This window comes from Mustela nivalis (genome assembly GCF_964662115.1).
Source record: "Mustela nivalis genome assembly, chromosome: 3".
NCBI lineage: Eukaryota > Metazoa > Chordata > Mammalia > Carnivora > Mustelidae > Mustela > Mustela nivalis.
Window position 1 is genome coordinate 115,181,112 of NC_139022.1, and position 144,179 is coordinate 115,325,290.

At 40.0% G+C, this 144,179-nt stretch overlaps 2 protein-coding genes, 1 long non-coding RNA gene and 1 pseudogene across 10 annotated transcripts in view; all 4 read right to left on the reverse strand.

Moving 5' to 3' along the window:
- Positions 1–5,347: 5,347 nt before the first annotated feature.
- On the reverse strand, positions 5,348–27,447 carry CTXN3 (cortexin 3). Of its 7 annotated transcripts, XR_014309512.1 has the most exons (3): positions 15,945–16,284; positions 7,726–8,122; positions 5,348–5,622 (listed from the first exon to the last, which is right to left on the reverse strand). XR_014309512.1 is itself a non-coding variant. In XM_082722915.1 (2 exons), exon 2 carries the CDS (start codon positions 8,021–8,023, stop codon positions 7,778–7,780), a length of 246 nt encoding a protein of 81 aa, XP_082579041.1. In that variant the 5' UTR covers positions 8,024–8,122; positions 27,364–27,447; the 3' UTR covers positions 6,894–7,777. The 7 variants fall into 7 exon arrangements, 6 of the variants coding, with proteins under 6 accessions (XP_082579041.1, XP_082579040.1, XP_082579037.1 ...); XM_082722915.1 differs by lacking the exons at positions 5,348–5,622; positions 15,945–16,284 and adding an exon at positions 27,364–27,447 and having other exon boundaries at positions 6,894–8,122; XM_082722914.1 differs by lacking the exons at positions 5,348–5,622; positions 15,945–16,284 and adding an exon at positions 16,402–16,527 and having other exon boundaries at positions 6,894–8,122.
- Positions 27,448–38,301: 10,854 nt separating this feature from the next.
- On the reverse strand, positions 38,302–76,663 carry LOC309860723. The gene is made up of 5 exons (XR_014309559.1): positions 76,516–76,663; positions 60,922–61,057; positions 59,531–59,653; positions 58,539–58,629; positions 38,302–38,416 (listed from the first exon to the last, which is right to left on the reverse strand). It is a non-coding gene; the product is annotated as an uncharacterized lncRNA (long non-coding RNA).
- A 29,639-nt stretch (positions 76,664–106,302) lies between these two features.
- LOC309860828 (chromobox protein homolog 3 pseudogene) lies at positions 106,303–106,936 on the reverse strand (annotated as a pseudogene). Its single transcript has one exon. The product of its transcript is annotated as a chromobox protein homolog 3 pseudogene (transcript).
- A 2,799-nt stretch (positions 106,937–109,735) lies between these two features.
- PRRC1 (proline rich coiled-coil 1) overlaps positions 109,736–144,179 on the reverse strand; it is a 39,290-nt gene continuing 4,846 nt past the window's right edge. The window contains exons 3-9 of the mRNA XM_082724102.1: positions 143,411–143,800; positions 141,311–141,471; positions 137,951–138,053; positions 135,089–135,252; positions 128,488–128,591; positions 115,040–115,142; positions 109,736–111,456 (exon numbers count right to left, since the gene is read on the reverse strand). Coding sequence (XP_082580228.1) covers positions 111,247–111,456; positions 115,040–115,142; positions 128,488–128,591; positions 135,089–135,252; positions 137,951–138,053; positions 141,311–141,471; positions 143,411–143,800 — 1,235 coding nt within the window. The 3' untranslated portion in view covers positions 109,736–111,246. The remainder of the gene's footprint in view (positions 111,457–115,039; positions 115,143–128,487; positions 128,592–135,088; positions 135,253–137,950; positions 138,054–141,310; positions 141,472–143,410; positions 143,801–144,179) is intronic.

Consider the following 144,179-nt stretch of genomic DNA (forward strand, 5'->3'; position numbering starts at 1 on the left):
GCTATAGCTGTTTTTTTTTTTTTTTTTTAAGAAGTAAAAGGATATTTGGAGATTTAGCAGTCTAACATCTCAATTTACAAGTAAAGAAAGTGAGGCCCAGAGGAGTTAAGTGACTTCAGAAAGCTTCCCAGCTCCCTTGTCATCGCTGAACCAGTAATGAACCCAGGCTGTCAGGGAACCAGGCAGGAGCACTTTTCCTTAGTCCGAGCCTTCTCATCTGGATTAACATATGATTGATGATCTCTGCCACAGGGGGAGAAGTTTTCCTCAGGCAGCGATTACATGATCATTTTCATGTAAACCAGAGTGACAGCGGTTGGGCAGAGAGATGGGTGTCGCCAAAAGTCTTTTCACTGCCTCTGAGTCTTAAGCTGGAGGGAATGTGGATCCAGTCCCTTATTGACATTTGTGTGACTCCCACTTGCCAATTTGGATCCCTAACGTTTCAGCTGAGCACTGCAAGTTACACAAATATCACTTTGGCGGTTTCCCTGTCATCTTAAGCTCTGCTGCAGACTTAAATGAGTCCTCCTGCTTCCTGCTCACCCCTCACTGAGCGTCTCCATGGAGCGTCTCCATGGAGCTTCTGTGGGGAACAGTTGCTTACAATCACCACTGCCAACTCATGCCCGAAACGCACCGCGATCTCCATGGCATGGCCCGGGGCTCTCCCCTCAGCTCCAAGATGCTCAAAGTTTCATCATTAATTCGGATAAATATATAGATGGCTTACTCTGCCAATTTACGGATGTTGCAAAGATGGTGAGCCCACGGAAGAGGATAATGAAGGAATCAAGTTATAAAAAGCCTAGAACAGTAGTCCAAAGGGAATACAGTGAAATCACAACCGGGAAATTTTAAATTCCTGGACTCAGGTGCAAAACTTAAAACCTGTACAAGAATAGGGTGGGAACTTATATTTGACATAACATTGGCATACATTAATTTTCCCCTTGGTGTCAATGAGAAGGCCCCAGAGTTTAGGTTGATGGTGAATTCGGTATGAATCAACAGCAACATGGCTGCCAAAAAGATCGTTTCATCTTGGGCTGCCTCACAACTTGTGGCTTTCAGAACAAAATAAAGGACAATTTGTTTTCACTCATTTAAGTTATATTGCATGGGGACGGTTATTTTCCTTTCTAGGCAGCAGAGACAGAGTTAAACCGAAGAGCATCCAGAATATTTGATAAGAGCAAGAGATGATTCAAAACACCTGACCGTAGGAGATGGTTAAAAGAACTGCATTTTTTTTTTAAATCCTGGGGGAATGCTGATATGTCAAGAGCTATGAAGGAGCTGAGGTTTTACCGTACTTGGAAGCTGACAGTTTAGCCGGACACAGTTTCACGAATGCTGGCAGAAGACGTGAGGCTCAGAGACAGCGGAGGGTTCATCACAGCAATCACAGCCCCAACAACACCAGCATTTTCTTGTGCCAGCTCCCCAGGGCAACACAAAGAAGCACCAGACGATGTCTGCCCTCTGTGGGTTGCATTGCAGGAGAGGAAGCCTGTCCATAGAAAATCCCACTCTTTCATGATAGTGTCCAAGCAAACCCATCAACCATTTTCCTAGGGGATGACAGAGCCTATCTCTCAACACACGTCTTTGAAAAAGAACAAAGTGCTGTCATGCCTCTTCCAGAAGCACAAGCAGAAAGAGGAGAGATCCATACATCGTTTTCAACAAAAACTACACTGGATCACTTCAGGAGGAATAAAACAATGTCCACTTGGTGAAAATTGATCAAAAGACACATTTATGGTAGATAGGTAAATATTTCTATTAAAAAAAAAATAGGCAGAACAGAACAAGAAAGAAGAAGCAGAATAAGCTCCAAGTGCAATGGACTCCAGAAGAAGTTGGATGTGGTCAGGCAGAAGCTAGGCAGCCATTCGTGGTGACTGTTAAGGACTATTAATACTCACATACCAGAGAAGTGCTGCATTCAATGTTACATTGAGCTTCTTCTAACACTCCACTTATCAGAAAAGAGAGGGAAAGAAAGAAATGAAGTAACTAGGAAAAAATGCATGACAAAAAGGGATAAAGAGTACTTTCAAACTTGAAATACTTCATTGTGTATCTTCTGAAGCTCTATCTGGGCCCCAAGAGGATCCAGACGTCTCTTTGATAAGCCAGAGATAGGGCCACAGCCAAAGCCTTTTTGAACATCATGCTGTAATCTCCCTCGTCTGCATCTTCAGCTAAGAAAAACCACTCAAAAATCTACTTGGAAATAAAGACCCTTCGAAGCTTTACCCTGGATTGGTTATCCTGCGTTTTGAGAAACAGAATCTTTGCTAAGGCATCCTTTACAATCCACCTAGAAATATTTCTGGGTGTCTAGACATTTAAACTAAAGTTGGAGAAGACCTCAAAAGAAAATACAGAACCCATAGGGTTTTTGTTGTTGTTGTTGTTGTTTTAAGAAATAAAATGTTTGTTTTCCCCCTCCGAGAGAGAGAGATTACTTAAGGATAGCCATCATGACAGTTAGAACATGGACATCTTTTTACCTTGGGGATTTATTACCTGCCCGTTCTGTTTGAATCCCTCTTCACACCATTTACATAAGGCAAACAGCTATCACCAGTAGGTGGAGATGACAGAGCGTGCCTCTTTGACCTCTTTGCCTCTCCATTTCTTCATAAGCGAGGTGAGGGGCTTGAAACAGACAGCAGCAGTGTTTCTTTCTAGCTCTTCAGGCTCCAAAGAATCCAGAGAGAGCCACTTTCTTAAAAGCTGGCATAAATTGGGAGCTCTTAGGCTGGGTAATAAGGCTTAGAGAAAAAGTGAGGGTGGAAATCACCTTTGAAAGATGGTTTAAAGGGAATCTCTCCTGCCTTAAAGCACAGTAACATCAATCAGGATACTGGGAAATGAGACAGGATGGAGGGATAGAATAGTATCTTGTGATGCTTTGTGACAAGACGTGAGCATAGTTTATGGCAGGAAACTGCAAACGAAACTTCCATTCTATACGAAATCCAGCCAGGGAATGCTCTTCTCAAAAATGACCTTGGAAAAAGGGCCCCCAGCTGGCTGAAATGTTGGACCCGGGCTCATCCGGCCAAACTACACTGTAGGACAGAGAGGCCTTGCTTCTGATGAGGTAGATATCTCATATCTCTCTGGAGATAATTCACTGATTCTTTTAAGAAACAAGAGATACAAAGTTTAGAGACTCTTTCTATCAAACCTCACAAAGAGCAAATAACTTGTCACCTGGGTTACTTTGATCCCAGATTGTACATACAATACATATTTAGTGATTTGGGCTCTTCCGAGATCCTGGCTCTGCTCTACAATTCTGTGACTCATCAACAATTGAGACTCCCTCAGTTTGTTTCAGCAGACCCACACCTCAAATCTCATAAATCAGAATTTGTTCAGGGCTCTGGGGTTAAATGATTGGGTTTCAATATGCTTTACATATCAGCTTCGGAAGTTGACATCTTCTTCACTACAGGGTTTTTAAAAATTATTTACAGTGGACAAGTAAAATTTCTTATCTCCCCAAATTTACTAATACATTTACAACAGGAAAGCTCCAGGGTTTCAATAAAACACTATGCAACGAAGCCAATAAAAAAGGAACTTGAATGCATATTTTTCCTACATACATAAGCATCTGTTCCAACTTCTGCCTCCTAAAACTTGCTTATTTTGTTTCAGCTTTAACCCTTAAAAATAGTAAAAGAATGATCTGGCTTGGAATGTTCATTACTTCAACAGCAGGAGTCAAGTTAATCTGCTTCACACCCCATGTCAGACTTACTTTGCTCCATGCTTAAGATATTTAAAAGAGGTCTCTTGGAGGGAGTACCGATGATCTAGAACTTGGGGTCCCTTGGGGGCATGGACCGGGCAGATCTTAGGCGGACAATGAGTTAGCCATATTTTTCTGAATCAAACAGCAGCTCTACTCCAGACTGACCTTGGGAAAGTAGTTTTTTTTCATCCTGGGATGCAGATATACACGATAGAGGGCAGCTGCGCTTGTTATAAATATCTTGTAAGGTAGGCAAAATGCTGCACTGTAACTCCTGAAGCCAGAAAGCTGGGAAAGAGAGGGCTTATGTGACCTTTGGAGAATATGCTGTTCACCCCAAGGAGCCATGAGTAATTAAAACAGAGAGTTAGCACTTCTCACAGGAGGGATCGATTTACTCTGAATAGCCCAAAGCTTCTTATCACTTGTTATGGTCCTCCTGCTCTGGACAAGGGAGGGCTGGAGCACGGGAGACCCAGTGAGGGCAGGCTGAACAAGGAGCAGTAATCTGAGAAGGGGAAACAAAAATGGGGCGAGGAATGAAGGGAGGGAAGAAAGAGGAGCAGGCTTCCGGAGGCCCCCTTGCACTTACTGGCAATCCTGGGCTCCAAGCCTCAGAGGGCAGGTGGCTATTTCAGTCCGTTCCCATTATAGAAGCAGATCCCCACGTCGCCCCGAGGAAGGCTGCACAAACTGGAACTGACAGGCACCCTTCTTGTCATTTTCTTTCTCGCCAACCTGCACTGACTCCACACTTCATTTTGCTTTTAAGGACACTCTGGTGTCCACCTTTATCCCTTCTACACAAACTCCGGCTGCGCCCCAACCATCTTCCCCAGCCAGGCTGCTCTCCTCGTGGTAGGCTCCACACCCACAGAGTTCTCCTTACTCTGTTGTTTTCCCTCCTCTCCTCTTTTGCATATATCCCAAACCTCTCCATCCCGTTAGGTCAAGATATAATTTATTTCATAATAATGACTTCCATTGCAAAAAACTTTCTACCAAACATTTAAACGTGGACCATCGCACCTGAATCATTCTGTCCCAGGAGAGTTCCTTGAATGTTTTGGCCCATGTCCATCACTCCCGTGTTCTGTCTCCCATAACATTTGTTCACGGACCCGGGTCCACAGAATCAGCCTCAGGGGATGGATAGTTGTAGCACTCTATATTTTCAACAACCTCCCCTAGAGAAACTGGAATTGGAGTGACCTAAGAAGGCAGAATTTTGACTATGGACACTTACTTTATATTTTTCCATGACCTTCATACATTTTTTACCATGATCATGTATAGCTCTTATAAGAACAATTAGTGGGTAGGGGGGCATATATATCTTTTAAGGTCACAGATGATTTTGATACCATGGGAGCCCTAAGTCCATACTGGTCATTTAAACAAGGATTCAGACACAAGCCTTCTTTCATTTCTTAATCCTCCAACGAGTTTGAAAGGTACTAAAGAGCAAGAAGTGGCCCTGTGCCAGAAAGGCCAGGCTCAAAGCAGGTGCTTCATTAATACTTGAATAGGTTTAAATAGACCCAATAAAATAGGAAAAAATTGAATAAGGACACATGGGATGTGGTACATTTCAATAAAAAAAGAAAGCTTTTTAATTAGTGGGCTAAATAAATATGTATTAGTAAAGCAGAAAAAAAATATTCAGGTGACATCACAGACCACAGGATGACATGTAGCTCAGCATCGGTATTTTGCTTTAGATCTAGAAGCAAAGGATCTTCAGAGGCATCAGTAAACTAGCAGCATGTAGATACCACAAGGTAGTTCTCTCCTTTTAATCTGGCTCATTCTTGAAGTGGTGTGTTCCATTATGAAGTCTATAGCTAAAGAAGAAATTTGGGTCATTGGAGAGAGTTAAGAAAAGAACCAAAAGCCCCGTACATTGCCGGTGGGAATGTAAAATGATGCAACAACCACTTTGGGAAACAGTCTCTTCCTTCTTCAAAAAGTTAAACATAGAGTTAGATATAACCCAGCAAATCCACTTCTAGGAATACACGCAAGAGGATTGAAAATATACAAAGACTTGGAAACAAATGTTCACAGCAATACTCATACTAGCCACTGTATAACGGTGACAGCCAATAAACCAACAAAACATGGTACATGTTTTGGTACATGATGGAATAGTATCTGGCCATGCAAAGGAATGCTACCACATGGATGAACCAACCTTGAAAACATGCTACTGCAAAAAGCCAGACACAAAAGATCACATATTCTGTAATTCCATTTAAATAAAATTTCCAGACTTGGCAAACCCATAGAGACAGAAAGTAGATTCAAGGTTGCCAGGGGCTGGAAGAAAGGGGCTGGGAAATCGCTACTAATGGGTTTAGAATTATAGAATTAGGCAGTGGTGATGGTCATACAATTCTGGAAAAGTACTAAAACCTGCTGAATTGTACACTTTCAAAGTGTAAATTTTGTGGTATGTGAATTATATTTCAATAAAGCTTTTATTATTTTTTTTAATGAAAAGGTCAAGAGGGATGCCTAGCCCACTCAGTTGGAAGAGTGTATGACTCTTGATCTTGGAGTTGTGAGTTCAAGTCCTACATTGGGTGTAGAAGTTATTTTCAAAAAATTAATTAATTTTTAAAAATTTAAAAACGAAGTCAAGGGGAACATGGGGAGATGGGAAAATCCGAACAGGAGGCCCTCCAAAGAATGTTTAAAAAAAAAAAAAAAGACAAGGAAGCAATTTTACTAAGGGCTGCTTTTTTAGGCATAGTTGACTTTTTGAACTTTTTTAATTAATTAAAAAAATAGGATGGCTATCTGAGGAGAAAATTAGAAGACAGAGATTATAATATGGCCTCAGGGGCTTAGTGTAGATACAAGGTTTTCCTACCAAGAGAAGTTGGAATAAGAGGTGTTCACAGCTCTCTTTTCAGTGGTCTTAAATAGTGCTTAGAATAGGTTGTACGTGTACAGGACAATGTGTGGGAGTCCTTTCTGAAATGGGAGAGGGATGAACTCGATGACCTTGCAGCTTTTTCTGTCTCTCGAACACGGCTCGTCCCCCGCGCTCAGCATCACACGCGGCCACCAAGGCACTCGTCTCAGTAAAACAGGAGAGAAGACACTACCGTTTCTTGAGAAGTTTTATTTGGCTTCTCTATTCTGTCACAAACATACATTCCTCTTAAGACTGTGACAGTCTTCTCTTCTAAACAATTAGCTTTTTATTAAAAATACACATACACACACACACACACACAACAGCAACAACAACTCATAACTGTACTCACAACCCATTATTTTAATCACTTGCATCAAGAAAGTCAATTCAGGTTATGTATAGCTACCTCTACACTAATAATTAATATGAATACCTAGAATGTACTTGGCCTGGTGTAGGGTTTGCAAATCTCCAACAGCCTTTGAATTCAGTTGTACTTGAGAAATAAAATGAGATCAACATCACTCATCTTTTCCAGGGAAGGAACCATCTGTGCTAAGCACCCCCCACCCACTGGCTTCCCAAGGCTCCCCCAGGTTCACTCAACCCAGTCTCTCTCTGCCCAGAACCCAGATTCCCATGTAAATAAGCCAACTGAGAGACACTCAGAACTCAGAACTCAGAACAAGAAAGCCTCTTCATGGTGCTGTGACCAGATTTGCTTCAGATCCTTTCCATTCTTCATTCTCTGGTTGGGTGGTAGAGGGCTTCATTTTATGGCAAAGTTTGTGTCAGTGCTGATGCTCTTGCTTTCCCCATTGCACATGTTTAGCAAATTCATTCACTGAGTCAACATGGAAATCCAAGGCTTCCTATTTTAGGAGAGTGTTATAAACATTCATCTCCAATATCCTTCAAATGCTTTTAACTTAACAGCATGTTTAATAAATGAGGGAGGTTTAGGACAAGGTGCTGTTAAAACTTAGTTTGTTGAGAACATTGACTAAAGAGAATTCCTTACCAAGACATGCCACACGTCCCCCTTTCAGGAGGGGAATCCTGCCTCCCCTCTGTTAAGCAAGGGCATGGTCAAACTGCCCCTTCTCCAGCCCTTCAAGTCCATCAGCCCAGGTTGAGGTCGGCATGCTCCGATATGGGTCCAGAAGAATCCGGAAGCACCTGACAATGAGGATGCCCAAGAAAATGAACAACAAAATCACAAACACAAATGTGGTTTTTTGCTCCAGAGACATGCTAGAATCTGCTGATGCGTTCTCAAGGGGCACTAGGGGTGAAGGGACAGGCTGTCCTCCATCCATCGTCCAGAGAAGCAGAAGAACGGGATCTCCCAGTTTCCTTTTCTCCCATCATCAGTCTGCTGAGATCATGGTGGCTGCCCCGTGGAGACGCTGAGTTATCTGCAGGAAGAATGAAAGGCAAGGAGAATCATAGAAAATGATTTCTGTGCTTACAGTCCTATTCGTCAGAGAAAACAAGGAATCTCTAAACTTTTTCACCAGACGTGCTACATTCTGTGTAATTATGAGAGAGAATATTTTACTCTTGCATGAAATTACCAAACTGTCCTCAGAGCAGGCACCTGGGGCCAGGATGGCTGGGCGGGGAAGACAACCAAAGTACAGAAGATGAGAAATGCGCAAGGTAATGTTGACCTCGGGGTATGCTGCCAACTTGACATCCAAACCGAGTGTCCCCTGCCAAGTCTCTTCCAGATTCCCTCCAATAATATGACTTTCACATCATTCTAATAATGATACCATTGATGGAAGATCAGCTATGTGCCAAGACTCTAGCTAAACACAACATAGGTTAGCCACTCTACTACAAGCTCCGTGAAAGCGGAGACCTCTAAAACCCCAGTGTAAGGAAACTGAGGCTGGAAAAGGTACTTAACAGAGAAACTCTCAGGGGCTCTGAGCCCAAGCCTCTGGCCTCCATTTTACCACTCAATGAGTATGGGCCCTTGATCACTAAGCCGAAAAATGGAATCAGAAATGCCTGTGTATCTCACGGTGCCATAATGAGGATGGATGTCTGCGAAAACACTTAGAAAAAGTATACAAAGAAGAAAAACAAAACTATGAGTTGCTTCTCTTCAGACATGGCTGTGGAAGCCAGGATGTTCCTCCTTTGCTTTCTCTTGCCTAGACCAAGGGAAAAAGAAGGCATCTCAGACTCCCAGACCATCAAGCTCCTGCTGCTTTTCTTTTTTCTTCAGAAAACAAAGGCCAGGTCAATACTTGACCCAGAGAAGCACCTCAAGAACTGAACTAAGGAGAAGGAATTGATTGGCTGCATTTTTTTCAAAAAAGCCTTACAGTGGCCTCTTACTGCTTGAGACCATTTGATAAAGAGGAGGAGAAGGAAAAAGATAAGTTATCACTATTTCCATTTTACTGGTGGAAAAATTAAGATATGTGGATATTACTGTTTGTCTTTAAGGGCAAGTTGGAGTATACACAAAGGCCATAAAAACTCAAGATGTTGAACTAAATTTATATGTGAGTCTGTTTATAAGAAAAAATGCATAAGAGAGTACTCAGCTATGGGAATTAACATGGATTCAAAAGAAATTACATCCAGTGAAATAAGCATCCAAATAAAAATAGAAATTATGACTTAAAGCTCGAACACAATATTTCTACAGCTAACTTCTAATTGTTGCCTTGAAGTATAGCATTAGTGATCATAATAACAGCTTGAACGTATGTTGACACTTAAAAGTTTATAAGTTTTATAAACTTATAAAATCACAGTTTAGGACACCATTTATAAAGGGATTTACAACCAGTGTCTAGAAGGAAGGAGTTACCAATTTGGGGGGGAAAGAATATTCTGCAGCTCTGTGACTAAATTTTGTTTAAGGCTGGAATAGTTGCAGTAGATTTTGTTTATCATTCATTTTTATTCTGAAGCAAGATCGGGATAAAATTTGATGGTGTTTCTTAAAAATAAGCTCATTGGGGATATGGAAGATGTTGACGGATTGGGTTTGGTTTGATTTGCTTGCTTTTAAATACCCTCCCAACCTTCGTTGTTTTTTTTTTTTTAATATATATATAAAGATTTTATTTATTTATTTGACAGAGATCACAAGTAGGCAGAGAGGCAGGCAGAGGCAGGGGGGAGCAGGCTTCCTGCTGAGCAGACAGCCTAATGTGGGGCAGGACCCTGGGATTATGACCTGAGCCAAAGGCAGAGGCTTTAACCCACTGAGCCACCCAGGCACCCCCCAACCTTGGTTGTTAACTCTTGGCAGATAACTGGGTTGAAGGGAGGGGGCAGGAAAGGGTGGCCAGCAGCAATCCTTAGTACTTCCTTAGTACTAGTCCCTAGTACCTCCAGCAAGGGCCATTTGCACACCCAAGAGATACCCAAACTAGACTTGTTCATACCGCATATAAAATTCACCAAGGGCTGGGTCAAAAGAAAGTTGTGTGCTGCTCAAGGAATAAATGCCTAAGCTCTCCTGTCATGTTCCTTTTTGTCCTTCCATGTCCTACTGAGCATCCCATCACTTTGACCCTGCCCTCCCCACAGACTTACCAGGAGTCCCACTCTACGTCCATTTCCCCTCCAGCCCAAATGAGGCCAGAGTCCCTTTCTGTGTCTGTATCTGCTCTTGACACGGCTGAGACAGCTATGCATTTTTAGGACATTCTCTATGAAAACATTATGTAATCCAGAAAGGAAACAGAGGAAAACGGAAGCCCGTTAACTATGTAAGCATACGACATAAAGATTTCTGGGTCTGTGAAGTTCATCGACAACAGTGAGCAACCAGAAATAGGACAATTTGAGGCTACGATGACTCCCTAGCCACAAGGTGGGAGACCAAAAGAGTGATACCTTTCTTATTCAATCCATCCCTTCTCACCCCCAGGGCCCACTTGACAAGAGCCATCTTGATGCCCAGGAGCAGTCTTTCCCACCCTTGTCGTTCGTCCAAGGCAAAGTACCAATTCCTCTTCTCCTAACTTCTCATCTCGTACTGCCTAGACTTCCTCCATCACTCACCTTTTCGAGCTGGTTCACCATTCATGTGGGGGCTTCAGGCATGGGTGACCCTTCCAAGAAGGCCTACAAGTAACCCAGTCATCCTGATTCAGGTTATGAACCCCATTTCCCTCTTCTGTTGCCCTGTAAATGAGCCTGGACCCTGGCTTCTTCCCAGGGAAGCCAACCCTTAGAAAGACTTAAAAATCAGTTTTAATTTGCACAGATGCCACCCTGTGCTGATTAAAAGGCAGATGCAAGAATATGGTTAACCCTCTCTGCAGCCTCCTCACTGGTTTTTAGAAGCCCGCTGAAACAGAAACACAATATCCTCCCTTCCTGATAAACCCAACTGATGGGAAAACAGAAAGGAAAGCATTTTGAAAATGCCACAGCTCCTTATAAATCATCACAGCATACTGTGATAACCCAGTACCTGTTAAAATAACTTCATTTGGCTAACTCTTCAAAGCCTTTTATTAAATTGCAGTCTTTTACCAAGGAGAGTGACACATTAACACTTAGCAAGGATTTGTCTGGGAAAACTGTTCTCACTTGAAGGAGGGGAAATGTGGTAGATAGTAAAGGGGCTCATGGGTCTTGCTGGAAATGAGGGGCCACTGGGGTTTGGGGGGAGGAGACATGGGGTGCTGAGGGCCAATGGCCCAGGAGGAGAGAATTCCTGGGGAGGGTGGGGAATGGGAGATACAGTTGAGAAGATCTGGAGATGGTTATAAAGGGATATGGAGATACAGAGACCAAGGAAGAAAAGCCAGGTCTCTCACAGTTTTGCATGGGATGGATGGAAATCCCTAGAAGAGCCTGCTTGATTTTAAACCCGCCATCAGCTAATCAATAATTTACAAATCTGGAAAGCTCCACAGCACATTTAAGTTAAAGGCAGCATCGGATAGAGGAAGAGGCAGAAAAAGAAAAATAAATGTGATCCCTGGACTACCACAGTCCCCAAATATTCAAAGAAAGCAAAATTTTTAAAATGTCTGCCTTGGAGTGAAATGTCCCCTTTCTGCAAAAATGATCCTTGTGAAACAGTCACGACGGCTTCTACCTGAATAACGAAATCTTCCTTTTAGACAAATAGAGAAATCTGGGCAAGTAAATTATTTCAAAGGATTTCCAACACAATCATCCTAAGTGGTAATAATAACAAAAGGCGGTTGTGTTAAGTATTAGAGGACCACAGTTTCTCATGTCCCTATTTCAATCTTAATAATCTTCCCCATCATGTGGTACATGCCTGTCTTCCTGGACTTCCATCTGTGTGGGCTCAGGACATAATAAAGGCTCATTTTAATACTGGACCAAGGAAAACTGAATTAAAAGATGCCATTCTCAAAAATCTTATAACGCATCCCCAGAGTCAAGCTCCCTGGACTCCGATCACACAAAATGTAGAACCCTCTGCATTACCTACGAAGCCCAGGGCGAGCAGTTCCTCTCAGCCCTAGTCACTCTCACCATCAGCCACGGGCCCCACTTAGAATGATGTACACAGAGGGCCTCACTTTCTTTCCTCATGCTTCCGACATACCACACCAAGACCCAGCCTTCTCAGTTCAGATCTTACCACTGCTTCCCTCCAGAAAATCTCGGCGCCCCAACGACCAAAGACCCTCACCGGCCACTGAATCCCTCCCGGACCTGAGAGCCCTGTTTCCTGGATGACCAATGAGGTCATATTCCGACAATGGAATTTTTGTAAGATAGGAATTTCTTTTCCTCCTAAGTTCGAACAGGAACACACGTCAAATTGCATTTGGCTTGGAGTGCAAGGACCAAGAAGAACAAACTTACGTGGGATGGAGTCTGCAGACACCTGAGGAGGCCGTCCTCACTGGGTCTGCGCAGCAGCTCTACCAACACGAGCTGTTCCTTAAACCCCTCCAGGTTTCCCACCTCTGAGCTTTTAGTCATAGTGCTCTCTGCCTGATGCCCTCCTCCTCGCTCTATTCCCGCCTGTGGGTTTCACTCCCTCCCTCGGGGTTCGCACCAAGTGCCACCTCCTCAGTGGGGCCTCCGTCTCTCCCTGCACCAGAGGGATGGGGTACTTCCTGCTCTGTTCCTCCCCGCCCCCCGGGGAGCCCTGCACCTGCTTTCTGCCGCAGCACCTCTCACAGGACCCGTCTCCACCGGGTGTTCAGCTCGGTCCCCTTACTAAATAGCAAGCTCCTTGAGAAATTCCGGGCCATTCTGGGGTCACTGCCTTTTTTTTTTTTTTTTTTTAAATAGAGGTTGAGTCAAATTTCTGGCGCCTTACAATCTGAGGAACTGAATTTTCAAACTTTGAGGGGCCAGCTGATAGAAGGGGTAAAAATGCCCATGTCATCTAGCCAGCCTGGGATGTCAGACCATTGTGTTTGAAATAGATCTTATTTCAAAGAATTGTAGCTAGTCTGAGTCACAGTGACATGTTAATAGTCTCCGATTTCATGATTTGAAAAGCAGTTATTTGGCTTTTTACATTTTCCTGGGCTTCCAGGCTGATGGGTCGAGTCCCATCGAATACAAAAATTAGTGGTGGCCCTGCTGTTCCAGGGCTCAAGCCTTTCTGAGCTCAGGGGCTCTGCTCCTAGGGAAGAGCAACCGTTCCAAATATCCTGAAGCCAGACGCCTTACCTGGAAACCACACATGTCAACATGCACCCTCCCCAAGCTTGGATCCTTCGGGCATTTCGTTTTGTTAGCATCACATTATACAATTTAACAGTAGAGGAAATTATTTTATCTGAAGAAAATAGACCTTAAAGCAGTGACACATTCCTTTTCTTATTTTTAAAGCGACAGCAACAGAATGAGTTTGGTGCCTTTGGCACATGGCTCTGTGGAGCTCTGTGGTCCGCCCCCCCTCCACTTTTGTGGCCAGTAGCTCACAGACACCCTCCCCCCACCCTTCCACAGCGGTTTGCAGTGGTCATAGTTAAAACAGATGCAGTGTCTGTGAAGTCCTGCCTAGCACATTGTAAGCGTTCAATAAATCCATGCTGATGAATGAGCGCTTCCTCTGTATACCATTTGTGTGCAAAACAAGTTTCTTTCTAATTTCTCCTATGCAAATAAGCACACTGGGGAATGGAGATTATAAGTAAACCGCCCCAAATCATAAAAATCAGTTACCAGAAGAGAAGCATTCCCCGAAGGCTGCTGACTCGCAAATTTCTCCCCAGCATGTAGGAATGAGTAGCAAGCCAGTCATCCCTCGGCAGCTCACGGTGTGCAGGGTGCCGTGAAGCCATCCTGCCTGTATTTTAAGTACCTCTAAACCACTTAAGTGCCACACCCCGTTTTTAAAACTTCTAGGCCAGAAACCTCATTATGTGACTTGACATGTTTTCCAAAAATAGACGCAAAAACAGTGGGTCTGCTGAGCAAGAACACTCACAGGTTTGTAGAGTTTACATGAGCCTGTGACGGACAGGACACTCCATCCCACAAAGCCATCCTGTGTATCTTATTTATATTTATCTGGTGGACTCGTGAGGCCACTCTGCAGACTGTACCAGGAAGGGAATTGACGAGGTGGGCAAGACTGAATTTGCAATGTCTAACAGATACCAAGTTCCTCCAAGTGCCACATTATTCTGCAACAGTTCTGAAACTGACTGTTGAAATGTTAACATGCCTTTCAATGATTAACATAATACATATGCTGAGAGTGAGACTAAATAGAATCATCTCTGCTTTTTGAGCTAAACGAAGCCTTGGCTGCATTACCGTTTGCAAAACTGAAGGCTCCAGAGATGAACTCCACCCTTCCTCCCAACCCTCACACCCCAGACGTGTAAACATCCTAGTTGACCCTATTATATATCTTCCCCTATAACTGTGAGCCTTCCACAAAACCTACTTTATCATCTAAGGAGTCAGATCACTACATAAACAAAAGTTATTACCCATGAATCTTGTAGAACTACTGTGTATGAGCCCAGGGAACAGTAATTTGCATTCCAGAATATATGCACAAGGATGCAAAATATTTCCTATAAATTCAAAGAACTCATGGCCCTCTTGGTGACCAGCCCAGAGATTCAGGTAAAGAGTTCCTGGCTCTTTTTAGGTACTTCATATATTTTAACCAACATATACCTCCCTTTTTTTTTTCTCTCTCTCTCACATAAATACATAGCAACTTCCATATTTTTCTTTTCTGAATACAGCCCTCTTGATCCAGTGCAAAAGCCCTGATGCTTCAGAATTCACAGGATGGCTAAGGACGGATAGTACTTTGTACGCCCAAAAAAAGACCCACGGCTACTAGAAAGCGCTGAAACAATGGCTTGACACACACGTGAGTGTGGTCAGCTACAAACGTCAACAGGCAGGTTCGGAACCGTCACCAGCCCCCACTGCTGCACTGGGAAGTCTGTTCCCTCAGACTGTCACTGCCAAGTCAGCCTGCTTGGGTTTGGGAGTGGACCCTGTTGGTCCTGGCTCGCTAGCTCTGGGTCAGCAGGAGACCTTTCTCTTCAGTCTGAGCCCTACCCTTCTCTTTACTTCTTCCCCGTCTTCATCTTCCTCCCAACACTTGCTAGAAGAGTTTTAAAGGGACTGCAGGGGAAGTCTGCAGCCTTGCTCAGAACATCAGGAAAACCCCACGTGAGTGCCCAATCGGGAACTGGGCGTCCCAAAAGGCTCCATTAGCAAACTGGAACTTTTCAAACGATAAACCTTACTAGTATCCCCGGTTTGCCTTCTCTGTCCTTGCATGTTTCCTAGTGAAAAACAGTGCTTGCTGATACCTCAAAAGGCTGGGGCTGCACTGTGCTGACCACCCAGGGACACCAGGGACAGTCAGCGTTATCATTAGGAGTAGTTAAGTTGTGATCCTTTGTGAACAAATTAAAACATCCCCATAACATTTTGGAAGGTTTGATGTTTCGGGTGAATGGAAGAATTACTATAATGGGCAGATAGCTTTCAGGAATAATTTACTGCAGCTTAGCAAAGAAAAGAGCCTGTTTTACTACTCCTTTTCCAGTATCAGCAGCACTGTAAACTTAAGCATGCTTTAAACATCAAGGCATCGTTCCATTTCACCCCCTCGTTATTAACTTTACCTAGCAACTGTTTAATTCATCTGACATGTAGATCTAAATTCAGAACTTGGATGCAAAAGGCATCTCTGTGATTATCGCTCATGCATACATCGTAAAGTTAGAGAAAAGCATTAATTAGCCCATCAAAGACGCGGTGTCAGTCAAGTACCTGAATCTGGCTGAACAAACACTTGATCCATTTCCCGGTGGAACAGTTACAGGTAGTTACAAGCCTCTTTAGTTTCCATTCTTCCCGACCAGGCTGGGTTGAGGCAGGAGACAGTGGCAGCTGCAAGCAGCTAATGGCACACCCCAGATCTCAAGCCGTTGTTTCAGGCTTAGAAACTTCCCATTAAAACCCCCGAGTTAAAGGAACATCGTCTTTCTGTGTGAGGCATCGTTAGCGGCCAATACGGCTGCTGCTTTGTGGCGAGCCATGATTCTGGTTCTGCCTCAGCAACTCTTCAGAGGATTCTGCTTCAGTGAGTAGAGGCAGTATCCTAGCAGTGTGTCTGAAATCATCTTCAAGAAAGCATTAACATTCGAAAGGAGTACAGGGTGGGGGAACATCACTGGGCATTCCCGTACCTTTTCAAAATCAAAGCCATAAATCTACCGATGCTCACCTCTTCCCTATTGATTGTTGACACTATTCCTCCTTGGGGATGTCAATTAGCACCCTGCAGTACCCGGCCTCCATATTGATTATGGTTTGTGACCTTCGGGCCAACTTAATTAGGGGAAGACTTCTAAGGAAGGGCACCAACATAGTATTTGGGAAGCCAAAGGAAGGCCCTTTTTCCTAAAAACAAAAACAAAATTGACCTTTCAGAAAAGCAGTAATTATGGGAGGCAAAGAGGAAAGAACAATTTTTTAAAAATCACATTTTTACCACCTGTTTGTACATTTGCTAGGCTATGGGTAGCCAGGTCCAGTGTATCCTTTGGCCAGCCTGCGTTGACTGTGACCTTGACAGGTACCCCCACCCCACCCAGGCTGTCAGAGACCACTGATGAATAAAGAGAGAACTTCAGTGAGAGAAAGTTGTTCTAATTCTACAAATTCTAGTTACATGGCACAATAGTTGAATTGTTTTCCTTGGATAGAATGCCTAAATAAATTTGGAAAATGTTTTAGGATAAAATTTATCTTTTTTTTAAAAAAAAAGTGCTTCTCTGGAAAAAATTCAACACAATCCTTAAGATGGAACATCCTTGTTTTTTGGCAACTCACCACTTTCTTTGTTGAAGTGGAAGCACAGTTAGCAACAACACCCACCCACCAAATGATGGGGTGCACGATATTTAAAGCTCACTCTGACTAGGCCTGTCAGCTTTGCTGTCTCTTTGGCTCTTTCGAGAGGCCGGCCATTACCCAGTAGCTGTAGGGGACTGGGAGAGAGCTCATTGTCTATGAGGAAAATTTCCATCGGCTAGCAACAGACAACAACTCTGGCTAGACCTCAGACCCAAGAAAATGTAAATGCCAGATGTTATGATCTAATGTCAGAATCAAATGCTTGACATTAGGAGCTAACCTCACTCAAATAGGAAGGTTCTCTCCCCATAGGTTTTCCAGATTTTTAACCGTATTTCCTTTCCAGTGAGCTTCTCTGACTGTATTTTCACACACACACAAACACACACGCATGCACACAGAGCAGTGGAACAAATGAAATCCAACAGAGCACTATTGTTCAATACTAACTGGTATCCTTGGTGCTCTTCAGCCCACAGCGCTGGTGGAGGCAGCGACCTGTCTCGGTAATGCCAACAGAGGGTGGCTCAGGGAACATTCTGACCCCACCCGTTCTTATATACTTCTCATTCCATGGGGTGAGAAAGCCCTCTAGTTAGACAGGAGCTGGAGTTACTGTGAGCTCACCCTGCCCAGGAGGCCTCCTCAGATATTGTTTTACCCTATAGACTCGTAGAGGTGGAAGGGAACATGAGAGGCTGTGCCTGCCCCTCAGCTCCTCCGCAGGCTGAAGCCGTGCCACAGAGACGAGTGTCTGGCCTATTTTTAAAACTCTCCAGAGAATTAGATTCCATACCCCACTCTGACAACCTCTGTTTAAACTAACTTCTCCGTTGCTTACTTAGTCTCGATGGGATGGCGTATTTCTTTTCATTCTACCCTGGTTGCAAAGTCAGTCAGGAACCACCACACGGTTTTGTGAGAATGCTCTTTCGCCGAGGAAGCCGAACTAGGGAAACCAAAGGATGCTTGGTGAAGATCCTGCAGCCAAGTTTGGGTGTTGCTTTTATGAGGTAGTTGTAAGTGAAATGATGGGAGTGAGCCCATTCCCTCCATGCACTTGTTATGTGACTCATTGTGACTTCTGAAACAGCAAATAAGGATTGGTGGAATGTTGAGTTTCTTGAACATCTTACAGTAGGTCCTGGTTCTTTAGTCTTTAATAATCTTTTCCTCTTCCTCTGAATTCTTCTCAAAATTTCTGCTTTCTGGTCCAGCTTTAAATCAAGAACCTAGAATGCTCCACAAGGCTATGCAAAGCTCAGACTCCCATGGATTTGCGGGGAATAGAATGACTTCGTGCTATGCCCCTCTTGCACACTCTGATCCCAGGGTTACAACTGGGTGTTAATTCAGTCTTTGTAGCCACACATCATAAGGCAATAGTACTAGAAATCTATTTTCAGAACTTTCTCTATATTCTAATTTCAAGTCTCACTCTTGAATATTCTTGATTACAATTCTTCCCACAACTTCCCATGCTGCATTTTTTCATAAAGTAACAGACAATGAGTATTTTTTTTAAAAAGTTGCTTCATGAACCATCAAGCTTTATACCAACATGAAGCTGTTATTATTAGCATTAGCATTACTGTAGTTCTTTGTCTAATTCTCAAAATCAAATTGATTCTTGATAAAATCTTCAAAATAGAAACCTGGGTTTCTTCTCATGTTCATCCCTAGATTCTTGATAAAAATCTAGTTGCTTCCTTTGTGTCCATTTTTCTTTCACGTAGTCAAGAAACATTCACTAGTTTCATTCACTCAGCATCAGATATATATGTTCTGTGTTGGGTGGGGTAGGATGACAGATACGGGGACGTTGGTGTCTGCTTGCGTTTGTTCAGGTTGTCACGGCATAATTCTGGGAGGCTCCCCGGGAAGGACCCAGAGGTGCTCCACATCTAGCTGCAGTTGACCAAGCTTCTGGGCAGATGAGTCCCTCCACTGTTTTCCACTCCCTCACCTCCTCCCCGCTCAGCCAGCAGACATCTGAATTATGTCCTCATTTCTCTACAGGACTTGATCTCACAAGGTCATCTGTGGCTTCTCATTGTCTCAGGCAAAAAAAAAAAAAAAAAAAAAAAAAAATCCCCAAAAAATAAAAACTTGCAGTATTGATCTTCCTTGCTCTTTGTGGCAACTCTGAGATATAGCTGACCACTGTCTTTAGGGAAGTGCTAGATAAAAGGACACAAAGTAAGGTGGAGTAGCAGAACTGATATCTCAGCCCTCTTCCCTCTTGGTCCACCCCTCTCCCTGGTGCCCCCTTGGTTCCTCTCCCTCCATAGTCTCTCATTCACCCCTTAGAGGCTCAAGCCATGTTTAACTCATGTAACCATCAGCCACTGTGAAATTAAGGGTGGAAAGACAGGCAGACTTGGATACATATTAATGGGTCCTGCATTTTTAATTCATAAAAAGCAGTGAAAGTCAGTTTATGGGTTATTTCTATGTTTCTGTCTTCTTTATTTAAAAAAATAAATTGATACATAATGTAATATAAAGTTGGGTTATTTTTTAAATCAAGATGAGCTCTAGTTCTAATATCCCTCTGATTTGCCAGGTCTACATATAAGTTTATTTATCCACTCAGCTATCTTCACAGGTCAATGAACATTCAAAGCACAAGGGAATGGTAGGGAAGGTTTAATAATATTCACATGAAGCCCATAAATTAGGATCTATATTCAAGCATTATTAAAAGCAAGCAGGTTAAAGTCCAACTGAAATTGGCAGCCTCCTGGTTTGATTTTTTTTTTTTTTTCTTGAATGCATTCTGTGGTATGTTGAATGCTTAATTAGTAGCTGATGAATCTGGAACAGAGTAATATTTGAAATAAAATGAGAATCAAACAATGCTGCAACCCATTGGAAATGCATTTGGAAGGAAGGAAACACTGATAGAATGTAATATTTGCGAGCAACAAGGCTTGCCCCATAAAATGAACAAGTTTGTTCATTTTTTCCTTTTAAGTCAAAAATAATAGGGCATCAAGGAAGGAAATGCATCATGAAAAAGCTGATGTCCAACCCTGTTCTCTTTAGAGACAATATTTGCAAACTTTCAGATATTAATTCTCATTACAGCATGAAGGTATTAGAACATTACTATGGGTTCTTCACTGTTCTAAAGAAATTCATACCGAGAACTGAACAGCCTAGTGGGTGAATTTATCCTTTTTATATGTCTTGTACAATAATAACAATTTTCTTAATGACTTTGAAATACTTAATGCCTTTAAAATGTCATATAAAGTACCGATTAGAGCTTTAGACATACCATTCCTCTCCATTTTTATGCTCTCATTTCGGCACTGTTCTCTCTGTTCAACAGCTGCTCTTTAGAAGGGACCTTTACTGCATGAACACTTTGAGGTTTGAGCAGATTAAAACATTAAGATGATTTAGAAAATGAAATAGAATCAGCCTGAGAATTACCTACCTCTTAGCCTGACTTTCATACCTGACAAAATTCTGGAACTAAAAATCTCACCACTAAAAATCAATTTGAAAACACCCAGAGGAGAAAATTAATCGTACAAAGCAGTTTAAAAAAATGCTGGTTAAAAAAAAAAAAAAAAAAAAAAAAGGAAAAACCAATCTCAACTTCTGAGATTTCAACTTGTGGAAATGACGGAAAGGAGGCTGAAGAATGAAAAAAATGGTCATAAACAGAACTTATGATCTATGGTCACTGGGCACAAATTCCAGCTGCCTTAATGCTATGTCTTATGAATGATGTAATCAACTGCTGCTTGAAAAATCATTTAACTTTACATATATGCCAATATTCCAGTGGGATCAATCAAAAGTTCCAGTCAGGTAGCATATTATTTTAAGAGGCAGACACCAGAGGCACCTGATCGGTTCAGTGGGTTAAACCTTAGATGCTTGATTTTGGCTCAGGTTATGATCTTGGGGTAATGAGATCAAGCCCCACATCTGGCTCCGGGCTGAGAGGGGAGTCTGCATGAGGTTCTCTCTCCCTCTTTCTCTGCCCCTCCCCCTGTTCACTCTCTCTAAACTAACTAATTAATTATATCTTTAGAAAGAAAAAGGCGGACATTAAGAATACATCTTTCTCTTCCAAGCCTGCATTTCAAACTTTGCTAGCAGCCTATCATCTATAATTTTGCCTGCAAATAGTATCTATTACATATTTATATATAGCATGTGAATAGTCTCCATCATATGTAATAGGAATACAGATGATTTCTATACATCTGTATATTTCTATGTATTTCTATACATCTGTATATTTCTATGTATTTCTATGTATATTTCTATGTATTTCTATAGAAATACATCTGTATTTCTATTACATATGATATTAAATTACCTCATGAGCTTGTTAAGCATGCAGAATTGAGGGGCCCAGGCTCACAATTTTTAATTCAGTAAGGCCAAGAATCTGTATTTTGAGTAAGAAACTTGTATGATGAATGACTGAGATAGGGCATATGAAGCCTACATTTGGAAAATGATACAGTTAAGTATCTTTTTCCCCTTCTTGGTGGGCCAGATTAGGCATTTTATTTTATTTTATTTTATTTTATTTATAATTGAAATACAGTTGACAGATAATGGTAGTGTTAGTTTCAGGACCATAACATAGTGATTACACAACTATCCTTACCCCAAGATTAGGCATTTTAAGTCCTTGAGGGACTTAAACTTGGAAGTGTTTCAGACCTCTTGGATTAAATCTATGGACCCATCGTTAGAAACACGCATATACTGTGCCCTCCTTAGAGAACCTCTGCCTGAAATTTCCATCGAAAATACATGCCTCTTCTCTTTCTTTCTCCCCTTCTTTTCTCCAATAAAGTGATAGTGAACAGTGACCAGGATAAAAGCCCATAGTGACTGAGACAGCAGAGTGGAACGAGAGGCAGAGAGGAGCTTGGTCTATTTCTGGGACAGGAAATGAATGGAGGAGGGCTGATTGGTGGCGTGCTCAGACACCCGTGGATAGGGGAAGCTGCAGCTGGGAGAGGGTGTCTGCCCGTCAGGGGACACTGAGGTCAGGCAGGAGATATGGGGCCACAAATAGGAAGAAGTGCCAGGTCTGGGGATAAAGGAGTGTTCCCACTGCCTTCTGGAGCCGTTCAGCCCCTTGTGGGCCTGAAATCCTGGTGTCATTACTGGGAGAGGCAGCCATGCAGACTGACCCAGACTGTCACATAGGGCAGCAGGGTAAGAATAGGGAGTGTCAGCATTAACAAAACAGACAAGCGTGGGGTCAGTTTGTTAATGAGAAAATTACCAGAGAGCTAAAGAGCAACCATTAAAATCTGTTTCCGCCTGGGGTGAGACCTGAGAGGTGAGGGTTGCACACCGGAGCGCTATTTGACATTATTAGCCTCTCCAAGCAATTTGACTGTTTAAACGTGTGCATGTTGTGTATTTAACTATGTGCAATTTCACTTGCCAAAATCCATCAGAGTAATGGGAAAACCATTAAAAAAGAAACAAAACCCTTGCTTGAAACCCAGGCGATGAGTCTCATGATGGCATCTTAGGGGCCAGCAGCAAATAGTGGATAATTCTTTGAGGACAAGGGGCTTCCTTGAACACCTTGAAACTCCCCTTGAGGACTGTGGTCTATTCTGCTCATAAGTAAAGCTAATCCTTCTAGATGTTCTTCAGACCTCTTGTGTATACTTCAAATGTGATTTCTTGTAATCACAGGCAATGCAGTAAAATCTAAACTCTTACCCTGGTTTTCCCCTATCATTCAGACGTCATCTATTTTAATACATGTTGTTTATTTATTTATTTAACTGACTGCTATGCTTTGTTCATTTATTTATATTTATACCCCATTAGATTTCAGAAACGTTTGAAGAAAGTTATGACATATATGTCATTAGTGGTAGCAGAATATCACTGTTACTATGTATTAATAATTAATTTTTCCCATTGCTGATCTACAAAAGGCTGGATGTACTAGTTCACATTTTGAAAAATAAAATCTTTTTAGAATGGTTGCTTGGTTGAAGCACTAGACACCACATTTAATCTTAAAAAAAAACTTGTCTTTTATAAACTTTACTTTGCAGGAATGATATATAAACAAATGCAATAATAAGAGGTTCAACGTATATAACTAACAACAAGGTGAAAATGCTGTATGGGTAATTAGTTGAGGTTGAATACTAATTTGGGAAAATTTTTCAAAGAGCTTGTGAAAAGGCAGCTCTTCATTTTCAATGCTCAGGAATAGCACCTTTAAAATAACCTGAGGCAGAGAAGATACCAACTTTCATTTGCTTCCATCCTCATGAGAATGCCCTTCAGCATGACTTCTAGGAAGGGTCCTTGCTCTGGTTCTCAACATTTCTCTTAATTCAGAAATGGATATGGAGGCAATTGAGAAAAATGACCATTTAGTGTTGCCAATGGCCTAGCAATTGGTGTTGTGTATCATGAATACGGTCAGGGGCTCGGGTCAAATGCCAATACGATATTCAGTGGACTATGGGTTACTAGTGTATAAGCCAAGAAAAGCTGTATTTGCAAATGAGAAAAGGATGAAGAAAAATCTCTAACGTTCCCTGCACATGCCCACATTTGTACACCAAGTCAGGATGGGACAGTGGGCCATTCGCTATTAACAGTCACCCCTTCTCTGGTCCTGCCGTTGAAAATTAGCCTCTATGATTGGAGTTGAGCTCTTGCTGGCTCCTGGAGCATTGTCTTGATTTCCATCTAGAGATGAAGTCCATGCCTTCTTTGTCTATCTGATTACAGCTCCTTATACCTTTTTTCCCCCTCCAAAATATTTCTCCTTCTCCAGAACCCCAACTTTCCCTAAGTCATCTGTTTATATCAAACAACAAATTATCCTTCCCCCATCATGGATGGTCCATTAAAAAACTACCTGGCTCAGGAAACTAAATACGGCAAAGAAGAGGAATGGAACTTATTTTTGGAACTCCAGTCAACAACTACTCTTTTTATATCTTCCTAATATCTAACACCACAAAAGCAACAATAAAATATTAATTAGAATTAAAATAATAATACAATCACAATAACAAAATTCAGCCATCTTGTTCCTTTGGTCTCCCTAGACTTTGAACTCTTACAGTGGTGAGATTTGTACCCTTTTTTATGTTTTTATCCAGTGAAAGTAGTATGTGTGTGTGTGTTTGTGTATGTGTGTGAATTTGTTCTCACTTCCTGATTAGACTATAAGATACTTGAGAATAAAGAAGGCTGGGCCTCCTATTAATTAATTTATTAATTTATTTTGACTGGCTATCATATTAGCAGAAATAACAAATTTACCCACGTATTTCATTCTCTGTTACAAATTGTCCTAAATAAACATTACAGTTGTATTCTTTCCTACTTGTTTTCTCTTACAACATCATTGTCATACTTTGCCTGCCATATTAAAATAAGTCTAACGAAGCATAACCATTAATTACTAGCTTCCAACCAGTAATCTGCATTTGAACCAGTCAAGATGGGCCCGATAATGCTGTGATTAAAAAACAAACACATTTTCAGTAACAAAAAAATAACAAAATTTATTTTTTGCTACATGTTCATTATGGGTCACTTAAGGAGTCTTCTCCAAAGTGATCATTCTCCTCATTCCAAAACCCAGACCAAGGGGACAGCCCCTGTCAGCTATGTAGGTGGAGGGAAAAGAGAGAATGGCAAAGCATGTCATGATTCTTACAGCCTCTACAAAGTGGCTTAAATTACATGGACAAAGCAATCTCATGGCCACGTCTGAATGTAATAGGCTAAGAAGTATAATTCTTCCCTAGAGAGGAACATGGATGTCTGTCAAACAGTGACCTTGTCTACCATTACATTTAACTGGAGCTGTACCCTTTACATAGTGACTTCCCATAGATCACACGCCCATGATCACCTTTCTCTGGTATACAAATGTCACTCTTCTCAGCATCCTTGAGCTTCACCCAACATCATCTCCCATCCAGTCAGTCATTGCTCCAGGTCGCCCTAACCTCAGTTGGACCTCCTGCTTCAACCTCCAGGCCTCCCCTTTGCTTCTCGTCTCAGCTTAGATCTTGTTGCCTGGGTTCATTTCATTTATTTAGCCTCTGATCTCTTAGGTCCTCTTTTAGAGTATGTCCTGTCTCCTTTCTAGCTTAGCCCAAGGAGACAGTCCATTTTGCATGTTGCCCTTCCAGTGCAGTCCCAAAGCTATTTGCTCTTTCGGGAGTGGGCCAAGTCTCAGCCTGACATTTCTAGATCCCCTCCATTCCCAGTGTGTTTATTTGGAAATGATTAATAGTTTTAATTTGGTATTTATAGTGTCGTTTTTCCTCCATCCCCAATGTGTCAAGTATCATACTGAGTACCTCACAGGGGTCATATCATCCCAAGACACGTTACATAATTATTCCAATTTTATAGGTAAACAGACAAGGTTTGGGGAGATGAAGTGGTTTGCTCAAGAACACAAAGATCACATTTTAAAATATTTTTGCCTACCTGTCTTCTGTATAGCCTCAGATATATGGACATGGCAGTGTTCTAAATAACTCAAAGTTTGATGGGAGACTCTGGAAAGACACTCATTTCTTAGTGGACAGGGAAAGCGTATGTGGACATACAAGAGACTGCGTCCAATCTGGAGTTTGAACATTAACCCCCTGGTTTGCAGAAGTGTCTTGTGCAAACAAGGAGGGGAAGGAGGGAAAGAGCATGGGTGTGGGTGTGACTGGGAGGGGGGTGGAAGGTGGTGAGCTGGATCTCTACAGTAAGGCAACCAACCATTTCTTGGGTTTGAGATCCCTAGAGAAAAGGATCATGATTTGAACCCACCTGCAGCGTTTCAAAAATAACTTTTTTGTTCATCAGAGATTATTTTTGTCTTCCTTGTTCTCCTCTTCCATCTTTTATTGTTCTGTTGTTTTTTTTCCTAACTGCACATCCCCGTAAAATCCTTGTAACCATCCTGACCTTGGCCACACCCTATCCTGGATGCAGGTAGAATCAGAATTTTAAAACAGCAGCAACATTTCTAATAAGATGGAAGCATTAGTATAGACAACTAGAGACTCCATAAGGCATAAAGATTGTTTAATGGTTCTGTTGCTTCTCTGTCCTCTGAGGAGAACACAAACCTGATGCTTTCCTCAGTGCAGAAACAAAAAGCTCCTCAGAGCAATCAAAACAAAACAAAACAAAATACCCTCCCCTTATGTCAGTGCTCTTGGTAGTGACCAGCTCATTCACCTTCCTGTGGAGATTTAAGAGTTTTGAGGCTAATAGGGGTTTTGAAGAGGCCACTGTGTGGCAACACCACTAACCCAACTACTAGACAGCTGAGTTTGGTGGTCCTTGGCTCCCTGTCCCTACCTCTTACACTGAGACAGCTGAATTTGCTCTTGAGTTCAAATATTTCATGATAGGTGCCCCCCACTGAGTATAGCCTTGGGTCAGGGGTTGAATGCAGGAATAGACTAACTTATAAGTCCACAAAACTTACTATAACTTGATTTAAAAAAGACATTTCCATCAATATGTTTCATGTTTTTGTTTAGTATTATAAAACCATTTCTCTGGGTGCCTGGGTGGCTCAGTCAGTTAGGCGTCTGCCTTTGGCTCAGATCATAATCCCGGGGTCCTGGGATGGAGCCCCCCATCAGGCTCCCTGCTCAGCGGGGAGCCTTCTTCTCCCTCTCCCTCTGCTGCTCCCCTCTGTGCATGCATGTGCTCGCTCTCTCCTCTTTCTCTCTCTCTCTCTCTCTCTCTCTCAAATAAATGAATAAAATTAAAAAAAAAAAAAAACGTTTCTCAGAACTGTACTCTAATTAGCTTGGAACCCAAAAGACAGCTCCACACTCCATCTCAGGGACATTTTACTGCAGGAGGTATCAACAAATAAGGCAATCAGAGTTCTGCTGGTTTAAGAATATGGAGTTCCTTTATATCAGGGAAAGTTTTTTTAGTCTCTGGCTATATTTTATAACCAGAATGCAAGCAAGCTGCAGTTTGGAGGGAATCTTATGCAATTCTGGACATGATAACTCATTCAGAGCAGTGCAATCTACCACTGAGAAAAAACAATTGAAAGTTACTGGGAGACTCCTGGGTCCTTTAGGATGGGACCTATGGGAAGTAAAACAGTGCACAGAAGACTGAGATCTGCATTCTCACAGTGGCTATGGGCCGTTACCCTAAGCCAGCTATCCCTTGAGTCCTGCTTTGCTCAGCTATTAAATGAAGGAGGTTATAACTAGACCTAAAATGTTATGATTCTAGGTCTATCATATGCACACAAGAAAAACATCACCACTGTCTTCCCATGCTTAGATGAGCTTCCCAGAGCACTCACCATCTCCATCAGGAGACCTGGAGGGAACCCCAGCTCTTCAATAGTTCCACCTTCCCAGGGTAGAATGGTTCTACCTATATTTCAGGAGGAAAATTAGAAGGAAATTTTCACCTGGAGGATGAGAGAGATTTCTTGAGTGTTCTTGGATGGATAGCAGGAAAAATCAAATCTGCAAGATTGCCTTTGCCTGTTGTGGACAGGCACAGTAACAACGTCCATACAGTCCTGCCTTGACCACTGAAAGCATCGAATATCCGGAAGTATTTCCCAAAATCCATATAAGTATCAAAATAGTTCAATGTTGCCTATAAACCAATCAGAGGTAATTATATTGTTATTCTAAAATACTTGAGCTATCTTCTTACTGATAAGTGATGGGAAAGAAAATTCAGTTCTGCAAGCATGTTTTCATAAACACAAAGAAAACTAATTCAAATCCATCATGATTTGAGTAATTGGTTCAATTCAAACTTAGTGGCTGGTAACAGCACTAGCTACATTCCTTTCAAAGGCTACCATTATTAAAATGAAAATAAATTCAGTGGATTTCAAGCAGAAGCATATTCTGGGAAGACCTAAATATAAAGAGTCATTTCAGAGAGTAATTAGAAATCATGATGCTTTCATCAGTACTTTCAATGGAAATTTTCTCATGATGCTTTGCTTGATGAGTTTTTGCCATTAGGATTCCCCCATACAACAACTAAGAACCTATACTCAAGCATTTTTACCATTTTGAAGTCTGGTCATAGTGAACCATAATGTAATTTCAAGACTATTTCTATTGTCAGCAATTGTCATTTATGTTGGCTTTTCTAGTTCTCTGACCTCTTAATTATCTCCAGAAACCACTCCTCCACTATAGTCCATTCCTCAATTAGCTTGGTCCTGTCTCCAAATGACCTTCCATAAAATCCACAATCAGCAAAATCTTAATATAAATAATTCATAGATAAAACTTTGCTTAAAATATTATGCAAATAGATTATAAACATATAAAAGAATGAGTCTAATGGAAGGACAGGAGTTCATAGTTAACGACAATGTAAGATGTAGAACAATCCAAATAATTGCATTGTCCTGCTTCTCTTTTAATTTCCCTGTGCTTATATTCTTACACACATAAAATGGGGTTAATAATAGTACCTACCTGTCTCTGAGGGTTGTTGTAAGGATTAAATGAATTAAGTTCATATAAAAGAGCTTAAAATCATTCCTGGAACATGAAAATATAGGCTATTACATAAGTACAAGCTATTACATAATCACAAATATTACTTTCATCTTTTGTCTTCTGATTGCACCAATGATAATAGCACATCTTCCCATGATAAAGTACATTATAATTTTTCATTTCTGCATAAAGCCAGCAAATTTAAATGCAAGTATAATTTTAAAACCTACTGCCTACGCTCAAGTTGGAATGGAAACCTTAAAGAAATATTGAGGTCTATTCTGAATCATTAATGTTTAGATCACAGTTATTTTTTATCAAATCTTCGCTCTGTGCCAAACACTTCAGAGATGCTTCCCGTGTAGTAATTTATTTAATCCTCACAAACAAGGTATTGTTGTCCTGATTTGGCAGCTGAGACATAAACTGGTTGTAGAACTTGCCCAATATCACAAGTTAGGAGGGGATAGGAGGGGATGGGTGAGGGATTCCCACAAGGGCAGCTGGCCTCTGGAGGCCATTTGATTATCCTCTATGCTGTTTTTGATATGGATTGAAAATTTCTCATTTCAGTTCCTGAGCTAATAGTTACTATTGTGCAATCACAGACCAGTCAGTTTTAAGTTATTCTTGGGAGAATTGCTCAAGTTCAGATCCTTACAAGGGGCATGATTTTATTTAGCAAACTTTTGTAGAATCTATGTCCTATCCCCCTAATTACACGTAAACCTCCACGAGGAGCCTCGTATCCTCCAGAAAGTCAAGTTTGGTCTAAGGCATATAAGAGGCCCGCCATAAATATATGGGCTTATGGGATGATTTCCCCATCTGATTGTAATTCCAGAATTTGGGTCCCATGAGGTGATCTTTCCACTTCTGATTTAGGACTGGTTTCCCCCTGAAGGTACTTCTCCCCAGCACCGTACATCTGCTCAGTCTGCCTCACGTTCCATAGAGGTCCCCACCTGGCAAGGCTTTGTCTTCATTCTTCTGAGAGCCATCTGCCTCTCTCATACTTTTAAAACAAAGTTATCACTCAGCCCTTGATGGAAATCTGGAGCTCTCCAGAACACGTTAGCTAAAGATGTCAGGTGGAGACATCAAGATCTTCCCAGGAGTCCTGGGTTGGGCAACACAGGTCAGATCATGCATTAAAGGACAGCTTCCTTGCAGGTATAGAGTGCGCTAAGTTCCTATCTTTAACCTCTGTCCAACAGAGACAGCTCAATCTATACATGTAGCTTTCATTAAATTCTATGACACCAAAGTAGCTGTGATATAGAAGCAGCTCAATAATACAAATAATTCCACTCAATAATACAAATTCCAATTCTGCCAGTTCCCAAATTCTATACACTTGGGCAATTCACTAACGTTTCCAAACCTCATTTTTCCCAGATGGAAAACAAGGATGGGTGTGCTAACCTTCCCCATAGGCTATCCAGGAGCATGTTCTTGCACTTTATTTAACTCCTGGGAACATTCAACAGCAGAATATGCCTTTTAAAAGGCTTAGTGCATAAGGCAATAATGAGGAATCAGAATCATCATTCGTGAAGACTCGTCCTATCTTCCCTTTCTCCCTGACTTTCTCCTCTTCTTTGAAACACTAACCAGTAGACTGGCCTTTCAGAAACTTCACAGAGCAGTGAAACATTGCAGATGTCCATCTGAAAGCATGTACCCAGCCAAATGGTGATTAAGACCTATCAACCAAAAACAACCTGCAATGGGTTTATGCACTGTAAGCATTCTCAGCCTCAAAGATGAGGCATTGCAATATGGCTAAGTTGACTGCAATATGGCTAAGTAGGTAGAGGGGGAGAGGCTGGGGATTTGGAAGTCAGCTATGTGGGGAAATCTTCGGGAAGCATTGCCTCTCTGCCCATCATTCTTTCAGAGGCAAAACCTGAGGCCCAGAGTCATCTTCAGCACTGAACTACCAAAGCTCTCCAAGGGACAGTGGAAAATTCTTCTCCAATTGTGTTAGCAACACACATTTTTTGATATAAAGCAAATGTTTCCTCTCCTGTGGATTCAGTATTCTTATTCACGGTGGCAAAAGCCATTTCCTTCTCATTCACTCTAATTGTAGAGCCACCTTAGCTTGTATTTGGTTGTGATAGTTAAATACTATTGATAGGGGGGAAACTCCACAAATATGAGATGTCTTCAAAATATTAAGTACTAATAAAAGGTGATGGAAAATGTAACCTCCCCAAGGCAGTTAACTCACTTCCCCTCAGGGCACCACTTTCTTTGTGACTGCATTTGAGAGCTCACTATTTTATATTGCAATTCAGAGGTCAGCAAACTTCTCCTACATGGCCCAAGAGGAAATATTTTCAGCTTTGTGGGAGAGACCATTTTGGTATTTACTATGGAACTCTGTTGGAGCATGAAAGCAACCATAGCTAATGCACAGGCAAATGAATATGTCTGTGTTCCAATCATACTATTTATAGACACTGAAATTTAGCTTACATGTAATTTTTCATGTGTAACAAAATGCTATTTTTCATTTGACTTCTCCCCCAATCATTGAAAACTGTAAAACCATCCATAGCGTACCAGGCGGACACAAACAGGTGGGCCAAATCTGACTCCCAGGTCATAGGTCCTCTACCACTGTTTTAATTCATTTGTAAGTGCTTTGAAGGCAACAACTATATTTTCCTCAATGAAGTACATGAAAATCAGATGCTTCTAATGTCAGCAATGAGTATAAATGGTAAGGAGCACATGAATGTGTGAAGCAAGACAAGGAAAGAGAGAGGAAGGAAGAACAGGGGTATGGGTAACTGAAAGGTCACATCCTTAAGAGATGCTCAAATTGAATGCACCACTGTGCAAGCATTTCTTGATAAATTATTTGGAAACATTACCTTTGCTTTTTACTTTTAGAATTCGGGTCACAGTTGAACATGGATTGCTCAGCAGTGCTTCAAGAGGCTGCTGGGGCCTCGCCGTGATTAGCATCAGAACTGAAAAGATGGGCTACGAGCCATGATTGTTAATGGAAGCAACAGCTTTGTACCATTATCATTCTGCATGACAGGCAGAGAGAAAACAAATCCAGATAGAAAGAAATCTCAAGCCTGTTTATGTGCCTTGACTAGCCTTAGTGTTGAAGAGTGTTTTCAGAATAATTCAAATAAGGCTCCATCTCTCTGAACCTAGGAAAAATCTTGAGATAAGAGATTTCTTCAGAGTTGCATGGTGCTTGTGGGTTTCAGTTGGGCCTCTTTAGCTGCAGTGAACGCTGCTGGTAACTTGTGGTGTCAGTTTATCTGGTGCCCAGGGGAGAAATGGGCTCTATGCCAGTTCAGAAAGTTTCCTGCTTGTTACTATCCTGATCACCATAGATACATCCTTTCCAAATGAACAGCAAGATCCCTAGGAGAGCTAAAGCAAGGCATAAGATAAAATCTTTAACTTTCTAATCTACATACCTTTTAAAGAAATCACACTATTTCAGCTAGAAATTCATACAAATGAGTGCCCACCTACAACTCTCAGGGCCCCTAAAACTTTAGCAACACCATACATAGAAACTCCAGACTATTTTCACTCCAGGAGGAAAAAAATCTCAGTATTTTACCAGATTAGAATAAACATTGGGTATCAGGTAGCATTCCTCAACATTTATTAGAAAAATACTTAGGTGACTTAAGTTGGAAGAAAACCCCATGTACTTTCCATACACACACACACACACACACTAGATCTCCTGTCCCAATATTTATGGTCCTCCCACAGTAGATAATATGTTTGTGCCTAATTCACTACTAGAAGGCAGTTCACCTATTAGATCTTTTTTTTTTTTTTTGGAAATTCACTGAAGATTATGCTAGCCCACAATACCAATAACTGAGGAAAGAACGTTGAAAATTTTGATGAGTTTTAACAACTACGTGAGTCTTTTTCTCCTTATGCATTGGTGACTAACAAAAACATAGGAAATTTTGCTACAAGAAAAATAAGGTATGAACATGACTCAGAAAAATCCAATCAAAAAGTACGGTCCTGGGGTGCCTAGATGGCTCAGTGGGTTAAGCCGCTGCCTTCAGCTCAGGTCATGATCTCAGGGTCCTGGGATGGAGTACCGCATCAGGGTCTCTGCTCAGCAGGGAGCCTGCTTCCTCCTCTCTCTCTCTCTCTGCCTGCCTCTCTGCCTACTTGTGATCTCTCTCTGTCAAATAAATAAATAAAATCTTAAAAAAAAAAAAAAAAGTTCAGTCCTGGAACACTCCTCTCATTTAGAAATTGAAGTGAAAAATAAATTTACTTTGTTTTATACCTTTCAGGAGCAACCCAGATTTGAACCTAAAGCTCTTTCTTTGGCTTTAATATAAACTCGTTTTCTACCTCACATAATGCAAGCTCTTCTTTCATGTTCCTTAGGCCAACCACACTTCTATCTTCTCTCTCCAAATATACAGCTCTTCCAACAATATACATACCCTAAAATCTTGCTAGCCAGCACTGAAAAAATGTGGGGGTATCTTCCAAATCTACTTACTCTGACTATGTGGTCTCATGATTCTTAGTTTACCTTGTAGAATAAGTAAATATCTACTAAAGTAGGTAGATTATATCACCTTTTTCATGATACAGTGTGAGTATTTATTTAGTGGAACTACTGAATTCTTAACATGTCTATCTTTGCACAAATTATATGTTTTAGATTGAGATTTAAGGTAGCATAGGAACTGAGTTTAACTTATTTTGTTACTCAGAGTTGTCCCTAGACACTCTCTTTGGGGTTGACCGCTTGTATTGTTAGTTCACATGATGACTTGTGAAAGAACTTTCTGTATTTCCCTGTATCAAAATTTAACAACTTTGGGAGTACCTGGGTGGCTCTGTCAGTTACACATCTGGCTCTTGATTTCGGTTTGGGTCATGATCTCAGGGTCATGGGTTGGGCCCTGGACTCAGCATGGAGTCTGCCTGAGATTCTCTCCCTCCCTATCCTTCTGCCCCTCCTGGTACTCTCTCTCTCTCTCTCTCTCTCTCTCTCAAATAAATAAATAAATAAGTACCTAAAAAAAAAAAAAAAAAACTTACCAATTTCAGAGGCACTCTGCTCTGAACTAGCTGTGAGTTAGGAGGGAGTTGAGATCAGTACAATGATGTTAATGGATATTAATGTCTTAACATATTGCTTTCTCTGGAATATTGTGCTTTAATCAGGATCATATTGAAGAAAATCAGAATGGCAGGAATGAACCTATATCAGAGATGGAATTGTAGGCAAAGAGGGAGATATATTTCAACCTGAGAGCTTTCTCAAGGTTCTCATATACAAGGAAAGAGGCACCTCACTTCCCACCAAAGCTAGCTTAAATAGCCTAGCCCACTGGAGCACTTAACACACAATCTTGATAGTAATGACTATATGCACAGATTGTAAGTGAAAAATATTCATGGCAAGTAGTAGACATGGCAATATTTTTAAGGTTATGATTGTAAAGGGCCTCTTAACATAATAATTCTCGATAATGAAAAGCCTCTATGTTGAACTTATTTAAATAAAGCTGTAATTATCTGAACTTCATCCCATTGGCCATATGCTTCAACTATGCATGGACTTACGAAAGTAATTAGTCAATTCACGAATTTCAACCCACTTTTACTCCTAATCTCAAAACTTAATTTTAAAAAATTTCTTGTGTAAGTAATTCAATCTTAAGTAGGTCATTAGTTGCAGTGAGAAAGAGAAAAAAATCATTTATTTGCCTTTCATGTAACTCATATTTCAGCCAGGCTTAGCTAATGTTTGCCCCTGTGGTCTCTAATAAAGGCATAAGCAAATGTTTCTTAAAAAGGTGTTTCAGCCAAAGACAAAACAGTGATCAATGATTGCATCAAGGAAAAGTAGTTAAAAAATTCATAAATCAGTGTTCAGTTTATATTCCTATGAATAAAAAGGCAAACAACGTTCAGGTTAAGCAAAACCACTGGCCTTTATTACAGGTATAAATATTTGAGATTATTAACTGAACTTGTCACTGCTATTAAATTCCTATGAGCACTCAAAATTTTAATGAAGGCAGAACATTTTGCATTAAATAAACAAATGTTTTGGCAATGAATATGCATATTTAAATGGATCTTAAGTCATAAATGTGTTTAGGTTTTCCCTAGATGCAAGTAATAACAAGAATTCCCTTTTTATGTGGGCCATGCATAAATATATATTTATTTAGACAAGCTTTCAGGAAGAATTTAGAAATGTCTTTAGAAAAAGTGACATTGTTTAGAAATAGTAACAGATATATTTTATAAATATATATCCAAAATATTTAAAGGGGATGGCTCCTCACATTTTTAATTATATTCACTGACTTTTCTAATGAGAGAAACTCTTTCTGCCAGAATTCACTATTTATTGCTTAAAATGTCTCATTTATTCTCACAGACTCATTTAGAAGTCATTTATTTTAATAATTACAGCTGAAGGTAGGGAGTATAAGTCTCTCTCTCTTTCTCTCTAATTCTCTTTCTCTTCCAGTAAGAAGGCAGAATGATTTGAGGAGTAAAAGAAGGAAATCTAGCTTTCTACAAGACAACACAATGTTGCAGTCTGCCCAGAAACACTACTTTGTGTCTAGTTCTTAAGATACTTATATCCATTCAGGCTTAATTACTGTTGGTTGGAGGCTCTAGGGATCAAAAAACAGGCTAATGGATATCTGAAAGAAAAAAGAGCATAGTAAGCTTGAACATGGCCACATTCATTTCTAGATCCCCTACCGGCCTGTGGGGAGCTGAGGGACTGGTGATGGGTCCAGACAGGAGAACTGACTTGAGGACATGAGTAACGACAAGATAGGGGCATGCTTTTTCCAGACCTAGCTTGCTTTTCCTGGGAGTAAAGGGGCCCAGGCTCCTTCAGACATATTATACCAAGTATTTCTTCCAGAGCCCTGCCAGCTCATTTCTGCGATCCCTCTAAATGGACTAGCGAGGTGGGAATGATTCAGTACACCGGGAAACTCTAAAATCCACACTCTTCTGGCAATAATAAATAAACCTTTAGAGTTCTGATGGTCAGGCAATTAAAAAAAAAAGTCCCTTTACGTAGAGTACTGATGATTTATATTTTCCTGCCAGGAAGGCAAAATGGACAGTTTGAAAAAGATTATGTGGTTTCTGGAGGGTTTTGATTCCAACAGGACAGCAAAGGGAAATTCCCTATCACCTCAAGGCCATGCAGCTCCAACTCTCTCCAGGAGTTTGCCCTTTAAAAGTCCCTTTAAGGCAGGAGAGTTTTGATAGCATTCCCTTTCCCCTCTCTTTCATGAAATCAGGTGAGGAAACCTCAAAGCCTGAGGTGCTGAGGTGTGGGGACAAGAGTGTGTCACCTCTTGACACCTGGCATTCCGAGCTTAGTGTAGAAGATGAGGCTACATCTCCTCAGGGAATTTTCCACAGCAGCCAATTAGCTACACCCTTGCAATGGGGTTTCAGGGTATTCAGGTCTCATTCTCTTTTATCTGTTTGTGTCCACTGGCACACACACAAGACAGCAGAGAAAAGCACAAGATGCATTGGTGTTTGAGCTGGGCCATAGGTCCTCAGAGAACCCTGAAGGCCTGAGGAGAGGCCGTGTGAAAGGACAATGGACCGGCCAGGGAGGCATCAGCACATTAGTCACAGCTCCCATCCATCAGGAACACTTCTGGGGTGAGTGGGTGCGGTGGTGCAAGTGTGAATGAGAAGTGGGAATGCTCTCACACTTCATTTATGGATTTCACAGCATGGCGATGGGGAGTGAAAAGATTATTCACAGGAGTCTCACCAAAGTTTTCTTCTAGACTAATGGTATTCCAAAAACATATTCACCTAAGTATTTTGAATCATGGGGGAAATGCTGAAATGGATAGCATTAATTGCTTTGTATGAGTGTATGATATATACACACATATATAATCTTACATCATTTCAAACCTATATTGAGTTACAAATGAAAATGCTGTCAAGTTTTAAAAAATAAAAAGAAATAAAAATTATAAAAATAGAAAAGCTCTAAGTTCAAATAATAGAAATATAGTATATATATTAATATGTAAATCCACAATACACATAGTATATAATATGTAAATCAATCATGAGTATATTAATATGCAAATATGCATTATTTGTTAATGTGTGGGTTCATATTCAGATATATATATATACATGTATAGATAGTCTGACTATTCTAATCATCTTATCTTAACATTAATGGGCCAGTCATCCTCCCTCAGCACTATTTTTCCTTCCACGATGGACCTAGAAATTCTTAATGACCAGGAATTTGAAATCTCCTCAGCCACTTTACATATTCTGGGATCTTTAAACTAGACTTAACATTTGTATTCCAAAATATAATATTTCATAAAATCATCCTTTACAATCCCATCCAAAGTGGTAGTCCAAAGTAACAGAGTCACTCATTAAGCAGGGTACTTTGCTGAGTATATACACACAGACATCCAGACACACAGACATACACTTGACTGAGTGACAAGCTCAAGTGACTTTGCACATCGGGAGTAAAAACAACGGCCTCTCTCAATCCCACCCCCAGGCACGTCTCATCTCTGGGAGAATAAAAAAGAGGCAGAAACCTTAGCTCTGACTATTTACCCAAGAGATTGGGATTTAATCTGCAAGTAACACAGATTGCCTAAAAGTAACTGGATTTAAAAAAAAAAAAATTCTGCTATTTGGCAAAATAAGAAAACAGAAGCATTCTATCCCAAGTTCAAAATTAAAAAATAAATGAAGTTGCATTTATTTTTCACCCTTGAAGTTTATGACTGTAAGTTACACAACCAACGGTGTGATTTTCCACTTCATTCACGTTATAAGATTCAGAGCTGATGTTCAGAAACTTTAGGAATATCAAATGGTACTCAAAAGAGTTGGTTATACATAAGATAGGAGTTTTGCTGGGTGAATGCAAGCAGTTAAAACTCTTTTGTCTTTAAAAGAAAATTTTGATCTTTTAATTCATATGCTTTGTGAAAGTTACTGTCTGAGAGTATCAAAGTGGTCTTGTCCTCTTTGTTGATTTTCAACTAAATAACAGGATTACAGCTTATGTTTTCTAGATATACCAAAGAGACTCTACAAAACCACCCATGACAAATACTATTTTCTTAAGGATAAACCACAGAAGATATCAGCTAAGAAATACATTTTTAAAATCTGATATCAGAATTTGCGGCATAAAACATTAATGTAGAAACTACTTTGTCATAGGGACAATGAGAGTCCTCTACGTTAGCAAATAATTCAGGGAAAATGCAGCTAAAGTATTTCTGATCTCTCCTAGTCACGCAAAAGTAAACTTAAATTGATTTTTTTCTTTAACATAACAAAAATCATCTTCAAACTTCACTAGTATCTTTTACAAACAAAAATAAAGACAATTGTTTTCATTTCAATAATTCCCATTAGTTATCATTTTTTTAAGAGTTTATTTATTTATTTGACAGAGAAAGATCACAAGTAGGCAGAGAGGCAGGCAGAGGTGGGCGGGGTTGGGGGGGAAGCAGGCTCCCTGCTGAGCAGAGATCCTGATTCGGGGCTTGATCCCAGGACCCTGAGATCATGATCTGAGCCGAAAGCAGAGGCTTAACACACTGAGCCACCCAGGTGCCCGAGTTATCATTTTTTATCTGTCAAATCTCACCACAAAAATTAAGGAGACACGACTTTAATAAACTGAATAGATTAAATTTGACAGCACTGTTCAAATTGTCTGAGGGAGAGCATGGATCACAATCAGTTAGGAAGAAAGAATACCCACCATCATGGGTGTGAAGGCATGTTCTGTAGGGTGTCATTGTGGCTGAGGGTGCCATGACACATCCTCCTGATGGGCTAAGGCAGGAAGAAAAAAAAATACATCACCCATGAAATTCTCAAAGACGTTCCCTAATCCTAACTACTTACATGTTCTGAACTGACTGTAGTTAAACTGAATAGCATTAATCTACACAAAAGGAAGCCTACCAGAACAATCTAATAACTGCGTATTTCTTTGACAAAATTGCTAGGATTCTAGATCTTAAGACTAGTAAATATAGGTGCATGATTTTGGAGTGGCCCATGTGAGGAATGGCAATCAGAAATTTCCCAGAATTGAAGTGAAAATCACAGATTCATATACCTCACTTGCCAGTGTGAGAAAAGATTCTATGTCTTTCAGCATAGTTCTCCATACAAAGATCAGGGGATTCCTTAAAGCAAAACTGAGCTACGGACCTAGTCCTTTGTTACAAGGACCCTGTTCTCACCCACTGCTCCATCAGGGAGAGAGATTCCCATCCTTCCAGGTTCCCTACCAGGGGTTACTTTGATACCATCCTTGATTCTTAATTATCATTAATTAAGAATTAATTATTATGATCTCCTAAAAGTGGCAACCAACACATTCCCAGGAGCATACCCAACCCTCATTAATAGAGAATGATGGGATAGAAAGAAGATTTACTCTTATTCAAGCAGAATTGTGTTTCCCTCTTCATTCTTGCCTATGGGAACAACAAGCTCTTACCAAGACTGCAATTAAAAAAAAAAAAAAAAAAAAAAAGACCTGATCTTTCATGTACACCATAGTATTTTACTATGCCATCATTTGTTCTCATTGTATAGTATACCATTGTGGATCTCATCAGTGGTTTCAATGATCTGCACTGTATCTATCTCTTCCCTCTGGATGCAGGGAAGGCTGGCAGCAGAGGAAAGCATGATGCACTGTCCTTGGCTACAAGTTTTCCATCTAAAGCTGTGGCCCATGCACCCTGTATGATGTGGAGAGAGAGAGCAGCCTTCTTGGAATCTCTCCCCACTCTTGTCCTAGAAGTTCCTTTTCCCTCTCTTCTGTGCTGGATTTCCTATTTGCTGTGTCCCATGTTTTTCTCCTGCTCCTTCAGTTTGGCTGGATCACAATTTCTAGAAAATGATATCTGTCATGTTTGATCATGTCTGTATTCTCTCCTCTCATTGGGCTGACATTCTGGCTCTGTATTAACTTCTATAAGGAAATTATATTCTTTCTGAGTTTTGAGGAAATGCTCCTTTTTTCTCACTTACAGAGTTGATATGCTATTTAACACTTTGTATATGACTGGTTTTTCCATCTGGATGCCTTGAGAATCTTCCCTGTGCCCAGTTCTGAAATTTCACACTGATGTGCCTTACGGAGACCCATTTTCATTCATTGTTTAAGCCTCCTAGGAGCCACTTTAATTTGAACATTCATGACCTTTAGTCCTGGGGAAATGCCTTCCATTCTTTTCTTGATGATTTCCTTTCTTCCATTTTCTCTGTTCTTGTTCTTTTTAAAATTCTATTATTGTATACTTCTATTTCAATTATTATAGATGTTCTAGACTGTTTTCTAAATTTCTTATCTCTTCTCACCTGTTTTCTGTTGTTTTTGCTCTACTTTCTCAGCTGTTTCTCTGACTTTATTTTCAACTCTTCACTTTTCTATATTTTAATCTCCAAAAAAATGTTGCATTTTGTTTGTTTTCTGAAATCTTTCTAGCATCTTATTCTCAATTCATGGATTACTATCTTCTCTTAACTCTCTAAAATATTTATTAAAAGGGTTGAAAGATGTCTTTTTCCTCACCTGTTTCTTTTTCTGCTGAGTTGTTCATTCCCTGTTTGTTCTGGTTTTTATCTTCCACCTTGAAGGTCTTCTGTGGCTGGAAGCTGTGAAGACAGGTGTGAGGCTTATGGACTTTGAGCTTCATTATTGTGTGATGTGGGTGTGCCATTTGTCAGAAAACTATGATGTCAGTCACATTAGGTCTTTTAGGCTACTCACATTCCCCACGGGACAATCTTTCTGGGTCCTATTTGAGTGAGGGAAGCCTGGTGGGGCATCCAAGCCCTCAGCATCCAAGATGCATGAATTCACCTGAGCCTGTTGTTTGCGGGATGGACAGCATATCCCCCATCTGGAGACCAGTGGTCTAAACTCTCATTGCTGCCCCTTTTTTGACCTCCCCATTTTGTTGTGGAATCCGTTTGAACTTTGCTGCCTTAAAGTATTAACTGTGAGGAATATATTTCTGTTTCCTTGACCACATGTGGTCATTGACTCATTTACTATTCAGGTAGGACAGAACACATGAAATGATTTCTACATACAGATGGGAAAACTGTCTCAGTGGTGGCACGGGATCTTCTATCCAGGAAACTTACCTATGTACCTGGAAACCCCAATAATCATCTCGTTTCTCAAAATTTCAAGTTGCAGTGCCAGCAAACTGAAATTAAGCCAGTGCTTGTACAAAGTAAGCACATGCAGCTCTGGCAAATATTTAACGTTAACTACAAACTAAACTTGCACTTTCTTTTAGTGCTGTTGATTAACAATAGCCTTCTTTTCCTTAAAGAAACTAGCTAAGGGAAACAATATGAGATGTTAGTGCTGGTGACGGACATAAGCAATTCCTCAATAGTATATGTCCTTCAGTCATTTCTATAGTAATTTTTCACACCAAACACTCATTTTCCCTATGGCTTCCCCTTCGTCTCTATATTTTTATTTATTATAATTTTTCCCTTCTGTTTGGCATTTTCTATGGTTTTTTCATTTTCCTCACTTCTGCTCCTCCAACTCCGTTTCTACAAAACTTTCTCTTCTCTATTTACAGAGTAAATTCATGATCAGTGACATCTTCTAGCCAACGGAGCTCCACAATTATCAATAAATCAACCAATAAATGATTGTCTGAATAGAGAGAGAGAGGGAGTGTGCATGTGTGTGTGTGTGTGTGTTGTATGCATGTGTGCACACACATGCACACACACACATGGGGGTGTGGGAGAATATATAAATCCAGGAAATAAAGCATGAGAGGTATAAGAAGCCATCTTCATGAATATTCTATCGTTGCAAGGTGTTTTCATGCAAACCAGTTTTGATAAATGTATATAAAATGTAACATAAAAACGTGGGAGATGGATCCCTGATTAAATTTCCTCCAGCTGGCACTTTGCCTGCCCCTGACATTGTTAGGGATGATTAGCATTCCACAACAGCCAAGTTCACGGTGTCAGTGGTTGTGTGCTTGTCCAGATGAACAGAAAGTCATTCTTGTTCTGTTAATATCATTAACAAAAAAATAATGCTGGCAAGATTTGGGTTTGAGCTTCCGTCCTTTATCTGCCAAATTTCCATTTTAAATGTAATCAGACATACTTTTAATACTGAAAGCAGCTCGGTAATAGCTGACATTTATTGAGCATTCACTACAAGCCACTGAGCATACAAAAAACATATATTATCATATTTCATCCCTTCAAATCTCTGAGAGGTACTTGTGATTACTCTGCATATTTTACAAGTGGGAAAACTGGCTCTTAGATTAATCATGTGCCCAAGGTCACATAGCTGGAAAAATGTAAAATCTAGTTTGCATGGCTCCAGTGTCCATCCTCTTAACTACGATGCCTTTGTGTCTCCAATATTGGATAGAATATACTTTAAACAATCCATTAGAAACTCAGGGCAATAGTCTTCTTGTTCCTCCACGTCATTTTATTAAGAAAATATGATAGATCCTAATAAATAACGAAGTCATCCAATTGTATGAATCCTGAAACATTCTTCGTATGTCAAAACTGAGTAAGCATTAGAATCACTACCTCTATTAAGAATGTATTAGTTATATATTGTTGCCAGATAGGAAAAACATTCCTGGGTTTATTCTACTCTACTAAACCCTTCTGACACCACTATGTGATTGTCCACACCAAGCAATTCTGATACTAACTGCCTAGTGTTACCGCCATCCCCAGGGTCAGCAGACTGTCCACCACTTCAGATGCCAATCACAAGTAGTGGGTCCCCAGGTTACTCTAACTTCTGTCTGACTCAGCTACAAATCAGCAGTCCCAGTGGCATAATGGTTTTGAAAGACCAGGAGTTTGGACTCCATATAAAACCCTGACCCCAATGCTTGAAAGCTCAGTATTTCAAGCATGAGACTTTATCTGAATTGAAGTCTTATCATCTGTAAAATGGGTACTTACATTGCAGGTTTGTGATGAAGAGAAAGAAAAGCAGAACATATAAAAGTACTCAGCAAGTGGCTGAGCAGTACACGTAGGTTTGCCTTTATCTTTCACATAATTGTAAGAGGTTGAGACCCTAGGAGAGAGAAGAAATGCCCCCAAACTCTTTAAATCACCTGGTCTGCTCTAAATGATGGGATTGGGAAGAGATGTATTGTCTATAAAGGCTGTCTAGGGTCATCAAAGCGTACCTATATGAAAAAAAAATTTCTCTGAACTTCCAGAAATAGACAATGCTGTTTAAATTAGCAGTTGATTCTATACTATATTCTACTATTTTCTAATCGTCTTTATGGAAGGGTGTTTTGTCCCTAAAATGCCTTTAATCCTTCAAGGAATTTTCCTCCAGTTCTTTCGTGTTCTCTACTGATTATAGTAGTTTAGAGCTACTGCATCTTTTTTTTTTTTTTTAAGATTTATTTGTTTATTTTAGAGAAAGAGAGAGAAGGGGGTAAGGGGCAGAGGGAGAGGGAGGATCTCAAACACTCTTCCCACAGAGCAGGGAGCCTAAGGCTGGGCTGGAACTCACAGCCCTGAGATCATCACCTGAGCCAAAGCCAAGAGTCCGACTCAACCAACTGAGCCACCCAAGCACCCTGCTATCATATGTTTTCGCAAAAAAACAGGGACACAGAGTCTGACAAACAAATGGGTCTTGAGAATTTTTTTAATTTACATATGAATCCTGCTAACATTATACAAACTTAATTGTATTAGTTATACTTTTGATTTCCCTTTTTGAAAAAAAAAAATCCAGAAAACTGCCCACTAAGATCATAGTGTGCAGCCGTGGCACTCACAATCCCCAGTATAGTTCTGGGTACTCTGTACCTCTTGCTTTCACCTAGAAATCACAGCTCTTTGGAACTAAGAGGGGATTTCCAGACTTGAGAGCTACAAAATTGACTTTGGGACTGGAGGAAAACAGGCATCGTTTCACCGAAGGCTTGAAATCTCAACTGAAAAACCAATCTGGTAGCCATTAAGTAGCCACTTCTTTCCAACCCCAATATCTTTATCTAAAGATTGTACGACAAGCACATAGTAAAAGGTACTCGAGATTGGTTGGAGAGCCTGACCTACAAAATCAATATTAATAGTAAGAGCATAAAAGGAACATTGCCAGGGAAAAAAACCCAGCAGACTCAAAGGTTTTCTAATTAATGGTCTTAAATGTCTAAGACTAAGTAATCAAATGGACAATGGACTGTGTGGAAATAGCAACATTAGGGCAAGAAGAGCTCATGGCCACATTGTGTATTGATCCAGTATGGTCCTAGGAGGAGGTCAGCTGCTTCTCAGGAAAAGGATTTTATCACGGAGATGTTTTCTCTTGAGGAGACTATGAGCCCCAGTTGTGTCCAGGTGAAAATAATTCACATTTAGTCACTTTCTGCTTTGATTTCCAATTACTTCTCCATTATGGATAAGCCTTCTAATACTAGGAAAGAGGCATCCAAGATATTAGATCTGACATCCACTAAGACATTATAATAGTCACGAACATTTACAAAACTAATCACATTGCTTTAATAGGAGCCAAAAGCTGTTAGATATTCAGGGGGGGAAATTGACCAAGCCAAAATCCTACTGAGAAAATTGAAGATAAATTTCTTAGAAACTGTTAATGATAGAGAAGTCATGGAGGACTGGAGGTTTAGCATAACAAGAATGAATATATACATTTAATCAGGAAATAGAGAGTATACATTATTTTCAAAATAATTGTGAAGTAAGAACTTGAAAACAATTGACATAGCGGGACCAAAATAAACTTTGTTAATCAAAAAGCAGAAATCACACAGACCACATTCTTGTGCCTATGAGGCAATAACTTTATAAAATAGTGAAAGGAACAAAGCCTATGAAAATTGCAGTTTAAAAAAGTATTTCTCTCAATGACGCAAGTTAAAGAAAGAAATTAAAACTGAAGTGAAGAGGCTATTGCCCACAAAGTAAACTGTGATGTTTTAGTCATTAAAGCAAAAATATAGATCGAAAGTACAGAACCCAGAAGCAAGCACTGGGGTTTTTGAGTTGATGGGGGAAGAATGTATAATTCCAAATGACTATTCATTTGGAAAAGGAAAGAAAGCAATAGTTCCTTTTCGCACTGCGGGTACCAATTAAGTTTATCTGGATTACAAAGCTATCTTTTAAACTGTAATTACCTTAGAAGGAGATGTAGGAGACATATGTTGTAATATTATAAAGAGGATGTCCTTCTTAGGAAAGCCACATAATTTCAAAGTCATAAAGATAATTTTTTTAAAAAAGGAAAAGAGAAAAGAAAAAGGAAAAGAGAGTCATAAAGACAAAGATTTGCTTACATAAAAGGCATAAAACTCCATTATGAAAAACAACCGTCTGAGAGAAACGATGGCTTACAATACACCACAGACAATGGGACCCTATTCAGGGTTCCCTATACTAGGGAACCTAAGAATAAATAATTACCTTTGGTCCTAGACGCCCCATACAGACTGAAAGGTCAGACCATAAATAAAACTACAACTCCAGCCAATAGCCCAGGAGGTCACTTACCCTGGCAGCAATTGGTCCAAAATAGTCAAGACTTGATTATGAACCGGCAGCTTCCCTAATTTTAACCCTGCTCCCATCTTTGGAACAACAAGAAAAAGCCAAATATGTACCCCCAACCCCTCCTATGGGACACCCTACTCTGAGGAGCCCGCCCGCAGCTCCCCCACACCAGCAGCCTCCAGCCAGTGCACATCTGAAGCCTTCCCTCTTCCAGTGCTAGGCTTTCCATCTTCTTTGCCTGCCTTTGAGTCTCTGCTAAAGGCACCACCATCACTTGATGGTGGCTCGTTCCCTCGTCGTAGCAAACTCCAAATAAATAGATTCCTGTTCTCTCTCCTGTGGGAGAGTCTTCATTTATTTCCACAGTGGGGACTCTAGTTGTTAATTTTCCACGTAGGTGGACTTAGAGAAAAAGCCGTGAAAAGACATATTCCTGATTGATCACACATCGATTGAGGATTGAGGTGTTTTCACTTTTCTCTTAAACGTGCCTGTGTGATTTGAAGAAGGTCCAGAACTTTCTGTTGTGTTCCACTCTTCCCTGGTGAGGTTGATGCTATGGTTCCAGTGCCTCTCCCATGGATTCCATGCGAAGGAGAATAAAAGTAAACCTGACCCAAATCTATGGTTTAGGTCACTTGGCAAGGTCCTAGAGTTTCTCTTACTCCATGGCCCAGGGAACAGCCTGGCCACAGAGCCGCATTTAAAGGGCTCAGCACACACACTACTATTTTGCTTCTCTAAATCAAGTACTGAGCTGTGCTAGTAAGTGCCTGTCTTAAAAACAAGCAACTAAGGAAGGCCGAATCATAGCAGAGCCAGGAAGAGCCACGTTTCCCCTGTGTGATGTTTTTGGTTGGATAGTTGGGTTGGGTTGGGTTTGCTTTGTTGTCAGAATGTGCCAGAAAGAATGTGTATGCAGCCCTAAACAAGGAAATCATAAACATCTGGACACCAGAGTCCTGGGTGACTTTTCCCCAAAACACAGTAACAAAGGACAGGAAGCAGAGTTGGAGCCCTAGGAGAAGAGCAGTCTTCGGCCTGGGGAAGCCTCAAGGCTCCTGAACTACTTTGTTTCAGAAACATAGCTCATGAAGGAAGAGTACAGTGAGTCCATGACCGTGGGACTGATGGTCTGTTGGCCATATTTTAAAGTAATCAGTATCCAGAACTCCTAGGTGCCTCAGTCGGTCAGACAGATGCTCAGGTCATGATCACGGGGTCCTGGGATTGAGCCCTGAGTGGGGCTCCCTGATCAGCAAGGAGCCTGCTTCTCCCTCTCCCTCTGCCGCTCCCCCCGCTTGTGCATTCTCTCTCTCTCTCTCCCTCTCTCTCTCTCTCTCTCTGTGTCAAATAAATAAATACCTTTAAAAAGCAAGCAAACAAACAAACGAATAAATAAATTGGTGTCTGCTAGAACTCTCACAGGTCTGAGGAGCCCCAGGCCACTTCTGTTTACTGAAAAAAGAAGAAATGCCAAAAGGGGGACGCACTGTTGTGTCCACATTTTTCATGCTTGGTCCTGACTGTGTAGCTTTGTGTCTACCTGAACAATGTTTGTGAACGGAGCCTGGGAGCCACACAGAGGGGAGAACAAAAGATTCTTGGAAGATTAGGAAGATAAGGATCCATCCTCTTAAGTAGTTGTATTTTCTTATTTTTAAGGAAAAATTAACCTTTATTAACTGATTAACCTTTACATTTTGGTCTTATTAGTGTTTGTTTTCTTCCACAGTGTCAATGATATCAGCTGGTAGGCTACTATTATCCGAACACCCCATGTCACCTTCCTAAGCAACCCAAGGCAACTGGAATGTTCTGTCTTACTAGCCCTCCAAACTTACCATTGAAAAAATTCTGCTTAGGGGGCGCCTGGGTGGCTCAATGAGTTAAAGCCTCTGCCTTCGGCTCAGGTCATGATCTCAGGGTCCTGGGATCGAGCCCTGCATCAGGCTCTTTTCTCAGCAGGGAGCCTGCTTCCTCCTCTCTCTCTCTCTCTGCCTGCCTCTCTGACTACTTGTGATCTTGGTCTGTCAAATAGATGAATAAAAATCTTAAAAAAAAAAAAAATTCTGCTTAGGTATCAGCCAAAATCAAAGTTGCTTCAACCTCTATTCCAGCCCAACGTCTTCAAGCAAATTTTGTTCCATTCAGATCATTTATTCTGAGAAGTAAAAATGTTAAGAGAACATATTCTAATTCCAGAAACATTATCACAGATGTCACTGACAAAGTTACTAGGAAATAACTATAAATTCTTGGAAAGGCAAACTGAAAGCAATTTGTCTCCCATAGAATCTCGATGAGTTTCAGTTTGTAATTTATGAAGATGTTTTCCTGCACCAGGATATTGTAGTGTAGTGAATAATAACCCAGTAGCAAAAATATTGAAAAACAGATTACAAAAACAGTGCCTAAAAGTACTTTTAGGATCTTTATAAGTAAAGGTGACTTGGAGAACTTACGGGATCATTCCATGAACCACAGAGATGCTTATTCTTCTCTTTTTAATGCATTTCTAAATATACAAATGTTTAACGAATTAATTGTAAAAATCTGTAAGTTTTGGCTCCCGATTTCTTTTTTTTTTTTTTTTTTTTTTAAAGATTTTATTTATTTATTTGAAAGACGGAGATCACAAGTAGGCAGAGAGGCAGGCAGAGAGAGAGAGAGAGGGAAGCAGGCTTCCTGCGGAGCAGGGAGCCCGATGCGGGGCTCGATCCCAGGACCCTGAGATCATGACCCGAGCCAAAGGCAGCAGCCCAAACCACTGAGCCACCCAGGCGCCCCAAGGCTCCCGATTTCTATGTATAACTAAAGACTTTATAAGGAAGTTTCCTTGAGGTTACTTCTCTCTCTCTCTCTTTTTAATTTAAATTTTAGATAGTCAGCTAGAGTGCAAATTGGCTTTTGGAGTAGAACTCAGTGATTCATCACTTGCATACAACACCCAGTGCTTATCACGAGTGCCCTCCCCCTGCTCATTCCAGCCCAGCGCCCACCCACCTTCCTCCATCCAACTGCAGTTTGTTCTCTGTCTTTAGGAGTCTCTTATGGCTTGTCTTCCTCTCTTCCTTAGGGTTTCTTCTAGCTGGAAGTCTATGGATGGAGTTTGGCGTATGTTTTTTACCTAAAGATGTTGTCTCTGATTTACATTAATCTGCATTTGTTAGTGGTCAAAGAATGACTTCTGTGAGATCAACATTAGCACTAATTCTGAAATGTGTCCATCCTACTTTCCTCCATCCCAGACAAGATCCACATTTACTGCTGGGACTTCAGTGTCAGGGGCTTTTCCAGATCCTGCATTTCCCGGAAAGGACAAGACCTTTTTCCTGGGAGCAGATCTAAGGACCATGGGCTCATGTTAGATATCATTCATGTTTATCTCATCCATCTAAATATTCCCCAAATCAAGGAGAAATATTAATTCATGTGCATCAAAGTCATCACCTTTTTATATCTTCTATGAAACAATAACTCTAAACCCCTATTTCCTTTCAAATACATAACACGTTGGTATAATGGAAAGAGAGGGGAAAAAAAAAGAGAGAGGGGTGTTTGGGGTGAATCATGTACCCTCAAGTTTCATATGTTGAAGGCCCTGGTACCTCCGAGTGTGGCTATGTCTGGAAATAAGGTCTTTAAAGTTGTGATTAAGTTAATCTGCAGCTATCAGGGTGGGCTCCAACCCAGTATGGCCAGTGTCCCTCTTTATTAAAAGAGATTAGGACACAGACATGCTGCAGAGGAAAGCCCACACAGATATACAGGGAAGAGAAGACAATCACCTGCAAACTAAGACGAGAGGATTCAGAGGAAAGCAACCTCGCTGACACCTTCATCTCGAAGTCCTAGCCTCTAGAATTAGAAGGAAACAAATTTCTATAGTTTAAGCCACCCAGTCTGGGGCACTTTGTCGTAGCACACAAATATAGAGGATAAGACCTCGATTTATGGCCCAGATCTGCTCTTTACTTGGATGAGTGACTTAAGCCCTCAAAATACCAGGACATCTATCCCCAAAGTGAACATAATGCTTTCATCAAAACCTCCTAACAGTTCTGTGGTTTTAGATTCTGTCTCCACATGGCTGACACTAAATGTCTCTTACCTTTTCCCTAAATCTATACTGTAGCCATCTACCCCCCTCATATCTCCACCAGGGCGTCTAACAGACATATCAGATTTCATATCGCTGAAACAGAACTCCGAACATTCCCCACAAAAACTGAGTTCTCTGTAGGAAGTGAAACTCTCACATTCTGGTTGTTCAGGTCAAAATCTTAAAGTCATGCCTGACCCTCTATTTCTGACGACCCACATGAAGTTCATCACCAAAACCTGTCATCTCTACCTTCAAAACATGTTCAAGTTCATGAATTGAGAGAATTTTTAGTGGAACCAACTGTAAAGTCAGGAATTTATCTACTTGAAAACAAAAAAACACTATGAACAAAATCAAATGACAAGTGACAAACTGTAAGACAATGTTTGCAGCATCTACCTCAGGAAAAAAGGCTGTCATCCCCAATATATAATACATTTTTTAATTGAGAGAAAATATTCTATAGAAAATTAGGCAAGAGTCATGAACAGATGATTCACAAAAAGGATCTAAAAATGTCGTTAAAAACATATGAAAAGATGTTCCATTTCACAAGAAGTGCAAATTAAAACTACACTGAGATACTATTTCTCACTCATCAAACTGGCAAAAATGCAAGAGCTTGACAATACAATCTCTTGGTAAGGCTGTGGGGAAATAGGCCCTCTCATATATGGCTGTTGGGATTATAAAGGGGAATTACCCTGATAGAGGGCAGCTTGGCGTGAAGTAACAAAATTACCCATGGATTTACTGCTGATCCAATAGTCCCACTTCTAGGAATTCATCCTGATGATACATGTCCATCAATACAAAAATACAGAGGCACAAAGTTATCCTTTTACAGCATCACTGGTAAGTGTAAAACATAGGTAACTTCCTAAATGTTCAAGTATAGGAGATTAAACAGATAAACTACTATACTATACGCAGGGGAATACCAAACAGCTGTGATTGCCAGGAGATAGTAGTAAGTTGGAAAAAAAGGCACGTACAAAAGACCATACTTAGAATGCCAATATTTTCATGATAAAGTGAAAATAAGAAAATATGCATGTTTTCTTATCATTACAAAGAAGAACTCAAACCATAAAACACGCACAAGAACAATAAACCCAGAAAACAATGAAGTTGGTGACCAATAAGGCCGAAGGAGGAGAGGGGAGAGAGGAGGGGTGACATTTCTCTGAGTACATCATTTTGTGTGGTTTTGGGTTTTGAAAGCATCTTAATATCCTACATTGCTAAAAATAAAATTAAATCAATATGGACAGAAAAATGAAATTGACATGAAAGCAAATTGAAACAAATGAATCTAAGTATAGGTCAAAGGAATGGCACAACTACACAGGAGGGAAGGAGAGAGGGCGGGAGGGAGGATGGAAGGAAGGAAGGAGGGGAGGGGGGAGGAGGGGAGGGCCTTATCGCTGTGGCTTCATCTCATGTGACCCAGTCACTTAGCTCCAGACACATGGACCTTCCTGCTGCTCCTTAGACATGCCAAGCAGCACCCACATCCGGGTGTTATACAAGTTTACAGGGCTCTTCTCACTTACTTTCGGATTCTGGTCCTAAGTCACCATAATGGAGAGATCTTGCCTGCCTATCACACTCCCTTTTTTCCTCTTTGATATATTGTTGTTTTCTCTAGCCCTTACTGGAAGATACTTATATACCTATATAAAATATAGGTGGGGTGTGTGTGTGTGTGTAAGAACCTGGTATATAGGAAATGCTCAATGACTATGTGGTGATTGAACGGCTGGTATTGTTGGCCCAGACAAATGAGCACAGGTGCAAAGCCCCAGACATCAAGCAAATGTTATTTCCCATTCTTCATGTGCCCTTCTTTGCTTTGGGGATTTCCTTTTTAAAGCCTAGAACCTAAAAACCAGTCAAGAAATGCAGCAAATAGAGCAGGAAGAGATGTGTTCTGCCTCTAGCTCTTTCTGACTAATCAACTCAGCTTCAAGGGCCTGGAGGAGCTATTTCTCTTCTTCCTATAGCTCTTCCATTTAAAATGGTAATCCCAGGTCTCATTTTGTATTTTCTCCTGTACCAGGATGTGAAGGTCACCCACTTAGAAAACTCTTCAGTTGATGTGAAATGCATTTACAAGCAGCAACTAAGGCAATATAAAAGTGAAGATGAATTGGAGTTATTTATATTCAGGAAAAATGTACTGGAGGAGTAAGGTAAGAAAAATGTGTCTCTCCAGCGGGAATGCCTTATACATGGTTACAAAATACCCATGGGCCACCAACTGCAATTATAACCTCCCTTTTCTCCCAAAGCAGCTGGGGCAGGCAACAGGCAGGACAAGGAGGATGGGCCTGGGGCACTTCCAAAGGAGAGGCATTGAAGGTCTGAGGAAAAACTTGAAACAATTTTGTAGGTTGAGGGCATTAAAGTGCTAGCCAGTGGAAACATAAGAATTCAATGGATTTGCTATGCTTATTTCACAGTTTGGTCTTTGGTTTTCAAGTGGAATTCTGGAGTAGAGAAGCATCTTAATCTTTCTGGGCTTTAATTTTTCAAGGTGGGTCATTCCAGGCTTTTCTAGACACCCATTCTGCTCTTCTGCAAGTCTTAACTCCATCCTTCATAGGTCAAAACCTTAACCTCCCCAGTCATATCTTCTCCTCTGACCCAGCAGAGAGCACTTTCAGAAAGTCTTGAAGCTTCCACCAGCTGCAGACAGACACAGTATTTTTCCAGAATAAAAATAGCACTTGTAACTTATTTTTCAGGGAGGTGAAGGTTGTGGGGGGAGCTGGGAGGGGTGGAATATTGCTCACAAAAGAAAAAGATACTGACATTTGATTCCTTTAGATACATTCATTTAGCTGGTATGGATACCGTGGATGGAATTCTTTATGTGCTAAAACATAATCACAGGTGTTCATAAACAGTAGAACAGATTCCATTGGAACGTGGGGCTAAACCACCTCCGCAACTTTTAAAAAAATTATTTAAAAATTCTTGTGGATAGTCTGTGTCACTCAGAAGTCATTATAAATCTAAAAAAAGTAAATTTAACAAAAAAAAATTTAAACCATAGTCTTCATGATTCAAGGATTTAACTTTTTAATCTTTTTATAATAGAATATGTTCAGATAATTCATTTGAATTACCCAGAATGATGGTTTTTTTTTTCTTTCCAACTCAAAATAAAATGGATTTTTGTGTCATTTCATAACACAATGTTTGTCATAGTACTGGTCATGAATTGATTTAGTGGGTTATAAACGAGTAGTCTCTTAAAGAAATAAAATAAAATAGAATTAACTGAATATCTCTACAAGAAGGGCAATTATTTTTCTTAAAATTTTGTTTTTAAACTATGTAAATGTGTATCTATACTATGCTAGGCTGCCCTGTAAAATGTAGTTCTTACTGTGGATTGCAGAAAAAAGGTATTTTGTTTTATTTATGAAAAACCATAGATTGGAGCTCCTGGGTGGCTCATTCAGTTAAGCATCTGACTATTGATTTTGGCTCAGGTCGTGATCTCAGAGTGGGGAGGTTGAGCCCCACCTCCTGCTCTGTGCTGATCTGCTGAAGATTCTCACTCTCTCTCCCTCTGCCTCTGCCTCTCCACCCTCCACCCAGCACAGGCAAGTGGACACACGCACCTGCCTCTCTCTCTCTCTCTAATGACTTTTGGAACACTGAAAAAAATAAAGTAAAATAAATATTTCCTATTAAAAAAATCTTTAAAAATTAAAAAAAGAAACCCTTAAGAAAATCATGGATTTAATATTTGCACCTTCATAAGCAGTTAGCAAACACCCACGGTAACAAATCCAATCTAATTCTTAGATTAGCTGAAAAAGAAACACTATTTTTTTTTTGAAAAAGAAACACTATTTATGTGAACTAATTCATAGAAAGATAATCAAAAATATTGGATCTTTCTCAGGAAAAATAAGTACTTTACTACAAAAAAATACATCCCTAACTTCTTAAAAATTACTGCCCTCAGTCAGTGTATAAGCTGAAGGGTTTTAAAAAAATCTTACTTACCTTAAATAAACTTAAGATTTATGATAACTGGGCTTTGTTGGCATTTTGAGGATTAATTTGAAAATTTTTTATTAAAAGGAAATGCAGACAGATTTATTGAGAGTTAAGTCTCAAAAGAGGCCTTTTCAGGGCTTATTTCATTATGACAAAAACTGGTGAGCACTCAGCAGTGAGCATGACATCTTTGGCAACTTGATGAGGGATGGGCACTTGACAGATACTGCCCTGGACTTTTACCCTGGTTCTGGAACCTTCCATGGCTTCCTGTGTTAGAATTCCCCAGGGAATCAGGCAGGGGAAGGAGGGCACTTCCCATGTCCTGTGGCAGTCCCTATCAGCAGAGTAAGAGTCCAGTGTGGCAGCTGCTCTGGGACTGAATGAGAAAAACGTGGTATGTGTACTTACAGACTTCCCCTTGGGATCATGGCATTTCCTGAGAGCCACTGGGATGCTCCCAGACTTCTGAAGCACCTTGTGTATCGGGGGTCATCTCTGTACCGGTCTGGGATGTGGTGCTCTGACTGTGACCATTTATCCTATTTTGCCCTCCGTTGCCCAGTCTAACATTAACTGCTGTTTGGCAGTGTCTTCCAAACTCATTTGTCCCTATGTCGCTTCAAGGAACGCTTTTATTGTATGCTGCCCCCAACCTTTTCTGAATAAAAAATCAGCATAGATTGTGGTACCTGAGTAAAAAGTAAACAGTTGACAGAAGTACTTGATGTAATGCTTTCAGAAAAAAAATCTTGGTGTAAAAATTAATCTCGTCCATCAGTAAGAATATTTGAAGCTGACTGACCAGCTTCTAGAAGCCTTGACAAGTCATTTTCAAAATGGCACAGAGTATAAATGGGAAATGGAAAATGTGTTTTGGCTGGGAAAGAGTCCAAAAAACTAAAGTACTCCTAAAATTTATTTCACAGCATTTCAATATCCCTGCCCTCATGCTCTCTTACAAGCAGTGGTATAGGTTTAAAAGCTAAGTTCCCAAGCCCAAACACCATAAATAAACCTTTACCAGAGAGACCCTCTGTGAGACAAGATGGTGTAAATATTAAAATTATAACAGTGGTTGCAGCTTAAACATTTTCTCCTCAGCTATAAGAATAGTGCCTACTAATTCTAGGGCATTCTGGTGCCCTAGGGTTCAAAAGAAAGCCTAGTGAAAAAAGTTTTGAGGGATACAGAGCATTTGTTTCCTATGCTATACAGAATGGGATATGTGAAGGCCCCCCAAAGATGTCTGCCTCTGATGTCCAGAACCTAGGAATACATAACCTCATATAGCAAAATAGTCTTTGCAGCAGTGATTAAGGAACTTGAGATGAAAAGACAATCCTTGTTATCTGCCTATGTCCAGAAATCACAAGAGGACTCATGAAATAGGCAAAGGAGAAGTCAAAATCTGAGAGACAAGGTGTAAACAAGAGTTGGAGAGGAAATAAGATGTTGTGCTTCTCACTCGGAAGCATGGAGGAGGGGGCCACGAGCAAGGAATGCAGGCAGCCTTGAGAAAAGGCTGAAAAGTCAAGGACATGGATTCTCCTCTTCAGGCTTCCAGAAGGAAACAGCTTGGCCAAAACCTTGTAGCCCAATGCAGCCCAATGACACTGATTTCTGACTTTCTGAAGAGGAGAGAAGAAAGAAATCTGTGTTGAGTCCCTGGTTTCAAGATGAATTATTATAGCAGCAATAGGAAACTAATACATTTATCAAGCTCCTAAAAAAAAAAAAAATAAAGGAAAATAAAGAGAGGAAGCCCCTTGCATCACTTGAACTTTGGGCAAAGGTATTTGATTCTTAGAACACCTGCAGGAGGTACACCTGGGTGGCTCAGTGGGTTAAGCCACTGCCTTCAGCTCGGGTCATGATCCCAGAGTCCTGGGATCCAGTCCCACATGGGCTCCTTGCTCGGTGGGGAGCCTGCTTCTCTCTCTGCCTCTGCCAGCCTCTCTGCCTGCTTGTGTGCTCTCTCTCTCTCTCTCTCTCTCTCCCTCTCCCTGACAAATAAATAAATGAAATATTAAAAAAAAAAAAGAACACCTGCAGGATCTGCTTCCCCCCGCCCACCTTCCGAAATCCAAACAGGCTTTAGCCTTCAGTTGCCACTCATCAAAAAACAAAATAAGGAAGATGGGAAAATGTCCTACTCACCCAAATAATCTGAAAAATTCCATGATGGGGAAAATTTTTTGGCATAACATCTCAGACAAAGTGCAATTTTAAAAAGGTAAGTATACATACGGAACAGGTTCAGCACAGGAACAATACCAAAGATATGGGAACTGAAGCTTCATGTATACATTAAGACTTCCATGAACGTTGTCTTAATTTTCATGATTCCTCCTTAAATATGTATTTATATTATAAATATAATGTGTATTTAGCTACTTACTCTGGACTGAATCAGGTAATTCAAAGGAAGTACAAATCAGCCACATTTGAACAAATGAGATCATTTAACTATTTTTTTTTAAGATTTTATTTTTATTTATTTGACAGACAGAGATCACAGGTACGCAGGCAGGCAGAGAGAGAGAGAGAGAGAGAGAGAGAGGAGAAAGCAGGCTCCCCACTGAACAGAGAGCCCAATGCGGGGCTCGATCCCAGGACCCTGAGATCATGACCCGAGCCAAGGCAGAGGCTTTAACCCACTGAGCCACCCAGGCGCCCCATCATTTAACTATTTTAAATGAAAACTTATTAAGTATTTTCTCTATCATTAAAATGTCAAGAACAATTTCATGCTGTCAGAGACATTTATTCTCCAAACTCTTTTTTCTTCTTTCTTAGTTTAGAATCCACCACTAAGTGAAAGACTCTCCCTTAGCATCTTACCCCTGATGTCAGGGTGCTTCAAACAAGGTCAGGTAAAATATAAATGACACATGGTTCTGATCATCTATTCATGTTGGGCTTTCGTATCAAACACACACACACACACAAATAGTAAGGAGAAAGGGAATGTCAAATTCTCTGGATTTTGATAGTAATCTGAATGAAGCAGATAGTTCTTCCGGTTCAGTGAAAGTGCTTACAAAAGATAAAGAGAAATCCTGAAAAGTCAAATTTGCCTAAGATTTGAAACAGAAAGGTCCAAATGGTAGAATTCAAGAGTTTGCAGGAAAACTTAGGTCATTATGTCATCTTATCCGGTTTCATTTTGTCTTTTCGTTTTGTTTTGTCTTGTCTTTGTTTTTCACAGAGAGTTAGTCCCCATGTAAAATACAGCCTGGGGTCCAGAAAGTTCATGCAAGAAAGTATTCACCCTAAGAACTTGCAAATAAGAAAGGGCCATGCAGCAAGCTGGCAGCAAAATGAGAAACAACCTCTCAGAGAAAGGTCAAGAGATGATGTAGAGTGAAAAATCTCCAGGGAACTGTCAGTTTCTGAAAATGAAAATGACAAAAGTGACAAATTTCAGAGAGTCTGAGGAGAGCAAAGGACAGAGGTTGAAAAACACAGAATAGAACCACCGGCCCTCTTCCTCTGAAAGACCAGTCAAGGTCGTTTCCTCAGAATCCCTTAGGAGTTCACCCCTAAAGAAAGCAAAGGGGAACCTCATCCTGATCATTGTTAATCAAGAAGAGGTTCTTCCTGACCAAGGTGAAGCCAGGAAGGCAGAGATCAGGGCTCTCTGAGCTGACATCCACAGCCCCAACCTTATTACCTGAGCTCCTTAGGTACTTTTTTCTTTAATATAAAAACAGGGGGGCCTGTGTGACTCAGTCAGTTGAGCTTCAGACTCTTGATATTAGCTCAGATCTTGATCTCAGGGCTGTGAGTTCAGGCCCTGCATTGGGCTCCATGCTGGCCATGGGGCCTACTTAAATAAAAATTTTAAAAAATTAAAATTAAAATTAAGAAAACAATAAAAAGACATAGAAGTGTCATACAACCTGTTTCGTAGTGATCTCCTGAGCACCGATGACCAAGGTTAAACCTACACCCACAGTACACACACACACACACAAACACACACACACACATGAGCATTCACACACAAACTCACAGTAAAGGGTTATTAAGCCACTCCCCAGCTGGTGACACCGCTCCCTGTCACTGGCAGAGGACACTTTCTCTCCCTTCTTTCCCATCCTATTGTCTCTTTCCATCTCCCTCTTCATCTAGGTACTGAGGGAAGCATTCACAACATTGACTTGAACTGCTGATAATATTCAGCAATTTAAAAGCTTCCCAAGCCCTACCCATTGTTGCATTTTTAAGCATTTTGAGAAACAATGCAGCAACTCCAGTGGCAGAGCTCCCGACCTGGGGCCAAATGGAAGCTGAACTGAGAACAGTCCAGAAGGTTTTCACGTACAGCCTGCCTATCTCCCAACCAGGCACTCCAGCCTCAAAGAGATAAAGACGTGAAAAAGCCTCTCTTTAGAGAACAAAATACGTAATATTTGTCCAACCATGAAGATTCTTTGCTTTTTTATTATATCTTCTCCACACTTGGGATATGGTTTAAAATGCACAGATAGCCATCACTTAACTACTTTGAGATAAGTTTATATCTTTTGGAGGTTTGAGTCATTTCTTTCAAAAGTTATTTTTAACGATGTTCATTTTTGAAGAAAATGCTAGAATACAATGTCATTCTGCAACAGCGGTTTTACATCAAATGCTTTTTACTTTAAGTTGTGAAAACAACATCAATTATACTGCCAAATGTTGCTTAAAAAAAAACCCCACAATTCTGCACCATAAAAGGACTTTGAGTCTTGTTTATTATCATCTAAATTGTACATCGTACACTTGACGGCAACAGATTGTATGCTAAAAAGCCTTCACTATCTCGACCAATAGATATTATAATAAAACAACTCAGAAGTTTTTGCAAAAGCCTGATTTGGTGGATTCCTAATCTAAAAGAAATCTTTTTGTTCCCCTAAGACAAACGCTGATTGTGTCCCTGCCTCGATTGTTCCGCCCAGCGGTGTTTGGTAATCCTGGTCACCCAGAACAGCATTGAAAAGAGATGAAAGGAAAGGACAGAGATGTTGAACATGTCTGAATTCCATCCCCAAAGGGCCGCACCCTGAGGCACAAAGGCTGGTTTTTGTCTCCCCACATTGCATCACACATAGGTATTTTTATGTTCCTCCTGGGAAAGAGCAAAGAAATTTCAGAGGGACAAATCTATTAGCATTGATCGAACGAATCCAAGAGTCTGTCCTCGTCTGAGCTAATGTCATTTGCCTGGTTTCAAAGTTTACTTGCCTTTGGAAACAGAGTATGAGTCCAGGTTCCCATGGTGGTGACGACATTTCTTCAACAAGTTAGATGAGGGGAGCCAACGGTATTTCTATGTCTAAATAGAGGTTCAGAGTGTCAGAAACATGGGGACCAATCTCATGATTTCCTAACATCACTGCAAAATCCAAAGATTGACTTGGAGTTTGTGCATAATGATATGTTAACATAAAGGCTAGTCCTGGATAAAAAATTAATGTAGAATTCACTCAGCTGGCTTTTTTGATGCAGGAATAACCTGGTTTAGCTACTGTCTTATACTGTCATATATAGAACTTAATGGAAGACAGTAATGCTGGATTTGATACCTGCTTATGTCTGCTTTCTTACAACTGACAGAATATTCTAGGCTGAACTTGTACATTGAACTTGTACAAGGATTTGAGTTAAACCATTCTTTTAAAACTCTTGCATTGGCTCTATTGCCATCAGAAAACAGAAGCTTTATAGCTTTTGTATTGTCCAAAGATATGTCTCATCCAACTTGATCTTACGGATCTTGTCACTTCCTATCAAGAGGTGGACTCTATCTTTCTCTTGAAAGGTGAAATCAGGCTCTAAGATTCTGTAATTCCCTGTTTTTTCCAGTAGACAGCAATAATAATTAAAGACACATTGATTCTCCTAATGACATGAACAAATTTTCTGATCAACTGACTACAGCCTTAGACTGAAAGGGTTTCCCTGCCAGCCTTTAAGGCATCCTTTATTCATTCTGATACTTGCTGGACATAATCTAATTTGCCTGACTATTCTGGCTTGGGAAGTTTTGAATATACGATATGTCTAAAGAGAGTATGTTAAAAATAAAGCTATCGTATTACGGATCAGCATTAGCAATGAAACATTTGAAACAAGACCACAGCCATTCCTAAATCTTCCTCTTGGATACACGCAGAACTTAAATAGATCCCTGCTATAAATAGTTAAGAAAGAAAACTTGGTACAGCCAAGCTTACGGGATTCGAAGGTGCCTAGTTCTATTTTTCTCAGAAGAAAATGTTTCATTTTCTTATTTGTTGTTTCATCTCTTATTTTATCCAGGTGTCTTCTCCCAGAAATGATTCATTATTTCACAAGGCCTATGAAAAGAAAGACCAAATTCAGGGATCGTCACTAGAGTTTGATGCATGGGGACAGCTCAGTGATTTAAACCACAGGACTTCCTTATTTTTCAAACCAGGTTCTAGCTTTTACTTCAGGCATTCATAATAAATTCATGAAGATGAGCTCCAGGCTTGTTTTCCTCACTTGTCTATCCTGTGTTTGCAGGTTCTTCCATATCTTTACATGAGCATGGCTCCCAGCAGGAACTACGGATTTCTTAAATTTTTCAAAGTCTTCTTGGGACCATTACATCAGCACTAAAAACAACTGACTGTTGAGTGGGAACACACATTTTTTGGCTTCCCAATAATAATTATCTGCAGTGTAATATGGAACTGTCTGCTATACTCTACTAACTGGGGAAACAAAATAAGGTCCCATTCTTTTTACTGTTCAAATTAAGTTGTCCTAATTCTCCCAGTCCACCTGTGGGGCAAAGCATTTCTTCCATTCCTGGGGTCTTTATTCCCAAAAGAAGTTCCTAGACTCAGGGGTGTTTGCTCAGTGCATTGGCCCAGTTTTGATGACCAGCTATCCCAGGAGAGAGCCTAGAACACCTCCCTTGGTCAGAGTCTTAGTCTGTTCAGGCTACTGTGTGAAAACACCATCGACCATACAATGCGGCTTACAAACAAACACGAATTTCTCACAATCCTGGGGGCTGGCACTGCCAGGCTCAGGACCCTGGTGGATGTGGTGTCTGGTAAGGGCCCTCTTCCTAGATCACAGAAGGCTGTCTTCTTGCTGTGTCTTTATCTGGTGCTGGTATCAGGGGAGATTTCAGGGGTCTCTATTATAAGGGCACGAGTCACTCCCAAAGGCCCCCACTTCCAAATACCATCATTGGCAGCTAGGAGTTTAAGATATGAATGTTGGGAGAATACAGATATTCAGTCTGGATTAGTCAATCCAGTAGTCAATGCTCTTCAGCTATCGTGGTTTGATTATCACTCTGCTGATGCAGTCCTTGCCTAAAGAAGGAAGCACAGCACAGCTGCCAATGCTGACCTGATAGGAGTTTCTCCCCGTTCAGGGAAGGGCAGTATGGAGGTGTTGTTTCACTGAGATTGTTCTCAGACCTATAGCTCTGTAGACACTCAGCTCCTCACCCTCCACACAAACTAGGTCACAATCCCAAGGTTACTCCTGATAGCAAAGGAGCTGGCTCAGAGGTATCCAGTCATCCAACACATGTTCTGCTCAGAATTGCATCCCCCCCCCCCCGCCCCGCAATGGCACTTACTACTTGGGCTTCATTGGGTCACAGTCCTGGGCAAATGAGTCCCCAGTTCTGCCTCACTCCAGGTAGGGGGATAAGCCAGCATGAGGTCACGTTCATTTCACAGATTAGGGATGACCAATGGCAGTGTGCTCAGAACCTGTGGAGAGAGGACTGGGATTGGGAGGTGCTCACTGGGCACTGAAGTTCGAATGGGATGAGACGGGAAGCCACCAGAAAGTTTCCTGATGACCAGGAGGAGGCATGGTCAGGGACCACACCTCGGTTATAATTTCTGCATTTCCCCCTTATCTCAATGCCAAATACCCCCTGTGATTATCCTTTAGGGTCTCCATTATCTTGCAAGGGTGAAGAACGCTGCATGTGGTGTGAAGCAGGAGACCCTCCCCCATAAGAGATGTCCCTTTTAGGATCGCCTCCTCCGCAGGCCCAGGGATTTAGAGCACTGTAAAGATCTTTGAGGGAAAAAACGCAACTTTCTAAAATCCATGAAGGGAAAACTGTCAGCTCTCTTCCTGAGGAGTCAATTAATTAAAGTTAAGTCCTCTCAAACACCGCCAAATGCCAGCTCCAGATGAAAGGACATGCACACGCATTATGCTTTGACCCCTTGTCTGCAGTCGAGTACCTGGCAGATTTGTGGAAAGCAGATTGTGTGCTGATCCAACAGAAATGGGTATTAGCTCACAAGGAAGGAAGATGAAGAGCTCAAGGACGATCTCAAGTATTTGATGTTTGGGACTTTTCATCTTTTTCCCCCTCTTCTGTTCCTCTTTGCAAAGTTTTCATCTTTTTTCCCCACCCACATGTATATGCCTTGAATCATGTCAGTATTGTCTTCTCATGGGGATGTGTCTGGGATGAACACTACTCTGAAGCCTGTCCAGTTTGGGGTCTGAGTAGGTGTCTCTCTCAGCTAACGATACCTCCCATTTCAGATGTTAGAGATGCGATGTGATCCTGAAGCAAAGTTCCGAGTTCAGCGCCAGGCGCACAGGCATACAGAGCAGGTCACCGTCATCGGCTAGAAGAGTCGGGTACCCACATCAGAAAAAAGGTGCTTTTGCCACCAGTGGAACACCAGCCTAGTGGAGGTACTTACTGTGGTCCTTCCAGCCCTAACCCTGTCCCATCAGGTTGACACAGGTGGGAAAGCTGAGGATCAGAGATTTCTTCTCTACTTTTCATCTTTCACATTCCTGTTGAAAGGCAGTCTCCGGTCTCAGCAATTACCACTCCTTTCTACCATTAGAGGTTAATTTATTAGACTACTTTCCCAAATAAGTAGAGGAAACATGGCATAGAACAGGAAAGTTGGAGAATGCCTGATATCAAGAGTTGAAAGAGAAACATGGCTAGCCTAGGTGAAGTGGGAGACAGGAACAAACAGATGGAATGCCCACTACGGACCACAACAACTCAGTTAAGTAGCTACCAATCCCCCTACCATAGGTACACATTATTTTGGGGTTTTTAAACATGAGAAAACTGAATTTCAGAGAGGTTAATAATTTATGCCACCACGGACTCAGGAGCTAAGATTCCACATCAAGACAGCCAATCCTTCTGCCATGCTACTGCCCTAGGGTCATACTCATCCCTTCAATCCTTTTCTGGGGGAAGCCACAGCTGGGAGAGTCCCCATCACCTCTGACTTAACCTGGGGAGGAAGGGTTGCAGAGCTCCCTCTTCAGACGCCTGGAACTGCCCCTGCTTCTTCACCTGCTGGTTGAGAGTCTAATGGATCTGTGTTAAATCACACGCTGTGCAGTAACAATTAACCATAACTAGCATAATAATACTATTGTTTACTGAGGGTTGTGCTGTGCTAGACACGATGCCAAGCAATTTACAGACACTGTCTCAGAGAGAATGCGACTTAAGCAAATACCATTACCGGTCATTGGCATTTGACCTTTTCCTTGGAACCTAAAAGCCACACCATCTCAATGCGTGTTCAGGTCATGGAACCAGCTTGTTAATTGATCTAGAAACCAATTCTATTTTATTTTTTCTCTGCTGATTAAACTCCCTCACCTGCCCTCTCCTGACCCTGAAATAAAACTTTAGGGATGTTTCTGATTTCCAATCATGCTTAGATAATAAAAGTTCTCTGGTTACCTTCAAACATTACTGAGTCTGAGCCAGTGGAAAACTGTAGCATTTAGGCAATTCTAGGAGAGTCACAAAATTCCAAACTCGTTCAGAGTTGAAGCCTCTCATTATCACCCCATCCGTGTCTGTTCTGTCCTGGAATTCTGCCATGAGGAGGGGGAGGAGAAAATGTTGGGCTTCTTCCCTCTTGTCCTCCCTTCTCTCCCCCACAGTTCCTGCTCTAATTGCTCTGTGATTAGGCCCAGGGATAGGGGTAGGGAGAGAAGTTACAGAAGTAAATTGGTGTTTGTGCCCTTTAGGCATGGGGCATATCTCAGGTGGGCTTGATTCTAGCAGGGTATGGCAGCAGGTTCTAGGAGAAACCAGTTGGAGCCTTTGACCACAGTGCCCTTGAATAAGCAATGCCTCTTTCGTGGCCACCTATCATCCTGTTGGCCTCTGGGCTTCAGAAATCTATGCCTCTGTGGGATCCTTTTACTACTCCAGACTATCCTCGTGGATAGGCCGGCTCTCTCCTGGAAGGCCCACATCTGATCCATGGAGACCACCATTTTGCACTGCCATCTTGTTTGCTCAAGGAGGTACACTCTCCCATTGCTCCACCAAATCTGGGCTGATCTAGCCTCACATTCAAGCCTGGGGACGGGGTGTGTTCAGCTACCTAAGTGGTCCCTTGAAGCTCCTTTCACTGATCTTAAGGAATAAAACTCCTCCCTTTTCAATAGCAACACTCAGGATGAACAAGGGAGCTTCTGCCATCTCCTTAGCAAGTGGGATCTGATGTATTTGGGACCTCCTCTTTTATTCTCTGGTTGGGCAGGCTTCACTGAGACAGCATAGGAGCTTTTTGAAGACCTACTACACTCTAGCAAGTCATGGATTCACATTCCTACCCTTGTCTTCCACCCCTCCCATGTGAGAGAGTCTGTGCTTTGTGACAGTCAGAACTCCTTCTATTGTCAAGTTCTTGAGCAACAGACACCCTGCTCTCTCTCTCACATGTCATGACTGCATGCAACTCCCATCAGTTGGTTCATGTTCCTTAAATAGTTTACCATAAACTGCTGAAAGCCTTTTTAATTTATTTTTTAAGAATTCCATTGTCAGCCTTACAATTCATCTCTTATGGCAGAAGGGAAGGGTTATAGTCTGTGCTCAAAAGATTCCCAAAGAAACCGCAAAGACAAGACTGGGCTGAACTCCACAATAGAGAAGACACCGGCGCATGCAGCCAGAAGTATATACAAATGCAGGACAGACAGAGGTACAAGGAGAGGCATGAATGAGAGCAGACCCATAGATCTAAGGAATGGCAGGAGATAAAGATTTTGCTACCAAAACCTGGAAAGTACAAGAGAGACTCACAGTTATTTTCAAAGGTGAGGCCACACCCAGCCATCTTTAACTGTCATAAAACTAACACAGGGACCCAAACTGTACCCCTGATATGGTCAGACTTTGGGTGTGATATGCATGGCCACTGAGAGAATATAAGGCTGAGAAGTCATCATTTCAGCTCTCAAATAACACCCAGAAGTTCCTGAAAAGTTTATATAAAACTACAACCATATGAAGCAAGTTGGCCTTGCTCAACATTCAGGGCCCCCAGAGCTGGTGTGAGCCTTTCCATCTCATAAATCACTGTGGCCAAACCTATGCTTCTAAGTGGCAGAAAACATCACAAAGAAGCCAACTACTTAGGAGTGAGAGTTTTTTTTCAGGTGTCTCCCAGTTTAGAGTCAGCTTATTTGCTAGCAGTATTCAGCTTTCTACTTTCCAGAGATCATCTTTGCTTGGAATTAATCTGTAGATAATCTGGATTAAGGAGTTCTAGTCTCTTAATAAAATGAATCACTTCCACCTGTTGATGTGACAGGTACAAGATTATAGAAACCTAGTGGTTCACTATCTTCTACTCTCCTCAACTTTCTAAGGAAGATTCTCAGAACTGCTCAGCTTCCCAGCCTTCATCTCTCAGAGAGCGTAGTAGGTAAAGGCAAGACGAGTACTTAGGGACACTTAATTTCTTCACATAAATTCAAAGAAAGAAAGAAAGAAACTGAGCTCTCTAAAAAGGAAAACTTCCAGAAATAACAGGGAGAGGAGGAAGCAAGCTTAAGCATTGAGAACACTGAAGAGCGAGCCAGCAAATCCTACAGATTTGTAGAGACCGTTTGTTGGGAGAGCTTTCTAGGAACCTCTGCTGGGCCGGGTAGGGCTTTTCAGAGATGACCAGGTAAAGAGGTTTCCAGGCAGTTCAGTTGTGTGTTATGTGATGTGAACTCCCTCTAGACACCTTCACTAAGGACGCACATTATGTTTCAAGACTTGTGGAAAGCAGAAGTGTCTCTTTGATATGTGCTATTGACTTGGGCTTGACCTTAGAGTTTGGATGGCATGACATGAGATGATGACAGTTGATCTACCCTTGAGAATGAAAAGTCAAGATCATTTAACCCTAACTCACATGTGTTTACAAGCAAGACAGATGAGCAGCCATGTGACCTGCCCCCGCATCCTGCTCCTCTCCCCTCAGTTGGACCCAGGCTGCCATCAAACATCACCACAGCAATGGTTGAGCCTCACATGTTGGTCTTCTACTACCTCATGAAGGCCCCACCATGTTGTTTCCTGGAAGGAATAGTCCACAAACATACAACCATTTCTGACTGTGGATGATTTACTTTCTTTCCTGGATTTTTCTGTACGTCCCAAATATGCTGTGATAAATAATGTACATGGTTAAAATTCTTTAATATGCACACATAATATTTTAAAAGAAAGCAATAGGACACCTGGATGGTTCAGTCAGTTAAGCATCTGTCCTCAGCTCAGGTCAAAGGAAGAGTGAGGGGAACAGAGTCAGAGACAGGAAAAGATAGAAGGACACATACATGAAAGAGAATGTTAAAGGATAATCATTTTGCTGGTTTTGAGTAAAGAGGCTTTGTGAAGGTCTGCAGACAAAGGGGAAAAAAAGCTAAGAAAGATGGAAAAAGAAGACATCAGCGAGAGAGAAGACTAATGAGATTAATGAAGCATCATTCCAGAAAAGGTGGACCAGGGAGGGTTCAAGAAACAGCATGACTCAAGACTCACAAAGACTATGTAGAAAGTAAGAATGCTGGGGGCACCGGGGTAGCTCATTTGGTTAAGCATCTGCCTTGGGCTTAGGTCATGATCTCAGGGTCCTGGAATTGAGCCCTGTGTCAGGTTCCCTGCTCAGTGAGGAGTCTGCTTCTCCCTCTCCATTTGCCTCTCTCCCTATTCATGCTCTCTCTCTCTCTTTCTCTCATAAACAAAAGAGAGAAACAAACAAAAGCAAGCAAATCATCTTCTTAATTGTTATGATGGTTCAATAGAGGGTCAGTCAATTATAGTTGCTTATAGAACCAATGCCTACGGACATTTCCAAAGAATAAAATTAATGACTTCGACTTTGGTGATTTGAAAGTTAGCCCTCTTGGATGCATGGAACTAGAATGAATCGTCCTTAACCATCCCTTCTTTCTCTGTAATAAGGAAACTCTGCTTCCTCTTTGAGCTTCCTCTCTGCCAACCCGTTTTTATGCTGCAGCCTGAAAGATCTATGTCAAATGACACACACTCTGGCTATCTTCAGAATCCTACAGTGTTATTAGTGGAATTAAAGCCACACTGTTCTGCCAGGTTTTTGAGGTCTTCCATACACCAACCACGTCACCTCCCAGATCCCACCAACCACAGCCAACACCCTCCACACATTGCTGCCCCAGCCCTGGGTGCATCCAGGCTAGCTCTGCCCCTGCTGGTGTGAGACCCCCTCCCTTCCTCCACTGCCCACATCCACTAGACCATCGAAGGTCCAGCTCGGATGTCCTATCCTCTGATGCACCATCCCCTTTCAACCATAATCCATGCTGTGCTGAGAGCTTCCATCTTTAAATTCCTTTGACTTTAATTACTTGTACTATTTGCAGGGTTTTTTTCCTATCTCTGATTACCTACTCAGTCGTCCTGCACGATTTAGCCCTGTAGTATATTATAGGATATTATAACAATCCTACTTACAATGCTGTCATTGCAATGAGAGAGAACTGGTATTTGCATGTCTCCCATGAGCAGGCTTTCCACAGCACCTTTTGGCAAGGAAGCTCACCTTGCCGTTCTATGGTCGTTCTTTCTTGCCTGTTGAGATCCACCTACTTCAGATTCCTATTTTAATGGATCTGGAAGGGCTCTTTTACTAAGATTAAAAAAGACAACCCAAAAAAGTAACCTAAGAACCAATAGTTTCCCATGATGGGCTACGGAATGAATCCTACTTATTATATTACTGAATATTTAAGTGATGCATTTAAATTATACAACAAAATGGATCCAAAGTTTGTTCTTTGAGATATTTATAGACATCATACCTACCCACGAAGAACGGGTAATGGGCAAATAAATTCAGTAAATACTGGGTTAAACAAACACGTTCCTTTCCTGTAACATTTCTTAAAGTGTCAAAACACTGGCACTGGGAATCTCCCTGAACAAGTTAGCTTAGCGCATGTGGGTATTTCTATAAGGGAGTTGACCACAGGCCCATTTTCCTATAGAGTGACTTCTAGGGGTGCGTTCCAAGGCACTCACTCTGTCTGACACTGACGTGCCTCGCCTCAGATGTTCCCTTCCTAAGCCCCCTCATCAGGATCTTCCCTGAACCTAGAGCAAGGGGCCTCTAAAGGGAATGTTTCTTTTCTGTTCCTCCCTTCTCCTGTGCTCTGTTCCCTGCTCTAAGCGAAGCCCTTTGCTCTTGTTTTGCACACCTCACCCTTTTCATGTTTAGTGTTGAGTCACGTCCCAAACTGAAGATACTTCCTGGCCTCTTTCTGCATTTGTTCAGTTTGAATTCCCACGCAGTGAGGCAGCCTCACGTGCCAAGTAACACGGGGGGCTCTGGGGGCTCATGGCCTGGCTTTCACTCTGCACTGCAGCCGCTCTGTAAGCCAGGGACATTTCCTCAACACTCGGCACCTCCTCGTAAGTGGGAACAATTACAGAACATGCTTCAAGAGATTTTGTGGGAGGTCAGTGTATGTAGAGCACTCACACAGAATCTGACCTCTAGTGCAGGCTATTGGTGATCATTAGTGTTAATCCTCAAGAATTCCATTTCTCAAATGAGAGCTACTGCTGTGACTCTTCACTATGGTGGGGATCCGTGTAAATCCCAAACCATCAGGAAGTCGAGCTCACGATTTTTGAAAATCACTTGCTGTACTTGCCTGAGAAGAAGTTTCCTCTTATTCTTTGGTGGGGAAAAAAGAAAGAAAATCAAAGAGAAGAGAGCAGCCTCTGGGCTGGGTGTGACCTCAAGGAGTTACTTTCTAAAATCCTGCTTCAGTGGGTCAGTAAACTTCTCCTGTCAGTGGCCAGACAGTAAATGTTTTAGGCTTTTCAATACATAAGTTCTCTGTGGTAACTCCTTGAATGGGCATGGCGATCTTCTGGTGAAATTTTATCTACGAAATCAGACAGCTGTCTGGATTTACCCCACAGGCCTTATTTGTTGACCTCTGCTCTATTAGTAACAACCCCGAATTTCCAGCCGGGGTGTCTCTGTCCACCAGATGTGGGAAAGGAACCTGACTCCTCTGGGAACCCGTAGAAATGAGAGAAGCCAGTCCAGGGAAAAGGCCAACAAATTTTGGAGAGAAGAGCCAAAACGAATACAGTCTCCATGACATTTTAGACTTTTGGGTCCATTCTGCCAAAGGCCGCCCTACCTCAGGACTCTTGGTTATATAAACCCATCAATTCCCATTACTGTTTAAGCTGAATTGAGGCAGGTTTTCTTGTCATGGGCAAACCAAGATCTTCTACCGAGACAATGTGATTAGAGCGACATTAAGTCCATCAGTGACCACTTAATGGTGGATGCTCTGGGTGTTGGATTTGTGTTTTATTTGTAGTTAAAACTTTCACTGAGTGACTCAGAAAAGAAATTTAATGACGAAATCCGATTCTGGAATAAAGTCAGAGTCATGCATCTAAAAATGTCTAAGCACTTTCGTCATTTCTAAAGTGCTTGGGGGTATTATCTTTCAAGAATCTATTATTTCTAGTTTATTTATAAAGCGCTCTTATATTCTGATTTTATTGCTTCTGGCTCTTCTGTTATTCTACATAATAAAAACAAGGAAATTCCTCCATCAATCTATAACCCCTTAAAGGTCTGACTGTAGTTGAGAGGAACTCTGAATAAATTCAGCAGAGGCACTGGCCTTGCCTTTGTCAATCAGCTTTTTCTTGTCAGGTTTCCTTAACACCTCAGAATCAGCCCCAAACAGAAAGCTCCAAGATCCTATGGCCACCATTTCTCTCGTTTAAAGCAGAATAGGTGGTGAGGGCACGCAGATGGAGGGTCTAGAAGTGTTTTCCAAGTCCACTAGAGACTCTGCCTCTTGAACACAAGAAATGGTAAAGGACTCACTTAGGGTATTTACCCCACAGCTGGGAACCATGCCTGTGAGGTCTCTGAGCATGTGGCAGAAACTCCACCGTAGACGGCACCAATCCTCATGCGCCCACCCCCTCAGACATTCCCTGTGTTCATGGAACCTCACTGACTTGCAGACCATCTCTGGAGCATTGATGATAAACACGGTCCTCGCCTTGTGCATCAGTTGCCACACTGGTCAAGTGACAGCCCTCATCAGACAAGGTCCCTTTTGGACATTAGGGATGGGTCACTGACTTTGTTCATGTGCTGAGTCAGTTGTTTGTGCTGCTGTAACAAATTACCGTACACTTAGTAGCCTAAAACAATACAAATTTTGTACCTTACAATTCCGTAAGCTGAGGAATGATGTGAGTCTCACTAGACTAAAAACAAGATGTCAGCCATGATGCATGGCTTCCGAAGGCCATAGGAGAGAGTTTCCTCATCTTTTCCAGCTTTTAGAAGCTCCCCACAGTCCTTGGTTCATGGCTTCTTTCAATTCCCCAAACCAGTAAACAGGGATGGAGCCACATTGAATCACTCCCAACTTACTTGCTGCCTCTCTCTTCCATCCAGCTAATCCAGAACAATGTCCCCATCTCAAGGTCAGATGATTAGCAATCTTAACTCTGTTTGCAATTCTCAATTCCCCTTTGCCATGTTAGCCTAATGCATTCATCAGTTTTAGGGGTTAGAACACGGACAACTTTAGGGGCCATTATTCTGCTTCCCATGAGAAGGATAGTTCAGGAAAAGCAAACTATATTGAATGGCAGATGATGTTAAGTGCAATAGAGAGAAACAAGGCAGGAGCAGGAACCCGGCATGTGGGATCTGTGTGTTCTTTTATACAACTTGATCGGAGAAGGCCTCCAGGTGAGGGGACCTCTGAGTAAAAATCTGAGAGATAAGGGAACTAACAATGAAGGTGTGTTCGGGGAAAGCTTTCCTGCAAAAGGAGCATGTCAAGTCCCCGAGGTGAGAGCATGCTAGGAGTGTAGGAGGACAGACGGACCCGAGCAGAGTCAACGCTGTGGGAGGCATGGAGGGGATGAAAGAAGATGGACAGAGAGGGAAGGGAGGAGCATCATACCAACCTCACAGGCTAGGGAAAAGAGCTTTGGTTTGACTCAGAGAGCACAAAAGGGAGACATGGGGTTTTCTTCTTCAATGTTTTTAGAAGCATTTTCTTTTTAAATAATTTTGGATTTCTAGGAAAATTGCAGTGATGATCCAGAAGGATCCCATCTACCTGTTACCCAGCTTCCCAATGGATTAACTAAGTAACCCTGGCAGTTACCCAAACTAAGTAGTTAGTGTTGGTACAAAGCTATTAACGAAACTACAGACCTTACTCATACTTCGCTGTTTTTTGCATTCATGTTCTCTTCCAGCTCAGGATCCCATGCTGCAATTTGTCATGTTCCCTTCGTCCCCTCTGAGCTAGAATAGCTTCTCATCCTTCTCTTGCATTTCATGACCTTTATGTGTTTGAAGAGCCCTGGTCAGGTCTTTGGGAAATGTACCTTGATTTATGTTTGCCTGGCATTGTCCATGGTTACAAGTTGGGGTTATGGGTTTGGGGGAAGATTCCATAGAGATGAGTGTCCTTCTTTGCACATATCATGGGGGGCATGTGATATCACTGTGGTTAACTACTGGTGGTGTTAAATTTGATCCCTTGATGAACGTGTTGTCTGCCAGGATTACCCACTGTAAAGTAACTCTTTCCCCTTTCCACACTCTGTTCAGTGGAAGTGAGAACTACGTGCAGCCCACACTGGAATGGAGTGCAGTAAGTTCTACCTCCTAGACTAAGGAGCTATCAAGAATCTGTGATTTAGGGGCACCTGGGTGCTCAGTGGGTTAAGCCTCTGCCTTCGGCTCAGGTCATGATCTCAAGGTCCTGGGATGGAGCCCTACATTGGGCTCTCTGCTCAGCAGGGAGCCTACTTCTCCACCTCTCTCTCTCTCTGCCTGCCTCTCTGCCTACTTGTGATATCTCTCTCTCTCTCTCACACTCTCTCAAAGAAATAAATAAAACCTTAAAAAATTTTAAAAAAGAATCTGTGATTTATGTTAAAACTGCCACAGTATGTAATGTGCATTTCACACATTTGCAGATACTTGGAAGCTATGGAAATACCCTGCTTCTTAAAGCTGTGCCCACTAATACTATCTCTCAGTGGATCTTGACCATAACAAGTAGTGTTTGAATAGTCGTCTTATGTTTCCTTCATTCCAGCTATGTTTTATGTTTGGAATTCTTCTCTAAGGAAGATTTATCCTTTCTCCTCTATTTATTCATTTGTTTATATCAGGACAGGCTCATGTATAATCGTTTCGTTCTTTGGATAATCTAATGCTACCATAATTGCTTGGTTATTCCAATTGTTCTGGCTTTGGACATTGGGCACTCTTTCAGATTAGTTCCTGTGTCCATTTGACATGCCCCTATTTCTTATTTTGTTCTTAGCGTATTTGTATATCTTGGTACTGTAAGTTGTAGTAGTATTTCCTTGGTCCTACAAGATTTCTTGGTACTCTAGGCTCATCATGAATTTTCTCTGAATAGCCCTAGAATCAGCTATTGCTCTTAGCAGCCCTGGTAACTACAGTTGGAGCATGGTATTAAGAAACCAAGATCTGGGGCACCTGAGTAGCTCAGTCAGTTAGGTGTCTGCCTTCAGCTCAGGTCATGATCTCAGGGTCCTGGATTCGAGGCTCACATCAGGCTCTCTGCTCAGCTGGGAGTCTCCTTCTTCCTCCTTCTCCTTCTCCCTCACCCTCTGCCCTTCCCCCTGCTTCCAATGCTGTCTCTCTCTCTCTCTCTTAAATAAATAAATAATCTTTAAAAAGAAGATGAAGAAGAAGAAAGAAAGAAAGAAAGAAAGAAAGAAAGAAAGAAAGAAAGAAAGAAGCAAGCCATGATCTGGGTACAAGTGTGTCATTGGAGAGATTTAGGCTGAAGAGAGATATGCTCTGACTTATGTTTTTAAATGATCAGTCTTATGGCTGGGTTGAAAATAGCCCCATGGGGATGACGGTTGCAATACTATTAACCAGACTTCCTGTAATCTAGAGAAGTTGTACGGTGACTAATCCAATCACTGTGAGGTGCCTGAGGTCCCCTTCCATGCACCCCCATGCCAACTGCAGCTATTCTTCATGCGTCAAACTTTTATTGACCCCCAATGTGTACCAGGCACCATGCTATCTGCAGACGATGCAGATATGAAGAAAAGCATTCCTTCTCCCTGGGACACTCACAGGTGCAGCACAGAGTGATAAGGAGGGGAATGAAAATTTGTAAAAGATCAAGTGTTGGCATAAAAGAGAGAATAACTTTTTACTGGAAGACCACGAATGCAGAACACAAGGTTGAGACGGTAGTTTGGAGTCATATTCACAGGGCTGGCATCTGGGTTCTACAATGTAGATGACTAACAGATGACTAACAGATGACTCTTTTCTTTGAGCCTCGATTCCCATACCTGGAGGAAATGACATCATCTCCTTGCAGAGACCATGCCACACCCACCATGAAGTTTTGTCTTCACCTTCCATTTCCTGGTTGTCCTGCAGCTGGAGGGGGACCAAATGTCAGACTGCGGCCAAAAGAACGTGGGGAGGAAGTGGGATGGCACCCAGAGACCTGGCCCCTAAAAGCTCCTTGTGATCTTCCACAAACTCCCTCCCTTCTACGCAAAAGGCTTCAGGACAGCTGAGGCACAACAAACCACATGCTCACTGCTTGAAAGAGCTGCACAGCCTGGAACATGGGTTGTGACTTGGCGGGAGAGCGAGAAACACCGACTGCAATTCTGGGACGGCCTATTGCAACAGTTAGCCTATCCGGATTCGTACAGCAGCCCCGAGTTTGCTGGACCGCCTTAGGGAGACAGTAAGCACATGATCAGCTCTCCATAACGAGAGCCCTGGTCATCTCAGCTATGATACACAGAAGGGGACCCACTAAAGAGAGGGGACTTGAGGGTATTTGCTAGGTGACTGGAAGGTGTGAGGAGTCCAGGGTTTTGAGCAGAGAATAAAAAAAGGACATGCCGGGACGCCTGGGTGGCTCAGTTGGTTAAGCAGCTGCCTTCGGCTCAGGTCATGATCCCAGCGTCTTGGGATCGAGTCCCACATCGGGCTCCTTGCTCGGCAAGGAGCCTGCTTCTCCCTCTGCCTCTGCCTGCCATTCTGTCTGCCTGTGCTCGCTCACTCTCCCCCCACCCCAATAAATAAATAAAATCTTTAAAAAAAAAAAAGGACATGCCAAAAAAAGGAAGGGGGAGAAATAGGGTAAGAAAGGGAGGAGGGGGGGGACATATGACATGAGACAAAGGGAAGCAAGAGCTGTTCAAAAAACTGCCAGAGCATCTGTCCTGGGCAGGTGCCCTCCCCCTCCCTTTCAGGTCCAGCCCGTGACACAGACGTTGGTGTGGCCAGGCTCCCTGTGCCTGACAGAGCTGCCCAGAGGCTCGCTGGTACTCCTCCCTCAGCTGTGCTAGATACAGACAGAGAAAGAGAGGCCTGGCTTTTTCATTTGTTTGAACCTGCTGGCAAGATCCTTCCTGGACACTTGTTTTTACTATTTGGAATGTGTTTCTTTCACCACTTTCCGGTCACAGGAACAGTCTTAATGGAGTCTAGGATCCAAATTGGGAGCAGGAAGCCCCACTAAGGAAAAGCCAATCAAAAAAAGGATAGAGGTGTCCTTTGTCTCTCTGAATGGTCAGGGAACAAAGGACAAATGTGTAGAATAGGGACGGAAAAGTGGCAAAGGATGCTTTTCCTGAATGCCTCCCCCTGTGAGCAACGCAGACATTTCCCTGGGGCTTTGGGGCTCAATCTGCAACCAGTGCAAACATTTTTCTCTGCACACAGGGATGTGTGAGGAGAATCCCGATGCTTTTAAAAAGCACTGCCTGTTTATCTTTCTCCTAAATTTAGGAGTGTTCACGGAACCAACAAGTCATTGTTGAAGGTTGTTGGGCTGTAAGGATGGTTAAGTTACTGCTTCTGCATAGGTGATGGGAAGGAACCATGTCCACAAACAGAAAATTGACACCCAGCTGATTGGAGCAAATCTACCTCATTTACTAGAGAAATCTTATCCCTCAGAAAACCACATGTTAGGAAAAATATAGAGTCAGTGTTTCCAGGCAAAAGGACCACCCCCGCCTGAAAAACAGGAAATCACTAAAACAAAGAAAACCAGATCCAAATAAAATTTGGAGGCATGTGAAATTTATGAACTCTTTACAGCGAGATGTTTACGTTCCGGCCTCAAAAATTCCTGTGTCCCTGTCTTTCCCTCCCACCTCCTTGTCTTGAGGGTTTTCCAGATTTCCTGTCTACCCGTAAGCATTTGGGAGCAATACTTCCTGCCGAAGGACTCACTTTGAGCAAGGCCTGACTATAATACGGGCTTCTAAAAGAGCCCCGTGTGTGTAAATTCAAGCACATTAGCCCATCCTGCCCTTTTCCTGGAAAGGAAATCTCATCTCCTTGTGTGTATCTGTAAATCAAAACCCACTGGCCTATGGTGTTCTCTTGAGGCTTGGCTTGGATGAGGGCTGAGCACACAAAGATCTATTCACGCCTCTGGACTTTCAAGAGAATCATATGGTCCAATCAAGGAGGACCCTGACAGCACTTACAAACCCCTATCTTAGGGACCGCCACAGCCCATGTTGTCTTCTCTTCCCAGGGGCCTTGTACAGCTGACCTGACACGGGGTGTGCCTGGGGTGGCCAGGTCCCAGAGTACCAGGGTACTCTCTCAGTAGTGAGTACCTGTCAGCACTCAACAAAAGCAAAGAGAGTTTTGTGGTAGATATTCACTTCCTTTCTGTTTTCCCCAAAACACAAGGCTCTGGATTAGGGAAAACCTCACAGGTCAAACAATGAGTCTAGTTTTGCTTGGCTAAAGTCAAGTAAGATCTTGGCTCCAGGGTCAGCCCCCAGAGACAAAGCCTAGGGAAGAAAACTGGACCGTTAACAGCTTCTTTATGACCCTGTATTTCTGTGCCATCCCTCACAAGGTTACAAACACCAAATGTCCGAGCAGCTTTACTAAATTTCAGCAGAAGAACCTAATATCTTGGTTTCATAGAGACACCTGTACTCTACTGGGGAGAGTGGGGAATTGTATTTTGCGGTTTTGCTATCTAGGAGAGGCATTCTGTCCACACCAGCTATTTTGTTGCAGAATCTGAAATACAACCATATGCAGAGTTGATAGGTTTCGCACATCATCTTGCACGTAAGAGGAAAATAGTAGCAAAGACCATGTTGTCAGACGCGTCTGTGAAAACCATCAATTCTGCGTTATCTCCAACTTACTGGATTTCTGAATTAAAAGAAAACTCTGAAAACATTATAAACTCAGTAGCAGAAACGAAGCTAATAAGGATGAGGTAGTGGGAAAGCTACCTCCTTGCTAGTCTTTTTCATGTGACCTTTTGCTTTATTTCAAGAATGTTGTGCACTTTAATACCTAGAGATTTTACGTGCATCTGGTGCCCTCTAGTGGCAGGGAGTAATCTCCAGCCATGCAAACCTCGTTTTAAAGCTTCAAGCAATCCACTCTCCCTAATTTAACCTAGCCCAGATTTACAGAGAGGGACAAAAAAATGAAGGAGCCAGAAGGCAAGAAATTGTTTTGGAGTACCTTTGTAATTTTAAAGGTAAATCCCAGCAGGTAACCCTGGGTTTACAAGATAAGGGTCTGAAGACCTTTCTTGGAGGGTTCAGCTTTCTTCCAGAGATGAGGACAGTATTCTGCCAGGTATCTTCTGGGAAACTTCATAGCTGAAAACAGGTCTCCCAGGTTGTTTTAGAAAATTCAGATAAGCTCCAGAAATCACACAGTTCCTCCTGGTTCTGAGAATGGTGAATAAGGGGGCAGACCTCAAACATTGCACAGTCCCTAGCCAGAAGAGAACATGGACCTCCTGGGAGCTAAAATTCCCACCAGCCAGCAGGAGGCCAGAGATAATAGCTTACCTAAGTCTCCTCCGTAGTCCTCCACTGTCCAAAGTCTTTCTTGCTATCAAAGTGGCTCTTAGACCTGGAGGACCATCTTCACTGCTGGTACCCACCTGTCCCCAGAGCAGAGCATACCCTCCTTCCAAGCCGGCCTCAGCACCTAAAATTTCAGCATCTCTCCCATTCATCTCTCTTGGACACTGCACTTCAATTCAGGCCTTGGTCACCTTGCATTGTAACTCAGTCACCTTGCATTGTGACTTTTTAATATCTTCCAAGTTGGGTACCCTCTGCCCTGCTCACTCATCTTTTACATGGCTCCTAGCTGGGTGGTTGGTTGCTTGAGAAAATTTATTATCTGGTGATCTTAGGGAAAAGTACAATAAAATGACATGACCTCAGGTCGCTTCTTGAGCTGCTGGTTCCCTTTCCCCAGCTTCTCTTGCTGTGCCCACACATGCTTGGCCTTCTGTGCAGAACATGGCAGACGGCTGGCCATCCTTCACTTACTGCGAATGTCCTCTCCTCCAGGAGTCCTCCCTAGTATCGTAATGGCTCCTGCCCATGATCCCACACCAGCTGTTGGGACAGCAGCACTATTCACAGGAGTTCTGCTATCTCTTGCTTATGCATTTATCTCTACCTCCTCCAGAACCAAACTGTAGATCTTTTTTAATTTAAAAATTACTTTATTCGGGCGCCTGGGTGGCTCAGTGGGTTAAGCCGCTGCCTTCAGCTCGGGTCATGATCTCAGGGTCCTGGGATCAAGTCCCGTATCGGGCTCTCTGCTCAGCAGGGAGCCTACTTCCCTCTCTCTCTCTCTGCCTGCCTCTCTGTCTACTGTGAACTCTCTCTGTCAAATAAATAAATAAAATCTTAAAAAATAAATAAATAAATAAAAATTACTTTATTATTATAAAATACAATGCTCTAAAAAGTTGCTAAAACTATTAGAATTATATAACCAAACATGCTTGTTAAAAATTTTTAGATACAAGAGGCACATAACATTATATTATATATTATATATTCTATTATGTTACATTACATTACATTATATTAGTTTCCAGATTCAAGATTTGTGTATTGTGTAGTGATCCCTAGAATAAGTGTTAAGAACATCTGTCACCACATATAGTTAAACATTTTCCCCTGCAGCTCCTGGGTTGATCAGTTGGTTAAGCGTCTGGCTCTCCATATCAGCTCAGGTCATAATCTTAGGGTCCTGAGACTGAGCCCCACATCAGGCTCCTCACTCAGTGGAGAGTCTTTTGCATTGTCTCTCTCTCTCTCTCTCTCTCTCTCTCCCCCCTCTCCCTCCCTCCTTCTGCCACTCCTCCACCCATGCTTGTGCTCTCTTTCTAAATCTTTTAAAAAAAATTTTCATGGTGCTGAACACTTTTAAGACCTATTCTTAGCAACTTTGAAAGATGAGATACAGGATTATGGTCACGATGTTATACATTACATCCCTATGACTTATTTATTTTATAACTGGAAGCCTGTACCTTTTGACTATCTTCAGAAATTCCACCCACCCCCGCCCCCCACCCGCCACCACCTCTGGGAACCAATCTGTTGTTTGTATGTATGAGCTAGACTGTGTCTTGTTTTTGTTTTGTTTTTAGAGATTACACGTGCGAGATCATAGCGTTTTTATCTTTGACTTACTCTGCTTAGCATAATCAGGCTTCTCACTTGGTTTGGCTGAGTTGCCTGGCAGATGGTAGTGAGTGTGTGCGCGTGCTCATGCAAACACACAGACACACACACTCTATGTGTGTAATATTACACAATTGTGAAGGTGAGCTTCATTTTATCAGTATCTCAGCAGTCAAAATAGAAGGAGCTTGGAATTCAGTGCCTGTAAGGATGGGACTTGAATCTTCCTGCCACTTCCTCATATCTGTGTGCCTTTAGGCGAGTAATAAACCATTTTGAGCTTCCGTTTTTCACGTGGAGAAGGGAGGTAATAGGACCTTCTGTGAAAAGTGAAGACTAAAGTAGTTAGTATGTGCCTGGTCTTATCGAGAACCGGGCCCTCACTGAATGGAGTTTTATCTGTCCATCTGATACACAGTATACACATGGCCATAATTCACTGGATTTGAGCTTTCTGCAGCGGCAGTGGAAACTCAGAAAATTTAGTCCCTCTGATCTCATGCTGAATATATATTTTCCACCATGATTCCATGCACATTTTCACTTGAATTTGGCATAGACCACTTTTTTTTTTTCTTTTTTAACTTATAAACGCTTACGCAAAAGGCAATTATTACTTCATGGAAGTGTTTGTCGACCATTGCTTAGTTTCATACCAAGAAGCAGGGGCAAAGTATATTTTTACTACTAAGCAATTGAGTCACTTTCTTTCCCCTCTCACCTTCTATATATCCACTGAGGCGAAGTCAGCTGAAAAAATAATAAAAATCATATGCATAGACCTCTACTTCATCATCTGGTCTCAGGAACGCCTGCTGGCAGCACATAGGTCATATACCCAAAGTGGCATGTTCTAAAGGAGACAGATAGACTCCGTCCCGCTAATTTATTGCCTGCCTTTTCATGGCATCAGATTCATAAAACATCGCCTGGGTGGCTGGCTGTCTCACTGTCTTGAGGCTGAAGCAAGGCACAGGGGGTCCAGGAAGGAGACATGAGTTGCCAAGTCCCTGCTGACAAGCATACTTGCCTACACCCTTTTAAAGCATTTCACATAGGCAACGTAGCAGGGGAAAAAGACCCAGCTTGCCAACAAACCATTACGAAAATCTAAAAATGGGGTATTAAGTTTTGCTCCATAAGTGTTCTTTCCGCGACAAGCCCTGTTGATTAAGCTTCAAAACTCTTTCAGTTTTTATGTTATGGAAGAGACTTCAGAATCTCATTAGCTCTGTTGGGTAGAAACACTGGAATTTTTTCAACCCTGTTGTTTTCATGTTAAATAAAGCAGTGATAAGGAACAAAGCCAGAGGGATGGTTTTAGGCTGCTGTACTAGGTCCTGATATTCTACAAAGTGTTGGGATTTATCCTGGGTGAACCAACTTCGCAAAGGCAGGAGGAAACTCATCTTTATGATTGTTGGAAAGCATGGGAGCAACAGCCCAGCAATAGGAAAATAGAATAATAGGTCATCTTAGTGGCAGTTGAATCGAACTGATCTCAATATGTACATGTTATGTAGCGTCCCTTGCAATTTCTACCATAACCAGATCTGGATGGAGTTGATACAGTCCTACACCTTAGGTCCATACCACACCAAACCATCCTACGACTCCACATTTTAGATTTTTTTTATTATTATTTATTTATTTGACAGAGATCACAAGTAGGCAGAGAGGCAGGCAGAGCGAGAGAGAGAGAGGGGAAAGCAGGCTTCCTGCCGAGCAGAGAGCCTGATGTGGGGCTTGATCCTAGGACCCTGGGATCATGACCTGAGCCGAAGGCAGAGGCTTTAACCCACTGAGCCACCCAGGCGCCCCCGACTCCACATTTTAAAGCTCTCAGGGGAATCGACAGGTAGATTTGTATAATCTGTTACATTCTAATATGGTCTCAACTGGAAGCCCAAAGCCTAGACCCCACCCTCTGTCATTTGTTCTTTGGTCAGGGTTTTAGGAATTGGGCAGTTGTGTATGTGACAATCCAGATATGTAGGTTGTCTTGAAAAAATTGGTCGGTCTGGCCACACTAAGGCCCACAGTCCCATATGACAGCACTCAGCGGAAGCTGAAAGCACCTGTGTCCCATGGGGGAAGGCTTCTCCAGGGTAGCCCCTCCGTGCATCTCACCTCTGCTGCCTTCCTAGCCCCTGCACACCCTGGACTGGGCCTACAGTGGTTTACACATGCTGTTTTATATACAGTGACAATTAGAGACTGTGTTCATTTGCTAGGGCTGTCATGACAAAGTGCCACAGGTGGCTTAAACAACAGAAACGTATTTTCTCCTGATCCTCTAGAAGTTCTCAAGGCTGCAAGTGCTGACATCAAGGCGTTGGCAGGATTGGTTTCCTCTGAGGTCTCCTTGGCTTGCAGAGGGCTGTCCTCTCCCTCTGTGTTCACATGGTCTTCCCTTTGTGTTTCTGTGTCCTAATCTTCTCTTATAAAGGCACCAGTCATCCTGGTTGAGCACTCGTCCTAATGGCCTTATTTTCATTGCCTCTTTTAAGACGTTATTTCCAAATACAGTCTCAACAATTAAAATTAAAGGGGCACAGTTCAACTCTAACAATTTCTTAAAGGTTACAGGTGAGCCAAGTATTAAGTTCTTTTCATTCTGCTACAACCCACACTTCCGTAGCAATTAGTTACGACAAAAATCGGGAAATGGGTAGATTGCATAATCCGGACATCTGACTGATTTGTTTAGCACACCCACATTCAACATCACAAACACAGGTGAGGACCGGAAGCTCTAGAACCCTACACTGGTTCATCCCGTGTTGTTCTTGTTGGCTTAGAGAGAACCCTGCTCTCACTAGGAAGTGCTCTTTACATAGTTCTCCCCCATCATTCTGTATTTCGTCCTTTCTCCATAATTCGGCATCCTCAACCCTTTACTACTACCCTCCCCTGACACAAAACTACCTTCAAAAAATTTTTTAAATTGAGATGTAATCCATACGTTATATTAGTTCCAGGTGTAAAATACAGCCCCACAGTTTTATATACTGGGAAACGATCCCCCGGGTTTAACATCCACCGCCGCATATAGTTTCATAACTCTTTCATGTGATGAGACGTTTTAAGATCTACTCTCTTAGGAACCTTCTCATGTATAATACAGTATTAACCGTAGTCACCACGCTGTATGCTGCATCCCCATGACTTCCTGTTTTGTAACTGGAGGTTGTAACTTTTGACCCCTTTACCTTTTTCATCCAACTCCCACCCCTGATCCCTGGCAGCCACCAATATGTTTTCTCTTGAGTTTGGTTTTAGGGGTGTTTTGTTTCTGTTCTTCGATTCCACACATAAGTGATATCATACAGTATTTCTCTTTCTAGGTCTGACTTACTTAGCATATTGCCCTCCACCCATGTTGCACCATGGCAAGATGTCTTTCTCTTTTGTGGCTGAGTAGTATTCCATTGCATCTACATTCCCCATTGTCTTTACACATTCATCCATCAGTGGACACTTAGATGGTTTCTCTCTCTTGGCTGTTGTAAATAATGCTGCAGTGGACCTGAGGTGCATATACCTTTTTAAGTTAGTCATTTCACTTCTTTTGAATGAATATCCAGTAGTAGAGTTGCTGGATAATATGGTAGTTATATTTGGCTTTTTGTTTTGTTTTTTGTTTTTTAGGGTTTTGTTTGTTTGTTGTTTTTGTTTGTGTGTGTGTCAAAACTCCATACTGTTTTCCATTATGGCTGCACCAATTTATATTCCCACCAAAAGTACACAAGGTTTCCCTTTTCTGCATATCCTCACCAACACTTGTTATATCTTTCTTTTCTATATAAATTCAAGGTGTACAGTATGATGTATGATTTCAGCTGCATAAATTATGAAATAATTATCACTAAAAGTTCAGTTAACATCCGTCATCCGATGTAGATAAAATATACATTTCTTCCTTATGAGGCAAACTCTTAGGATTTACTCTTAACAACTTCCATATATTATATATATATATATACATATATATATGCTGCAGGTTATGCAGTGGTGTTAACTGTATCCATCACTTTATAGATTATATCCCTGGTGCTTATTGATCTTATAACTGGAAATTTGTACCTTTTGATGTCCTTCATTTAACTTTCCCCACCTCTGGTAACCACAGATCTGATCTCCCCTTTTCTATGAAGAGTTTGGTTGGGGTTTTTTGTTGGTTTGTTTGTTTTTATTCCATATACAAGTGAGATCATGGAATATTTGTCTTTGACTTATTTCACTTATCATAATACCCTCAAGTTCTATTTATGTTATCACAAATGGCAGGCTTTCCTTTTATTTAAGACTGAACTATATTCCATTGTGTGTGTCTACACACACTCAAACACATACATACTCATCCCACATTTTCTTTATCCGTTCATCCACCAAATGACACTTAGGTTGTTTCTGTGTCTTGGCTATTATAAATAGATACAGGTATCTCTCTATTGTAGTATTTTTGTTTTCTTCAGATATATTCCTGGAAGTGGAATTTTTGGATTATACAGTAGTTCTATTTTTAATTTTTAGAGGGAACTCCTTGCTGTTTTCGACAGTGGATGCACCAATTTACAATCTCACCAACAGTGCATGAGGGTTTTCTTCCCTCCAGATCCTCAGTAGCATTTGCTAGTGGTCTGTTTAATGTTTGCCATTCTGACATACACATGAGGTGATACATCATTTTGATTTTGATTTGCATTTCCCTAATGATGAGTGATATTAAGCATCTTTTCATGTACCTGTTAGCCGTGCATATGTCTTCTTTAGAAAAATGTCTATTAAGGACTTTTGCCCATTTTTCAGTTGGATTGTTTGGGTTTTTTGCTATTGAGTTGTAGAAGTTCTTTATGTATTTTGGATTTTAACTCCTTATCATAGATATATATGGCTTGCAAATATTTCCCATTCTGTAGATTGTCTTCCCGTCTTGTTGATCCTTTCTTTTGCTGTGCATAAAATTTTCAGTTTAGTGTCTCACTTACATATTTTTTTATTTGGCTGCTTTCATTTTAGTTATCACAACCAAAAAGTCTCATTGCCAAGACTCATATCAAGATGCTTTTTTCTTATTTTTCTTCTAGGAGATTTATGGCTTTCAGTCTTATATTTAGATCTTTAATACATTTCAGTTCGGTTTTATGAGTCATGTGAGGTAGGGGTCAAGTTTCATTCTTTCACATGTGACAATCCAGTTTGCTCAGCACCACTTATTGACAAGATTGTCTTTACCCCATTGAGTATTCTTGGCTCCCTTATCAGATATTAGTTAACTGTGTATACATGGGTTTACTTCTGGACTGTAGGCTTTGTTCCACTGGTTTATGTGTCTGTTTTTATGCCTGTTTGGATGAGTATAGCTTGATGGTATAGCTTAAAATCAAAAAGTATGCTGTCTCGTGCTTTATTTCCTTTGTCAGGATTGTTCTGTCTACTAGGGGTCTTTTATGGTTCTGTATAAATTTTAGGATTGTTACGGCTCTTTAGAGATGCCATCAGAATTTTAATGGAGATTGCCTTGAATCTGTGGATGGCTTTGAGTAATACAGATATTTTTACAGTATTCTTCTAATCCATGAACATGGGACACTTTTTCACTTATTTATGTCTTTAATTTCTTTCATCATCAGTGTTTTATAGTTTTTAGAGTAGAGGATCTTTCACCTACTTGGTTGAATTTATTTATAAGTATTTTGTTTCAGATGCTATTGTAAGTGAGACCATATTTTTTATTTCTTTTTTAGGTAATTTGTTGTTAGTGTATAGAAATCCTACTGCATTTTGTATGTTAATTTGTACCTTGCGATTTTACTGAATTCATTGATGACATCTGAGAGTTTTTGCTGGTGTCCTTATGATTTTCTTTGTATAAAGAGATCTCTCTACAGATAGAGATAATTTTATTTCTTTCCAATGCTGAGTTATTCATTTCTTTTTCTTCTTTCCTTTCCTTCCCTTCCTTCCCTTTCTTCCTTCCCTACTCCCTACCTCCCTCCCTCCCCTCCCTCCTTGATGGGTCTAGCTAGGACTTCCAGTACCATGTTGAACAGGAACAGTGTGAATAGACACCCTTGTCTTGTTCCTGATCTTAGAAGAAAAGCTTTTACCATCTTTTACCATTGAATGTGGTTTACCTGAGGGCTAGCTGTATATGCCTGCATTATGTTGTGGTACGTCGCTTCTGTTCCCATTGTGAAGACATTTCATCTTAAATGAATGATGTATTTTGTTGGATGCTCTGTCAGCTTCAATTGAGATGATCATATAATTCGTATCTTGCTTTTTATTAATGTGTTACATAGTTTCATTGATGAACCATCCTTGCATCCCAGGTATATATTCCATTTGATCTTAGTGAATGATCCTTATAATATGCTTCTGAATTATGTTTGCTAGTATTTTATTGAGAATTTTTGCATCTGCATTAATCAGGGATATTGGTCTGTAGTGTTTTGTTTTGTTTTCTGGTACTATCCTTATCCGAATTTGGTGTCAAAGTAAAGCTGACCTCATAAAATTAGTTTTATGGAAGCTTTTGTGGAAGAGTTTGAGAAGGATTGGCATTGATTTTTTAAATGTTTGATAATATTTGTCCATGAAGCTGTGGTCCTGGGCTTAACTTTGCTGGAAGGTTTTTCTGTTACTCATATGATCTCTTTACTAATAATTGGCCTGTTTAGATTTTCTATTTCATTCTGTTGCAGTTTTGATAGATTGTATGTTTTTAAGAATTTTACCACTTTGTCTGGATTATGCAGTGTGTTGGCATATACTTATTCATAGTAGCTTCTTAGGACCTTTTGTATTTCTGTGGCAACAGTTGTATTGTCTCCTTTTTCATTTATAATTTTGTCCATTTGGTTCTTCTTTTCTCTTTGGTTAGTCTAGCTAAAGATAGTCAATTTGGTTTATCTTTCCAAAGAAATCAACTCTTAGTTGTGTTGATCTTTTGTATTATTTTCCTGTTCTGTATTTCACTTTTTCTTCTCTAATTGCTATTTCCTTCCCTGTGCTAACTCTGGGCTATATCTGTTCTTCTTTCTCTAGTTCTCAGACCATAAAGTTTGGTTATTTATTTGAAATCTTTTTTTTCCCCCTTAAAGTTGGCATTTATTGGATGAACTTCCCTTTTAGAACAGCTTTTGCTGCATTCCACAAGCTTTGGTATGTAGTGTTTCCATTTCTGTCTGTCTGAAGAAATTCGTTTTCCTCCTGTTGCTGACTTTTAATTTCATACCATTGTAGTCAGAGAATTTGCTGAGGTTTGTTTTGTGGTCTAACATAGGTCTGTCTTAGAAAATGTTCCATAGGCATCTATGAAGAATATGTATTCTGTTGTTATTGGATAAAATGTTCTGCTTATGTTTGTTAGGTCTATTTGGCCTATAGTTTTGTTCAAGCACACTGTTTCCTTATTGATTCTCTATCTGGGCAACGGATCTAGTATTGACAATGGAGTATCAAAGTATTAATTATTATTGCTATGTATTTTTCCTTTTAGTTCTTAATTGTTACTTTACATACTTAGGTAGTCCTACATTGGGTACATAAATATTTACATATGACAAAATGTTTATATATAATATATATACATATATAAATTAGAGATATAAATACATAAATATATGTGTAAATATGACCTGTTTTATATATATATATATATATATATATTTGTGTGTGTTAATGAATCCGCTCCTTTTATCATTATATAATTCTCCCCAATGACTCTTTTACCACATATAAAGTCCATTTTGTGCCATATAATTACAACTACACCAGTTTTTGGGGGGGGTTGGAGGGTTGTATCTGCTTGAAGTATCTTTTTCATCCATTCACTCAGAGCCTGTGTATCTTTTTTTTTTTTTTTAAGATTTTTTATTTATTTGAGAGAAAGAGACACAGAGTGGGAGAGTATGAGAGGGGAGGTCAGAGGGAGAAGCAGACTCCCCATGGAGCTGGAAGCCCAATGTGAGACTCGATCCCAGGACTCCGGGATCATGACCCGAGCCAAAGGCGGTCACTTAACCAACTGAGCCACCCAGGTGCCCGAGCCTGTGTGTCTTTAAAGCAAAAATTAGTCTCTTGTAGGTAGCATATTATTAGATCTTGGTTTTTTATCCATTCAGCCATGTGATCAATTTCCTTTGATTGGATAATTTAATAAATTTATTTGGGGGCAAGTATTAATATGTAAGGACTTAGTGTCATTGTTTTGTTAATTTTCTGGGTATTTTGTAGATTCACTGTCATTGTTTTGTGGTGTGAGTGTGATAAATCACTATACTACAGAAACTGGCCCATTTTTATTTTTGGTACCCTACTATTTTTGTGTATGCTTTGGTATCTTTTAGTATGATACTTTAGCATGATATGCTTTGACTTCTCAATTTTTTGTGTGTGTGTAATTACTGTAGGTTTTTTCCTTGTGGTTACCATGAAGCTTACATAAAATATCTTAAAATTAGCTTTGCGCAGTGGCAGTATCGTAGCCAATGAGGTTTATCCGAGGCACGATTATTGCTAATTGAAAATATCTTAAAATTATAACATCCTACTTTTAACTGACACCAACTTCAATAAGATCTCTAAATTTTATACTTTTCCTTTCTCTCAAATTTCAGACTATTGATGTTACTGTTCACATATTTTTCTATTGAGCAGCTAGTAACAGATTGTAGTTAGGTTTGTTTTTACTATGTTTATTATTAACATCTAAACTAGAGCTCTAAGTGAATAAGGCAGTATCAGTACCATATTTCAGAATCTAACTTTGAATATATATTTAACATTACCAATAAGATTTTCAATAGTTTCTTATGTTTTATGATGTTAACTAAAGAACAAGGCAGGTCTAGTAGTGATGAATTTCCTGAACGAGTGTTTGTTCAGGGAAGTCTTTCTCTCTTTCTCTCCTTCATTCCCGAAGGACTGTTTTGCCAGGTTTAGACTTCTTGTTTGACAGGTTCCTGTTTCAATATTTGTAACATATCATCAGATTCTCCCCAGGTCTGAAATGTTTCTCTTAGAAATCTAATAATCTCATGGGAGTTTCCTTGTAAGTAATTTCTTTCTCTCCCAATGCTTTCAAAATCATTTCTTTGTCTTTGAACAATTTAATTACATTGTGTCTTTGTATAGCTCTGTTCAGTTCAATTTCTTTGGGTACTTTGGCCTCATGGAGTGGGTCTCATGGATTGGATGTCCATTTCTCATCCAAGTTTCGGGAGGTTTTCTGCCATTATTGCTTAAATATGCTGTAAATCTTTTCTTTTCCTTTCCTTTCCTTTCCTTTCCTTTCCTTTCCTTTCCTTTCCTTTCCTTTCCTTTCCTTTCCTTTCCTTTCTCTTCTCTTCTTTTCTTTTCTTTCTTCTTCCTATCTATCTATCCATCCACCGAGCATGGGGCTCAACCTCATGACCCTGAGATCAAGAGTTATATGTTCTACCAACTAAGCCAGCCAGGCACCTCTTTAAATGTATATTGCTGTCCTATACTCTTTCTCTTTTCCTTTTGGAATTCATATAATCACAGTATTGTTTCTTCTGATGGTATCCTGTTATTCCTATAGGTTTTCTTCAGTCCTTTTTAGTCTCTAAATTTTTTTGTTGTTGTTCCACTGACTGAATAATACCAGATTTCTTGTCTTCAAGGTCACTGATTGTTTGTACTAAACGGTTGAGTCTGGTTTTGAAGCTCTTTTTCGAATATTTCAATTCAGTCATTGCATTTCCAGCTTTAGGATTTCTGTGTTCTTTGTGTTCTTTGTGTTTTCTTATAGTTCACTAAAGTACTTTAAGAGAATTATTAAGAATTCTATGTTGGTCAGTTATTGGGTCTTTATTAGTTTCCTTTGATGGTGTCATGTTTACCACATTTTTTTTTAAGTGGCCTCCTTCATTAGACTTTACAGGTTGGCTTTTGCAGAGACTGTTTTTTTTTTTTTTTTTCCCCAATCAGCTCAGGTTGGCTGTCTGAATGTGTCTGCTGCTAATGGCTTTGAGCAGTTGGGGCTTACTCTCAGGGTCTATTTTTAAATAAGGTTGCTGCCAATGCTCTGAAGTCAGGAAGAAAGGACATGATGCTGGCTGAAAGGAGCTGGGTAGGATTACTGACTACATGGGGATATAGGAGGACCTATGAATTTTCCCAGGTTTTCTTGTCAGGCTTATCAGACAGGCAGACTGGGTATTAGGTTCAGCAGTAAGCAAGGTTATGAATTAGCTACTCTGCCTTGGTGGGGTAGAAGGGTGCAACCCAGGCCCTGAACAGCTTACTGTTTGCTGATGCTAATCAGCCAAGACTGCATTGAAGTCTCTGGCCAGACAGGACCAGCAGTTCTGCTTCACAAATGGGGAAAGTCACAGGCTATGCTCTGTATTCTAGTATCACTGTAAGCAGGGCTGTTGGATGCACTGTGTAGCCTAGGATGTGCTTTGGTTGGGTTTTTTGGTAGGGTGGCCTGAAAGCTATATTGAGCAGTGGCAGGGATATAAATTAGTTTTCCTACCAAGGAGCAGTAGAACCAGCTCCAAGGCAGGTAAGGCTGATTGTGGTCTTGACTGTAGCTGACCAAGGCCCCAAGTTCTCTAGCTGAATAGGGCCACTGGTTTGTTCTGCAGACTGTCAGCTATGACTGCCAGACTCCAGCCAATTATTGATGGACTATATAACTTTCCAGTTGCTCCCACCAGGCTTCTTATCAGGTGGGGTTGTGATCTCTACTCATCAGTGACTGGGGCAATGACTGTGCTCCCCTACATGGACAAGGGAACACCAGGATGCAGGTGTTTACACATATAAATTTAACATATATATTATTATTACACATATAATTTACACATATAAATTCCTCTTAGGAGGATCCAAAATTGGCAGAGCTGCACCCCAAAGAGTTCCGTGGTCTGGGTGTACTATGGGCTTGGTTCTACTCATGAGCGAAACTACTGGCTGGGACTACTACTTGAGTGCTTCAGGTAGGAAATTAGTTGACCACTATCTGAGTTATGGTTTGCTTCTCCTCCATCACAATCAGATTTCCCATGTTGAAGCTCTGCAGACACTCCTGCACTCTCCATGGGGTGAGATCTGAGTGGAGACTCCCAAGAAACAACTCTTTGCCCCCTGAATGAACTCTAACTTCAGGGAAAACCTCAAAGCTTGTGTTCCTGTGCCATCCTAGGGGAGGGACAGTGCAGTCAGCATATAGCCTGTGCTCTTGCCCTGCTAATGCTATTTTTCTGGGGTTCCTTAGTGCAAAAGGGTGCTTCACTCTCACCCTCAAGTTTTAGTGTTCTCTCGGTGGTATCTTGTCCAAGAATCATTAAGTGTGTGTGTGTGTGTGTGTGTATGTGTGTGTGAGAGAGAGAGAGAGAGAGAGAGAGAGAGAGTGTGAGAGAAAATAAGAAATGTCCAGTGTCACTACCTTGGTTGTTCATTGTTGTCTTTTTGATAGTAGCCATTCTAACAGATACACAGTGGTACATCATCTTGATTTTAATACAGCTTCTCCCTGATCGTGAGTAATGTTGAACACCTTTTCATGTTTCTTTGAATATCTGTGTATGTTCTTTGGAGAAATATCTATCTAGATCCTCTGCCCCCATTTTAACCCACTGAGCCACCCAGGTGCCCCCTCTGCCCCCATTTTAATGGGATTATTTGTCCTTTTGGTTTTGAGTTATATGGATTAGTTATGTATTTTGCATATTAACGCCTTATTATATCAGTAATTTGCAAATGTTTTTCTCCCGTGTGATAGGTTGCTTTTTCATTTTGTTGATGGTTTCCTTTGCTGTGGCGAAGCTTCTTAGTTGGATAAACTCTCACTTGTTTATTTTTGCTTTTTTTGTCTTGCTTTTGGTGTCAAATGCAAAAAAGCATTTAGCAAGACTGAAGTTAAGCAGCTTAGTGACAGTTTTTTTCTAGGAGTTTTATTATTTCAGGTCTTGAAATCTTTAGTCCATTTTGAGTTAGTTTTTGCATATGGTAAAATATAGTAGTTCAGTTTTATTCTTTTCCATGTGGCTGTCCAGTTTTCCCAACACTATTTTTTGAAGAAGCTATCATTTCTTCATTGTATATTTTTGCCTCCTTTATCCTAAACTAAATGATCATTTATGTGTGAGTTTATTTCTGGGCTTTCTATTGTAATACGTTGATCTGTGTGTTTTTTTTATGCCTTTGTGATACTAGATCTATAATACATCTTGAAATCAGAAAGCATGATACCTTTAGCTTTTGTCTTCTTTCTTAAGATTGTTTTGACTTTTAGGGGTCTTCTGTGATTCCATTAAAAATTTTAGGATTTTTTTTTAAAAGATTTTATTTATTTATTTGATAGACGGAGATCACAAGTAGGCAGAGAGGCAGGCAGAGAGAGAGAAGCAAGCAGGCTCCTTGCTGAGCAGAGAGACCAATGCGGGGCTCGATCCCAGGACCCCGGGATCATGACCTGAGCCAAAGGCAGAGGCTTTAACCCACTGAGCCACCCAGGAAATTTTAGGATTTTCTATTCTCTTTTTAAGAATGCTATTGGAATTTGGATAGGGATTGCATTCATTCTGTAGTTTGCTTTGTATACTATGCATATTTTAACTATTGATTATTCAGTCCATGAGCATGAAATATTTTTCTATTACTTATATTTTCTTTAATTTATCACATCAATATCTTACAGTTTTGCATGTACAAGTCTTTTAACCCTGTAGTAAAATTTGTTGCTCAGGTATTTCATTCTTTTTGATGCAGTTATAAATGGGACTGTTTTCTTAATTCCTCTTTCTGATAGTTTATTATTACTGTATAGAGATGCAACAGACTTTTGTGTATTGATTTTGAATCGTACAACCTTCTGAATTTGTCAATTAGTTCTGATAAGTTTTGGTAAAAGTTTTAGGGTTTTCTGTATAGATTATCATGTCATCCCCAAATAGTGACAGTTCTCATTCTTTCTTTTTGATTTGGATGCAGTTTATTTCTTGTCTAACTGCTCTGGCCTGGAATTCTAATACCATCCTGAATAAAATTGGTAAGAATGGGTATCTCATTTCCTATTCTTAGAGGAAAACCTGTCAGCTTTTCACCATTAATGTGATGCCAACTGTGAATCTGTCAGATATGGACTTTATTAGGATGAGGTACATTCCCTCTATACCCACTTTGTTGAGTGTTTTCATCATGCATGTATATTGAACTTTGTCAGGCTCTTTTTCTGCATCTGTTGAGCTGATCATATAATTTTCTTTCATTTTCTTACTGTGGTACATAATATTCATTTGTGAATGGTGAATTATCTTTGCATTGGTGGAATGAATTCCACTTAATCATGGTGTATGATCTTTTTAATGCACTATTAAATTCAGTATGCTTATATTTTGTTTTATTTTTTAAATTTTGAGAGGGATGTGGGAGGAAGAACAGAAGGAGAGAGAATCCTAAGCAGCCTCTGTGCCCAACGTGGAGCCCAACGTCTCTCAACCCTGATTGAGATGGTGACCTGAGCTAAAATTAAGAGTCAGACACGTAACTGATTTAGCCACCCAGGCACTCCCCTCTTTCTCTCTCTCTCTCTTTTTTTTTTAATTTTTGTTTTTACTTTTTTTTTTTTAATTTTTTATAAACATATATTTTTATCCCCAGGGGTACAGGTCTGTGAATCGCCAGGTTTACACACTTCACAGCACTCACCATAGCACATACCCTCCCTCCCCAATGTCCATAACCCCATCCTTCTTCTCCCAACCCTCCTCCCCCCAGCAACCCTAAGTTTGTTTTGTGAGATTAAGAGTCACTTATGGTTTGTCTCCCTCCCAATCCCATCTTGTTTCATTGATTCTTCTCCTACCCCTTTAACCCGCCATGTTGCATCTCCACTTCCTCATATCAGGGAGATCATATGATAGTTGTTTTTCTCCTGTTTTTACTTTTTATAGTAATCTCTATACCCCACATGGGGCTCAAACTCAGGATCCTGAGATCAAGAATTCATGCTCTTCCAACTAAGCCAGGTAGGCACACCAGTATCCTTATATTTTGTTGAAGATTTTTGCATCTATGTTCATCAGGGGTGGCCTGAAACTTCATTTTCTTGTGGTATTCTTGTCTGCTTTTATTATCAAGGTAATGCTGGCCTCATAGAAAGGGTTTGGAAGGAGTCCCTCTTCTTCAGGTTTTGGAAAGAGTTTGAGAAGAATTAATATTAATTTTGCTTAAATCTTTGATGGAATTCACCAATCAAGCCCTCTGATGCCCTTTGAATTCTTGGAAGGCTACTGATCACTGACTCAATCTCCTTACTCTGCTCGTATTTCTTATTACTGATTCATTCTCCAGTAGCTTGCATGTTTTGGGGGGAGCTGTTTCTCCTGTGTTGTTCAGTTTGTTGTCATACAGTCCATAATAGTATTTTAGGATCCTTTGTATTTTCCTGCTACTGAGTTGTAGCATCTCGTCTTTCATTTCTGATTTTATTTGACTCTTTTTTCTTGATGAATCTATATATAGCTTGTCAACTTTTTTTTAAAAAATAGCCCTTAGATTCATTGAGCTTCTCTATTGTCTTTTTTGTCCTTATTTAATTAATTGGGCCTTTGTTGTAACCTTGTTTCTACTAGCTTCAGGCTTCATCATTCTTTTTTTTTCTAGTTTGATGGAGGCATAAAGTAGAGTTCCTCGTTTACTTGAGAGCTTTCTTGTTCTAATAGGGGCATTATTGTTATGACCTTACCTCCTAGAACTGTTTCTGCTTCATCCCATGAGTTTTGATATCTTGGTATGTATTTTCATTTGTCTCAAGTTACTTTTTGTTTTTTGTTTTTTTCATTTCTTCTTTGACCCATTGGATGTGTAGCACCATGTTGTTTAATCTCTACATATTTGTGAAATATCAAGTTTCCTTATAATTGACCTGAAGTTTTAAACTCTTACAATCAGGGGCACCAGGGTGGTGCAGTTCGTTGGGCATCAGACTGGTCTGGTTCGGGTTGTGATCTCAGGGTCATGGGGTTGAGCCCTGCTTGGGGTTCTGCACTCTGTAGTCTGCTTGGGACTCTCTCCCTTTCCATCTTCCTCTGTCCCTCCCTACCACGTGCATGTTCTCTTTCTCTCAAACAAAAAAATAAATCTTTAAAAAGTTTTAAACTGTTAACAATCAGAAAAGCTACTTTTTATGATTTCAGTCTCCTTAAATGTATTAAGACTTTTTTGGGGGTTCCTGGGTGGCTCAGTGGGTTAAAGCCTCTGCCTTCAGCTCAGGTCATGATCCCAGAGTCCTGGGATCAAGCCAGGACACATCGGGCTCTCTGCTCAGCAGGGAACCTGCTTCCCCCTCTCTCTCTGCCTGCCTCTCTGCCTACTTGTGACCTCTCTCTCTCTCTCTCTGTTGAATAAAAAAATATATTTAAAAAAAAAAGACTTTTTTGTTGCCTCATATGTGATATATCCTGGAGAATGTTTCCTGTGCACTTGAGAAAAGTATGTATTTTACTGCTTTTAGATGGAATGTTTTGTGAATACCCATTAAGTTCATCTCACCTAATACTTCATTTAAATCCAGTGTTTCCTTATTGGTTTTCAGTCTGGATAATCTTCCATTGATGAGAGTAAAGTATTGAAGTTCCCTACTGTTTATTACTATTTATTTGTCCCTTTTGGTTTGTTAATGTTTGCCTATCTATTTAATTACTCCAATTAATTTGGGGTGCATAAATATTTACAAGCGTTTAATCCTCTTATTTGCTCATTACTGTATTATGACCTTATTTGTCTCTTAATATAGTCTTTGTATTGAAGTCTCTTTCCCTTATATAAATATAGCTTTCTCTGCTTTCTTTTGCTTTCCACTGGCACAGAATGTCTTTTTCTGTCCCTTCCTTCTCAGTCTGTATGAATCCTTATAGCTGAAGAGAGTCTCTTATAGGCAGTGTATAGTTCTGTCCTTTTTAAAAAAAATTCACTCAGCCACTCTCTCTTTTAACTGGACAAGTTAGCGCATTTATTTATTTTTTACTTGAGAGAGATAACATAAGCAGGGAGAGGGACAGAGGGAGAAGAAGGGGGTGTAGACTCTCTGCTGAGTGCAGAGCCCAACACAGGGCTTGATCCCAGAACCCTGAGATCATGACTGGAGTAGAATCAGACATTCAATCAACTAAGCCACCTAGGTGCCCCTACTTTTTTTTCTTAAAATACCCTCGTATTTTTAAGTAATTTCTATACCCACCATGGGGCTTGAACATAAAACCCCAAGATCAAGAGTCCCAAGCTCCACTGAGTCTATTAACTTTTAATTATTCGTAGGTATGGATTTAATGCCATTTTGTTAATGATTTTCTGCCAGTTTTATAATACCTTTTGTTCTTCTATTCTTTTTCTGCCCTCCTTTTGTGATTTGATGATTTTCTACAGTGATGTGCTTCGATTCCTTTCAGTTTATCTGTTGTGTATCTACTAAAGGTTTTGGGGGCTTTTATTTAAGTATAATTAACATAGTGTGAGGTATTAGTTTCAGGTGTACAACATACTGATCTGACAATTTTATAAATTACTTGGTGCTCACCACGATAAGCATTGTCACCATGCATTATTATGATATTGTCTATATTCCTTATGCATTATTTTTACTTTGTGACTTATTTTAGAACAGGAAGTTTGTATCTTTTACACTCCATGAGCATTGAATATCTTTCTATTTGTGTCACCTTAAATTAATTTCATCAGTGTTTTATAGTTTTCAGAGTATAGGTCCTTACATCCTTGGCTAAATTTACTCCTTGGTATTTTATTTTATTTGATGCAATTTTAAATGGAATTGTTTTCTTAAATTCTTTTTCTGTTTCTCCATTATAGTGTGTAGAAATACAACAGATTTCTGTGTATTGAGTATCCTGCAACTTCACTGAATTCATTTGTCAATTATAATGGTTATTTTATTTTGCTTGGTGTGGTCTTCAGAGTTTTCTCTATGTAGCACTATAATATCCACAAATAGGGACGGTTTTACTTCTTCCTTAACAATGTGGATGCATCTTACTTATTTTTCCTAGTCTGATTGTTGTGGCTAGGACTTCCAGTACTATATTGAATAAAAATGAGAGTGGACATTCTTGTCTTTTTCTTGATTTTAGGGGGGAAAAGAAGTCTGTTTTTCATCATCAAGTATGATGTTAGCTATGGGTTTGTCATATATGGCCTTTATTATGTTGAGGTATGTTCCCTCTTAACTCACTTTGTTGAAAGTTTTTATTGTGAATGGATGTCTTGTCAAATGCTTTTTCTCCATCTATTAAGAGGATCATAAGATTTTTATCCTTTCTCTTGTTAATGTGAGGTATCACATTGATTTGATTTGTGGATACAGACTCACCCTTGAATGCCTGGGATATATCCCACTTAATTGTGGTGAGTAATATTTACATCTGTTATGTTTTCTCAGGGGATTGATCCATTTATCATTATATTATGCCAGTTGTCTCTTATTATTACAGTCTTTCTTTAAAGTCTATTTTCTCTGATACATGTAGAGCTTCCCTGCTTTGTTTTATTTATCATTTGGATGAAATAACTTTTCTCATCCCTTTATCTATGTCTATGTCTCTTTAAGGCTATAGTGAGTCTATTACTTGTATGCAATGTATAATTGGATCTTGATAGTTTTTTCCCCATACTCTGAGCCATTGTTTTAGAAAATTTAATCCATGTACATTTAAAGCAATTATTGATACTTATTGATAACTATTGAAGTAATTACTTGATATTGGTAAGTAATTTTGTCATTTATTTTCTGGGTGTTTTGAAAATCCATTGTCCATTGTTTCAAATCCTCTCTTGTTTTGTGTTTTGATATTTTTTGGTATCGGTATGCTTTGAACTGTTTGTAATGTTGTTTTGCATAATTACTATAGAGTTTTCTTTTGAAGTTACCATGAAGTTTACATAAAATATTTGAAAATTGTATTTTAAACTAAAAATGAACTTGAGCAGCATCCTTAAACTTTACACGTTTTTTACCTCCGTTTTAAGTTACTGATGTTACAGTATGCATATTTTTAAATATTCTATATCTAGTAACAGAATAGTGCAGATATGGTTGTTTTTATTATGTTTTAAAACTTTTAAACTAGAAGTGTAAGTGTATTATGTACCAACATTCCATATTACAGAATCTGTCACTATATATTTGCCAGTGCCAGTGAGTTTTATGCTATCTTCTTATGTTTCTATGATGTTAATTGTCTTCTTTGTGTTTCCACTCAAAGAACTCCCATTAGCATTTGTTCTAAGGCAGATGTAGGTGAACTCCTTCAGCTTTTGTTGACTCAGGATCAGTCTTCATCTCTTCCTCATTTTGAAGAAGAGCTTTCTAGGGTATAGAATTCTTGGTTCAGATTTTTCTTTAAATATTTTGAATATGTCATCCCATTGTTTCCTGCCTGGAACATTTCTTTTGAGAGATGAATAGTCTTTCGGGTGAGTGGTGGTGGGGGGGGGGGGTCCCTTGCATGTAACTTTCCTCTTTTCTCTTGCTAGCTTCAAAATTATTTATCTCTGACTTTTCACAGTTTAATGATAATAAGTCTCTGTGCAGCCCTATTTGGGCTCAGCCTACTTTGAGTCCTTTGGCTTTTATGTATCTGGATTTTGTTTTCTCTCCCCAGCTTTTGAGACGTTTTCAGCCATTTTTTGTTTTAACATACTTCGTTGCTTACTCTTTCTCTTCTCCTTGTAGAATTCCCATGATGGTGGGTAGTATTTCTTTTGATGGTGTCCCATTAATAGTAGGAGATATATATTTAAAAAATTTTCCCTGATTGTAGAACTTCTAATGTTCTTTCAGTCACAGATTATTTCTTCTGCATGGTCAAATCTGCTTTTGAAGCTCTTTTTTGAATTCAATTCACTTGTCATATTGTTCAGCTCTAGGAATTGTTTGGGTTTTTGTTGATGGTTTCCTTCTTAGTGGAATCTCTCATTTTGTGCATGCATTATTTTTCAAATTTCATTAAGTTGTCTGTGTGCTCTTGTAGTTCACTAAACATGTTTTAATTTTTTTCAATTTTTATAAATTTATTTTTATTATGTTAGTCGCCATACAGTACATCATTAGTTTTTAATGTAGTGTTACAGGATTTTTTGCATATAACACCCAGTGCTCCATGCAATCCATGCCCTCCTTAACACCCATCACCAAGCTCACCCATCCCTCCACATGCCCTCACCTCTAAAACCCTCAGTTTGATTCCTGGAATCCATAGTCTTTCATGGTTCCTCTCTCACTCCGATCCCCCCCCCCCTTTTCCAAACATTTTTAAAAGGATTTTTCTGGAAAACAAGATGGGGGGGGGGGCTAATTCAGCATTTTTATCCGGTAATTGATCTCCATTTCTTTAAAGTCATTTATTGGAGCTTCAGGTTTTCTTTGGTGCTGTCATCTTATCTTTGATGATCTTGATTCCTTATGTTGGTATTTACACATTCAAATAAGTGATTTTCCATTTTTCATAGGTTTGAGTAGGCCTAGACACTTCTCACCAGGAAGCTCAATATGGCTTTCTGGAAATATCTGCTAAGAACATCTTTGTGGTAGTGGGACTTGCTATCTGGGTCTTTTTGGGTGGAGGCATCTGCCCAACCTCTGAAGCTAGGGTAGGGAGGTGGGGTGTGGCTGTCTCAGAATAGTTGGATTAAATTGCTGGCTTGATTCCTTGCCCAAGTCAAGTGGTAGGATGGGCTCCGCAAGTTGCCTGGTCTCTCTGGTCAGCATACTAGACAGTTGGGACTGGGTACTATACTTAGCAGCTTGTGGGACTGTGAGTAGCTTCCATGCCCTGGCAGGACAGCAGGCCAGGGCCCAGGACACACATGGCACATTGATTGGGGACCTGAATCAGGCAAGAGTGTACACCGAATTTCCTGACCAAACAAGGCCACTGGTTTTTTTCTATGAATGGGGGCTAGCTTCCCATGGGCTCTGGCTGACTTCTCTGAGAAGGCAGGCTGAGGCCTTTATTCAGCAATAAGGGAGGCTACAGATTAGTTTCCCTGTCCTGGCACAGGGGGAAGACTAGCTCCAAGGCTGGAAAAGCCTTTTTTTTTTCTCAAGCCAACCCATTTCTCCAGTTTCCTAGCTCAGCAGGGTTTCCAGCCTTGCTCTGCCAACTATCAGCTCTGCCTTTCGGGTTCTCCACTCCAGAATTGATGGACTAGGTAGCTTTCCAGGTGTTTGAGTCTGGCTTTCTGTTTTGGTGGTGTTGGGAGTTTTATTTAATGGTGAGTAGAGTATGAATTAGCTCCTCTGATGGGGCAAATCAGGGGAACCCTCCACTACCTGGCACTGGCTTCATTCTGTGGATGGTCAGCTCTGCCTGCCGTACTGTCTGCACAAGGATTGCCAGGCTCTGCAGCTTCTGGGGGTTCCTGTGGGCCTTTCTGGTTACCCTTGGCAGAGGGCTAGGCTCTGGATCAGCTCCCCTGCCTGGGTGAGGGAAGACCAGGATCCAGGGCTGGGCAGGGTACTAATTAGAGGACCCAAAGGGGGCAGATCCGCCCTGTGGTGAGTTGCCAGGTCAGACTGAGCCACATGCTTGGTTCCACAGGTGAGCAAACTGCTGATCGGCACCACTGCTTGGGTGCTGCGGGGAGGAAATCTATTGGCAAAGATGGCCAAGTCCTTTAGTTTCACCCACAATTTCTGGGAGTTGCGACTAGCGTGGAGGATCCCAAGAAGCAACCCATAATGCTGGGGTCACTGGATATCTACCCTGGGATCTCCTTTCCCTGTGAAGTATCCAGAGGCTTGGCAGGGGTCTCTCTGTGCTGTGCTCTGCCGGCCTCGGGGAAGACAACATAGGCAAGCAGCTGGCAGGGTCTCTCCTTCTCACACAGCGTCTCTCAGTCTCTGTGGTGCAGGGCTGCTTCAGCCTCATCCCCGTTCTAGGATTCTCTCAGTGGTATCTTGTCCAGGAAGAGTTGCTAGTTGCTCTTCTTGTGAGGGAGGGAGAGTGAGGTCAGGAACAAAGGAAAGACCTATGCTATCTGGGTGATATCCGTCTCTAAAATATCTTAGGACATGAAGAATGAAGCAGGAATGGTCTCACTGCAGTGGTTCTCAAGTGTTGTCCATGGAGCAGGAGGACTCAGAACATTAAAATATATTTTACGAGGTATGTGGTATCGTGCTTGAAGACTAGTTAGAACACTTCTGGCTCTAATCCTAAAAACAGTAAAATGTAAACCTAGTTTCTGGTTTCTTAAATTTGGGAGCAGAATATTCAATGACCACAAATATATTCTTAGACCAGTAGCAAAGCCCAAAGCAGTACTTAAAACTAAAATGAAAAATATGGAGTAAAGAGGGGGAGGAGTCAAGATGGTGGAGAAGTAGCAGGCTGAGACTACATCAGCTAGCAGGAGATCAGCTAGATAGCTCATCTAAAGATTGCAAACACCTGCAAATCCATCGGCAGATCGAAGAGAAGAACAGCAATTCTAGAAACAGAAAAACAACCACTTTCTGAAAGGTAGGACTGGCGGAGAAGTGAATCCAAAGCGACGGGAAGATAGACCCCGGGGGGAGGGGCTGGCTCCCAGCAAGCGGCGGAGCAACGGAGCACAAAATCAGGACTTTTAAAAGTCTGTTCCGCTGAGGGACATCACTCCAGAGGCTAAACCGGGGCGAAGCCCACGCGGGGTCAGCGTGGCCTCAGGTCCCGCAGGGTCACAGAAGGATCGGGGGTGACTGAGTGTCGCAGAGCTTGCAGGTATTGGAACGGGAAAGCTAGCTACAGAGACAGAGCCGACAGTAAGCTCGCAGCTCGGAGTTACCTTGAACTGGTCGCAGGCTAGGTGAGCTTGGAGCGTGGCTGGATGTCAGGCAGACGGGAGTTACTGGGCGCTGTTCTCTGAGGGTGCACAGAGGAGTGGGGCCCCAGGCTCTCGGCTCCTCCCGGCCGGAGACCAGGAGGCCGCCATTTGTATTCCCATCCTCCGGAACTCTACAGAAAGCACTCAGGGAACAAAAGCTCCTGAAAGCAAACTCGAGCGGATTACTCAGCCCGGCCCCTGGTAAGAGCGGTGCAATTCCGCCTGGGGCGAAGACACTTGAGAATCACTACACCAGGTCCCTCCCCCAGAAGATCAACAAGAAATCCAGTCAAGACCAAGTTCACCTACCAAGGAGTGTATTTCAATACCAAGGAGAGCAGCAGAATTCCAGAGGAGGAGAAAGCAAAGCACGGAATTCATGGCTTTCTCCCTGTGATTTTCTTTTTTTATTCCCCTGTGATTTTTTTAGTCTTGCAGTTAATTTAATTTTTTTTTTCATTTTTTTCTCTTCTTCTGCTAATTTTTTTTTAACTTTTACCCTTTTCTTTTTTAACGTTTTTTAACTAGTTTAATATATATATTTTTTCCTTTTTATATTTTTCTTTATTCGTTTTCTTTTTTTAAATTCTTTTCTTTTTTTTTTCTTTCTTTCTTTTTGAACCTCTTTTTATCCCCTTTCTCCCCCCCTCACGATTTGGGATCTCTTCTGATTGGTTAAAGCATATTATCCTGGGGTTGTTGCCACCCTTTTAGTATTTTACTTGCTCCTTCATATACTCTTCTCTGGACAAAATGACAAGGCGGAAAAATTCACCACGAAAAAAAGAACAAGAGGCAGTACCGAAGGCTAGGGGCCTAATCAATACAGACATTGGTAATATGTCAGATCTAGAGTTCAGAATGACAATTCTCAAGGTTCTAGCCGGGCTCAAAAAAGGCATGGAAGATATTAAAGAAACCCTCTCGGGAGATATAAGAGCCCTTTCTGGAGAAATAAAAGAACTAAAATCTAACCAAGTTGAAATAAAAAAAAGCTATTAAAGAGGTGCAATCAAAAATGGAGGCTCTCACTGCTAGAATAAATGAGGCAGAAGAAAGAATTAGTGATATAGAAGACCAAATGATAGAGAATAAAGAAGCTGAGCAAGAGGGACAAACAGCTACTGTACCACGAGGGGAGAATTCGAGAGATAAGTGACACCATAAGATGAAACAACATTAGAATAATTGGGATTCCAGAAGAAGAAGAAAGAGAGAGGGGAGCAGAAGGTATACTCTAGAGAATTATTGGGGAGAATTTCCCCAATATGGCAAAGGGAACGAGCATCAAAATTCAGGAGGTTCAGAGAACGCCCCTCAAAATCAGTAAGAATAGACCCACACCCCGTCACCTAATAGTAAAATTTACAAGTCTCAGTGACAAAGAGAAAATCCTGAAAGCAGCCCGGGAAAAGAAGTCTGTAACATACAATGGTAAAAATATTAGATTGGCAGCTGACTTATCCACAGAGACCTGGCAGGCCAGAAAGAGCTGGCATGATATTTTTAGAGCACTAAACGAGAAAAACATGCAGCCAAGAATACTATATCCAGCTAGGCTATCATTGAAAATAGAAGGAGAGATTAAAAGCTTCCAGGACAAACAAAAACTGAAAGAATTTGCAAACACCAAGCCAGCTCTACAGGAAATATTGAAAGGGGTCCTCTAAGCAAAGAGAGAGCCTACAAGTGGTAGATCAGAAAGGAACAGAGACCATATACAGTAACAGTCACCTTACAGGCAATACAATGGCACTAAATTCATATCTCTCAATAGTTACCCTGAATGTTAATGGGCTAAATGCCCCAATCAAAAGACACGGGGTATCAGAATGGATAAAAAAACAAAACCCACCTATATGTTGCCTCCAAGAAACTCATTTTAAGCCCGAAGACACCTCCAGATTTAAAGTGAGGGGGTGGAAAACAATTTACCATGCTAATGGACATCAGAAGAAAGCAGGAGTGGCAATCCTTATATCAGATCAATTAGATTTTAAGCCAAAGACTATAATAAGAGATGAGGAAGGACACTATATCATACTCAAAGGGTCTGTCCAACAAGAAGATTTAACAATTTTAAACACCTATGCCTCCAACGTGGGAGCAGCCAACTATATAAACCAATTAATAACAAAATCAAAGAAGCACATCAACAATAATACAATAATAGTAGGGGACTTTAACACTCCCCTCACTGAAATGGACAGATCATCCAAGCAAAAGATCAACAAGGAAATAAAGGCCTTAAACGACACACTGGACCAGATGGACATCACAGATATATTCAGAACATTTCATCCCAAAGCAACAGAATACACATTTTTCTCTAGCGCACATGGAACATTCTCCAGAATAGATCACATCCTTGGTCCTAAATCAGGTCTCAACCGGTATCAAAAGATTGGGATCATTCCCTGCATATTTTCAGACCACAATGCTCTAAAGCTAGAACTCAACCACAAGAGGAAGTTTGGAAAGAACCCAAATACATGGAGACTAAACAGCATCCTTTAAAGAATGAATGGGTCAACTGGGAAATTAAAGAAGAATTGAAAAAAATCATGGAAACAAATGATAATGAAAATACAACAGTTCAAAATCTGTGGGACACAACAAAGGCAGTCCTGAGAGGAAAATATATAGCGGTACACGCCTTCCTCAAGAAACAAGAAAGGTCTCAGGTACACAACCTAACCCTACACCTAAAGGAGCTGGAAAAAGAACAAGAAAGAAACCCTAAGCCCAGCAGGAGAAGAGAAATCATAAAGATCAGAGCAGAAATCAATGAAATAGAAACCAAAAAAACAATAGAACAAATCAACGAAACTAGGAGCTGGTTCTTTGAAAGAATTAATAAAATTGATAAACCCCGGGCCAGACTTATCAAAAAGAAAAGAGAAAGGACCCAAATAAATAAAATCAGAATGAAAGAGGAGAGATCACAACTAACACCAAAGAAATACAAACTATTATAAGAACATACTATGAGCAACTCTACACCAACAAATTTGACAATCTGGAAGAAATGAATGCATTCCTAGAAACATATAAACTACCACAACTGAACCAGGAAGAAGTAGAAAGCCTGAACAGACCCATTACCAGTAAGGAGATTGAAACAGTCATTAAAAATTTCCAAACAAATAAAAGCCCAGGGCCAGATGGCTTCCCGGGGGAATTCTACCAAACATTTAAAGAAGAACTAATTCCTATTCTCCTGAAACGGTTCCAAAATATAGCAATGGAAGGAAAACTTCCAAACTCATTTTATGAGGCCAGCATCACCTTGATCCCAAAACCAGACAAGGATCCCCTCAAAAAAGAGAGCTATAGACCAATATCCTTGATGAGCACAGATGCGAAAATTCTCACCAAAATACTAGCCAATAGGATTCAACAGTACATTAAAAGGATTATTCACCACGACCAAGTGGGATTTATTCCAGGGCTGCAAGGTTGGTTCAACATCTGCAAATCAGTCAGTGTGATACAACACATCAATAAAAGAAAGAGCAAGAACCATATGATACTCTCAATAGATGCTGAAAAAGCATTTGACAAAGTACAGCATCCCTTCCTGATGAAAACTCTTCAACGTGTAGGGATAGAGGGCACATACCTCAATATCATCAAAGCCATCTATGAAAAACCCACTGTAAATATCGTTCTCAATGGAGAAAAACTGAAAGCTTTTCCGCTAAGGTCAGGAACATGGCAGGGATGTCCATTATCACCACTGCTATTCAACATAGTACTAGAAGTCCTAGCCTCAGCAATCAGACAACAAAAGGAAATTAAAGGCATCCAAATCAGCAAAGAAGAAGTCAAATTAACACTCTTTCCAGATGATATGATACTATATGTGGAAAACCCAAAACTGCTAGAACTTGCACAGGAATTCAGTAAAGTATCAGGATATAAAATCAATGCACAGAAATCAGTTGCATTTCTCTACACCAACAACAAGACAGAAGAAAGAGAAATTAAGGGGTCAATCCCATTTACAATTGCACCCCAAACCATAAGATACCTAGGAATAAACCTAACCAAAGAGGCACAGAATCTATACCCAGATAACTATAAAGTATTCATGAAAGAAATTGAGGAAGACACAAAGAAATGGAAAAATGTTCCATGCTCCTGGATTGGAAGGATAAATATTGTGAAAATGTCTATGCTACCTAAAGCAATCTACACATTTAATGCAATTCCTATCAAAGTACCATCCATCTTTTTCAAACAAATGGAACAAATAATTCTAAAATTTATATGGAACCAGAAAAGACCTCGAATAGCCAAAGGGATATTGAAAAAGAAAGCCAACGTTGGTGGCATCACAATTCCGGACTTCAAGCTCTATTACAAAGCTGTCATCATCAAGACAGCATGGTACTGGCACAAAAACAGACACATAGATCAATGGAACAGAATAGAGAGCCCAGAAATAGACCCTCAACTCTATGGTCAACTAATCTTCAACAAAGCAGGAAAGAACGTCCAATGGAAAAAAGACAGCCTCTTCAATAAATGGTGTTGGGAAAATTGGACAGCCACATGCAAAAAAATGAAATTGGACCATTTCCTTACACCACACACGAAAATAGACTCAAAATGGATGAAGGACCTCAATGTGCGAAAGGAATCCATCAAAATCCTTGAGGAGAACACAGGCAGACACCTCTTCGACCTCAACCGCAGGAACATCTTCCTAGGAACATCGCCAAAGGCAAGGGAAGCAAGGGAAAAAATGAACTATTGGGATTTCATCAAGATCAAAAGCTTTTGCACAGCAAAGGAAACAGTTAACAAAATCAAAAGACAACTGACAGAATGGGAGAAGATATTTGCAAACGACATATCAGATAAAGGACTAGTGTCCAGAATCTATAAAGAACTTAGCAAACTCAACACCCAAAGAACAAATAATCCAATCCAGAAATGGGCAGAGAACATGAACAGACATTTCTGCAAAGAAGATATCCAGATGGCCAACAGACACATGAAAAAGTGCTCCATATCACTTGGCATCAGGGAAATACAAATCAAAACCACAATGAGATATCACCTCACACCAGTCAGAATGGCTAAAATCAACAAGTCAGGAAATGACAGATGCTGGCGAGGATGCGGAGAAAGGGGAACCCTCCTACACTGTTGGTGGGAATGCAAGCTGGTGCAGCCACTCTGGAAAACAGCATGGAGGTTCCTCAAAATGTTGAAAATAGAACTGCCCTATGACCCAGCAATTGCAGTACTGGGTATTTACCCTAAAGATACAAACGTAGTGATCCAAAGGGGCACGTGCACCCGAATGTTTATAGCAGCAATGTCCACAATAGCCAAACTGTGGAAAGAACCTAGATGTCCATCAGAGATGAATGGATCAAGAAGATGTGGTATATATACACAATGGAATACTATGCAGCCATCAAAAGAAATGAAATCTTGCCATTTGCGACAACATGGATGGAACTAGAGCGTATCATGCTTAGCGAAATAAGTCAAGAGGAGAAAGACAACTTTCATATGATCTCCCTGATATGAGGAAGTGGTGATGCAACATGGGGGCTTAAGTGGGTAGGAGAAGAATCAATGAAACAAGATGGGATTGGGAGGGAGACAAACCATAAGTGACTCTTAATTTCACAAAACAAATTGAGGGTTGCTGGGGGGAGGGGGTTTGGGAGAAGGGGGTGAAATTATGGACATTGGGGAGGGTATGTGCTTTGGTGAGTGCTGTGAAGTGTGTAAACCTGGTGATTCACAGACCTGCACCCCTGGGGATAAAAATATATGTCACAAAAAATAAAAAATTAAAAATAAATAAATAAATAAATAAATTTTTTTTTTGAAAAAAGCATGTTGAAATGTATTAGAATCATTACCTGTACAAAAAAAAAAAAAAAAAAAAATTTAAAATATGACCTGAAACTGTTCAAGTTCAGAAAGGCTAGTCAAGTCCTTTTCTCTTGCCAGGAGAATGCCATCATCAGAGGGCTCTGGGTCATCAGCCAAGGAGGGGTGGAAAGAGAGACAGAAGCAGTAGCAGGTCCTTCACCAGACAGAGGGCTTGGACCTTTTTTTTTTTTTTTTTTAAGGAAGCAACAACAGAAAGTTTTTATTTGTTTAAAGTAACCAGTGCTATAGATGCAAAAACCCCAACAACTCCCCCAATACTACTTCAAAACAAACATATCAAACTTGATTTTCATTAGAATGTTATTTCTTCACACTAATAAATCAAAAAACAAAGACCCAGATTTTTTATATATATAAAGCAATGCAAACAATTATTGAGCTTCATCTTCTGGACAAGAATGCCAAGTTAGTCTCTCTTCATAAAAAGCAATTACAATTTGAGGACACTTCATGTTTGCCTCTTTTACCAGCACCAAGTCTGCCTCATCTGAATCTTTCCATTTCATGAGAAACATTAACTCTCCACTGCTGTCTGTGGCACCAATTATTCGTTCAGGATCAAGACCTCTGGCAAAGCCTCTTGGTTTATCAGCAGCATCTCTTTTCTTCTTTGATTTGCTATCATCAGATTCACTGTCAGATAAAGATTTTCTTTTTGTACCATCTTTTTCTTTACCAGCTTTTTGAGAGTTAAGAAATGCTTCAATTAACTCTGGACAATCTAGATTTTCTTCAGGCTCCCAAGTATTGTCAGCATCTGTAAAACCCTTCCACTTCAGGAAATACTCCGCCTTCCCATTCACTACACGTCGGTCCAGTACTTTTTCCACCACCACAAATTCTTCAGGCTCTGCCTCTTCTACTTTTTTACTCTTTCCATTCTGTTTCTTTTCCATTTTTTGCAATGTAGTTTTATTGGAGGCCATTTTTTATTGCAGACTTGAAGAGCTATTACGTTCGTGGTGTGGCGCCTGGTGGTCCCCGGAGGGGAGGGAAAGAGAAGTAGGAGAGGGAGACAAACCATAAGTGACTCTTAATCTTACAAAACAAACTGAGGGTTGCTGGGGGGAGGGAGGTTGGGAGAAGGGGGGGTGGGGTTATGGACATTGGGGAGGGTATGTGCTTTGGTGAGTGCTGATTCACAGACCTGTACCCCTGGGGATAAAAATACATGTTTATAAAAAATAAAAAATTAAAAAAAATATGGAGTAAAAAAAGTGTTCCTTAAACATGTTGTACAACTGAGAGTATACCAGGGCAAAGTCTCAAGCTATTGTTTCAAGTAAGTTGAATTCAACAAATATTTACAGGACTAGCTATGTACTACTAAGTTCATGAAGCAAACATGCAGGATGTTTTATAAGAGAAAGATTTGGGAAGTGACAGCCTCTGCTTCAGTCCCTTGTCTGTAACAGATTCACTGGGATGATACTGAGTTAGTAGCTGATTCTGTTTCCGTTACCACACCTAAAAAGGAAGTTTTTACTCCAGTACCAAACCAGCACTATGTACTTCGCACTTATCAGTTCCTTTTTCTTACTGCTTTAAATCATTAATATGTATTCATGTTAAGGACAATTTCAAAAATTTCCTTTATGTGTAAGTTTTTAAATCTTTATATTGGTCTTGCTAATTTTGTTTTTCTTGCCTAAACTGTTTTTTCTCCTCCAGTTGATTCTAAAACAAAGTATAAATTTAATACTTTATAGTATTAGGATATACTTTAATTTAATAATTTAATACTTTATAGTATTAGGATAGGATAGGGCCTATCCTGGATTCTGAATTGGTGTTTTTCTAGTGTACTAAAAACAGTATTGTTTTCCTTTGACAAACAAAACACCCAAATGAGTATTTCATGGTCTCTTGTGAAGTACCCCTTGCCTAACAAATCAAAACAGAAATCTCTGCCCTGAGATCACAGGCTCAGAATAGCAAATATAATAACAAACCCTTTTTTTTTTTTTTTGAGGAGATATTTGTGGAGGTTAAGGGCAAATTAAACTCCCCAGTCAAGACATCTCCTCAGGAGCACAGGCTATAACCTCTTGCCCATCACCTCCAACTCCAAAATATCGTCTGCCCTATTGAGTTCTCTGAGCATGAAGTTAGCGATTCAGGTATATTTGAATCATTACCACTAAACTTGAAAGATATGCTTTTAAGTTGCTATTCTGTAGGAACTATTGGCAACCAGTAACCCGTTGGGACTATTAAAGTAATATAGGCCCTTCTAACAGAATATTAATATGACTCAGCATTTAAAAAATCACTTTACAACTTCAGAACTAAATTGAGGTATTATTTATTTGTAACATATTTACATTCTTATAAAATGGTTCTTATCCAATACATCATCCTGCATAGTATCTTAAGAATGAACATCATATGCTGGGAGTAAAAATCCAACTTTCTTAATTTATACATTACCCAACATCTTTTGGATCACAAAATACCATCAATTTGGATTCAGAGGACACGAACATCTGTTGAGAATTTTTTGTAGTCAAGGAACAATGTAAATTCAACAACATAAAGTAATTAACTTGACCCTGAGTGTATCAGTAATTTGCATAATTTTTGAATACATGCATACCATACTTTCCTTCAGTATACCACCACTCGGTTTAAATTCAGTCATCTCGATTTTTCTACCTCATTAATCCTTAAGATAAAAAGGAACAAAGAATGGGGAAGTAATTAAGAGACAAGGAGGAGAAAACTGGACCCAGCCAGAAGTTTTCCAACAGTGGCACAGCTCTGGTCCAGGCTTATTAACCGAAGGGTCTTGGAGTCTCGGAGTTCCCTTCTGTCACCCAAGGCTGATGTTACATTACTCTTGCTGCATTTTTCCTGTTGTCTTTCACACTGCTTAATTAAAACAAATCAGTGTACCAGCTGAGGAAGTTGACTAAATGATTCCTGGAGCACTTCAGAACAAATATTGATGACCCGACCACAAGAACAGTGGTGAAGAACTGTGTTAGACACTGGTTTTCCTGAGAAGCATGAGGGACAAAAAAGGCAAAGAGCCCAGAGTCTGACTCTCCCTCAGAAATGCTGGTGTCGGCAGGAGATGAGCCCGAAGGGCAAAGAACTGGAGACAGCTGGGTGCTGGGGAGGGGAAATGTGGCCTCCGACTGAGGGCTCGCTTATCTCAGGCCAACACTCATGACAGGCCTGCCCAGCCCAAGCCGCTGTGGCATGTATGAGGTAAGGAGTTACTTTTCTTGCCCCTCATATGACAAATCTAAAGATGAAAAAATAAGCATGAGGTGGGGAAAACAGCGTGTGGAGTCAGTCATGCTTGGATGACTTTCAACGGTAACTGTTGGCCAAAAAAAGCATCAGAGGCAAAACCCGGATGGTGGGTTTATCTCTTCCATGTGCCCTTCCCTAATCCTCCTCGCCCACTCACACTGTGACAAAGGGCCAAAGGCTCAGATGACCAAGGATGGGAAAATTACCTGGCTTCACACAAGCCACTACCTAACCGAAGAATTTGAAGACTGTGGAAAAATTGTACTCTAAGGGGATGTCCATGTTTGTGATTCTATTAAAACAGCCCTCAAAGACCTAAACTATTTGAGACTTGGTAAAATAGAAAACAGACATTTTTTTAGGACCTCTAAGATTCCCTGTAACGGGAGGGAAAGTGGCCTTCGCACTCACATATTCCAAGAATGGGCATCCTTCGTCCCTAACTGTGATTTGTCACCTGGCCAATGCCATGATAAATACTGTTAGAGAAGTGTAGCTTTTTGAAAATAAAGGATAAAAAAGCAAATGGTACAGAAAGGCTTCTCTTTTTTATTAATCAGATGGAGAAAACATGAAGTGTTGCACAAATAGCAATGAAAGGGGAGAAAATCACTCTAGCCCTATCACGCCGCAGCAACTGGTTACATGTCTTTTCTCTCCTTTTAATGACAGACAAGTCTGAATTTCACCAAGCAATCATACGGTGCTTGGAAATGAACAGAGAGTTGTGAAAATAATGCTTCTCGTCCTCAGGTAAAAAAAGCAAAAATCGAGTAAGTACTCAAAGTAATACAAAGCAATGTTACCTGTAGTGACAGTGCAGGATAAGAGCTTCAACACCCTTTATAAGACTGTGCTAATTAATTTACAGCAAAGAACTGTATAGACGAGTAAGTAAAAATTAAATTACATTTGCGTAAGAAACTGTCTTCAAACTTGTATACATAGAATCCAGAGTATAAGACAAACTATTTAAATTCTGATTTCTATAAATCCAAAAATGCTAAAATATATTATTTGGGGCTGGGGGGAGAGAGAAGTTTCAGTCACTAAATACAAACATGATCAACTAGATAAACCAGGTTGAATATTAAATAGTTTCACTGAAAATTCCATAAAGAGTAGTAAAGGCAGAATGGCACCAAGTTAGAAAAGCATTGTTTAAGGCAAACTAAATATCAAGTAACCTTAATTAAAAGAGGAGGCATACAACCCCATAAATAACAAAGTAATTCCTCTGAAAAATTTCTATACGACACTTGAGAATATATGAATGGAAGCAGAAATAATGGCTGTTGTCTGAGTTTACTTGAAAATATTGAATAGTACTATATAAAAACAGGAACTGTTCTGATTTAAAATACACTCAAATCATGGGCCACTTAGTTGTCACATAGCAAAGAAAAACAAAATAGTGCCGCAATGTCTCAGAGCCTAAATATGTGAAATGCCAAAACTTACTTTGAAATAAACCTTTTTTCTTTTTTTTAGAGGATGTGTGTATGTACATAATGACAAAAAAAAAATCCCATTATTTTGGCCCATGTAAAAAGTATGCATAGAAACGTGCACCATCTCCCTGCAAGTAGGTGTCTGAGGGTCAGCTGTTGAGCACGCGGTTCGGTGTCAGACCTGAGATCACCTGCACACACAAAAAGCATCAAGGACTAAGAAGAGAGAAATCATGAAATAAACAATGACATGTTCTTCAATCTTCAACAAAATAATCAAGTACGTATCATTAAGTTAAAGGTCGAAGCACGTGAATTTGCACCGTACAGATTTGGTATATCAAATTGTCCTATAAAAATAATTGTTTTCTAAGAACTGCGGTACGTGAAATTGCACGATCACAGCAAGGATCTGTTTCTTTGCAGCTACTGGAATGACACCGTGCCTTTCTAGGAAAGATCAAGTGTAGCCTAGAGGCACATTCGCAAGACCCTGACATCTGCTGGAGCTCCCCACATGGGGATGGGACCAAGTCTTTACCGCCACGCTCCAAGCGAAGAGGTCGCTGCGCCCTGGGTGAGTCTCCTGTCACACGGTCCTGGGGGGCAGGCGCTGTTTGTACATTCCAGCAATGGCTTTGGCCGCACTGTAGATCATCTGCCGGCGAGACATGCCGGTGAATGTCAAGTGCCAGTCAGTCCGCGTCACGTTCACTAAGCTCTTTTCCAGGACTTCACCCACTGTCACCAGAAGGCCTGACCACCTCAGACTGTAGTCCTGGGGAGTGAGACTTTGAGCCTGTGGAAGAATGAACCTGGGTATGATTTATATTGCATTGAAAACAAATGACTGGGTCTAGCTCTAAGTGACATCCCAAAGTCCCTTAGTATAGATGATAACAAACCCCGAGAAACACAGCTATGCTGGCAGCTCTATGAGGTGACAAGGCTGAGGCTACGAAGACTCAGAACACTACTACACACACCTCCTCTGTTCAGTGTCCACTCAGTCTTAATCTCATGATGCCATCTAACAGCACTCAGTGTCCAAGGCCTGAGATTCCAGTAGGAGTACGCGCTGCTTCAGGTTAAGAGGAAGAGGAATGCTGAGCACACATGCCTCCACCCCTAACCCTTCCTGTCCTTTTCATAGTCCCTCCCTCATCAGTGTGCTCTTCTGAGCCTTCCCATCACCTGAAATGTTCACTGACATCTCGGCCTATATGTTGTCTAATTCATTAAGCACCTGAGGATCTAATATTTGATCACCAGGTCTGATTTTTGTGTTGATTTTCCAGCACATATATCCTAATTAGCTAAGAGTTAACACTATGGTAGTTATTTCTAACATTTCAATTCTATTGAATCCTTTTTTCTCCTTTAACATGCTCATATTTGAACTGAGTAAACTGATGAGCTATTGCTTGAACCATCAGACCATTTCTGGGGTAAACCAATCTTGGCCAGGCTGTTCTGTTTGTGATACTGTGATTTACAATTAAAAATACATATACACCTGATCCTTGAACCATGCAGAGTTTAGGGAGAGTGACCACCTGGTACAGCTGAAAATCCACAATATAACTTTTGACTCCCCCAAAACTTAATTACTAACAGCTTACTGTTAACCAGAAGCCTTAGTGATAAGTCAATTAACACCCTCTTTGTAATGTTATATTTATTATATACCATATTCTTGAAGTCTACTAAGCTACAGAAAAAATGTTAAGAAAAGCAAAAAGAGAAACTACCAAGAACGTCGAAGAGTCTCCTTATAAATGGACCTGTGTAGTTCAAACCCGTGTTACTCAAAGGTCAGTTATAGCTTGTCCTCTCACCCCCTCCCAGCTCCAGGATAGGGAGAGAGGCTGCAAGATGATTAAATAACCAATGGTGAATGATTGACTCCATCATGACTATCCAATGAAGCCTCCATAAAAACCCCCAAAGGCTGGAGTTGGGAGAGCTTCTGGGTGCCCATGTGGAGATTCCAGGAGAGCAGCAGGCTAGGAGAGCACACAGAAGCTCTGCACCCTTTCCCGGGATCTTGCCCTCTGCATCTCTTCCATCTGCCTGTTTCCAGGTTCTATCTTTTCATAATAAATAAGCAACTTAGTGAGTAGAGAGGGTTCCTGAGAAGGAGGGATTGTTAGAATCAACCTGTAGAACCAGACAAGACCCCTGGACTTGTCACTGGCCTCTGCGATGGGGAGGGGCCAATCTTGTAGGACAGAGTCCTTATTCTGTGGGATTGGATACTATCTCCAGGTGTAAAGTCAGAATTGAGATGAAATGTCTGACACCATCTGGAATCCTAAAATTCCTTGGTGGTGTGGAAAAACCCCTCCCACACACAGGAATTGGGTCTGAAACCTCAATAGTTGGTGTCAGGAGAGGTACTTGGCTAGAACAGCCCTGGTTCCTTGAAATGTGTAGTTTACGAAGAGCAGGGAGGAAAGGATGAGGGCTGGCCGCTGGGTGGCCATGTGGTCAGTGCTGGAATGGAGCAGCATCTGGGTTGCAGTCTGTCACTAAAGGTAAGGTTACCATGGAAATTAGAGATGGATCTATCTCCTGGAAAGCTGGTTTACTGAATACATAGAGAAATGCAAACTAGTAAGAAAAAGGCAAAACAGTCCATCACTTGGTGGTGATTCTCTACCATAGCTAACATCAAAGTAAAAAGACAAGGCTTAGGGGCACCTGGGTGGCTTAGTGGGTTAAAGCCTCTGCCTTCGGCTCAGGTCATGATCTCAGGGTCCTGGGATCGAGTCCCGCGTCAGGCTCTCTGCTCAGCAGGGAGCCTGCTTCCTCCTCTCTGCCTGCCTCTCTGCCTACTTGTGATCTCTGTCAAATAAATAAATAAAATTTAAAAAAAAAAAAAGACGCTTAGTCTCGCCTTGATGCTGGATGGATATACGTAGGGACACAATTTGATGGAATTACAGTCAAATCTGTAAGGAAACTGTTATGTGTGAAAAGGCCTGAGGTGAAGTGGCCTTCTGATACCTGACTGTATTGTGAGAATGGACACTGCAGTCTCACTGGGGAAAGCTTCCCAGACCTAGTATGATGAAACTGAAACAGTGGAGATATGCCCTTCATGCATGATTAGCTGGACATGCTATCTGAGAACCAGGAAGACTGTCTGGGCCCACACGGTGTGGAACAGGAGCTGGTATGCTAGCAGGGGCTAATTCTCTGTGCCACTGCCCAACGTGGAGCTTAGACTAAGGCTTATGGCAAAAATTCAAGTGTGCCTGGTGACCCCTACTGCGACTTAGGAATAGGATATTTCCACTTGGGGGGTCATTTACTAGCAGATATTATTAAAGCTACTGCTTTCACCGAAGGATATAAAATGATTCTGAAATGTGAAATATCCATAATATCTAGGATGGTGTTTGAGAAACGCCCTCGTGGGGATGGCAGTGCCCAGGCAAGTACATAAACCACGGCGGTGGTTTATGTACACGGTCATGATACCTAGGGAGACCATCATGAACAAGGCTAAATAGCTAAAGACCCAACTAACTCTTGAGAGAGTTTTAGATGACATTTAACAATGTCCATAAGACCAAATGTGTTGAAAATTTTGTGAAATGGAACTTAGGAAAAGGACAACAAAATGCCCTTTTCCATGGAGTACTAAGCCTTCCACATTAACCTCTATTTACATTCTGGATTGTTCAAGAAAGGATGAAAGGTAGGGAACCAGTTATTGTACATGATGCTTCCATTCTAAGTACCATGTGGACAAGTAAACCCAGAGTTAAATTTTTAACAAACCGAAAGCCATGTGCCTTTCGTGTAAGGTTTCTTTTCTTTTTAAAAGATTCTATTTATTTATTTGACAGAGAAATAGCACAAGTATGCAGAGTGCAGGGATAAGGAGTAGCAGGCTCTCCAGGGAGCAGGGAGCCCAATGCCTGAGCCAAAGGGAGATGCTTAACCAACTGAGCCACCCAGGTGCCCCACAGGTAAGGTTTCTAAACTGGTTTCCACTTATTACAAAAGATGAACGAAGACAAAAGATATGGAAGTAATGGGGGACCAAAATGATAGATAATGAAAGGTAAACAGACCACCAGCAGAACAGGTAAATGATTTTTTTTTCTACTGACAGTAGTGAATAGGATAATAAAAAGAAGAGGAAAATAGTGATTAAGCCTGTGACATAATACCTTTTCAAAGACAGCTGGAAAAGAAAGGAAGAAGGTACTCAAACGACATGAAAGAAACTAGAAACTGAAAAACAGAAAAGGCTAAAAGTGCAAAGTTGTCACAAAATCAAGAATATATAGCCTATTTCACATAAACTTGTATTCTAAAAACAGTATTTCAAGTTTCTATTTAATAGGATGAAAAAGAAGAAAACGAACCTGCTGTACAAATTCCAAAGGCACGGGTGTGGCCTGTGTAAACGTTTCCAGGTGAATGCCATGGACGGGGTCTTCCACTATCAAACAGCCAATGTCAAACCACCTGCAACAGAATAGATGGTTGTTCATGTGCCAAATAAAGGTTACAGTGACCAGATAGAACAAATCCACAATAGTTAGTACCATTCCCATAAACCATTGGAGTTCAAAAACGAAATGTTTATCAGTTTTCAAGAGAATAATCCATAAAAACTATATAAAAAATGACCTGTTGGCTTAATTCCAACAGAAATGAGGAAAACAACAACAACAACAACAACAACAACAAAAACAAAACAAACACCTGAAACTTATCCAGGTGAAGTTTTTCTTGCTTTTCTTGCTGAGACTCAGAAGGATGGGAAGACGAAGATTCAAAAAAGCAACAGATAGTTACTCATCTGAATATGCAAATACTTAATCACAAGTAACTTTTTAAAAATGTCACTTGCTAAAATACAGGAAATTTTATTTTACCATCTCTATGGTTACTGTGTAGCCCACTTGCAAAGTTACTAGCAAATTAAATAAGCTCATTCAGAGGAAGTAACAAATCTTATTCTTGATAATCTGTCTTTGAAAACACTTCATGAAATCAAGAAAACTTTCTTCCATTTAAAGTTACTCATAAATTATAAAAATACATTTTATAATTGCCTTAAGTCATCTGTAACAGCACCAGCATTTTAGATAACCAGAATTATGCAACCACCAGATGCCATGAAATGAGTTTGGATAACAAGAGGATATACAGAGTAAAAAAAGTTCAGTCTATTTTTAAAAATATGTAGATCTAATGGAATGTGATAAAACACGAAATGAATTAGGTAACTTCTATTAACATATTCCAAGAAACAGCAAGTAAAAATGGAGTAAGTTTTGCTGCAGATTAAAATGATAACAGGTAGTATCTGTAGTATACATATCCTAAAACTTGGTTTCAAACAAACAACATCAAATAAGGATATGAATTTTATTTGGAACACTAATCAGTCAATAACTTGGATATAATGCAGATAGAGAACAATTGTGGTGATTAAGCTGGCAGGCATGGACTTCCTGAAAAGCAGACTCAGGGAAGGTGAAAGCACGCCCCCTCCCCGACCCAGCCTGGGCCCCCACCATCCCGTGATGCTGCTGAATACAGATTAGATCTCTAAGGTCCTCTTTGCTATCTGAAATTCAATGGTACTCTTAACTAAGTCAAGAGGGATAGCCCACTCAGTAGCTAGAACTGCAACGACCGTCATGCCCATGAAAACCTCTTCCATCTCTTTCACTAGTACTGCTGGTGGGGGAAATGCTGGACTCTCCACTCCTCGTTACTGTCCTTCAACTTCCCCCGCACACCCCACCTCACATGATTCACGGACAGTTCCTAAGGCTCTGTCTCCGTCCCTTCCTACCCCTCTCCATGCAGCTGCTGAAAGAACGCGGACTAGGAGGATCTCATAGGGGTCACTCTGACTAAAAAAGGGCTTAAGAAGAACTGTAGTTCCAAGATACTTGGATTTCATTTACCAGCAAAAATCTTAAAACGATGTCGGAACTGCCACTCTGTTTTACAAAAAAGATCTCTACCACCACCGGTCAATTCTCAGAAAAAAAGGACATGTTAACACACTTAACACACAACCCAAGATTTTTCAACTTTGTGGGTTAACCTCCGAATAAGGATAGTCCATACTTACACAGGCTTTTGTCTAGGTCGGGGACACATCATGGTAGTTTTTCTCATGTACCATGGACTGATGTGAAATTCAGATACAGGCAGGTCTGGCCTAGCTCTATTCTTTGTTAGGGCTAAACACATCTGGGATCTCTTTTGGCTGTCCGGCTCTTTCTCTATCAGTAACCATGTTTTTGACTTTATCTTCTCAGCACTGACTTCCCACAGGACCACGGGAGATAGAAGTAACCAAAGCACCAACGATCAAGTGGTAGGGATCCTGGCTTTGTTCTCCATTCACATGACCTCCCTCTCTGCTCCTCCATACCTTCTCACACCACCTTTCCATCCTCTCCTCTTTAATCCCACACTAGAAACCAGTGATTTCCTAACATTACAGTTTACCCTTGAATAATGCGGAGGTTAGTGTTGCTATGACCCCCTGGGACAGTCAAAAGTTTAACTTTTGACTCTCTAAAAGCTTCTAATAGCCTGCTGTTAACTGGAATTCTTACTGGTAATAGTCTATTAATACGTATTTTGTATGTTATATATATACCATATTCTTATAATAATAAGTGAGCTAGAGAAAAGTTAAGAAAATCACAGCAAGAAAATACATTTTTTGTACTACACTGTATCAAAAAAAAAAACCCACATGTAAGTGGATTTGTACAGTTCAAATCCATGCTTTTCAATAATCACCTGTTTCTACTATCCCTAATCTTTCTAATAGGCTACTGTACTTGTCAAAAGGCATTTGGTAGGAAAAATACCACATACTACATCTACATAGGATGGGACAGCTGACGGCAGACTAATGTTCCCAAAGAAAAGCTGTAAGAGGTACACATGTCCTGCAGCTACCGGTGTCACAGAGCTGTAGAAGGCAGGAGGACCACATGGAATAATGCTGGTGACAGGGGATAAACTTTGAGAGTGAGGTGCACACCTGGACCCAAATGCCACCCAGCCTGAAGTCACCCAGCAGACTACAAGTGAAGGAAACCCACCACTAACATCTAGGTAGGGAAATGGTTAGACTTTACTCTGGGGATTGGAAGTGTTCAGGAGCAAAGTTATTTATGTGCCCCTTCCACTTTGACCATGCAGACAGAAGCAGAGTTTGCGCATTCTAGCTGGCCGGTGGCCTCAATGATCCCCGTCCCCCTGGTGCGCACACACCGGCTCAAGCCATCTCACTGCGACGGCCCCAGCATGGGATGCAGTGGTACACCCACACCTCAAGGCTCCCATCAACTGCATCGACTCTCATCGACATCGACTGCACAGGGAACATCCCTACAGAAGGCCACCCTTTCAACACTGGGAGAACTAAGTGGCCTAATTCACAAAGTCAAAATGGGAGACAGGAATATGCTTAAATGAAACAAAGATTCAGTCTACTGGATGAAGAGTGCATAAATTCAGCAAATAAAAAAAGCCAATCAGATTGAAATACAATTGAAATACAGTAAGTGAAATGACAAATACACTAGAGAGAATCAGCAGCAAAGGAGAGGATGTGGCAGAACAGACCAGTGATCCAGAAGACAGGGTATCATAATGCAACCAAGCAGAAGAGCAAAAAGGAAAAAAAAAAAACAATGAAAGGCTAAATGGTCTCTGGGACATTAACCGTACTATATACATACTCCCATTATAGGGATCCCAGAAAACCAAGAAAGGACCTGAAAACTTCCCTAGCCTGGTGAAGGTAGCAGATACAGGCCCAAGAATCACAAACCAAAGTAAGATGAACCCAAGGAGGTCCACACCAAGAAACATAGAGTATCAAAAATTAAAGAGATAATCATAAAGCCACCAAAAGGTAAGCAGCTAGTTACATATAAGGGAAACCCCATAAACCTACCAGATTTCTTAACACAAACTTTGTAGAACAGAAGGGAGTGTCATGATCTGTTCCAAGTAGAGAAAGAAAAAAACCTACAATCAGGAATACTCTACCTGAAGAAAAGTAACTTATCACCACTCAATCAACCTTTTAAGAAATGTTAAAAAGACTTTTCTAAGAAGAAAAGGCCATGCCTAGAGGGGAAAACTAAAAAAGGGACAAATTTCACAGGTAAAAGCAAACACACAGTAAAGGAAGTAGATAAATCACTTACCCAGCTGTTGGGAACATTAAAAGGCAAAAGTAGTTAAATCAATTATATCTACATTAAAGGATTTACAAAATAAAAATATATAAAATGACTTCATATACATAAAAGGTAGAGGGATGAGTAAAGTACTTTTTGAATGTGTCTAAACTTAAAATAGATCAACTTCAGATTGTGTAACGTAACACTACAGAAAGCCATCAGTCACAAAGAGAAGGGAACATGGCAGAACTACATAAACTACAAAACAATGAAATGGTAATGAGGTCCGTAATGCAACCATCATAAGACATAGGGTGACTGGATAAAAATACAAGACCCATCTACATGTGGCCTAAAAGAGAGCCACTTTATACCTACAGACACACAAGAGACTTTTAAGTGAAGGAATGGAAAAGGCATTTCAAGCAAATGGAAGTGAAAAAGAAAACCACCAAAACAAAAACTGGGAAGCATGGCATGTATCAGAACAAATAGACTCTGAAACAAGGACTGTATTAAAAGACGAAGAATGGCATTACATAATAATAGTAATAATGGGATCAATTGAACAAGAGAGTAGAACAATATTATCTACGTAACCAACATTAGAACATCTAAATATGTAAAACAAGTATTAGCAGATCTCAAAGGAGAAAGTAACAGACAGTAAAACAATAACAGTAAAGAAATTCACGCTCAGACCCCAAATTACACATCATTCACCCAGAAAATCAGTAAGGAAATGGTAGCTTTCAACCAGATGGATTTAATGCATCTGTATACAACACTGCTTCCCTAACCAACTGAAGACACATTTCTTTTCAATAGCAAATGGATTGTTCCCAGGATAAATCATATATTAGGCCGAAAACAAGACTCAGTAAATGTCAGAGAATAAAATCCTATCAAGCACCTTTTCCTACTACAAGGCTATCAAACTAAAAATCAATTACAAGGAAAAAAATTTTAAAAACTGGGAAAAACATGAACATATGGACACCAAACAATATGCTTCTTACTAAACCAAGGAGTCAACATAGAAAGCAAAGAGGAACTCAAAAAATCCTTGGAAACAGCTGAAAATGGACACCCAACAGCTGAAAGCCTTTGGGACACAGCAAAAGCAGTTCTAAAGGACTACCTCAACTAAAAAGTTCAACCTTACAACCTAAAAGACCTAGGAAAAGAACAAAGCTCCAAGATCACAGAAGGAAAAAAATAACAATGATTAGAGTGGAAATAGAAACCGCCCACCCCAAAAGAATCAAGAGCTACTTCTTTGAAACCATAAACAAACCGTTAGCCACACTAATCAAGAAAATAGAGTAAAATGAGAAAGAAAAGCAACAAATGACATAAGGATTTAAAAATTTTTGAGATACTTGTGAATACTATGAAAATATTGGCACCGCCAAAACAGACAACAGAATGTAGAAATGTATACATTCCAAAAACATACAAAACTGAATCAGGAAGAAACAGAAAATGTGAACACATTAATTACTAGTAACGAAACTAAGTAATCAAAAAGCCCCCAACAAACAAAATCCAGGACCAGGCAGTTTCACAAGAGAATTCTGAGTTATTTATAGTTACCCTTCTCAAACTATCCAATAAATAAATAAATAAATAAATAAACAAACAAATAAATAAAAGAATAGGAAGGAAAACTTCCAAATTCATTCCACAAGGCCAGCATTACCCTGATAGCAAAATCAGACAAAAATTACAAAAAAGAAAGTTGTAGGCCAATATCCTTGATGAACATAGATGCAAAAATCCTCAAAACATTAGCAAGCCAAATTCAATATACATTAAAATAATAACAATTGAGTGGGACTTCTTTCAGGGATGCAAGAATGGTTCAACATCTGCAAATCAATGTAATGTATCACATTCACAAAACCTGGGATAAAAACTATATATGATCATTTCAGTAAATGCAGAAAGCGCACTTGATAAAATTCGACATCCATTCATGCTAAGAATTCCCAATAAAGTAGGTTTAGAGGGAACACACCTCAATATAGCCACAGATAACATCATAATGGTGACAAACTGAAATTTTCCTCTAAGACTAAGATGTACACTCTAACCACTTTTATTCAACATAGTGTTGGGTCCCCCAGTAATGGGTCCATGGTCAAAGGAGCGAAACTGATACAAAGCGAAAGTCAAGCAAAGCTTTATTTTCGTGCCAAGCATCAAGAATCAGACCCACCGTCAAATAGACTGGTTGGGGCCACCCCTTACAGAGAGGATGACCCCTCCCTGCCTCACAGACTAACTTTTATAGAGCAAAGGCCATGTGGTTGGGCCTGGCCACACAAGGGGGCTAACTGAATTACAACTCACCCCACAGTAGCTATGGAAACTTGCCTTGGTAGCTAGGAGACAGTATGGCCCCCACTGATTGAAGACCTCCACCTGGCCTGACCCATCCTTGTATTTGGACTTTGTTACCTGGGATTGGTTTCCTGGACTTGCTTTTAAATAAGTTCCGGGGGGGGGGGGGCAGGGTCAATTTAAGTTTTATTGCATAAACAACAAAATGGCTGTTCGACCAAGGTGGGGCCACCCTGGCTAAATAGGCCCTTACAATAACACTAAAAGTTCTAGCCACAGAAATCAGACAAGAAAAAATAAATAAAAGGCATCCAAATTGGATAAGGAAGAAGTCAAACCGTCAATAGTGAAAGAGCATATAATATGATGTACAGGAAAACTTAAAGATGCCACAAAACTCAAAGTTGCAAGACACAAAGTCAACACATGGAAATCTGGTATACTTCTGCACACTAATAACAGAAAACAACCCCATTTAAAAGTGCATCAGATGAATAAAATACCTGAGAATATATTCCGCAAAGAAGGTGAAAGACCTGTACTTTCTTTTTTAAAAATATTTTATTTATTTATTTGACAGAGACATAGTGAGAAAGGGAACACAGGCGGAGGTGGGGGGATGCGAGGGGGGGGCGGCATGGAAGAGGGAGAAGCAGGTTTCAGGCAGAGCACAGAGCCCGATTTGGGGCTTGATCCCAGGACCCTGGGATCATCACAAACACCAAAAGATAAATAACATCCCAGCATGACCCTGGGATCATGCTGAAGGCAGAGCTTAACAACTGAGCCACCCATACGCCCAAGACCTGTAATCTTAAAACTATAAGACAATGAAGAGAAGCAAAAGGTGACACAAATGGAAAGATATTCCATGCTTATGGATTAGTAAAAGCAATAGCATTAAGATATCCACATTACCCAAAACAATCTACAGATTCAATGCATCCCTATTAAAATACTGGTATAATTTTTCACAGAACTAGAGAAAATACTACTAAAATATGTATAAAAATACAAAAGACCTTGAATAGCCAAAGCAATCTGGAAAAAGAACAAAGCTAGAGGTATTATAATCCAAAACTTCAAGCCCTACACTTTGAAGCTAAAGTAACCAAATTACTAGGATACTGGTACAATAAACATAAAGACCCATAAAACAATGTAGAGAACCCAGAAATAAACGCACATTTACATGGTCAGTAAATTGGACAAAATTTACTGGACAAAAGTACTTGGACAAAATTGGCCAGAATATACAATGGGGAAAAGTTTTCAATAAATGGTACCAATGGACCAATTTCTAACACCATTCACAAACTCAAAATGGACTCAAATGTAGTATTTGAGCTTAAACATAAAACATGAACATAAAAAAAAATTTAATTAATTAAAACTTAAACATAAATAATTCCTAAAACAAAACACAAGACAGCAGTATCTTAAACATCAGCCTTAGTAACTTTCTTTCTAAATATATCTCCTCATGCAAGGGAAACAAAAGCAAAAATAAACATTGAGACTACACCAAAATAAAAAAACTTTTCCACAACAAAGGAAACCATCAACAAAACAAAAAGGCAATCCTACCTAACAAAGTATCTTTGCAAAGGATATATCCAATAAGGGGTTAATATCCCTATAAAAAACTCATATAAACCACACCAAAAACCAAATAATCCAGTTAAAAATGGGCGGAAGAGGGCACTTGGGTGGCTCAGTAGATTAACCATCTGCCTTCAGCTCAGGTCATGATCCCAGGGTCCAGGGACTGATTCCCACATTGGCATCCCTGCTCAGCAGAGAATCTGCCTCTCCCTCTGACCTTCACCCTGCTCATGCTCTCTTGCTCTCTCTCCATTAAATAAAATCTTAAAAAAAAAAAAGAAAAAAAAAAAAAAAGGAAGACATGAACAGACATTTTTCCAACAAAAGACATCCAGAAGACCAAAAGACACATTAAAAGATGTACAACAAAACTCATCATCAGAGAAATGCAAATCAAAACCACAAAGAGAATGCCAGAATAACTAAAATTTTAAAAAGATAAATAACAAGTATTGGCAAGGATGCAGAGAAAAAGGGTCCTTCGTGCACTGTTGGTGGGAATGTAAAGTGATACAGCCACTGTGGAAAACAGTATGGAGGTTCCTCAAAAGATTAAAAATGGAAATATCTTATTATCCAGTAATTTCACTCTGGGTATTTACCCAAAGAAAAAAATACTAATTCAGAAAGATACCTGCATCCGTATGCCGACTGCAGCATTATTCATAATAGCCAAGCTAAGGAAGCAACCTAAATGTACACTGACAGACGAATGGATTAAGATATGAGACAGACAGACAGACAGACACACACACACAGGAATATTAGTCATAAAGAATGACATCTTGCCACTTGGAACAACATGGACCTAGAGACTATTATGCTAAGTGAAATAAGTCTGACCCAGGAAGACAAGTATCATACGATACGGACATGTGGAACTAAAAAACCAAACACATTAACAAACAAACAGAAAGACAATAAACTGGTGGTTGCCAGAAGAGAAGGGTGTGGGAGGACAGGCTAAATAGGGAAGGGGATTAAGAGGTACAAACTTCCAGTTATAAAATAAGTCAGGGGGACAAAAATACAGCATACAGAATAGTCACAAACACCATAATAATTTTGTAGAGTGACGATGATAATTACACTTACGGTGAACATTCTGTAATGCACAGAATTGTTTAATAACTATGTTATATACCTCAAACTAATAAAACATTGTACCACAAGTTTATTTTGATTAAAGAAAAAGTAAAGTGCCAAATGAAAAGAACGGCCAATCTAGACTTGTATATTCAGCAAAAACAGCCTTAGTAAATGTGAATTAAAAGTATCTTCAGAGGCACCTTGTTGGCTCAGCTGGTTAAGTGTCTGCCTTCAGTTTGAGTCATTATCTTGGGGTCCTGGGATCGAGCCTCGTGTCAGGTTCTGTGCTCAGCTGGGAGTCTGCTTTTCCCTCTCCCTTTACCCTTACCCCTGCTCAAGCTCACTCTCTCAAATAAATGACATCTTAAAAAAAAAATTTTTTTTCAGACAAACAGTAGCTAAGAAAGTTTGTAGGTAAAGTCTTCCATTACAATGTAGTACCAAAGGAAGTCCCTGAGACAGAAGAAAAATGATCCCAGAAAGGAAAACAAAACTACAGGAAGGAATTCAGAGAATAAGTATCAATGGATACTGACAGTAAAGGACAACACTACTAATACCTTAGGAGTGTAAAATGTATGCACAATTAAGAAAACTGAAAATAATACCATAAAAGATGAAGGGGATGTTGGGTAAAGAATACTAAAAGTAGTTCAGTATTACCAAGTCACAATTTTTATTATTAAAAGACTAATTTCTAAGATAACCAATAAATGAATTGTAAAAACTTAAGATAAGGGAAAAATGAAATAATGATCACTAGATGGCTCTTTGGTGCTTACACGGAAAGCATTCAAAGCTCTCTGTCCCAAATCACTTCTTGATTTCCTAATCCAACAAATGATCAGCAAAGCTAGTTTAACTACTGACCCCAGAATCCTCTTCATCATCTTCAAACTCTTCCTCCACTCACAATGTCCTATATTTGTCACTTACCCAAATTTTACCTACTCTTCACAATCCCGTCCAAGTCACACTCACTCACATATCTCATCTGAGGCTACCTCTACATTGAATTATTTCTCATTGAATTGCATATATTTCCTACAAAAAATTACACACTATTTTATACAGTCACTTAAAACAGTTCATCTGTGTACATTATTTTCTCCCAACTGGCCAGCAGTTGGGAGAACTTCTCAGAGCTGGAGAATATTTTTAATATACTATGGCCATTAAGTCCCAGGCACAATGCTATTCAATAATAAATAAACAAAAAAATATAACAAAACCAAATGTGATTACAAAAGAGATCGATTTCAAAAGTTAGGAAGCTCTTTCAGTATAAATAAATTCAGCATTTTAAAAATAATTTCTCCCATAAAAAAGCCAACTAAAGTACAAAGCCCTGAAAAGACCATAATGAATACGATTCTCTGAATATCCTCCAAACTAAATAGATAAGCATCATTGCTCAGATCTCAAACCTGATGACTGGCACCAGGCCCTGTTTCCCATACCTTCCATTACGCTGAATAACTATGTGAATGATTATGTTGGCTACTGGTGGTCAATTACCTCAGCCAAAACAGTACTGTATCCTCTTAAAATTGTGTATATAGTCACTAAATATAATAGCACCAATCTTAAGATGTAAACATTATTATCTCCCATTTTATAATTAAAAAAGAGAAACCTAGGTAGCAGAGATGACACAGCTGGTTAGATGATAGGATAGTTAAAGACTGAATACCTAAACATTTTTAAACTAGATATTCAGTCTCAGTAACCCCAGAACTAACTATTCTGCTTGTAAGATAGACAAAATAAGTCTCTTACTGAATAATTATATGCCATCAAACTAGATAACCTAGAATACATGGATACATTTCTAGAAACATATAACCTACCAAGACTGAATCATGAAGAAATCAAAAATCAATCAAAAATAGACTGATTTCTAGTAAGGAGATTCTAGTCAGTAATCAAAAACCTCCCAACAGACATCTGTCAGAACCAGACCCCTTCACTAGTGAACTCTACCAAACAGTTAAAGAAAAATTACTACCAACACTTCTCAAAGTCTTCCAAAACAAAAAGAGAAGGGACACCTCCAAACTCATTTTACAAGGCCAGCATTACCCTGATACCAAAATCAGACAAAGATACAACAGAAGAGAGAATCAAAGGCCAATTTCCATAGAAACAGATAAGTAAAAATTTTCAACAGAATATTAAGCCAAATTCAACAATATACTAGAAGGATCATACACATCATTTAGGGTTTATTCTAGAGATGTAGAGATGGTTCCACATCCATAGACCAATGTGATACAACACAATAACAAAATCAAGGGCAAAAATCGTTAAGATCATCTCATAATATAGAGAAAAAGCATGTGATTCAACTACTGGTAATGATAAAAACTCTCTGAACAGGTTTAGAAAGAATGTACTCAAAATAATAAAGGCCACATATGATAAGCCCATAGCTAGTATCACATTCAACAATCAAAAGCTGAAAGTGTTTCCTCTAAGATCAGGAACAAGACAAAGATGCCCACTCTTTCCACTTCCTTTATTTAGTATGGTACTGAAAATCCTTACCAGAGCAATTAGGCAAGAAAAACAAATAAAAGAGATCCAAACTGGAAGGGAAGAAGAAAACCTGTGATTATTTTCAGATGACATGATACTACATATGGAAAAACAATACAAACAAGTAAACAAAATAAAAACTCTAAAACTTGGAACTTATAAATGAATTCAGTAAAAGTGCAGAATAAAAAATCAAAATCTGTAGTGCATAGATATGCCAAAATCTGTTGCATATCTATACACTAATAAACTACCAAAAAGAAAACTTAGAGAAAAAATACCACTTAAAAATCACATCCAAACACTGAGAAATGACAGAACACTGTGACAAAACACTGAGGAATAGATTTAACCAAGAAGGTGAAAAATCTCTACTCTGAAAACTATGTAAGACATTAATGGAAAAAACTGAAAACTCAAATATATGAAAAAAATATTCCAGATTGAGGGATTCGAAAAATTAAAATTGTTAAAATATCCACAGTATTCATTAAGCAATCTACAAATTCAATATAATCTCTACAAAAATTCCAATGGCATTTTTCACAGAAACAGAACAACCCTCAAGTTTGTATGGAACAAGACCCTGAATAGCCAAAGCCATCTTGAGAAAGAAGCAGCGTCGCACTCTTTGATTTCAAACTAGATTTTGAACTATATTACAAAGCTATACCCATCAAAATTGTATGGTATTGGCATAATAATAGACACAAAAATCAATCCAACAGAAAAAAAGAACTGAGGAATAAACCCACACCTATATAGCCAATTAGTTTACACCAAACTGCCAGGAATATACAATGGGAAAAGTACAGTCTGTACAATACATGGTGTTGGGGAAACTGGAGTACTTACACCATACACAAAAAGTAACTCAAGTAGATTCAAGACTTGAACTTAAGACCACAAACCAAATTTCTAGACGATGGTGTAAGTTGTTTGATACCAATCTTGGTGATAATATTTTGGATGTGACACCAAAAGCAAAGGCAACAAAGGCAAAAATCATTAAGTAGGACTACATCAAACTAAAAAGGTTCTACACAGCAAAGGAAACCATCAACAAAATGAAAAGGCAACCTTCTGAAGGGGAGAAAACATTCACAAATCACATACCTCAGAAAGTGTTAACATCTAAAACCTATCAAAAACTCAAAGAACTTAAGAGCAAAAAAAAGAATCCAATTTAAAAATGAGCAGAGGCTCTGAAAAGTTTTCCTAAGACACATGAAAATTTTCCAATAGACACTTGAAAAGATGCTCAACATCACTCTTCATTAGGGAGATGCAAATCCAAACCAAAATGAGATATTACCTTAACACCTGTTAGGATGGCTACTACCAAAAAGTAAAAAAATAAAAGTGTTGGAAAAGATATGGAGAAAAAGAAAGTTCTTGATAAGAAAGTAAACTGGTGCAGCCACTATGGAAAACAATCTGGAAGTTCCTCAAAAGATTAAATGAGCTATATGATCCAGCAATTCCACTTCTGGGTATTTATTGGAGGGAAATGAGAACACTACCTTGTGGATATATATGCACCTCCCACCCAGTTCACTGCAGCATTACTGACAATAACCAAGACATGGAAGCAACCTAAGTGCCTGTCAATGAAAGAATGAATCAAGAAAATGTGTGTGCATAAACACACACATAGACACACACACACACACACACACTACATTATTCAGCCATGGAAATCGAAGGAAATCTTGCCATTTCCAACAGTATGCATGGACCTTCAGGGCATTATACTAAGGGAAAAAAGAGAAAATAAATACCATATAATCCCACTTTTACATGGAATAAAAAAAAGAAACTCACAAAGACAGACTGATGGTTGGCAGGGTGATGGCAGAGGCGACTAAAATGAGTGAAGCAGGTTAGAATATAGAAATTTTCAGTTATTAAGTCATGAGGATCAAATGTACAGCACAGTGACTATACTTAATACTACTATATTGTGTATATGAAAATTGCTAAAAGAGTAGATCCTGAGAGTTCTCACTACAAGAAAGCAAATTTGTTACTATGTTATTAAAAAAAAAGCCTCTTACTTGTCAGGTAGCAATTCTGCAATGAAGTTTTCTACTGACACAGCAGTCTGTTTTTCATGGATCACTCCAGCTCGACGCAAGCTGTCTATCCGTTCCTGGGCACCCTGAATGACAACCATGGAGGTTAGAGACTATTTCTAATCATTCAGTATCAAATATCCTAATTTGTGATTATACAATATTACACAAATACATTTACACATGAACACCTATACACCCACTATAAATATTCAAAAAATATGGAAGTATAAAGAATAGTAAAAAAAAAATCCAATCATGTGCCCCTTGGTATTAACAGTTCATACAACACATTCTAAATATTCCCAAATACACTATTATTTTGGTTGCTACTATAAAATGGATATTTATATTAATGTTTTAATTGGTCATTACTAATATAATGAAACTATGTACTTCTTAATGTTGATCTGCTAAGGGCTACCTTACTGACAAAAATCTTTTTTCAGTCCTAGTCGTTTTTATTTAATTTTCTCTTGAGGTATCTAGGTAGGCAGTCATATCAAAGTGGATTTTTTTTCTCTGGCTTCTTACTTCCTTTATTTTTATTTTTATTTTTTAAAGATTTTTATTTATTTATTTGACAGACAGAGATCGTAAGTAGGCAGAGAGGCAGGCAGAGAGAGAGAGGAGGAAGCAGGCTCCCTGCTGAGCAGAGAGCCCGATGCGGGGCTCGATCCCAGGACCCTGGGATCATGACCTGAGCCGAAGGCAGCGGCTTAACCACTGAGCCACCCAGGCGCCCCTTCTTACTTCCTTTAAAGATAGCCTTAAAATATGCATGAAAATGACTGGTGATTTATTTTTAACTACAAACGTGTATATTGCACTGAAACTTATTTAAGAAAGTTATTAATATGCAATAAAACTGAGGGACTAGAACACTGTACAGATAACTCAAAATCATCAATACATTTCTTATGGTAGAAAACTCCAAGTTTTCTAATAAAATTGCTACTTACTACTTTATCTGAATCACCTCATTAACAGTGTTCATAAGGGAAATGAAAGTAAGTATTCAAAAAGCAAGACAAAATGTGTTCTATTTTTTTGAATAAAACTACCATTGATAATACATTAACCTACTTTTACTCTGGACAGCAGAGGTAAGTAGTGAATAAGAAAAAGTGGTCAATCCTTATCAAATGAGAATTTCAAAAGCTAGGACACTTCTAGAGATAACTAAATTTATTTCAGAGACAACAGAAATAAAGAGGAGAAGCTGACCAGTGCATGAAAATGGATAAACCAATTTAAGACATTAGCTTGTAATTATGAAGGATGAAAGAAGGTATGAATTAAGCTATACTAATATTGACTATCTTACTTTTATCTCTCTAGTACCACGCACAGTCTAACCCAACAAAAGGTAAGAAATAAGGGCCTTCTTAAAAATTTGTATCGCTTATGTTAAGAATCTGAATGATGTCAATCTAGTAACAGTGAATGAGGAGGCAGCTGTTGAATTTGAAAGAAAATTTAACAGATGTTACACTGAATAATGTAAATTTGCCTAAATCATTTTCCTCCCAAGAGGAAATCAATAATGGTTAAATTTGGTTATGAGTAAGTTTAAATAAATGTTAATTTAGTTGGGGCGCCTGGGTGGCTCAGTGGGTTAAAGCCTCTGCCTTCAGCTCAGGTCATGATCCCAGGGTCCTGGGATAGAGCCCCACATTGGGCTCTCTGCTCCGCAGGGAGCCTGCTTCCTCCTCTCTCTCTCTGCCTGCCTCTCTGCCTACTTGTGATCTCCGTCTGTCAAATAAATAAATAAAATCTTAAAAAAAAAAAATTTTAATTCAGTAAAAACTATTATAGGATTAGTGGGGTATTTAGGAGATTCATTCCTGGCTCTTTGAAGATATCTCAGCTAAGCACTGCAACAAAATAGCCCTAGATCTGATGCTTCCAGGAAACTAAGCTTGTTCATTTTCTACTATCCTACAACACAGAGCTTTTTATTTCATAAAAAAAATGAAGTGAGGGTTATATATGCCTCTTCTCCTCTGATGTTAATTAAGTGTGGCATCTTCTGGAATCACAAATATAGACACTTTAAGATTAGCCCTTTCATTTTGAGAATGAAATTTTAACTTTATTTTCAGAAGTGTAAGGAATCAAGAATTACATAGTTTTCAGACCACACTCAAGTAATTGTCTCGAACAGAAGAAAGATACAGAAAGGCCCCCAGAGTTTACCCTGTACTCTAAGAGTTTATACTAAGTAATTTTGTTTAATCAAAATCCCATGCTGCTTCTAATGTGCATGTAAATGTTATCTACATCTTTGATGAATAGAAGTTATAAAACAGCGGTCGTAACTATGACAGGCTTTTTGATGAAATTAATGGCTGGCACATAAGTTTCAGGGGCTTCCTAACGTTAATTATAGCAGATTTATTTCCTTTAAACTTCAGTTTTCCTTCAAAGAGCCAATCACTTCAAATACAATCTGATGGGGAGTAAAAAAATATGGATTGAAATTTTAATATTTTAGGATTATACATCATTTTTTCTTCTCATTAGCTCCCTCTACTGTTTCTGAAAAGAATTAAAAACTGATAAATTTATAAATGATTTTCCTATGCATGTTATCAGTTTTAATGAATTTTTATTTTAAGCTTTTATTAAAAATTATGGAAAAGGGGGCACCTGCATGGCTCAGTGGGTTAAACCCTCTGCCTTCGGGTCAGGTCATGATCTCAGGGTCCTGGAATCGAGCCCCGCATTGGGCTCTCTGCTCAGCAGGGAGCCTGCTTCCCACTCTCTCTCTGCCTGCCTCTCTGCCTACTTGTGATCTCTATCAAATAAATAAATAAATAAAATCTTTTTAAAAAAATTATGGAAAAGAAACCCAAATGTCTGAATTTGAAGAGCAAAACCAATAGCACAAATGAATCTGTCGGACAGTAGTCAAACCACAACATAACGGAAGTATGATCTAGAAGATGAGGTTTTTCTTTCAGAAAAAATCTCAGCCTTACAAGAACAGCACCTAATGATTTTTAAGTATCTTCTATGTAATAATATTTATTATAACAAAATATTTAAGACCCTTGTTTTAAAAACTGTGAAATTTTGAATTATACTCCAAATATCACAGGGTGATTTATCATCAAAAATTAATGACCTATCAGCTGACAACTCAGTCTGGTCCCCTCTTTATTTTTGATGGGAACAAACAAAAGGAAGCCACATGACTTCCAAAAGGGTTTTACCCAGGCATTATGTCATTTGTATTCCCAACATCAAAAACACTATTTTGAATTGTCCCTTCCTTCCGATGACACTTGGGAGTATTTTATGTTTGGAGGCAATGTATCATGTGAATATTTGGTGGATACAAGGTATGTCTCATTTCCCAAAGGAAGCGAAGTGGGCTTTGTAAGGGGGAGATGGGAAAGGAGAACAAGTTACCTTAATTAACCACAGGTAAGTATTCAGGCAGAAAATTTTTAGGCAAGAGTACATATGGAAGCTGAAGAAGCTGAGTTCCTTAAAACTCTCTGGGTCTCTTTACAGCTTGTAAAATCTTTGTGTATCAACAGAGGTACTTCTAGACCAGTCTGAAGATCACTGATTGATTGTGGAAGTTTGATCAAGGTATCACAATGGATGGGCCACTAGAGTGCTATTAAATGAAAAATCTTTATTCTCCTCATGAAACTGATAGGGTGTTAAAGTAAAAGTGAAAGCAAACCTCACAATGAAAGTATTTTGCATACTAGACTGTTTACTTGAGGAAATAAAGAATTTTAAAAACACACTCCTGTACTTTTAATTCTGGTGTTTAAGGTTTAATTTATTAATTTATTTGAAGATTTTATTTATTTGAGAGAGAACATGAATGATAGATCACAAGCAGGGGGGATGGGTAGAGGGAGAAACAGATCCCCGCTGAGCAGGGAGCCCGATGCGGGGCTCAATCCCAGGACTCTGGGATCATGTCCTGAGCTGAAGGCAGCTGCATAACTGACTGAGCCACCCAGGCACCCCTGAAGTTTAGCATTTGGAATTTTGATAAAACTGCTAGATACTCATTTTAAAGAACATCTGAGAGTTCACATCCATGACTCAAAAATAAGGTCCTGCTCTTGAGGACCTTAATTCCTATGGGAAAACATAAAACACGAATATAAAACTAAATGACACAGTGTAGGAGAAGGTGCTGAGTACTACAGGAAAGGAAACAGAGAGGAGAGGAAGGGTGATCTTGGTATGTAAGTGTGGAATGTAGTACTCAGCAGGCAATGAGGACAGACCTCGCCATGCAAGGAAGACTAGAGTGAAGACTTTAAGAAGGTTTAAAGTCAACCAAGTATATATTTGAGGGAAGAATGTCCCAAAGAGAAGAAAGAGCTAGAGAAAAGGCTAAGAGAGGAGCATGCCAGCCAAGTGTGAAGAACAGAAGGAAGACAACGTGACTGGCGTGAGTGGGCAATGGGAAGGTCCGCTGGGAAGCAGCCAGAGAGGAAACAAACACCACATCAGCCAGACTGTGTTGGGGCCATGGAAGCCACCCTAAGGAATGTCGATTTACAATGAGTAAAATATAAAGTACTGAAACACAAGTGACATGTTCTGACCTATGACTTAAAAGGATTACCGGTCTACTCTGTTCAGAATGACCTAGAAGGCCACAAAGTTACCTTATCAGATAACACTAAAATTGGATGGCCTCGTAGTAGGCAATGGCAAGGTTCCAGAGAGACACGCAGTGATGTGAGGAGTCAGATGCTGGACACACTGTGAACAAGTGTGGAGGATGAATAAGATTTCCTGAAGAACCAGACATGGATAAAGAGAGAAGTTATGGGTGACTCTAAGGTGGCTCTCCTGAGAAACGGGAAGGATAGTGCTGCCATCAATGAACAGACATGGACAAGGCTAAAGGAACAGGCTTAGAGGAAAGAAAAGCAGATGGATGCTAGGTACAGTTAAGTTTGAGACATTCAGTTTAAGGTGTTGAGAACTCAGACAACTTCAACATGCATCTAGTTTAGGTGAGAGGCCAGTGCTGGAGATAGAAACTTGAAACTGTCCACTCACAGATGGTATTTAAAGCCATGAGACACTATGAGCTCACGAGGGAAGGAATGTAAAGACAGGATCATTAGGGGAAACCAAAAGAGGCGGCACAGAGGAGTGAGCAAATAGTGAGGCGGGGGAAAAAAGACAGTGTGGCGCTTCAGAAGTGAAAGAAACAATAAAGAATAAGAACTGTCTCAAAAGCCACTGACAGGCAAAACAAGATGGGGAACACTGCTGATCTGTACAGCATTCTCCGAGGAGTCAGGCTGAGCACCTGACGGAGCCAGGTGTAAGAGAATATGCAGGGAACAACTAGAAATAAAATGTTGGCAATTCTTTGTGGAGGAGTTCTGCTGCAAAAAGAAGCAACTAAAAATTAAGGTATTAGATCATGAGAAGAGGAGGTAAAAAAAAAATCTGTTAAAAATTTCTTTTGTATGCTTTTTAAAGCGAGAGAAATATTTGTATGCTGATGACCTGGTTCAGTGTTCATTTGTTCCTGTGTGTCTATATACTGGTGGTAATAAATAAATAAATAAATAAATAAATAATATGGGAGGACAGGATTCTTGGAACTTTAACCTTCACTGGTTTGGGGGGACCAGTTCTAGTTCACTGGAAATTGGCCTGGTTTTATGCAGACATGGGACAAATTTTTAAAGAGTAACAGGCCAGAAGACAAACTGTGTAATACTGAAGTGGTGGTGTCACTATGCACTTGTATGAAATTTCTCTTTAAAGTAAGTTATCCTATCATCTGTCCCTGTTATGGAGAGTTTATTATGTATAGACTTGATCACAAGATTCTCTTCTCTCACTATGGAAAAACTAAGGCAGTGCCCTCCTTTTGATATTACTACTGATAGTAAGATTTAATAGGTCTCTATTAAAAGAGATCCTGGCCAAAAAAAAGAGAGAGAGATCCTAGCAAACTCTGGTTATATAAAGCTGTAATACATACCTATAAGGTGCTAGCTAGTTGGGTCTTTAAGACAAGGGAATTAAAAGGATGGAGAAAGGAAGAATCAAGCCGAGGAAGCAAGGGAAAGCTTTCTGAAGAATGCTGAGTCCCGTCAGCAAGCACCAGGGAAAAGGCAGACTTAGAGGGTCAATCTAGAACCTGCCAACTGGAGCCCCATTACTACTCTGGAAAATTTCAAATATGTTAAGAGTTTCCAAAACCATGAAGAAATACATAAGTATAAATTATTATTATTAACAGTGATAGTAATATAAAGCTTACAGAATTCAAGTAATACTATAATTTCAGTATAAAATGTTTAAGTTCAGTAGGACTTACAGGTTAGCAATCGATTAAGATTTCTTCTGAACTACTCTCTGTATTCTCTGCATGTGTTTCCTGCCCGCCCCAAGCATCAAACCTGACCCTGTATCGTTGTAACACAACAGTTGTCAAAACAAAAACCAAGACGATCAATACCTCAGAATGTAAAAACCCATTAGCTCCATAAAGACCAAAGATTATCACCAGAATTATGAAAAAATTAACTGCCAGTTTCTTTATGCTGAAAAAAAGTATTGTATTACTCACTTTTAATCCAGCTGCATAGCCTACCGGCTGTGGGGCAATATTGGACTGTCCAGCTTCCCCTATGACCACAGCTAAGCCAAAGACCTCCTGGAAGGCATCTCGGACAGCAGCAACTTTTACTTCTTTATTTGAGGTCACTACAATATCCAGTTCACCTCCAGATTCTACAAAGATCAGAAGAAAATTTTAATTCCAAAATAAAATAATAAAATTCTCTTAAGCAAAATGCCATATACTAACATTTTAGTATATAATTATTACCAACCTCACAAAATACCGCAAGACACAAATGATGAACTTTTTTTATAGGCTGAAGAAACTAAGACTGATAATGCCTTGTCCAAGATGACAAAGCAACTTACTTAGCCATGATGTCGGGACTCAAACCTGTATCTGCCAAACTCCAAAATCCTCTTCACTACACAGCTGATCCATCACACACATTTTCATCCCCTCATCTCATAGCATCTTATTACAAGTGTTTAGACCCAAACTACCATCTTTTCCCAACTTAAAAAGGAGCATTTTTTTTAAAGAAGATTTTATTTATTTTTTTGTCAGGGAGAGAGAGAGAGAGAGACAGCACGAGCGAGTACAGGCAGACAGAGTGGCAGAGGGAGAAGCAGCTCCCTACGGAACAAGGAGCCCGATGTGAGACTCGAACCCAGGACCCTGAGATCATGACCTGAGCCAAAGGCAGCCGCTTAACCCACTGAGCCACCCAGGCGCCCGGCCTTTTTGTTAATAAGCAGTGCCACCTTTAATGATGATGGGAAAAGTAATTCTAAGAATGTAGGAACCTAAACTGTGCTACAATCCATTTCTAACAGTTCTTGTGTTTTCTTGATATCTCTGAAAGTGTTATGATGTCTAGAATATTTCTCTAAAAATACCTTGGGTTTTAATTCAAGTTTTGTTACATCAGAATGGCCTTGTTTTCACTGCCTGTCAATAAGGTGTCAACTTTTTCATATTAGTTTTACTGCTTTTTACAGTTACCTGATCAAGATCATATGTTAAGTTATGATATTCACTAACAGGCATTTCATTTTGTACCTTCCCCCAGAATCCTACCCCCTTCACCTTTTGCCTTTTTCTTGATGTCAGGCAGACTACTGGCCTGAGATAAAGCCTTGGGTGTGAATCCTGACTTCATTAGCTCTGTTACGTCAGTGAAGTCACTGAGCTTGTTTCTTCACAGCAAAGTATTGGCCACCTCATAGGGCTTGTTCTAAGGAGTAAATAACTGCTTTCACAGTCTAACACAGTACCTATTAAAATAGCAAGGACTCCAAAAATACTAATTTCTTTCTTTTCCTCATTCAAAATATGGGATTGTGGCGGGTGCCTGGGTGGCTCAATCGGTTAAGCATCTGCCTTCAACTCAGGTCATGATTCCCTAATCCCAGAATCAAGTCGCACATGGGGTTCCCCACCTACTAGGGATTCTGCTTCTCCCTCTGACCCTCCTCTGTCTCGTGCTCTCTCTCACTCTAATTAATAATGTCTTTTTTTAAAAATTTTATTTATTTATTTGACAGAGAGAAATCACAAGTAGGCAGAGAGGCAGACTGAGAGGGGGAAGCAGGCTCCCTGCTGAGCAGAGAGCCCAATACGGGGCTTGATCTCAGGACCCTGGGATCATGACCTGAGCCGAGGGCAGAGGCTTTAACCTACTGAGCCACCCACGCACCCCTCTAATAAATAATGTCTTAAAAAAAAAAAAGACCTCATGAAGAAAAAAATATATATGATGTATGAATTATGTCAAACTCGATTATTATGAATATAGGAAGTCTTATCTATGGTAGAGTCCAATTTCTAAATCCTCGGGCATTTATAAGAACAATTCAGCTGACTTGATACTTAAATCGATTTTCTACTTTCAGGGAAGCAAAGTAGCTAAGTGCAGAAACAAACTGAACATGGGCTCAATCTAGCTCCACCAAGCTGTGTGGCTGAGGATAATCATCTCTCTGAACCCAAACTCAGAGAGATCATCTCTTCCTCATCTACAACTTGAGGAAAGAAAATACTTACCTTGCAGAGTTCCTAAGTACTGTCTGGCAGAGCAAGCACTTAATAAATGATAATTCTGATAATAAAGGACAAAGATCTTGTTCTTTGACATTTACTGGTTTGTAAACTACCAACAGGATCAGGACTGCTGAAAGCAACTGATTTTTTATGGCTATTGAAAATCTCTGTCCTAGTGCACAGCTTTGGCTTCCAAGGTGCTATGTTTAACAGAATGACTAATAATTGCCCACGGATCCCATTAAAGTGGTTGTTTCTTCACATAGTGGACAGGTACACTCAAAATTAAATGGCAGACAACATGTATGCCTATGTCATGTCTACAGAATTCTTGGGAAGGAGGATTCAAGGTTGGTTAAAACAGCTCCCCCGCCAAACCTATTAATCAGATATTCTTAATAAATAGACTAACTTCCTCTAAAAATATTATTCCCAGGTTAAGTCTAATTACATTTAATTAAAACAGATAATTGGACACTTACCAAAATCAAATATAACCAATATCACTTCAAATGTCCTTAGTGAATAAAGGAAAATTCATACAATGTAACGCTAACCATATTTACAATTAAAATATACTACTTACAGTTAAAGCGTACTAATTAGTATACTAATGCATATTGGTCTCACTCCTCCCAAAGTTCATCCTATGGTGTTTTCAAAATTTGTGACTAAGAAAAAGATAAATTAATAATACTAAGACTTATAAGCAACTTACAACATAGGATTTTCACTGATTACAAGACTATAAAGTAACAGTGAGAGCCTGACAAAGGCACATACTTTAAAAACACAGGCAGACGCTGCTCTATCTTAAGTACATACTGATATATGGAGCCATGCCGGGGTCCAGCGTTGTAATCATGCTTTCTACTGAATGTTTTGTTTTATCAAGCACAGATTTCACCATAGGATTTCCGGCCACACCCTGCACAAGATAAAATAACACATAAACACCCATTCTAAACAAAGAACACCTGATGGTGTAAGAAAACTCTTATGTTTCTGAACATCACAGACTTGTAATTTGGTAAAATATAAGAAAAACAAGGCTACGGCAATGTCAAATTGCTGTTAAGTTTTCAAAAGGCTCACTCTCACATTCTCTTTTTCTCACAGACCCATGGCAGTGTGCAGACCACATTCTGAGGAGCACTGACATAGGAATTCCATGTACACATACATACGTGCATTCATTTTATGGATGTATATATTCATATGTATTCATTATACACATGTATCCCTATATATGCATCTTATTTCTTTGTATGTATATATTTTAATTTCATTTCACATCTTTTTATTTATAACAAAGACTAGGCAAAACCTATCCATCAAGGTCCCAAATAAAAACTATAATTAGTTGTCTCCATAAACACATACTTTGCTCCCTAAGAAAAAAATAAGAATATCAACATTTCTCATCATTACTCCCCAAATTTACCTATTAATATATATTACTCTGCTATCTTCTATTAACATTTTTTTCTACTTCCCATTTGTTGTGTTTATTCCCAAATTTTCTCTTTTAACTCAGCCCTATTCCTCTGAATTCTTAAAACCACACTATTAAACAGAAGGAACCAGGTCTGAGTATTCCTTTCTTGGGCTCTACTTCTCCCGTGGTAAAAAATACTTCAGGGGAGCAGTGGCTTCTGAGATGGCACCTGGTTAACAGGCCATCATTCCACTTCTTCCAACCAATCACTTAACCAAGGTGGTTCAGAGAAAAGCTGAATCCTTAATATTGATATTTAGAACTGTTGACCAATCTTATGCAGAATATTATTAGAATGATTTATAGGACATATAGAGTTGAGTTGGATACAAGTGCTAACAGACACACTGACACATGCTCTTAACCAGGGAAAGTAGTAGTAATCCCTGTATGAAGAAAACCTTGAAAAGGTACAGAAGGATTAAAAAAAAAAAGGAAAATGGGAGCGCCTGAGTGGCTCAGCGGGTTAAGCCTCTGCCTTCGGCTCAGGTCATGGTCTCAGGGTCCTGGGATCGAGCCCCACATCAGGCTCTCTGATCAGCAGGGAGCCTGCTTCCCCCTCTCTCTGCCTCTCTGCCTACTTGTGCTCTCTGTCAAATAAATAAATAAAATCTTAAAAAAAAAAAAAGGAAGCTTAGAAAAATACCGTATTTGTGAAACATAAAATTCAAATGTAGGGAATTAGTTAGCCACCTACCAATTTAAAAATATATTTAATATATAATTAAGATCCAGCCAAACCCTCTGAATATTGGGAGGAATGTGACACAGTAATCCCAAAATTCATTAAGAGAAATTAACAGAAAAGAATAGTTAAAAAAAAATTCTCAAATAGAGAGAAACTGGCAAACTTATATTATAAAACCAAATACTAATAGGTCATTATTAATGCAAAGACGTGGAACTGATCTTTCTTTCTTACTCATGAAAGCATACTCCCCATCCTCACCGGAGAAGAAGAGACTTTCACTAAGTATTAGTATAATAATAAACAGAATTAACAGTAACTAAAATAGTAAGGTAATACTGCAGAGACAGGCCAAACAGCAGAACAGAACAGAGTCCAGAAACTGACATTAACACACAACCACGTAACTAAGATAAAGACGACATATCACAACACTGGAATACAATGTTGGAGAAGTCAAGAAAGTGGATGGAAGAACATTAAGCCTGACTTCTATTTTACGTAATAAACTTAAGTGTCAGCAACATTAAATTGGTTAGGTATAAAAAATAAAACCATAAAAGAATTAGAAGAAATCACAGAAAAATATTTACCACATGTTGTGGTGGGGAGAAGGTTATTTTTAATAAAAAAATGAAAAGAAAGACTGAAAAAAAAACTCCTGAAAATTTAGATGCTTTTGTGTCAAAAAAAGGGTAATAAAATTTAAATGTATGATAAAAATATGAGAAAACTGCGATATATGACAGCATATAATTAAATATTACTACATGAGGCACTCTCACAAATTCATTTAGAAAGGAAAATCATCCCAATTCAAAAAATGGGCAACAAATACGACTAGAGACTGCACAAAAGAAAAATACAAACAAACAAACAAAAAAAATCACATGAATAAAATGTTCAAGTTTGGTAACCAAGAAATGTAAATTAAAACGAGGTTATGTTTTTTGTCTATCAAACTAGAAAAAGTTCTATTTCGAATTCATAATCAGTGCCGGCAAGTGAAAAATACTGGGACAGTCTATTTTGATATAACCCTCCTGGAGAGTCATTCTTGTAAGTAATTTTTTAAAAAATGTTTACCCTGACATTCATCAGGAATTAACCTCAATAAAACAAGATGGGCATAAAGATATGCATGTAGGAGTGCTCATCATAGTTTTATTTGTAAGATTTACTCTTACAGGGGCACCTGGGTGGCTCAGTGGGTTACAGCTTCTGCCTTCAGCTCAGGTCATGATCACAGGATCCTGGGATCGAGCCCGGCATCGCGCTCCCTGCTCAGTGAGGAGCCTGCTTCCCCCTCTCTCTCTGCCTGCCTCTCTGCCTACTTGTGATCTCTCTGTCAAATAAATAAATAAAATCTTAAAAAAAAAAAAAAAGAATCAAAGAAAATCAGAAAAAAATTTCCAATTGAGGGGCACCTGGGTGGCTCAGTGGGTTAAAATCTCTGCCTTCGGCTCAGGTCATGATCCCAGGGTCCTGGGATAGAGCCCCACATTGGGCTCTCTGCTCAGCAAGGAGCCTGCTTCCCCCCTCTCTGTGCCTGCCTCTCTGCCTATTTGTAATCTCTGTCAAATAAATAAATAAAATCTTAAAAAAAAAATTACTATTACAGAATACTAAACTACATTAGCAAAATACAGGAAATAAATGCCCTATGGCATGCAGGGCAAAAACAGCCATAAAGGAAAAAAAAATTTCTGCAGAATATTTATGACTGGGAAGATGTTCCTAATATATGCTAGATAAAGACAAACACAAGATACAAAACAGTGTCCACATGTTACTAACCCATTTTGAGTAATCTAAAAAATTACAACTGTAGAGATACGCACATAAAAAGACTGAGAACTACAGAAAACTGGTAATAAGAATAAAAAGAATTACTATTTTTTCTTTATAGCATTTTACGCTTTCAAAATCATTCTAATGAACATCTAATAGTTTCGAAATTAAAAAGTTCAGTATAACTTTCAAACTCAATACCCGTTACCTTAATAAAACCCCAGAGTCCACCAGCAGATGCTTCATCCTGACCTCTACCAACTCGAGGATCTTCTTGTTCCTCTGGAAACGTAATGGCTGATGTGGTTCCTGGTCCTTGGGCCAGAGATGTCAAACTGGCTTGCTGAGTAATGGGAGTTGGCAAAATACCTGGCATGTGGCAAAAATTTCCAATATATATAATTTATTTCATAAGCGACTTTCTATGAAAAGAAGATACACTGTAGGAGAGGAGTACTCAAAATAGCTTTCATATTTTATAAACGTTTTGGTGATTCTTGGCGTACATAATGTAAATACATACTCAGGCATTTCAAGACTGAGGTATGCACTCCAAGAATCACCTAAACCTTTATAAAATGCAAACAAAAACAAAATTCTCAAGAAATTTCCTGCCCTTTCTGTAGACTTTTTAACCAAGTGTCCTGAAAAAGGACAAAATATGTATCAAAAAGTACTCCCTGTTGGTCCTATTTAGCACATGGATGTGGACAACTGTAATTCTAATCCCTTTAATGCATAAAAATAATTGATGTGAGCACCCAAGACCAACATATAAAAGCATGTAACAATATTTATTTTATATGCCCTACTTTAACTCAAAAAAGAAAATTCATATATTCAAAGAGATAGACATAATGCCTATATTATGCAAAATATTTTATTAGTAAAACTAGATTAGCAACGTTGGATTAATAAAAATCAGAACGAAATTACTTCTTTTCCTAAAACTAGACGTAACAGGCAAAGGATGACAAGGACGAAGTTTTAATACTGGTTTCCAACAATCATTCCAGGGAAGCTAGAAAAGTAGGTGTAACCGATTTAGAAAAGAAGATGGCCCATTACCATAAACTTAAGGCACACATGAAGCTTTTATTTGGTTTTAAATTTTTACCTGGCTAAATAAAAATACTCCCTACTCCCTGGACCATCCTTTTAAGTAAAGCTTTTAAAAAAACTCTCAAATATCACCTTGCTGTCTCTCTGTAAGTATACAAAATATTAGAACAAGTATTTAAAATTTTATCTGACACTACATACAGTATACATACTCTACATTTTATAACACACAAAATTTATCACTAGTAACATTACCTTTATTTTGATAATGTAAATATCAAAAAGAAAACTCCAGAAATCAAAGACATGAGTTAAAAGTAAAGCGGCAAAAAAGAAAAAAGTTTAAAAAAAAAAAGTAATGCAGCAATACTAAAACCCTCAAACAGTACTGAAGAGAAAGTGAAATGGTAAAAATGCCTTGGAAAACAGTCTAGCAGTTTCTTGAAAGCAAACAATTCCATGCCTAGTTATATACCCAAGAGACGTGAAAATATGTCTTCACAAAAACCTGTACACAAATGTTCATAAAAGCAGTATGTGTAATACCAAAAAGTAGAAACAACACAGAAGTTCATCAATGGATGAAATGAATAAACAAAATGTGGAAGGAAAATCCATACTACAGAATACTGACCCATAAAAACAGAGTACAGACACATGCTACAACATGGATGAACTTAAAAATACCCTGAGGGGAGCCTGGTTGACTCAGTAGGTTAAATGTCTGCCTTCGGCTCCAGTAACAATCTCAGGGTCCTGGGATGAAGCCCCGCATCAGGCTCCCTGCTAAGCAGTGAGTGTGCTTCTCCCTCACCTCTTCCCACACTCATGTGCTCACTCACTTGCTTTCTCAAATAAAATCTTCAAAAAAACACACTAAGTGAACGAAGTTTGTCACAAGACTATATATGGTATGATTCTATTTATATGAAAAATCCAAAATAGGTATACTCATAGAGACACAAAGCTCATGAATGGTTGTTTGGGGCTGTGAACATCAGGAGCAAGTAGGGAGTAACTGCTAATAGGTAGAGGGCTTCTTTTGGGGGTGATTAAAAGGTTCTATAACTGATGACAGTGATGGCTGCACAACTCTGTAAATACTGTGACAACTACTGAATTATATACTTTAACGTAAGGGTAAATTGTATGATATATAAATTATTTGCCAATAAAGCAATTATTTTAAAATGTATTTAAACATTAACTGTAGCCATTTATTTCAAAGTATCAGTAAGAGAATTACCTGTTACCGGAGGTGCGGAGAATGACGGCATCAGGGGTGTCTGGGGAGCTCTTCCTGCATGTCCCCTTGTAATGTCGTAAGTTGCCCCAACGGAAAATCCCGATGTGGGAGGACCAGAAGGGGGTGCAGATAAAAGAGTGCTTTGGGCAGACGATGAAGCCGGGAAGTGGGACAGAGGAGGATTACTGAAGGCAGCAGCAGGTGGTGGAGAGACAGGAGGTGGGATAGAAGTCGTGAGAGCTGGAACAGAAGGGACCGGTGAAGGCGGCACGAAGGGCAAGGGTGCCGAGGGCCTCACGGGAGGGAGGGACGGCTGAGGGGTGGAGTACGCATGTGGCGGCAAAGACTGTATGGAGGACACATTTGGAGAAGAGAAAGAACTGGTTGCAGCTGGAAGATGGGAAGGAAAAAAACCCCACAAAAATTAGAAATGCTTTTCATTCACTTAGTTTTCAAAGTATCTCATTACTTTTTTACTGCAAAATTTAAAAATTTAACAGACCATAACCCATTAATTATCTTTAATGTGTTATTTAAAATATACAACACATACGACTAAGTGCAAATGACTTTCAACTCCCCTAACTAAAAGTAGCAGTTACATAAAATTAAGTTACAGTCCTATTCGTAAATAGATCTTTATGTTTTCATTCATTTTGCTTCCCACCCCACACCCAAGAAAATAGAGCTGTTTTTCACCCTTGATGCCTTTAGCATAAAAACCTACAAAGTGACTCCAAAATTTTGGTCAGGAGGCTGATCATCACAA

What these genes read in the sequence shown, in the direction of transcription:
- CTXN3 (XM_082722915.1), bottom strand. Translation starts at nt 8,023, where the DNA reads ATGGATGGAGGACAGCCTGTCCCTTCACCCCTAGTGCCCCTTGAGAAC.